The sequence below is a fragment of the Anopheles moucheti genome, chromosome 3 (assembly GCF_943734755.1).
Source record: "Anopheles moucheti chromosome 3, idAnoMoucSN_F20_07, whole genome shotgun sequence".
In the NCBI taxonomy this organism is placed as follows: domain Eukaryota; kingdom Metazoa; phylum Arthropoda; class Insecta; order Diptera; family Culicidae; genus Anopheles; species Anopheles moucheti.
Window position 1 is genome coordinate 45,032,372 of NC_069141.1, and position 122,219 is coordinate 45,154,590.

General features: G+C 39.6%; 15 protein-coding genes and 2 pseudogenes across 22 annotated transcripts; 9 read left to right on the plus strand and 8 right to left on the minus strand.

Moving 5' to 3' along the window:
• The first annotated feature begins 14,449 nt into the window (after window positions 1-14,449).
• On the plus strand, window positions 14,450-14,950 carry LOC128302742 (uncharacterized; annotated as a pseudogene).
• A 4,428-nt stretch (window positions 14,951-19,378) lies between these two features.
• Window positions 19,379-20,231, minus strand: LOC128303937 (adenylate kinase isoenzyme 6 homolog). The gene is made up of 2 exons (XM_053041041.1): window positions 19,962-20,231; window positions 19,379-19,889 (listed from the first exon to the last, which is right to left on the minus strand). The coding sequence occupies exons 1-2, from the start codon at window positions 19,990-19,992 to the stop codon at window positions 19,396-19,398; spliced, it is 525 nt and encodes a 174-aa protein (XP_052897001.1). The 5' UTR covers window positions 19,993-20,231; the 3' UTR covers window positions 19,379-19,395.
• Window positions 20,232-21,674: 1,443 nt separating this feature from the next.
• On the minus strand, window positions 21,675-23,862 carry LOC128300785 (ER lumen protein-retaining receptor). Its single transcript, XM_053036977.1, has one exon. It carries the CDS (start codon window positions 23,405-23,407, stop codon window positions 22,769-22,771), a length of 639 nt encoding a protein of 212 aa, XP_052892937.1. The 5' UTR covers window positions 23,408-23,862; the 3' UTR covers window positions 21,675-22,768.
• A 418-nt stretch (window positions 23,863-24,280) lies between these two features.
• On the minus strand, window positions 24,281-25,426 carry LOC128303830 (ER lumen protein-retaining receptor-like). Its single transcript, XM_053040908.1, has 2 exons — window positions 25,229-25,426; window positions 24,281-25,170 (listed from the first exon to the last, which is right to left on the minus strand). Exons 1-2 carry the CDS (start codon window positions 25,229-25,231, stop codon window positions 24,520-24,522), a joined length of 654 nt encoding a protein of 217 aa, XP_052896868.1. The 5' UTR covers window positions 25,232-25,426; the 3' UTR covers window positions 24,281-24,519.
• A 584-nt stretch (window positions 25,427-26,010) lies between these two features.
• LOC128302154 (uncharacterized) lies at window positions 26,011-28,584 on the minus strand. Its single transcript, XM_053038903.1, has 3 exons — window positions 28,548-28,584; window positions 27,924-28,049; window positions 26,011-27,236 (listed from the first exon to the last, which is right to left on the minus strand). The coding sequence occupies exons 2-3, from the start codon at window positions 27,972-27,974 to the stop codon at window positions 27,102-27,104; spliced, it is 186 nt and encodes a 61-aa protein (XP_052894863.1). The 5' UTR covers window positions 27,975-28,049; window positions 28,548-28,584; the 3' UTR covers window positions 26,011-27,101.
• A 1,667-nt stretch (window positions 28,585-30,251) lies between these two features.
• On the minus strand, window positions 30,252-33,274 carry LOC128302743 (putative nuclease HARBI1). The gene is made up of 4 exons (XM_053039603.1): window positions 33,167-33,274; window positions 33,023-33,100; window positions 31,587-32,018; window positions 30,252-30,413 (listed from the first exon to the last, which is right to left on the minus strand). The coding sequence occupies exons 1-4, from the start codon at window positions 33,272-33,274 to the stop codon at window positions 30,252-30,254; spliced, it is 780 nt and encodes a 259-aa protein (XP_052895563.1).
• A 2,234-nt stretch (window positions 33,275-35,508) lies between these two features.
• LOC128304387 (mitochondrial import receptor subunit TOM7 homolog) lies at window positions 35,509-36,020 on the plus strand. The gene is made up of 2 exons (XM_053041568.1): window positions 35,509-35,678; window positions 35,778-36,020. The coding sequence occupies exons 1-2, from the start codon at window positions 35,582-35,584 to the stop codon at window positions 35,837-35,839; spliced, it is 159 nt and encodes a 52-aa protein (XP_052897528.1). The 5' UTR covers window positions 35,509-35,581; the 3' UTR covers window positions 35,840-36,020.
• A 1,641-nt stretch (window positions 36,021-37,661) lies between these two features.
• Window positions 37,662-45,625, minus strand: LOC128302744 (dynein axonemal heavy chain 7-like; annotated as a pseudogene).
• A 515-nt stretch (window positions 45,626-46,140) lies between these two features.
• LOC128302745 (dynein axonemal heavy chain 12-like) lies at window positions 46,141-49,434 on the minus strand. The gene is made up of 5 exons (XM_053039604.1): window positions 49,294-49,434; window positions 47,668-47,988; window positions 46,978-47,148; window positions 46,423-46,869; window positions 46,141-46,353 (listed from the first exon to the last, which is right to left on the minus strand). The coding sequence occupies exons 1-5, from the start codon at window positions 49,432-49,434 to the stop codon at window positions 46,141-46,143; spliced, it is 1,293 nt and encodes a 430-aa protein (XP_052895564.1).
• Window positions 49,435-50,408: 974 nt separating this feature from the next.
• On the plus strand, window positions 50,409-53,295 carry LOC128301014 (methylcrotonoyl-CoA carboxylase subunit alpha, mitochondrial). Its single transcript, XM_053037305.1, has 3 exons — window positions 50,409-50,512; window positions 50,686-52,465; window positions 52,541-53,295. The coding sequence occupies exons 1-3, from the start codon at window positions 50,481-50,483 to the stop codon at window positions 52,823-52,825; spliced, it is 2,097 nt and encodes a 698-aa protein (XP_052893265.1). The 5' UTR covers window positions 50,409-50,480; the 3' UTR covers window positions 52,826-53,295.
• Window positions 53,296-54,045: 750 nt separating this feature from the next.
• Window positions 54,046-57,068, plus strand: LOC128301820 (beta-ureidopropionase). Its single transcript, XM_053038453.1, has 4 exons — window positions 54,046-54,271; window positions 55,462-55,724; window positions 55,792-56,204; window positions 56,288-57,068. Exons 1-4 carry the CDS (start codon window positions 54,168-54,170, stop codon window positions 56,666-56,668), a joined length of 1,161 nt encoding a protein of 386 aa, XP_052894413.1. The 5' UTR covers window positions 54,046-54,167; the 3' UTR covers window positions 56,669-57,068.
• Window positions 57,069-57,742: 674 nt separating this feature from the next.
• On the minus strand, window positions 57,743-70,223 carry LOC128302341 (MAGUK p55 subfamily member 7). 5 transcript variants are annotated; one of them, XM_053039144.1, is made up of 12 exons: window positions 70,130-70,223; window positions 67,241-67,457; window positions 66,306-66,487; window positions 66,087-66,182; window positions 64,854-64,985; window positions 63,081-63,113; window positions 62,435-62,602; window positions 62,190-62,372; window positions 61,958-62,093; window positions 61,444-61,722; window positions 61,034-61,377; window positions 57,743-60,942 (listed from the first exon to the last, which is right to left on the minus strand). In XM_053039144.1, the coding sequence occupies exons 2-12, from the start codon at window positions 67,281-67,283 to the stop codon at window positions 60,766-60,768; spliced, it is 1,773 nt and encodes a 590-aa protein (XP_052895104.1). In that variant the 5' UTR covers window positions 67,284-67,457; window positions 70,130-70,223; the 3' UTR covers window positions 57,743-60,765. The 5 variants fall into 5 exon arrangements, with proteins under 5 accessions (XP_052895104.1, XP_052895105.1, XP_052895103.1 ...); XM_053039145.1 differs by lacking the exon at window positions 63,081-63,113 and having other exon boundaries at window positions 61,444-61,623; XM_053039143.1 differs by lacking the exon at window positions 63,081-63,113 and having other exon boundaries at window positions 61,444-61,719.
• A 2,570-nt stretch (window positions 70,224-72,793) lies between these two features.
• Window positions 72,794-73,390, plus strand: LOC128302746 (uncharacterized). Its single transcript, XM_053039605.1, has 2 exons — window positions 72,794-73,140; window positions 73,210-73,390. Exons 1-2 carry the CDS (start codon window positions 72,794-72,796, stop codon window positions 73,388-73,390), a joined length of 528 nt encoding a protein of 175 aa, XP_052895565.1.
• Window positions 73,391-75,500: 2,110 nt separating this feature from the next.
• On the plus strand, window positions 75,501-86,460 carry LOC128304449 (short-chain dehydrogenase/reductase family 16C member 6). The gene is made up of 9 exons (XM_053041639.1): window positions 75,501-75,634; window positions 78,898-79,360; window positions 81,775-81,928; window positions 84,036-84,160; window positions 84,673-84,783; window positions 85,074-85,199; window positions 85,304-85,425; window positions 85,621-85,737; window positions 85,805-86,460. Exons 2-9 carry the CDS (start codon window positions 79,226-79,228, stop codon window positions 86,007-86,009), a joined length of 1,095 nt encoding a protein of 364 aa, XP_052897599.1. The 5' UTR covers window positions 75,501-75,634; window positions 78,898-79,225; the 3' UTR covers window positions 86,010-86,460.
• Window positions 86,461-89,340: 2,880 nt separating this feature from the next.
• LOC128304446 (integrin beta-nu) lies at window positions 89,341-94,084 on the plus strand. Of its 2 annotated transcripts, none has more exons than XM_053041635.1 (8): window positions 89,341-89,467; window positions 90,254-90,348; window positions 91,019-91,217; window positions 91,279-92,234; window positions 92,305-92,477; window positions 92,560-92,757; window positions 92,838-93,208; window positions 93,272-94,084. In XM_053041635.1, exons 3-8 carry the CDS (start codon window positions 91,028-91,030, stop codon window positions 93,619-93,621), a joined length of 2,238 nt encoding a protein of 745 aa, XP_052897595.1. In that variant the 5' UTR covers window positions 89,341-89,467; window positions 90,254-90,348; window positions 91,019-91,027; the 3' UTR covers window positions 93,622-94,084. The 2 variants fall into 2 exon arrangements, with proteins under 2 accessions (XP_052897595.1, XP_052897594.1); XM_053041634.1 differs by lacking the exon at window positions 89,341-89,467 and adding an exon at window positions 89,888-90,158.
• Window positions 94,085-94,957: 873 nt separating this feature from the next.
• On the plus strand, window positions 94,958-98,773 carry LOC128304445 (microsomal triacylglycerol transfer protein). Its single transcript, XM_053041633.1, has 5 exons — window positions 94,958-95,175; window positions 95,703-95,723; window positions 95,854-96,023; window positions 96,096-98,170; window positions 98,230-98,773. Exons 1-5 carry the CDS (start codon window positions 95,121-95,123, stop codon window positions 98,540-98,542), a joined length of 2,634 nt encoding a protein of 877 aa, XP_052897593.1. The 5' UTR covers window positions 94,958-95,120; the 3' UTR covers window positions 98,543-98,773.
• A 643-nt stretch (window positions 98,774-99,416) lies between these two features.
• LOC128304447 (GTPase-activating protein skywalker) lies at window positions 99,417-118,578 on the plus strand. Of its 3 annotated transcripts, XM_053041637.1 has the most exons (13): window positions 99,417-99,483; window positions 99,632-99,671; window positions 100,222-100,786; window positions 104,189-105,356; window positions 112,895-113,097; window positions 113,213-113,417; window positions 114,923-115,047; window positions 115,115-115,446; window positions 115,525-115,693; window positions 116,846-116,932; window positions 117,501-117,659; window positions 117,735-117,955; window positions 118,033-118,578. In XM_053041637.1, exons 4-13 carry the CDS (start codon window positions 105,233-105,235, stop codon window positions 118,172-118,174), a joined length of 1,767 nt encoding a protein of 588 aa, XP_052897597.1. In that variant the 5' UTR covers window positions 99,417-99,483; window positions 99,632-99,671; window positions 100,222-100,786; window positions 104,189-105,232; the 3' UTR covers window positions 118,175-118,578. The 3 variants fall into 3 exon arrangements, with proteins under 3 accessions (XP_052897597.1, XP_052897596.1, XP_052897598.1); XM_053041636.1 differs by lacking the exons at window positions 99,417-99,483; window positions 99,632-99,671; window positions 100,222-100,786; window positions 104,189-105,356 and adding an exon at window positions 111,577-111,822; XM_053041638.1 differs by lacking the exons at window positions 99,417-99,483; window positions 99,632-99,671; window positions 100,222-100,786; window positions 104,189-105,356; window positions 116,846-116,932 and adding an exon at window positions 111,577-111,822.
• Window positions 118,579-122,219: the final 3,641 nt, after the last annotated feature.

Below are 122,219 nucleotides of genomic sequence, written 5' to 3' on the forward strand. Positions count from 1 at the left end.
GGAACATCAACATCGACTCCACTCCATCGACTCCATTTAACACGCAGTTAAACTTTGTGTATTGTTTAGGGTATTGGTACGATCAGAATCGCTGGACGTCATCCCAAACAAGTACACGTGAATCGTTAAAATAATTTAGTTGAACTTGTTTCTTGTTTATTAAACTTTGTTATATAGCTTGTTTTACAATTTATTTTCTAAAACTATACACACACACAGTCCCCTGCTCTTCAAATCTTCTTCTATTCTTCTATTTCCGAGATCCGAAATATCCCAAACCTCTGGTTAAACATCGATTTTTTCCTTGAGATATTTTTTTCACAAAAAACTGCTTAATCACTTCATCACTTAACTGAATAAAACTGTTGGCACCAACGATTTTGAACAAGCATATCACGTGCTCGTATGCACTAAGACGTATCTTAGGTCCGGGGAATCCTAACCCAGTCCAGCTGCACTTGAAAACAAACTCCCTGTCGAAAACCAAATCCAACATAAAACTTAGTCTACGATCAACATCTTTTTCCAACTTAAGCATATGCAAAAATTTGGTTATAATCTCTGCCATGTATATGCTGTTGCTTTCTAACGATTCATCTAACTCTTTCAACTCCTTTACATTCTCGACCCTGGGGAACTTTAATCTTCGTTGAACTGTGTCCGATCCTCCGCAAATTACATTAAATATGAGACGAACTTCTGCTGCTACGTTGGTAACTAATTTAGTTAAAGCATAGAGGTTTGCCTCTACATCATCTAGTGTGGTAATTCTATCATCGATCGATGTAGGCGATTGTAACGATGGTTGGTTTCCTATGGTATCGTTTACATTGTCCAATTCTGATGAAGAAACATCTGTTTCTACCAATTCTGATGACGGTTCCAGTGTTCGAGAATAGGAATGGTCTACTCGAGTAGGTGGTGGCGTTGATGCTGATCCGCAAAATGGGAAAAGAACAAAAATCATTCTTAACGACATGTTTTTAGGTTTTACAATAGAAAACGATAATAAATTGTTCTCTACTGCGCCAATTTATAGAACCGTAATCAGTTGAAGACTACATTTGAAAAATACCCAATTTTTGAACTGCGGAAAAACGTTGTACTCTAATTAATTCTTGAGACTCTGATTAATTAAGAAGACTTTGTGATGAATTCACTAATGATGCAGGATATCGCTTTCATGCTTCAAAAGTCATTAACCAGCCACTGTCGCTTTCGTGCTGCAGAAATCGTAAAAGCTTTGTTCATTCAGAAATGGGACACTTTGAAACGCGTGCTTCTTGTTTACCATTATTCCAATTGAAACACTCTCTAGGAATAAAACAAAAGTAATAACATAAATTGTTATAAAACATATGAAAAAAATCATTCATCATTTTTGCGAAGGAATTCACGTACTTTACTGTTAATAGTACTCATTAACCTGCTCACAGTTACCGTTTTGGTCAGTTAATTCCACCAATTCTTCATTCGACCAATGCCCTTAGTTACTGATCCTTTTTTCATAATTTCGGTTCCATGGATCATTGGAGGGAATAGCGGGCAATTTGAAGGATTCAGGTATTTTGCGATACTTCAATCCGTTGTATCATCACGTCCTTGCTATAGTGTTAGATATGCCTTCTTATACAAATCCAAATTCATGTTCTTATTCGTGACAAAAACACTGGTTTATCGAAAATTTATCGACGAATACAGATTTTAATGATTTATTGACATTGCCCTAAGCAGATGCTTTATAGAACTAGCCGGGGATTTGTTTGAAATCGGCTTTCACACTGGTTTCATCGTTCATTAAAAGACATCCATGAGGTTCGGTCAGCACCTGATCGTAAAGCTAGCGAGTCCAGTCATTGTTTGTTGTTTTAAGTTTCGATTGGGATGTTTGTTTGCTCAGAAACACTTAAATCCTTCTCGGAGTCGGATTCGTTGTGCCGTAGAGCGGTCAGCGTTGAGATTTTTGGTCATATCATAGCTCGAGACGTTACGGTTAGCCCTCATCTTCCGTAAGACTCTCAATCGCTGTCGACGATCAACGGTTCCATTCCATCGCTTAGTTTGAACCTTACAGACAATCGTCTGAGTCTCATTTTAATCACTCGAGCAACAGTCGATTTATTCAAATTTAACTATTTCGCCAGTTCTCGAGTTGACGCTGATGAATTATGCAGATGACTGTACAAAATCAATTTTTACTTCTCTCTTGTATGTCGGATATGGATCTCGATGACTAATTGAATAAATTGTGTGAAAATTGGACAAATTGCAGTGTTTACTCCGGTCAACTAAATGCTGTAAAAAGTTTCCATTTTTGGCCATTGGTAGCCCTAATATAATTTAAACCAAATGCCCTTTTTTCTATATGAACCAGGCCTTAATGGGTGAAGTCGGAAATATGTATTTTATTTAGCATACAGAGGCAGGCTTTGAGCCAATTTGACTACATTTTCTTCTCGATCGGAAGTATTGCTTTCGTACATTGTAGTCAAAGTTAACCGTAAAATGGCATCTGCACTGCATTCGCAATTAGGCCTCGGTTCGGCTAAGGCCAACATTAGAAATCGCGTATATTGCTCACTATCAAGACCGGATTTTGAAAGAACATGATCAGAAAAAGGGTGTCAAATCTACCGTGGCAATAATTTTGACGGCACAAATAAACACCTTACCAAATCTACCAAAGATGTTTAATGAAAGGTGTCGGGCACTATTGTATCGTTTGCACTCGAGCTCGTCCATATATCATCTATAAACGATCTATGAATATCAAACTGCAGTTCTTTGTTACAGTTCATAGTCCTGTCAGCCACAAATTGGTAACCATCTCCTGTCTAAATGTAATTGTCGTATTTAGACACACATATTAGTCATCTTTCTGGAAATTTTAGAATACCTTGCCAAAACAATCATTCGTGTTTGGTCACAAACCGTAAATTGTGTCGTTTTTAAGGACTTCTAGTGAACTGAACCGCTACTCGGTTTGTACGTAGCTCATTGATGCAAATGAGTGGTAATCTAAAACTGCCACGTCTGGTGAGTAAGCAGAGAAATTCAGAGACTCCCCGTTGAACGATTCCACTAATTCTTGGGGGTTCTTGTGTACTCCGGCGTTTTAATTTTATCCAAAACATATTTTTATGCCGAAATTCGTATTTTGAACATTTCTGACGTATTGCGCGGTTTAACACGGCCAATTGTTGGTAGTGTATACTGTCAACAGTTATACTAGATTTTAACAGCTAGTAAAGAAATATAACTTATTAAAGTTGATACCAGATTTCCTGCTTATGGCACCAGAAATATAGATCCGCCATTGAGTTATCCATCTTCAGTTAGATACCTTACACGCCCTCTGTTCGTTTGGGTGATCTACGGACTGGGTCATCTGGTTATATACCATGCCATGCCATGGCATGCCATGACCATCCTACCAGAGCCTGGCGAATCTAATTCGCTGTGATAAAAAAAACAGCTTCGTGAAAAAATTAACATAAAATGCTAGAAGAATTTTAATCTAAAAGTATGAATTTTCATTACAACCAATGGGCAATACAGCAATGGGCAAGCTCATAAATGGCGTAAAAAAGCAATGGTTGCAACTCATTATTTTGGAGAAAAAAAAACACCATACGAATGCATTACTCAAATTATAATAGGATGTTGAGGGTCTGTTTAGTGCTACTGATTTAGTGCCACTAATTAATTTAGTGCAGACGTATTACTTAGTTAAGTATCAGCCTCAGACAATTCCAGCCGTCTCAAGAAGACAAGAAGATTAATAAAAACTAGAAAAGCAACTGACTTTAATAGATTCACAACTAAGTTCTAGGTTCGATTCTCATTTCCCATTTAATGGTTTCCTAATATTTTATTACAGGTTTGGCAATTCGAGGTCGTTCCTTGCCATTCTGCAGAACGACCTTCTCGTGCTAATCGGGGTCGTTTTTCTATTAATAATCGACGCAATCGCATCAGTTGAATTCGGTGCAGATGAAGTTGTAGCAGCTCATAATATATTATTCCCAACTAGTCCCAACAAAAATCACCCATTTGTGAGTCGTTGAAGCTTTATGGTCTTCCTTCACGTCAACACGTCAACACGATTTATCCAGGGCACATTGTGTTCAGACCAGTCATTTTGACTTGAACGCTTCATTTTCAACATAGCAGGCTAGAGGCTAAACAATTCCACTGTAAATCATGTATCAATTTTACAAAACTATACTGTAGTATGAACTTAGAAACATATTAAAACATAATGAAAGTATCCAAAACTGTTTGTAAAATAACTATCAATTTAAAAAAAACACGCTCGGTAGCTCTGGTATTAACGAAGCAAATTAACAGTTCCCTCAGATTATTATGGACAAAATGGGGACATTTTAAAGAAACCAAAAGCATATGACACAACACTACAATAACTATTCTGAGGAAGTGGTCTGTTTACCATTGTTTACCCATTTGTCAAAACCAGGTTCATTTTAACTATAGTTATATAGTCGTTATATTATAATGCCTATAACTTTTCAGTACACGGGCCGCATTGGTTGAAACTACCGTAGTGCCTCTTACACATTCACTTGCGGGCCATTTACACAGAAGCAGGAGACTCTCCAGAGCCGTATGCGGCTTGCGGGCCGTAGTTTGTAGACCCCTGCTACAGACTATAGTTATGGAAATATGTAGTGTTAAATAATAAACGTGTTAATAAATGTCGAAATCATAATGATTAGAAAAGATCATTGTAAATTTCCCTAAAGGACTATTTATTTAAAAAAAAATAACTAAACGTAAATGTGATAATGTAATCAATAAGAAACTGAGTTCGTTCGATCATAATATGGGTAAAGTAAAGTAAATAGCAGTTATGAAGGAGAACGGAAACAAAAAAGTTTGTTACAAATGAAAAAAAAGACACCGATGCAAAAAAGAATAATAAAAAACTAATGTTTTAACTAATACTTAGACACTGTCTTCTACCCTAAAGTTTTTCTTGTTGAGCTTTGACCTTTTTAATGTTGCAATTCTTTCATAAAAAAAACTCTTTAATCAATTCATCACTTAACTGAACAGAATTGTTGCTACATGTAAATTTGAACAAGCTTATTACATACTCAAATTCACTAAAACGTATCTTAGGTCCTCCAACTCCTACCCCTGTCCAGCTGCACTTGGAAAGAAACTCCCTCTTGAAAACCAAATCCAACATAATACATAGCCTACAATCAATATCGTTTTCTAGTGAAAGCAAATGAAAAAAGTTGGTTACAATGTCCGCCATGTAAAGGCTATTGCTTCTTAAATTTTCGTTGAACTCTTTTAGGCCTTCTATATTCGCTATTTTAGGGAATTTGAATCTTCGTTGTATAGTGTCACTTCCACCACAAACTGTATTAAAAACGAAACGAATTTCTGCTGCTACGCTGCTAACTGATTTGGTTAAGCCATGGAGGTTGGACTCAACATCATTCAATGTGATTATTCTGTCAATGGCCGATGATGACGATTACAATGATGTTTGACACTCTTCGGTCTCGCCGACATTCACCATTGCAGATGTGGAAATAATTTCTACTGATGATAATGATCGACTCCTTTTTCGTGGATTGGAAGATTCTACTGGACGAGATCGTCGTGGTGATGCTGATGCTGATTAAAAAAAATGAAACGTACAAACATTATTGTCAAGGACATGTGGTTTTGTAATTTCTAGAAATAATTTGGCTTTGAGGCTTAAATGAAGGTCAGCTTGTCATTGCTACTACAGCATTTCGTTTCCTTTTTCGTTATCTTTTAATGCATATTCAGAACTGCATAAGTTCCGATTATGTCATATGCAAGACATACCAAAACAGTATCGTTTACGTTCCCTAAGTAAAACGGCGTAACAATTCCAAAAAATGTTTTCAAGATCGAAACCCTATCTGACGCATTTAAGGATGGATCGCGAACTGCGCTACGAGTAAATGGAAATACATATCTTCATAGAAATATTTCATTATGAAACATGATACAGGACAGATAAAGTTTGTATAGAGTAAGCATCATTACGAAAACTTCAATTGAAGCCGGCATCTTACAATCCATACATTTTTGTATATTCCCTGCAATCATCGATTGATGTCTTCTCTGGCTGGTGTCTATTTAACGGCCTGCAAATTTCGCTTCATAAGTGTTCGTTAATGTCGTTTCACCGTTCGAACAGTCCCATCGTTTTTAACTACAAGTATGTCAGGTATAAAATTGCAGCCTTGACAATACGATTAAGGACCTAGGACTCTTGACGCAAACTTGACTTTCATCTGCACCATAATGAGACCATCGATTAGGCTTTCAAAATGTTATGTTTTCTTCGTGGGTAATCGAAAGAGTTCTCTGACTCACATTGCCTCATCTTTTTGTATAAATCACTAATAAGATCTTGATTTGAATTCTTTTTAGCAGTTTGGTGCCCGTCTGACCCACATTGCCTCATCTTTTTGTATAAATCACTAATAAGATCTTGATTTGAATTCTTTTTAGCAGTTTGGTGCCCGTCATCTGTTTCGTGGTCAAAATTGATTGGAAATTGATCAAAGACAATTGAATTCACACCGCATGTACGATCAGAATTCGGCATGCAGAAGGATCGAAAATTGGCTTGGTCGACAGGGATTCGGGTGAATCAGGGCGCGAAGCTTTGATAGTGACCTGAATCAGGTGAAGTGAGAGTGAAGCTTTGAATCAGGAGCGTTAGGTTTGGGAATGATGCGTCTTCCAATAATGCGTTCGAGGAGTCTGTTGAAGAAGAAGCGATTGAGACTCCAGCAAAAGAAGAGCTGGAATTGTACAAACATTTCAATTTCATGTTTTAAGCAGTTTGACGATGATGTCAGAGAGTTTTAGTAGGTAATAACTTTAGGTAGTAATCGTTACTGCTATTCAGAAGGATTTAAGGACCCTGATATGTGGAAGGACAATGAAAAATCCGCTACAATGATTAGCTCAATGAACTGTACGACCCAATCCGTAAAGTCCTTTTAGGACGTAGGACCAAATTGAGATACCGTGATGGCGTTGATGTGTCCGCCAGAAAGGTCGGTATAATGGATTGGCAGACGACGGCGATCGACCGTGAGCGGTTTAGAGGAGTCCTTCAGCAGTCCAAGACCACGAAGCGATTGTAACGTCATATGAATAAGTAAGTATCATAGATTGTTGGTTGCCATCTAATATGGAACATGATCGCATGTCTCTTTTTAACATAGCCTTTGTCCAAAATTGACAAGATGAAGATGCGCCAAAAGTTCTTCATGCCTGGATAGGCCTAGATAGGCTTAGATTTTTATGGATATACAATCGAGAAAATAATTCCATAACGTTAGTTATCGTTGTTAATTGTGTTGTTGCAATGAGCACATTATAATCAGTTTAACTAATCATGACATCGGAATAACGTGAAAAGTAAACCCTTAGGCTTAAAGTCTTGTTGGACCTTCCACGTAGAGAAAAAAAAAAAAAAAAAAAAAAAAAAAATTGTCAAATCGAGGATGAAGGATTGGGTTGATCCATTAGTCATTCCAAAAATCAAAATCTGCGGTTGACAGATGGAGACCTTGATGGGTGTACCGTCAAACCGTAACCGAAACGTTTTGAAGCAGTTAGCATATAGAAAGTGTGATGATAACCGTCCAAACGATCCATCTATGACTTACTTGCGTAAGTAAGTTTGTTCATTATTCTTAATACTATAAACCTTTACCATAGTTTCATATTACTCAATTTAAATCAGAATAACAACCATCAAATGAGTGTTTGTAAGTTCATTTTGTTGATGGGGCGACTCGGTAATGTATTGGCAACTCTCAAACATCAATAGTCTCAAAACATCATTCGGATATGGTTTGTAAATCGGTGTAGTAACGCAACTTGATTAAATTTTTCAGTCATAACGTAAAAAGTAATGTTTGGCTACGATGGCTGAAGAATAAGATCACTTATATTTGTATTTGTTAAAATGTATCTTAGATCTTCCAATTCCTACCCCTGTCCAGCTGCACTTGGAAAGAAACTCCCTCTTGAAAACCAAATCCAACATAATACATAGTCTACGATCAGTATCATTTTCCAGCTTAAGCAAGTGTAGAAATTTGGTTACAATTTCCGCCATGTATATGTTATTGCTTTTTAACTTATCGTCGAACTCTTTTAAAGATTCTACATTCTCAATTTTGGATAGCTCTAAATGTCGTTGTACAGTGTCCGATCCTCCGCAAACTACATTAAATATGAGACGAACTTCTGCTGCTACGTTGGTAACTAATTTAGTTAAAGCATAGAGGTTTGCCTCTACATCGTCTAGTGTGGTAATTCTGTCACCGATCGAGGAAAGCGATCGCATTGATGATTGACATCCTTCGGTCTCAGTTCGGTTTTCCTTTTCAGGTCTTGTTATTGCTGTTGTTGTAGATTTAACGGTGTGTTGGAGCTTATGTTTCTTTTCAGATGAGGAAATGTGTTTGTCTCCCAATACTGATGACGGTCCCGGGCTTCGACAATAGTGATGGTCTAATGGCGCAGGGAAAGGTGTGTTTTCGGCTGATGCATATAAAAACGAAACGTACAAAAATGATTGATAGGTGTTTTGCAGTTTGCAGGGTTTACAATACCTGAATTATTAAATGGGTTTTAAAATTACAACACGTCGTCAATAGTATGCCCGGTAATACATTAAAAAAATTTGGTCGTACTTCAAGAACTGCAATGATATATTTCAAATTATGAGAACCTGTACCTACACTATCAAATGGGCCATTCACAAGACGGAAGATTCACCTCTATCCCCTTCGACTGCTGAGCTGGACGGTATTAGCTAAGGCCGTTTTAATATATCGTTTAATTTCATGCATTTTGTTATCAGGTGTACACGTTGAATTGGTCCGGTTATGATTTATGTGATACTAGTAGTAGCCAAAGTGGTATTCAATGGTTTGGGCAGCAATTTAATTCCATTGAAATGTGAACGGTACTAACGCCCCACTTAAAACCATTATTTGGCGATTCAATCAATGTTCGTGTCAGTTCGACTTTATGATGTCTATGTCCCAATTTAAAAGTTTCGCGTTTGTCTTTGCGTTTTTGTAAGTCCAAACTATGATCCTTGTTAAATCGTTCTCGACGAAGGACGAATTAATTAACGAACATTAAACATTATACATTAAATACATTAAACACTAGCGTTTTCCACTGTTTTGAGTTGCATGTTGCCTTCTTGCAATGTTTACCATTCTTTTCAAGTTGATATAGTGTTATTCGTACTCTCACACAACATGATAAATTATTCAGCTACTGGTAATTGAAAGATACCTCTGAAGATGAGGTAATTATGAGGTCCATAAACAGGAGGACATCTTCTTTGAACACATGTACGTAACAGAATATGCTACACACGTCTTTATAAGTGTTATTGTGTATACATTATTTTAGAAGTGATTTCAAGTTAATTTTAATTCTTCCGTTGAATTGTGCACACACGGGTATTTCCCAAAAGTAATGAGCCTCATTTTTTGTTACAAGCTCTCCGGCGCGCTTCATGCCTAGAGGCAGATTGTGGTGGAGAGAGGACGGGCGTCAATCGTCTCTGAGTTCTCAGGTAAGTTCTCGGTGAGAAACTTCTCGCAAGCCTTTGTTTTGAGTTTTCTATAAGACGTAATGGAGACGCCTAGTCACACCGCGTTTCTTGAGATCTACTATTTGACCCGTATTCACTTCGACGGCGTACATCCGAACCTTGTTTCCGTAACTTCTCATTGTTTCCATAGTTAAAAGAGCAGATCTTAAAAATATTTCATCAGAGGTCTACTAGAACATCTTTACGGTTTGTAAGACCCGTCTCCAAAAACGTGTTGATGAAAAATTGGCCTATTTGGAAACTACTATTGCTTTCTATTTCTATTCTGCAAACTTTTTTAAAATGATGAATAGGTAGGTACAGCGAGGTGCAGCGAACTAATGTCAGATTCATCTGTAAACACCAGCTTTGATCCACTAGTCGAATATCAAAAACACCAACCAAGTGGGCCCACTAAGCAAGGTCCTTTAACAAACCTACTGACCCTTGGTGGGACAGAGACTGTAAAGATGCATTCGTAGAGAAGAGGAAAGCCTTTCGCCAACATAGACACCATGATTTCAATGATCTATACGAACGCTATAAAGCAGTGGAACGAACATGCAGAAATCTGCTAGAAGCAAAAAGAAAAAGACTTGGCAGAATAAGTCGAGAACGTCGATTCTTCTACTTCGCTCGATGTGTTGTGGAATATGTTAACAGGATGCGAGGACTACCACCAATGAGAACGAAACATTTTCGGGAGATTGGCTCTGTCTTGCTGCGCAAAAATAAGAACAACATGCGCCTTGCGGTGATCCTAGTATGGACTCAACCATCAGTATAGGTAGTACTCTCCCTACTTTCTTGCAAAAAATCTTCTCTGCACAATGTTACAAACAAGTTACTGCAAAGCATGCCAGACGTGGCTAAACGAAAAGATTATTGAGTATCTAAAACAAGATGTTGGAACTCAATGTCGTTCCACAAGAATGACCATACCGGCATCAGAACACAGGTCATGTAGACCTATATCTTTGCTTTCGTGCTTGCGCAACTATTCGATAGGATGATTCTTTCTTTTGCCTGGCAAAATATTATCCCAACCTTTCTTCACCACATCTTCATCTCAAATAGCACTTACCACGGCCCCCCATATATGCCTCAACCTATTTATTAACACAACTGTTCCATTCGTAAAATAGAAATTCAATTCAATTCAATTTTTTAATAACCGGTATTACCGTAGTCATTCATTAAATCACAATTCAATACAACTAGGTCTTTCCGTTTATCACATTAGTCGAAATATCTCGGAACATATTAGGGTAAGAGACCCACCTATAGCTATCATATCTCATCAAGATAAAGATTTATCTCTTTCCATATTGGTAATAATCATCTTGGGTAATATTGGATGATACTTAAGTTGCTTGGAAGCCTGAAGTCTACAGAATACGAACATTTGTTTATATTTTAGTGAAAGTTGATAAGAATCGCTGAAAATCTCCGTTAATAAATGCATCAAAGTATACACGTTATGGCTATACTATTTTCGGTATTATGCTATTAGTGTTCCCATTGTGTCTTACTGATGCTGATGATGCTTTACTTATAAAGCACAATTTTGATTCGTTAGCCGAGTTTTCCAAAATTTCAGACGATAAACGTAATACTAATTGTAATTAATACAAAACGTGATACTGGTTTATAAATTGTACTTATTCACCTTTGTACATTTTGCCTAGAACAACTGTTCAATAATAATCCGGTACTGGTAAACTTTGCAGATTTCAGGATCTTTGTGGTAAACTTTAGTACCAATAAAGTCGACAAGACTTTAGTACTTATTAGACAATTAATCAAACGGTTTCGAGTTGGAGATTATTTAGGTAGGTCTAGAATTACGCTGCCATCACCAAATGCCCTAAGCAAGGATGGTGCGTAGATAGGTGACCGCGCCTTTTACTTCGTCCAAAGCTCGCTTATCTTAGATTTGAAGACAGCACCGATAGGAACATTGATGCTGCGATATTTTGCACTCAGGAAAATTTCTGTTTTTTACTCAAAACATTTGTTGCGAAGACAATACTCAGACTCAGAGATATTAATTTGGTCCAAAGCCGTTGAAATAAAACATAGTTGGAAACGAGAGGGATTTGCTCAAAATAAAGAATTGGCCGCACATTTGTAAAAGGCAATGCAGCATTCTTTACAATAAAGTGTCTCTTCGGAGACTCTTCGGACTCCGATAGGCTCGTCTTTATATTAGAAAGACAACCGACGAGTCATTGAAGAAAATCTTTTAGTTTTCTTTCTTCATCTTTTAGATAGTCCATACGGAAAGAGAATATGTCGGAGGCAAAACAGAAATTAAATGATAACTTTGAAGTCGACACGCAATTCGAAGCCGAAGTCGATACAAACTTAAAACGTTTGATCCAATTAATTAATCATTCGTGTATAGACTTTAAGAATTTAATTGAATGTTCATTTATCGAATAAATGTTAATTTACTATTTAAAAATAACCCTCGTTTACAGCGCAGCGCTGTAAATACACAATTACAGCGTTTGATCTGTTGGTCATAAATTACGCAACTGATTATTATGGATCCATAAAAAGAGTAAACGAAATAGCTGAACTATTCCCAACATAGTTGAGATAGTTGAGACTACTTTCAGGAAGCACTGTGAAAACAGTGTTAATATGTATAATAAGTAAAGAAGGTTCATGATTGCTAACTTGCGAGCACATCACTTAACAGTTAAAAAAGGGAAAGTTAAGACACTCGAGCAATTCCTGCGACAAGCCTTAACTTATTTAACAATGTTTCATGGGATATGGATACCGATTAATCGAATTCCACGAATATCAGACCCTTCAGTTTTGTACATGCAATAATTGAAGATGATGATGGCTGATCCTCGCTAAAAGCATTCATATGTTTTTAATATTAGAAATTATTGTTTGCTAACAACATGCACAATTGCATTACATCATTAGAAAATCTTCAATAGACCTAGTCTCAAAAGTTTGCTAAAATCGTCTTTCAGATGACATAGATGCGTTCGTAGTCATTCAAAAGTGTTCGGTATGGTACTGTACACCGTTCGGTTTGTAGTAAATCCTGCACTGGGCCAAATTCCCGTGAAACAATCAAATGAATATATATTTCAGGAAAACGAAGAAATGCATGAGAAGTTCAATAAGGTTTAAAATAACAAATGTACGGCATTGATTGATCTTTTTAAATGTTCTTTTGATTGCTGGATTTTTCTAGATTACCAAAAGCCAACTGAGGCTAATCCTGAGTTATTCATTACCTTTATTTTTATGCGTTTATTTTAAATTCAACGCATACACAAATATACTAAACAAAGGCACATGTCTCACGCATGCCCATTGCAATCATGCGCGATTATTGATCACATTTCTTAACAATTCTTTTTAGCAGTTTTAAACAAAACATATTATCCTAGGATGTTGTTAATACTAACTCGTCCAAACAAGTTGTAGCGACCGTCGTAACGGTCAACGAGACCTGCGACCGTGGTGACAGTAGCTGTCACGCCAAAAAACCCAACACATGACAGTTGTGAAAGACGCCAACTGTCAGGATCATTCCTTCTCGAGTCGCACGTGTCGAATGCAGAGCACTAGCGTGATAAGTTCTGGAATTAAGCTATTTGACGGTTTATAATAAAAGTAGTGCCACTGGACGGTGCTAAAACTGGTGACCCCGACGTGATTACGTCAAATCGAAATAACCACGATCCTCCGCTCGTGCTCTCCGCGCCCTCGATACACGTGGTTGCCAACAGTGCCAGGGCGACGACCATTTTGTGTTAGTACCACGTGCCAACGCCGTGAAGGTGCGATATATATCACCCACGGAGCGTTCAGGTATAACAGACTCCACAGACAAATACCGAGAAGTGAATTACCAATAATCGCCGGTTGTGGTCTTCCGAAGAGACTCCGAAAACTCCGTTTAAACTCGAACACATTGGGACATTCGTTAGAGTTTTCTCAGTGTATGTGTGGTGAAAAAACGACGCCAAGTGGCGTGCGCAATTTGTACAACAAAAGCCGTCATTAAGGTTTGTTCTCACCCAGCATTTTATCGCTGCACGCGACGTTTTAACCTCGCCACGAGGAAATTGTCCTTCGGAATCGAAAACTCCACAACGTTCCCTGTGAATCGGAGACACCCAGCCAATCGACGCCGCCACCGCCGAACGTGTGCCTTCCACGTGTGTGAAGCCGCCATTTTGTTCATCTCGTGAAGGAAGCCCAAGCCGTACCGACATCGAAACACGCGTCGAGGCGCCTCACTGGGATTGAAGACAGCTGCAAGGGCGACGCCTACGATTAAGGTAAGATCCACCCTTTTTTACTTTTAATCCGTGTGGAAAAATGATGCACAGCCCGAAAAACGTGGAACCACTGGTCATAGATCCGCCGAAAGACGTTAGCTCTAACATCGCCAACTCTACTCAAAAGGCGTTGAGCGTCGAAATACCTCCAACGCGTGAGGTCTCTACCGGGTTACGTGAGCTGCAAGTGGAATCGCTAAACGCCATGCAGTTTAAACCACCCGAGCTGGACACCGCCGATGTCCACACCTTTTTCTTCGCCCTGGAAAACTGGTTTGACGCGGGGAACATTCCGGCGAGCCAGCATGCTCGACGCTTCAATATCCTGAAGACACGCATTCCTATCCGGGTCCTTCCCGAGTTGCGTCATCTCCTCGAGAACATACCAACCACCGAGCGCTACGAAACAGCGAAGAAAGCGATCATTCAGCATTTGGAGGAGTCGCAGCGAAGTCGTTTGCATCGCTTGCTATCGGAAATGACCCTTGGGGATCGGAAACCATCGCAGTTGCTGGCCGAGATGCGACGCACCGCGAACGGAGCGATGACCGATTCCATGCTCATCGATCTCTGGATCGGACGCTTACCGCCATATGCACAGTCTGCCGTGATCGCTGCTTCACCGAACGTCGAGGATAAGGTACGGGTAGCCGACTCCGTTATGGATTCCTTTGCGTTATACCACCGTACGGGTCCGTACCACACCGTTTCCGAGGTACGAAATGATGAAGTCGAACGCCTCTCGCGACAGGTGGCCGAACTGAGCCAACGCTTGGAAGAGGTATTGAAGCGGACCACTCGCCCGGAACATGCCCGACCTCGTTCGCGTTCACGCCCACGCCCAATGCGTCGTACTGTTACCCCAACTCCTAACGGGTTGTGCTTCTATCATGAACGATATGGTCAGGAAGCGCGAAAGTGCAGAGCACCTTGCTCCTTTAACAGCCGGCAGCAACGTGCCCACACTCCATCATCCTGACTTTCTCACCGAGACGTTGTACCGGAGGTCCATGCCGTTTCATCATCCAGCTATCGGCTCGTTGTAGTGGACCGTAACACAAACAAGAAGTTTCTAATAGATACCGGTGCTGACGTCTCTGTGATACCCAGGCAGCACAGCTCCGTCCCGTGCAAGCCATCATCGATGCAATTATTTGCCGCAAACAGTTCCCCGATTCGCGTTTATGGAGAATCTCTCTACACTTTAGATCTTGGCCTAAGGCGAGCGTTCCTATGGAACTTCGTAATCGCAGATGTAGGGACTGCAATCATCGGAGCCGATTTTCTTTTGCATTTTCACCTCCTGGTGGATCTTCGAAATAAATGCCTCGTCGATGCTTTAACAAAATTACGTATACCTGGTGTTCCGGACCGAAATCTGCGAGAACCAACCGTCAAAGTGTGTGATGCAACGTCACCCATCGCTTCGTTGTTGAAGGAGTTCCCAAGATTAACAGGATTGATCGCGCCGGGTACGCACCAGCAATCTGAAATCGCGCACCGCATCGAGACCACTGGTCAGCCGACCTTCGCCCGACCTCGCCGACTGTCTCCCGAGAAGTACGCTGCTGCTCGGGCTGAATTCGATTCCCTGGTGCAGCTCGGAGTGTGCCGCCCTTCCAACAGCAGCTGGGCCAGTCCACTTCATATGACGAAAAAAGCCGACGGCACTTGGCGACCCTGTGGCGATTACAGGGCCCTTAACGCGAAAACGGTCCCCGATCGTTACCCTCTACCATTTTTGCAGGATTTTACAATGTCATTGCAGGGCAAGACTGTCTTTTCTAAAGTCGACCTGCATAAGGCATATCACCAAATCCCAATACACCCAGAGGATATCCCGAAAACGGCGATAACGACGCCTTTCGGTTTGTTTGAGTTTACGACAATGCCGTTCGGATTGAGAAACGCCGCGCAAACCTTCCAGCGCCTCATCCATCACGTTCTGCAGGGACTTGATTTCGTCTTCCCTTATATTGACGATATGATCGTCGCCTCATCGTCAGAAGCAGAACATCACGACCATCTTCGTCAACTATTCCAACGGTTGGAACTACACCACTTGACCATTAATCCAGCGAAATGCGAGTTCTATAAGACCGAAATTTCTTTTCTGGGCCACCTGGTTAACACCGAAGGAATACGTCCCCTCCCTGAGCGGGTTAAGGCAATAAACGAGTTGGATAGGCCGACAAACGTAATGGAACTAAAAAAATTCCTTGCTATGGTAAATTACTACCATCGTTTTTTGCCTAACGCTCTTGAAGCGCAGGGCATCCTGCTCGAAATGACCCCAGGAAACAAAAAAAAGGATAAGACGTTACTCAACTGGACAACTGAAGCTTCCGAAGCGTTTGACAGATGCAAGGAACAGCTGCAACGCGCCGCGCTATTGGCACACCCCGCGGCAGATGGAGAACTTTCGTTGTGGACGGATGCCTCCGATTACGCCGCCGGAGCCGTACTTCACCAACTAGTCGACGGCGAACGACAACCTCTTGGTTTTTTTTCAAAGAAGTTTGAGAAAGCGCAACGTAAGTACTCCACGTATGACCGTGAGCTCACAGCAATTTATCTAGCCATCAAGCATTTTAGATACCAGTTAGAAGGACGCGAGTTCAGTATATATACTGACCACAAGCCGCTGGTGTACGCCTTCAAACAAAAGCATGATGACGCCTCACCGCGTAGAGCCAGGCAGTTAGATTTTATTGCACAATTTTCGACGGACATCCGCCACGTCGCCGGAGAAGAAAACGTCACAGCTGATCTACTCTCACGTGTGGAGATCGTGCACGGCGCTCCGTCGATTGATTTTAACGAACTAGCTGAAGAACAAGCCTGCGATCCCGAAATTACTGATATTATCAGCGGAAAAGTAAGGACAGAATTGTTGCTTCAAAAAACACCAATACCTGGAAGCTCACATTCGCTCTACGCCGACTGCCCCGGAGGAATCATTCGCCCATATATTACCAAATCGTTACGAAAAAAGCTTCTTCACGCGGTACACGATTTGAGCCATCCAGGAGCACGAGCTACAGCCAAGCTCATGACAGAGCGCTTTGTGTGGCTGGGCATCAACAAGGACGCACGAGAATTCGCCAGGAACTGTTTGGCCTGTCAACGCGCCAAGGTAGGCAGACACACTAAAAGTCCTCTAACGCAGTATCCCACGACATCGTCCCGATTCAGCCATATCAACGTGGACATTATCGGACCTTTCCCGATCAGTAACGGCAACCGATATTGTCTAACGATTATCGACCGCTTCACACGCTGGCCAGAAGCGATACCGATCCCGGATATCACCGCGTCTACAGTCGTATCGGCACTGCTGTTCCACTGGATCGCTAGGTTCGGCGTACCGTCCTATATAACGACCGACCAGGGACGTCAATTCGAATCCTCCTTGTTTAACGAGTTGACAAAAGCTCTCGGAACGAAGCACATCAGAACCACAGCCTACCACCCACAGGCGAACGGGTTGATCGAAAGGTGGCACCGTACTCTCAAGGCAGCGATGATTTGCAAAGACACCTCTCGGTGGAGTGAACATCTACCGCTGATTCTGCTTGGTTTACGTACCACCTTCAAAAGCGACATCAACGCTTCACCGGCTGAGCTGGTATATGGTACAACACTTACCATACCCGCTGAATTCGTTTGCGAAAAACCTACAACATTGTTGGCCCACCAGTCCGACTTTGTCAATACACTCCGCGAAGCAATGGGCAATATCGGACCGACGAGTACCGCCTGGCACAGCAACCGAAACTCCTTCGTTCACCCGGATCTCAGTAGCTGTACGCACGTGTTCGTACGAAACGACACCATCCGACCCGCATTGACGACGCCATATCACGGTCCTTATCAGGTTCTTACACGGAATTCCAAGTCTTTTCAGATTCACTTGCACGGACAGCCCTCGCGGATTTCTGTGGACCGCCTGAAGCCGGCTTATGGTCTAATGGAAGAAGCTAGCTCAACGCCTCAGCAGCAACATGGACCTAATACTCCGATGTCGCTGCCTCCATCAGACGAGCAACAACCGACGAACCGGGACAGCGATACTGACACCCCCCAGTTGTCATCATCCGAGCATCAGCGGACGACCCTGAAGCACACTCGACCGGCAACACAAACACCGTCGCTACAACATTCCGGAGCGACCACCAACAGCGCCCCACCACCATCTATCCTACGTCGAAAGGACCAGGTATCGACCGGTGTCACCAGGTCCCAACGGAAGGTTACCATTCCACTACGCTACCGATGACACCGATCTAGGAGGGGAGCACTGTAGCGACCGTCGTAACCAAAGTGGGTAAAGAGACTAGGTGGGCTCATAGCTCTTTTCAGCAGGCCATTTTTAAATACCCATTTGACGTTTCGCGTTACGGTACCCGTGCACAGTTGTTTTTGTTTTGATTGTGTTGCCTGAAGCTCTTCCTGCAAATTTGAATCGATAATTTCTGTTTCTGTATTCAGTATTCTGCTCCTTCCCTACTCTTTGCGAGTTTATTTATCAGTTCAATAAAGGTGTCCAGCTTCCTGAGCCGTGTGTGATCAACGGGCAGCCAACTTCGAAGTAATTTAAGACCGACAACTGATTGGCATAGGTCCTAATCAGCCGTATTGAGAGCTTGGATTTGGTACAATTCTTGAATTTGAACAACACTGAAAATATACTCTCTGCACGCAATATCATTCAGAACGATAAAACACACACACACTCTCAAGTGACCGTACCGCGAACTGTCAAACCATTTCTACTTTTTTTTCATAGCGCGGTTGTCAAATCGTTAGGGATGAGCCCACCTAGTCTCTTTACCCACTTTGGTCGTAACGGTCAACGAGACCTGCGACCGTGGTGACAGTAGCTGTCACGCCAAAAAACCCAACACATGACAGTTGTGAAAGACGCCAACTGTCAGGATCATTCCTTCTCGAGTCGCACGTGTCGAATGCAGAGCACTAGCGTGATAAGTTCTGGAATTAAGCTATTTGACGGTTTATAATAAAAGTAGTGCCACTGGACGGTGCTAAAAAGTCATCGACAGGAGCGGATCTACACTGACCATATTAAAAAATACTAAAGATGCCATAAATAAAATATTTATTTCCTATTTACGCTGAGCGACAACTGGAGCGACTTGTTGGTGATCGTGCTGTGAGCAAAATCTATTTTAAGTCAACGGCACGAAATATAAATCGTGCCAGAAATTACCTACCCATCCAGGGAGAAGAATTGCTCCTTCTTCTTCCGTGGGGTTGCTTGTTACTGCTCTGGCTGATCAAAGCTAGCCATAACTGAGTACGCAACCGTATAGTCCCACGTACACATTTAGCACGCTCGCTCTTAGCTAATAATTGTTTCGGGAGCATCAATTTTCGACCCGTCAAATACCAAATGATCGAAATTTACGATTTATTTAATAACGACTTCCACTGTTCTAACCAGTCGCGCACGCGCTCCACATTAGCGTCTAAGTCCTGCTTTGTGTCGCTCGTTAGCTCGAAAACTATATCTTTCCGATAGGCGTCCCTAGCTTCATCCAGTGGAATCTGGAAAATTTCGCACTCCATGTTCGATTTAATCTTGCGATCGTTGTACTCACGCGCCTGCAACCGATCGTACAATAGAGCGGTAGAACAACGTACGACAAACACGGCCGCAAACCAGCGCTCCGGGAAAAAGTCAGAACTGTGGTATTCTACCACACAACCGCCCTGTTTCATCAGTGGTTCTAGATAGTCCAGCAATCGGTCCTCATCCAATACCGGACATTCGAATTCCTCGTCGTACTCCTCAACAAATTTGTTTACACTCACGATTTCGCTTACGTTTTGCCACTGGAAGCCGAGCGTTTTGGTTAGCTGCTGACATAGTTCCGATTTTCCTGCGCCTGGGGTACCTGCCAAAATAGAGACTCATATAATAATATACCTAGCTGATGTGTATCCAGCGACCGAAACGCATTACATACCCGTTACCAGAATGTTAGGCAGTACCATCATCCAAGGGAAGTTACCGTTTTGACGCTTCGTTCGCTTATATTACGTGCAGCTCCAATCAGCAACAGCCCATCTCACGAGTGCCAAACAGTTCCTCCGTTGATTTTCGGTTGTTTTGTAAGCAACAAGCCAGAACAATGCGGTTAAACTTAACGCAGCACGATGCACTTTTCTCGTAATTCGCAAAGACTTTGAATCCGTATTCCAAAAGGCGGAAAACAACCCAACCAACTGGTCTAGCATTTGGCATTTCACCGCGTGTGCGAGCTGTCACAGAAGGCACAGGGGTTTTCAGATAACTTTTCTCGCTTGCCCATCGCCTATTCATACAACAAACCCCTATTTAGCAGATTTTCGGAGAGTTTGACGAAAAATGTCTCTTTATTGTATTTTATATGATTTCAACTGCACTGTGAATTGAAACTGTCACTATTTCGAGGTCCATTATCAATATGTGTGTTGATATTAATTGAATTGAAGCGGTGTTTTCACAAATGCCCTCAAATTTACTTCGTTTCGTAATGTGTGACTGTCCTGGGTTTCGCGCAGCAGGCACAAAAATGTTAGCTGGGATCTTTCTTCCTCAATCAACAGGCAAAGTAGAACAAAAACTCAAACGTAAACACGTTGTCGCAAAGAATTGTACCCTTTACGACGCTGTAAAGTTTCTATCGCTAATAGTAATACATTTTCGTTACTTTTCAATGCAATCCTTCAATTGATTATTGTTTTGTTTTTATACAGAGGTAAATTTGTTGAAGAATGTAGAATCACAATCATTCACACGTGTGCTGGTATCTCGTATCTTCAGGGTCTGTCGATGATTCATCGAAAAAGATAACGTATTGTAGCAACTTTAGATACTTGCAGGCTATCTGTGGCTTGATTTAGCCGATATGTTCTACATTTGGAGAATACCTGGTAGCATGATGGTAGCGGAGCCGTTTTTCACATGAACAGACCGGACCAAAATCGCATACGGACCAATCTCCCGTAGCAAAAGGACTGACTATTCGGCTACGTGGTAAAATAAGTCGATACGGCCCGGCCGTTCTAACGAAACAAAAAAAACCCAAAAAGCAGTTTATTGTTAAAGCACAAAGATTAAAACTATAAAAATGATCCTAATAGATATAATCTGAAGACATATTTATATTCATGCACCTCGGCTACGTTCTTTTTCGGAACAGCATACCAGACATAACATGCCTTTACCCTTGTGTTTATCGTTATGTTTTATCAGACCCGTTTATGCGGTGCCAGCCACGTGCGAGTTCGAATAAAATAGGACCATTTGTTTGTTGGCTAGGTTTAAATCATCACATTAAAATACACACGCATATTAATTGCTACGTTCCGCGTTTCAGCCTAGACATGTAGGGATTCTTCTTTACAAAATAGTTTTTTGGAAGAATTAATCATTTCGAAGCTTTAGCCCTATCTTCATTCCAAAGTTCATCAATCGCTAACACAATGTGTTTCCTAATCGCCACTTTTCATACACACTCCGTACTCTTAGAACGGTTAGCATTTACCATCAAGCTACAATGGGTTTAACATCTGTTCAAACACACGCTGATTATGAAATCCTACATGTACATCACTATATCTCGCACTGCCTCAGGCTTTGAATTGTTTAATTTCTTTCATTGTGCAGCGTTCGGAAACACATTGCTTTGGTTTATAGTTCATTTATTGTAGCATACTGTTGATGACTGCATTAGTAATTAACTAAATAATGCTACGGTAGTTAAAGTGGCTCTTTTTCGGTACGATACCGATTGAATCAACCACACAATACTAAGACAGCCATTTGGCGATGGAATAGTATCTGTTTCCGTTTTCCAAAACATAGTTCGGTGTATGCATGGGCTAAACATGAGCAAATAACAAAGCACAACGGTAATAAATATAATGAACAAAAGTACATTTGGTCTGCCTTGAACACTATGAATGTGTGAAATATGAATTGTGTTCGTAAAATGCAACATTTTTGGAACATTTCTTAAGCTGCAAAATCGAATCAAGATAAATAATTTCAGTTAAAAAATAACGTAAGAAAATGTGTTATGTGATTGTTACAAAAATCGCAAGTAATGTTTATAAAACAACATACCGAAAATACATTGTGTCCATTTACGAACTTGTCCAAGTTACAATATTCAATCAAGTAATGAACCGCAGTTTGCTTCCGAAAACTGCTTCCTAAGTAAAACCTGTTTAAAAAGAATTTGTCGATTGTTTTCAGTTTTCCGATATTTATTGAATGTATCTCTTGCATGCTAAACTGTGCTAATAGTATGTTAAAGGTTTTGTTTTTTAATGTTCTTCCTACATATCGTATGCAATCTTTAGCATTATGTCCTCCACACTTAACATTTTCTCATCTAAGCCTAGAAATACACAAATACACAAGTAGCAGGAAGAGTGTAGCTCGAGAACAGCCACATAACGGAAAAGTAAGAATGGTTAGCAGGGATTTAAAAATAAAATTAAAGTCGCGCAGTTACCGCCATCGTGTCCCTCAGAAGACATTTAACATTTTCTGCTTATTTTGTCTGCTGGCTGGTTTTTTTTTGTTTTATAACCGTAACTAAATTCACTGGCGCAACTGCTCTGTTTTGCCCTCGCGCGGTATTAATGCAAGTTCAATTGTAAATGTATTGTATTGATGTCGTTGCCGAGGCGTCAGCCTTGCCCAAAAGGAATTGCTCTACTTTAGTCCTTTCGAACGAATCCGCAACCAATTGCCTCACTGCTGCTGTTTAACGAAAGTCACTTACGCCGGTAGCTGTAGCTTTTTGCCTTTAAGAACCTTCGTAATGTACAGATAGAAGAAGTCGCAGTACAGAATCGTCTGGATAGCGCCGGCAAAGATGGCAATCAAATCATGGTGGCCCTCCGCATAATATCGGTAAATCCAGTTCAGCAGGTACAGTGCACGATAAGAGCCGAGGGCAAACAAATAGTGGCTAGTGATACTTTCCGCCTCGCCTGTTTTGCTGACCAGGAACAGCTGCGGCAGAATGGCAACCGCTTCTAGATAGATGGAGAACGTCCATAGGATCTCCAAAGGTGTGAAGGCGCCATTGATCAATAGGGCCAGGAGAAAGCATGGTACAAGCAGGAACTCGATGCGGAAGGAGTCGTGATTGTGGTCGTAAGTAGCTTTGAACTTGACGTACATCAAATAAATTGTTGCCACGGATGTACTGATGAAGACCAGCTTCATGAAGGTGTTGTAAACGCTGATGAACGTTGTCACCAGGTCCAGGTAGCGGCTAATGTAGACAATGGCGAAAAGAATTTGCGATTTGCCCGATATTCCAGCACATGATCTGGTTTTCCATATTTTTATCAGCAGTAAAATGATCGCAAGCAGATGCGATAAATCACCGGCCAGTCTGAAAATATTCATTTTCGCAAGTTACTGCACTTCTTTGTCACGGTTCTTCTGGATGCGACAGTATATCTGGCCTTTGGCCTAATATAGGTGGGACTCGCTTTTCCTCCTACTAGTATGCGTTTCCAGTAGTCTTGAAGTAGTTTACTTTTGGTTCTACAGTAGAAACAATCTCAGAATGATTCTATCACTGCACCACCCCAGACGGAGACGGCCCGTAGAAGATGATGAGATGACACGAAAATATACACGCAGGCTAAACAAGACGGGGGTTCGTTCTGCACACGTAGTCGGGTTGCCGGTAGCTTTGTCAGGAAATCAGTCCTTTCTCAATTTCCGCCTGTTTGCAGTTGAGCCTGACCCGAATGGATCGAGCTGAAAAGTTGCTGGAAAGTAGAACTTTTTCACTGCTTTAGCGGATTTTTTACTGAAATTATCGAAGCAACCGGACACCGACCGACTGACGTGTAAACACTTCTTCTTATTGTTGTTTTTCTTTATTCTTAAAATGGCGTTGATAGTTTTGACATCTGCCAGCATTGCCAAGGTATATAGCGAACGAAACAGTTGGCACATTGGGATGCATACAGAAGCTTTTGAATTTTTATCAGCCGGTATGACTAGAGGACAGTTTCCATTTTAATTTTTAAAAAATTTTAAATAATTGTCCTCATGAATGTCGACCTATATAGTCTACATTTTGATAAGTAATTGTTTATATGGTTGCTAACAATTCATTCGAGCAATCTTTTTCATTGTAGGATATGACCTAACACGTGGTTGCCGAAATAAATTTTTCTTTGAATTTCGATACAGTCTTGCATCAGTTGTCTTTGTACAGTAGTCTATCAACTGTCTTCAATTTATAATTCTAGCATGGAGTTCAGCTTTTTTCAGCAGGGAATCTTTATTTCAAGACGAAACTTTTAATGCAAATCAAACATTTGTATCTATCGAAAAATATGCGAAGGGATAAGTAGCAAATGTATCGCCCGCCACCGATCAGCAACTAACGATCGAATGTTACATCAATTTACAGATTTAAGCTTTCTTAAAACTATACACATGTACGAATACAAAACATTGAAGAACTCCCTACAAAGCATGGATTCTTGTAGTGCAATAAACTAGCAGATCGTACTAACCGTCACGATGCGTTCTCGATGCTTCAGAGTGGCAATACGCAATGCCAACAGTACAAACAGCACTGTCTGCACGCCACCCGCTATGAATGCCAACGGATCGTACAGTCCATATTGGCCGTACCGATCGATCCAATGAAGTATGTACAGTGCACGATACGAGCCAAGCAAGAGCAGATAACACTTGAACCATGGTTCTACATGGAACGTTTTGCAGATTAAATCCATCTGCGGCAGTATGGCAACAGCTTCGAGAAAAATTGAAAACGACCACAATATCTCGAACGCTTCCATGCGATAGTTCACAAAGAGTGCGGTCACGAAGCAGGGCAAAATCAGAACCTCATTGTAGAAGGTGTCATTTTCGCGGTCGTATGTTTTACGGTAGATGCTGTGCATTAGCAGCACCGTTATGAGTGTTACGCTGATGAAGAGCGTCTTCATCAGCACATTGTAGACGCTGTAGGTTCCCGGGAATGTGACGAGATCCGCATAACGCGTCGCAAACACAGTGACGTACAGAATCTGTGTTTTTCCCGATACGCCAAAGCATGACTTGGTGCGCCAAATGTTGAACAGCAGATAGAGTATTGCGAACGCGTGGAATGAATCCGCCAGCAACCGGTATCCAGTAAGCTGTGAAATATGCAACATACATAAAACGGACCGCAGCTAGTAGGAAATTTGTACTCACCATTATGATCACCTGATCCTATTAAAGCACTACACTAGCCAGTTGTATCGCTTTGCAATACAAACTGTATAACAACCACTCGTTGCTACTTTGCTATCCACAATATGAACGTAAAATGGAAGCAGAAAGGCGATAGCAGAAAAATCATTACACAAATGACAACATACAGCGTCGCACTACTCTGGCTGCTTCGATGTATTTATTCGCTGTGCAAGTGTGCAGCAGTGATTCTTCTCGCGAGATGCGTACGGACAGCCTGCTTCTGCAATTCGCACACTCGTGCAATATCGGGGGAAGTCCCTGTTTTACCATGCGACGCGTGCTCCATGTTGGTATTAGTTTGGCAGCTCAAACCGGTATGGCGGTTTTCCCCATTCAATCGGCGAATATTGGGAGAATAGAGGCAATAATAAAAACAAAATCTCAGGATTTGCCTGCTAAGCAACAAGTTCCACTAGTATCGACGCCGGGGAATTATCAATTGAAATAGGAATGTACAATTCCTTTAGGAAAGTTCATTAGGAATGAGCAAGTAACTCTATCTCTCCTGGTCAAGGAATTGTGCATTTAAATGTTCAATGCACCATTGCGCATGCATCTCTCCATACAACAGAGACAAACATATGCACTATTGCAGCTAATAAAACAACAGAATGGTCCTGCTGAAGCGGACGACGACTTTGATCGATTGTCCGTGGTATCATTATGATAGCTGTCAAGGTCATCATTGCAACAGGAACCCATACGTGGAAGGTGTCTTAGTTGGACATCACGCAACAGTATTGAAGCATTGACATAGTTTGTATTTTATTTATCTTTCTAACTATCACACCAAATCCGGTCTATCGTAAAGAAATCAAACCTTTCAAAGTGGTTTGCCCATATCCTAGCGCAATGCTCTTTGGAAGAAAAGCCACATTCGTTCAGTTATACTGAGTAAGCTTTTTTGTCAAGTTACAAGATACTTCCTGGTTTGGTATGGATAGTTAATATCCCACATTTTTGTTACTATTTACCGCAATTTATTTAGCAGGTAGTCGTTCCAAATTCCATTCGCATTCCTTACTGGGTTCAACACAAATTCATCGTTGGCCAATGGATATGTGGTACTATATAAATTTCACTCGCTTGCTCTGCAGTCTTTACTGATTTCATACCCCCAAGTAGTTACAATAAATCAATCTATTCTAAGCTTTCCTTGTTTGTTTCAATGTGGTAAAACAAAATCTGCGATACAATGATGAACTAGCATCGAACACACATACACCACTCGTAAGTGTTTTGCAATTTTACATCCCTACAACACTTCATCCGTACGTATAGCTCAAGCTAACATGAAGAGCAAATTATAAACCTAAATGCTACACAAATTAAAACAATTAGGAATTAAATCTACGTTCATGAAACTTTCACTCAGCTTAAAGAGCATTGTCTGAAACTAACGTAAACTTTCAGTCTGTAATTCCCTAAGGACTGGACAGTATATAAGCTGCTATCAATTGTATGCTTTGCTACATGCAGAGTCCGTACCGGAAGCTGTGTGAGTGTGTGTGGCCAATGGGCAATTTGTTTTGGATTAGTTGCTATTTCAAATCACCTACGACAATTCTAAAATATGTTCCACCGTAAAATCAGTCGGTCTGCATTGTACGATTGAAAAACGTAAGCTCAACAGAAGGGGTTCAATTAAACCGATATATTCTACAAAAAAACGTTGAAATATTCACTAATGCCGTAGCGCCATCAGCCTTTCTCCGAAATTACGTCTTGCGATGCTGTGATACAGAGCTAACTTTCAATTTCATTTGATTTCCACGGACGTTTCAGGTTAGATAGGTAGAAGGTAAACCGGGTGAAACCAGTGGCCGGAATCTTACAATTTCCTTTTAGCCGGTTTGGTTAGCATTTGTTTCATACTAAACGAGGACAATCCAATACCGAGTGCTGCTAGAAGGGCCGCTGATCTGGTTGTATAACGATCCGTGGACTTGCTAGCCACATCGTTAACCTGTAAGAAAGAAAGAAATCAATACAACGTAAGCCAATAACTTAATAAGAACATTTGCAGAACATTTCGCAACACATAATATTAGTGGAACCTTCGCATTGCGTCCCTGTTTTTGAATCCATAACACAAAACAAAACAAATGAAAAACCGTATTCTATAAATAGTCGATGTCTGAATGTCAAGGTAATATATTTTTGCAAGCCTTGCCTATTATTATTTCTAGCACGTAACATGAACAGCGCACATGGACAAGCATTGTCGGCGCAGAATAGAGCGCAAACGACGTCATTGATAAACATCTGTCTACGGAGCAATAGTTTGTTGATCATCGAAAAAGACCGATAAGACATGCTGTTTGTATACAGAAATTAACGTGAACTTTATTCCCGACGCTGTATCATTCATCGTATTTGACTCTTTAAAACCGCACTATGCGCACATGGTTCAATTCTATTGGAGCTTTTCCTCTTGTTGAAGAAACAAAACATGCCTAAAGAGGCATGCACAATGCTTGCATTGTGGTGAATAATACTTATGTGAATCACGTGATCTAGAAAGAGGAAACACTTAGAACTCAGTGCAGATTATTCACATAGCAAAACATAGCAAAAGTGAACCAACTATATTTTGAAATAAATTTACAATATAATCGAACGATTGTTTCTGCGTTTCGCTTTTCCAACTTACCTGTCCATAGTTCAGACGAACGGCATATCGGATGGCCTGTGTCGTTTTCATGCTTTGTCTTCCCGCACTGTTGCTGGTTTTTCGAGATGGGTTTATTCAGGGAAAATCCCTAAACGACAGCAACGCCTGAAACCGTGCAAAAGTTTTTAAAAATTAAAAGTTTCCAACCAGAAAATTACAATAAAGTAATCAAACAGACGTAAAGAAAGGAAAGGTCGTAAAACGGAACTTCCTGGTCAGGAAGTTCTCCTATACGACAAAGCAATGACAAAAAAATCCCCTCTACGATCCACAACAGATGTTCTTTGTTTGGTGGTCTGTATGTTCAATTAATGAATTATTGTTAAGAACTAAAGATCAGCATTATACACTGCACTGCTCTGTATTCAAATATAAACTGTTCGAAAGACTGATGTTTGCTAACACTTTGGGTGAATTTTATGTAATGCTTTTTTTCTGCCAGCCAAGAGTCGGGAAAATCGCTTTATATGTACGTAATGTAACAACTTCCAACAACTATACACCGATTCAAACGGTAAACAATTCTAACGAAGAATCGTTAAAGTGCGAACTACATTTACTAACTTTGCACATCAAATATTGTAATATAAAAAATGTACTAACTTCGTGCAACCTTCACGGGGTCGGAAATAAAATCAGATGGGGCGTTTACACGAAGATTATAATTAATTTTTTTGACAGATTGAATTAATTTTTCCTCCGACAAATTAATTTTTTCCTCCGAAAAATTAATTTTTGCTCCGACAAATTAATTTTTTCCTCCGAAAAATTAATCGCTACTGTCAAAATCGATTAAAGCTCTGGTACCCTTTAATTGTGAACAAACAGTGAATAACATTGGAACATTTTAGCAGTGGTATGTATTTGTGTATTAAAATATTGTGATAATTACCAAATGTTTACTGAAAAATGTTTTAATATTATTTTTTTAGCAATGGAAAGCGAAAACAATCGTTCTAGATTGGTAAGTTTGTGCGTGTTTTTAGCGGTGCCGCATTGAATCGCCACCGAGAGTAGTGTGTGTGTGTGTGTTTTTGAATTTGAATTGAATTTGAATGTTTCGAATTATTGTTGTACATTTTACATTCGGTGTTGTTTTTGTGCCAAAAGAATCTGTCCCTATTATGATTATGATTATTTTATCTTGTTCTATTTGTACCCTTGCTGCCCTGTCCATCGCCTTCCTTCCTTCGGATCCTTCCTGCGGATGCTGCTGCTCTTGGTGCTCCGACCCAAGTAGCCAGATTTGCTTAAGCAGCCAATTTGGCAACGCTAAAGATCGATCTTTAAATAGGTTGTTTGCAGTAGATAACCAGCCTCGAAGTTCCGCGAATTTTTAAGCAACCTTTAAGCAGCCCTCGGCCAAAACGTCAAAAAATGTGAATGCCTGACTACACGGTGGAGCTGTTCATATCTATGGCTTTATGTTGCTTTTTTCTTATTTATTAAGTATCGTTTTCTGAGATTCGAACCTAGGGGTTTTCAGAGACAGCAGAACAACTACTTTACTAATTCGGCCATTTAGTTTTATTACGTCACATCCTAGAAAATACATATATAAATGATACCAATCTAAATGGAAAAAGTTAACATTTTCGTGTACATTCTTTTTCATGTTTTGTCTATTTAGGTATCAATTGTTATTTCGGATTTTATTATTTTTATTAAATTATTGCAAAATAATTGTATATATATATTTATGTATCGTTGACTTTTTATTACACAATAACACAAAACAAACGAATGCCACTTATTATCACTTTCAATCGGCGGGTGCTACGAACTTTGCCGTAGTTTGTGAGCCTTAATCACAGAAGAGTATGCGCTACGAACTATGTTGCAGGAGCAGATAACCTCGCGATCGCAAGGATATGATGACTGGAGTACATAAGGAGGACCCTCATCCTTAATCGTACGCATAAATCAGATGCGAATTGGAATCCAGCACGTTGATTTAATACACCTTTACGTGGATTAAAACCATTTTATTTTCACTTACAACTTCCCGAAACGGATGGCGTCGTTTGCGGAGCCGTCATTTGACAGTAGAGCTATCATATTGTAAACAAAGTTCCAACGAGTACCGTGTGCTTCCAAAAGAACCGCATAGTTCCGTCGGGAACTTTTAACCGACTACTTTGGAACTCACGAGTTCCATCGTGCGCTGCGTGCGGTTTAAGCAACCCCAAGGTTCACACATGGTTCGCTTTTTCACTAAGCAGCCCTCTAGCAGCGTTATGGTTCGATTTCAAACGTTTCAGGCTATTTGGGGATGTACTGTCTGCCGTTGATGTTGTCCTTTGGGGTTTAATTAACTGTCCGCAGCTTGTGCCGCTGCTGTTCCTGTTGTCCACAACACTCTCCACTGTTGCTGAGGTCGCTGCTGCCCTTGCTGAAAACTGTACTGCCCGGTGTTGCTGTTGCTAAATTCCTGTTATTGCTGTTGCTGATGCCACTGCAGCTGTTATACTTTGCAACATTTAATTTTTACAGTCATAATCCATTCATATTCCAGCCCCGTCCAATGGCGTTCCTAAACTCTGAAAGGCAGAAAGGGCTAAGTAGAATAACCTTACTTGCAGTTGCGTAAAATGTTAACAGCAACGGGATAACACTTAGCTGTTCGAATGCAGCTCAACTGGGTTAACGTTATTTGTGTTTTCTTATTTTTTTTCGGAGTAATTAATCGGTTTCCCCTTACAATGATGGTTTTAGAGCAATGAAGCTAGCCTACGGCTGGTGAATGAGGTCGAGACCAGACATATCCTGTGGTCGAAACGTAGCCCTCTGTACAAAAACAGTACGCTACGAGGAGATGCCTGGTCAGAGGTGGTCGAAGCCCTAAACCTCACCAAGGAGGTGGCGGAGAGGTGTTGGAAGAAGATGGTTGCCATTTACCGGGTCAACAAGGCGAAGATAAAAAGAAGCCAGCAAACTGGATCAGGTGATTGATAGTGGGTCGTAATTAAAAACTGATTAATTTACAAAACATTCGTTTATTGCAGCTTCTGCGGATGTGTTCCGGCCGAAGTGGTTCGCCTACGAGGCAATGTTGTTTTTAGACGACACTATGACCGACGATGAGCATCTGAATACGGTATGTAACCATCTCGCATATATTAAAAATATGAATTTATTTACGGGGTTTGGTTTGCAGATTTAGTATGTAATTCTTTTAATTAATTTGGTGGTGGCTCTAAAAAGAGCCGATTGGTTTTTGCTTACTGTAAGTAAGTCACTGATTTGTGTTCAAGGCCGTGCAGGTGTCCCTTTTAAAGTTTGTACCGTCTAACGAGTCCGACGATTGTTGCGAACAAAATCGGATGCTATATGCTTCCGAATTTCCAGCAAACGATTGGACGTCCTAGTCGAAAAGTTCTGCAAGCCAATCATTCGTCCCGTCGATCTTTCGCCTTCCACTCTTCCATTGTCCGGTGTGTTGGCCAATGGTGGAGGAGCGTCAATGGAGCTTGAACCACGTTTTCTTATAAAGTTATGTAAGTAAACCGTAGTCATTACGATGGTCTTTACTTTCTCGGGTTCTAGAGGAATCGTCCCTTTATAAATGCGGAAACGGTTTGCTAAAATCCCGAACGCATTTTCAACTACCACGCGAGCTCGAGAGTGACGAGTATTAAATACTCGCTCCATACTTCCTGTAGGATGTTCACCTGCGAAGGGACGTATGCAGTATGAAGTAAAGGCAAACGCCTTGTCTCCTAACAGGAAGTATGGAACGCGGATGGTGTAGGGAATCCGCAATGGCTCAGGTTCTGGGATATTAAGACTGTTGTTTTCCAAACGCTGGTACAAACAACTATTCTTGAATACACCTCCGTCTGAAATGCCTCCTTTTCCTCCAACATCGGCATGCAAGAAATTGTAGTCAGCGTCGACTACCGCAAGTAGTACGATGCTGAAAAAATTTTTGTAGTTGTAGTACTCCGATCCACTGTGGCTTGGTGCCCGAATTCGAACATGCTTGCCATCGATGGCACCTATGGCATGGGGGAAATTCCATCGGTCTTCAAATTTTTTCGATACTTCTCGCCATTGCTGTGTATTTGACGGCATCTAAAAGAAGAACATAACATTTAACATTAGTTTATTTATTTGGATATTTATTGATTAGCAAACCACTACCCCGTTATTTAATGATATGTATTTTATAATTCCTTATTTAAACAATACTAACATACCTTAAGATTAAATGTATTTGTTTTATTTATTTTCAGTTCTACGACGATGACCAATCGGAACAGCACTCCTCCCAAAGTATCCCAACACCACCAACCACCCACTCAACACCACCAACCACCCACCGAACACCAACTACACAACCAACAACATCAACATCCTACTCCCAAACACTTTCCTCCGCAATAGATAGTGATCGTGCCAACACTTTCGGCCAGTACATCACCGCATGGCTCAAATCTTACGAAGGTGCCGATCAGCTGCTGGCTATAAATTACGTCGAGAAGGCAAAGCTGGCAATGGACGAATACTATCGTAATCGCAAGAACTGAGCAGAGGTAAAATATATATTTAGTAAACCAATATTAATCAATAATACTACAATACTTTTTTTTTGTTCCATTTAGGCCTTAGGTCGAGCAGCTGGAACTCGAACGACACAGAAAACTGTACCAATAGACTTTAACATGTCTGGTAAAGTTCCATGACTATGAGTCTTGGACGATTTTTTTCCTTTTGTCAGAACGGCCTGCCCGTCGTGTCTTGAAAATTTTAAGTTCCTCACATACCTGTGATATTTATATAAGTGATCAAAACAAAAAATCACTTTACAGCAAACGTTAACATGTAATTATTTTGTATTTATAACTTTGCGATTATAATTATTCTATAGCAAAAAGGCTGTTATGATTTTATACACTGTTTAAATAAAGAAATATTTTTGTTAACAAATAAGCAATCATTGTAATAACATTATCTTTTCTTTTGATGACATATTTGATGATACTTTTAAGAAAATACAAACAAGTAACGGAGTGATGTAAAAATTCATAAGTTACTCTACATGTACGTTCTTCAGAAGAACAAAAAACAATACTTACTTTTACATAGCTCCGTAGTTGTTCGTTGAGAACCGCACACACATCCTTCACAATGCTACTGATTAACGACTTGGAAACCTAAAAAATAACCGCATTACTTTTAATAATTTTGTTTATTAATATTATTAATCGTTTGTTGCTTACACGAAATATAAACTGCAGGCTGGTGAATGTTTCTCCAGTTGCCAAAAAGCGCAAAGTTATCATTAACCTTTCTTGGGCCGTGACTGCTTCACGCATATTTGTGTCCATCCTCTGAATTCTCGGCCCAACAAACGACAAAAGATGATCAAAATCTTCCTTCGTCATCCGTAGGAATGTTTTAATCGTCTCATTCACTTGTTCTGCCATGATGGTGTCCATCAATCGGTTCCCAGCCTGATCTCTTCGATGGAACATTTCGATTGCCCACCATCGACGTGTTCTACGCTCTCGTCGTCCGTATGTATGGTCATTATCAGTGACCGGTACAACACCGTCTTCATTCATTTTTTCACAGAGCTTAGATAGCTTAGAGAGCAGTTATATATATTTCACACCGTTTCTCGAGTCACTATGCAATAAACACCGTTGAATTTTGTTTGGATTCCGCGCGCTAGACCACAACAAGGATAAAATTGACATAAATTGCGTTTATACATTCAGTTCAAGATCGCGAGTAGAGGACTATCTGTCCATCAAAAAATTAATTTGTCGGAGCAAAAATTAATTCAATCTGTCAAAAAATTAATTTTTCGGAGGAAAAAATTAATTCAATCTGTCAAAAAAATTAATTATAATCTTCGTGTAAACGCACGGAGAAGAACATACTGCTCGATGAACGCGAGGCTATTTCATTACGGACAGTTTGACAAACTTTGGTGATTCCCGAAAATTATCGCTCGATTTGACAACTGGAAACGCGTTCTCAAGGTGCCCAAGCTCCAAACGTCACACGAAAGGGCGCCCGAAAATGCTACCTGCGGGCGCCCGAAATTGGTACCGTCGGGCGCCCGAATAACGATGGCTAAGGCAGGTTTTGACATTTGCAGTAGCCAAAAAATTGGCAACGCTGCCAAAAACAAAATTTTCGGTTCCATCCTGCCTCTCTCCCACCATTCCCTACCAGTTCTTTTTTTCTTCTATGCATCCCCCAATCATTTTACTGTCTATATTTAGAATCGAACTCGTATTGTGTGTGTCTGAATCTTCAGTATGTTATGTATTTGTCTTTTACGTCTGTGTTGAATTGGGGGTTAATATAGTGCTATAAAAGCACCCATGATGAATTTGCGCTAGATGCACCAAATCGATGGTGCAGTAAAAGGTCGGTATGTATTTTGGTTTTGTTGAAGCCTCAGCCTCAGTGAAAAGTGTTTCCTGAATTGAATGGAGGTATAAATAGTCTCTATTTTACATGCATTTTCAGACACTGATTCCAGTGGAACAGCATCATCATTACCGTCATCAAACCATCACGAGTTTGTCTCGTCTTGTTTTCGTGTTATCGTAGCGTAAACTATTGTAAATACATCAGAGGAGCAAATATTATACAGCAAGAACTTTGCTTGAAACCATACGTGCGATTATATTATCTTTTTTATGGCGCAGAATATCACATGCACATTCATAGATCGGACGCGGTGAAGAAAATTGTAACCCATTTTAACCACTGCGAGGCCATCTCTGGAGCTGTTGTGCGATGTACAAGGATCATCTACAGGTTAAGGACCCTCTTCTAGTACAAGATGGGCCTGAATCATGGTAAAAAAAGCACATTCATTCCTTTCATTCCTTTCGTGATCATGACGGTGATACCGGTTGCACGAACATAACGGTGAGAAATATGCGAATAACGCTTTTTTCACTATGGTAGCAGATGCACAAGACTCCTCATTGTTATTTTCTGCATGGAATCAACTGTATTTCACACAATTGCTGAAAAAATTGGTTCGCTTCTGCAGCGGCTTCTCTGATGTTGTTTACGTGAGCTTCTTCTTCTTCTTCTTGATGACGGTGTGACACCCAATATGCTGCCCAAGGTACCAACATCAACAATAGCAATGCCCTCGAAGGTGGGCTAAAACTTGCAAAATGTTGAAAAATCGTCTGAATGTTAATCAAACGTGTTTGCAAAATTAGGTAAAATCTTCTTAAAGCCATATCAGATAACATTGCTGACCATAATGCAGTAAAAATGCCTTAAAAACACGTGCACTCTTCGACTCTGTAGCGTAAATCGACAATGTTAGCCCGTCCGGCTGTCTTTTGCATCCTGGGTGGCTATAGGTTGAATAAATGTTTTGTTTTATACAAAAAGCACTTATCTTTTGCATTGAAATACTGTTTCAATATTCAATTTTATTTCCTCAAAATATCCCCTCCTTCTTTCGCCTTCAATCTGTTAATTTATAACCGAATCCAATATGTTGGTACCTGTCAACGTGAGCATAGTGGCGCAGCCTGTCCTGCTCGATAGTGCGAAATGTCATTTCTACCGACAACCGCATTGTATTTACGCAATTGATTGTTTTCGCATTTTGGTGTTGGCTCACGATTTACAGTCCTATCAAGGAAGAAATGTTGTCTCCAGGCGTTAAAGAACGCATCGGCGTTGTTTTCGAGGTGGTAAAGACCTCCTTTCATTGGGGTTTCATTCCAACGTTGCTGTATCTAGGTAAGAGTGTAAACCTTTACATAACACGCCCGTTTCAACGTGGGTGACTGCAATGCTGCTTGCTTGAGCGTGTTGCTAATGATGTGGTTTACGTTTCAGGATTTCGCAAAGGATCAGAGCCCGGTATGCCGCCACTAACAATAGCAAACTTATTATGGTAATCTGTTAGCAGCTCAGCATAAGTGAAACATTCCGAGTGTGTATCTATTAAATGGGAATAAATCACCTTTTGTTCTGAGCTAAACATGATTACAGGCCGTGTACAAGCGTACGTGTGTTCTCAGGGTATTGCGATTGATATCATCAATCAATTTTGGACTATACATGTGCAAGCTATTCTTGAACCCAATGTTCAGAAGACATCCCGAATTGTAACTTAAATTTGCATTATTCTTTAGAATAATCCGCTCCTCGCTTCAAAAGTTAGCTTTTAATACATAACATACTGGTTTAGTTGAGTTTATTTGAGTTGTTTTAAGCTTATCCATACGAGAATTTTTCGTATTCGTAATTGTATTGTATTTTTCATATCTGGTTATAAATCCAATTTTCTTTAGGAAGCAGTGATAGAAGTTTATCTTCTTCTTTGACGAGATATTTCACATCACGAATTCAGCTTTCAGACGGAAAGCTTTTTTTTTAAGATGGAAAGATTACCATCATAAAAATTCATCCGATTGATAAAATCAGGGATTAAATACCCCGGGATTATCATTGTATCTAGTTACTTTAGCACTCTGGATATGAACGATGAGCCTATTCCGGGATCTTTTTTGTATGGAAAAGCAACATGTATTTAGTGCTAGGAAATAGGATCAAGATCGGATTCTGAGATTCGTACCTTTGTCAGATTAACCCGCATTCAATCTTGAATGTTGGATCTTTTGGATGTCAAGTCCGGGTTTCCACATACTTTCGCGAACTGCATAATTAAAAATTAAACCTGCTAAAGCGATAAAGTGTGTGGGGTATTCCGTTTGGACCGCCCGTTTGAGTTTCACAATTGGCATGTCCGCGGATTAGGATCGTTGAAGATTTGTCATACATCTCTATCTCTCTTACCTTGGCGTAACGACCTACTAGGTCATGCTTGCCATTGCTGGCAAGGCTTTAATAAAGTTATAACAAATTATCTTATCTTTTTTTTACATAAATTCCAATTTGAATGGTAATTTCTTTACATTCTTTATATTTCTTTTTAAGTTTTGTTTTAAATTCCGTGGTAACCTAACCTTAAAGTAACCCTTAAAGTAACCTTAAAGTAACTTTATATTTATATTGCAAGTTGTTTTCTCTTCTTTGAGCTTCTTTTCATACTTTATGAGCCATTGTTTTGTTAATTGTGTAATGCTAAACTTTACAGTGATTTTTATTCTTTTGTTACATCGTTCCTCATCCGAAATGCTGTAGATTTTCTTTCTTGGTGAACTGAATTTACAAGTCCTATAATAAATTGTCTTTCTCTACATCTTAAAACACTAATCTAACCGTTTTAATAGTCTAGAACAACAATTTCGTCAAAAATAAGTGGCAAACATTTTCCGATGAAAAACTGAACAATTTACACTCTCGCTCACCAAGTTTCTTCGAAAGGAAGAGGCAAATTTTGCATAGTGCAAAGTGGAAAGTTACTACTACACAAATTTTTTGGGGCCCCCGACACGGCGAGGCCCTAGGCGACCGCCTACACCGCCTACCGTTTGATCCGCCGCTGTACTCACTTTAATAGTTCTTTGACTCAAATCAATTTACCTTGCTCTTGCAATGGGGTATGATCCGAAGCCACTTGATGATCCTGACAACCCCTTGTAGATGGTGACGCAGCGCAGAAAAGGAGGGGATTGAGTCCTCCAACGTTTGGGAAGATAACTAAACGTAAATTCTAGCTGTCACGAGAGTCTATCACTTTGACTTGATCGCAGAAAGGGGCAAAAAAGCATTAGGAGCCTATTTTATACTTCATGCTTCTTCCTTCGTGCTGTGCGTTGAAACCGGTTAGTGACTAAGCTGACAAAGCATAGCCGCACCACGCAAAACCCAATGGTCCGGTTTCACATTGGGATCACAATTTAGCAACAACGCTATGACAAAGTTAGTACTGTGGCCCGTCGTGGAAAGCGTACCGCGCCGTTCGGCCGTCTTGTATACCGGACAGCGGTACGTGTGCCGCGGAACAAAATCGTCTTTTTTCATCGGTTTCAGCAGAATCTAAAAGAGCAAATATGAATTTAGCGGCAGGAAAACCTTACCATCTTAAGCAGTACTCACGTATGGCACGGTATCAAACAGGACGCGTGGTATAGACTCCTGCAGATCCCATCCTGCCCTTTTCCCTATCCCATGTGGTGCCTTCCAAAAACAATCCATACACGTACACCCTATCGTCCGGCGGTTCCGTGATGTCCGCTTCCCGCAACACTTCATTATCGAACACTAGCAGATCGATCGGTATGACGTACTTGCGGGCAAAGTTTTGCTGTGCGCCGGTCAAAAATGCCTGGGTGAAGAAAAAGCCCGACACCCAGAATGTTGCTGGCGGGCCTTCGTCGTACCATTTTTGCAGGAATTCTAACCGCGCGATAAAGTCCGCAATGTACGAGCCGAGCGTTTTCTGGCTCGGGTAGGAACGCTTCGCCCAGACGGATGGGATCTTGCCGACCAGTATCGCGCTGACCACCTCTTCCACGGTTGGTGACACGGCGACAAGACCCTGCATGGCTTTGCGAGCCGTCTGGAGTCTACCCCGGATGCAGATGAGTAGATTGTTAAAGGTACCATCTCCTGCACCAGTACCGTATTCATGCTCTGCAGAAGATAAGGGAGTATCGTGTATATAACATTCCTGTAATCGAGAGAAATCTCAGTGCGAGAGCTGACGAGTTACCTGATGATAGTCGGTCGGATACTTCTCCAGTGCGGCGTCCCGATCAAACTCTGGCGGAAGAAGCTTCAAAATGTTTGACGATACGCTAATCACAAGCTCGGCAGGAGTTTCCCTGAACACACCGGTTGATGTGTTCTGTGCGAGAATAACATACTCAATTAGTAGACTACTTACGTTACGTTAATGTTTTAGAAAATCAAGAATTGGTTACAGTAATTTAATGAAACTTAAAAACAAAATCAAACAGTTTCCAATTTTTTACAAACCTTTAAATCCTCAAGAATCTACCATTGTCAATTGAGTGTGGAAATCCAATGGAAATTTAGCCAATTAGTAGAATGAAACATAATCAATTTTTGTTTAAAATTTTTTGAACCAGGTTTGGCAATTTAACCTAATTTTACATTACCTTCATTTGCAGCAAATGCTAATGGTGGGTATTTTGGGAATGTAGCATTAAATTCAGATAATAAAGTTACTTAACATTGAAAAGTAAATTGTTTTAAAGTTCCAGTGTGTGTCAGTCAAGGCAGTTTAAATGTATGTCACCTATATTTACTAATCAGTGAGGTACTGTGGGAATTAACCAGAAGAATACCTGGCATACTTACCGTACGATCCTTCAGTTTGCATCCGATAAGAAAATGGCGTTACTGACTACAGATGTACTACACCTAACAACCGACATACCTGTGTCTTGAGCGTATTGGCCAACAAAGTGTCCGTTCTCTCGTTCTCCAGCACCTGCGCCGTGTAGAACTTTGCTAGAAGCGTATTCAAACACCGACGATCCCAATCATCCGTTACACGGCCACCGTAGTTACACTCTCCGGTTAGGTAGCGTAGTGCCACATACGGTACTTTTTCATACTCGTCCAAAAACATTCGCAACTGCGTCAAGCTGATGCTCAGATCGGTCTCGTTAAACTCGTACGGTATGTTCCAACCGATCGGACCAAACTGGCGCCGCTCCTGCACGACACCGTGGAAGAAGCACAGACTGAACAGGAGCTTTTTGAAGTTGGCCGATTGTTTGCACGCCTCGAACCATTCGACGTTGGATATTGGATCGCTCATGAACGAGCGCGACACGTTCATGCGTAGACCTTTCGGTGGTTCGTTGGTAATCTTGATTCCATTTTGTAGTACCACCACCGGGAAGTGTTCCGTCGGATAGGAGGTTAGCCAGAGCCGAAAGTCGGGATGCGTTGTGTCCGGTTGGAAGCTTTCGCAGATCTTCTCTAGCGTCGGCATCCAGCTCTGGGCGAGGTGACAGTTTTGCAGCAGAACCCAATTGCCGAACTTGGTACCTTCGTCGATCATTTTGGTTGCGATAGGTCCCTGACCCTGTCCGAGCGATAGTGAGAAGAGCCGATTTGCCCCCAGACCCTGGGCGTCAGCAAATTTTATCAGCGTGGCCATCGGATCAGCGTGACCCGGTGTTAGCACGAAGATCAATGGCACACAACAGTTCGATTCGTCGTACGATGCAGCCAAATTGAAGGCCGGAGGTTCCACGTATTTCGGTTCCATTGTTTCTGGAATTGATTGCTTGATTGATTGGAACAGTCAGTCTACAATAATCAAATCTCCGATATCCTATAGGGTAACTGTTCACCTACCTGCCACATATAACTCGATCGTGGGAACCAACTTATCCGCCCGGAAACATCGAAGTACCAGCAGCTTCTGGAACGCTGTCACCGTGGAATTCCACGGCTCCGGAATGGATGCCTCATGTGGTGTATCGTCGTCAAAGTACCGCTTCCAGTTCTGAACCACATGTTCCTTCAACGGGGCGAAATCTTCAAACGACAGATCTCATCCCAATTTTTGTCCGGTAGCCAAACGGCTGGCGGGTAGGGATCAAGATTGTCCAATCCAACACCTCCGGTAAGCAAAAACATCAGCTCGGGCGACCCGAGCTGGCCGGCATCCTGCTGCAGATTCGTAGCCAGCAATAGCGAGAACAGTATCTTGTCCTTTTCAAACAGGCTGCGGCAGATATTCTCGTAAAGGCTGTACGTAAAGTAGGTCCTAAGATCCTCCAAGCGGGCTGGTACCTCATCCACCTTCTCGGTATTGTCGATAGTCGCGGTAAAGAGGTTTACGAACCAGTTCAGGCTGTACTGATACATCGGATCGATGCAGGCCAAGTCGGCAATCGTGAAGAACAGCACCGTCGAGTGGGCCGCTATCGGCGTGTACTGCAGACGGGCCGCATCGATCTGACGTTCGGTCCCCTCGGCAACGATTTGCTTCTCGTTGATCTCGTTGGCCAGCGTTTTCGACGAGCTTAGGACCGATACAGCGGTTTCATCCTCGAGAATGTTACCCTCGGACGAGAGGACCTGCAGGATCTTGTCTTCGATCTCCTGCAGCTGCCGCTTGTTCTCCACCCCTTGCACGATCAATGCGTTCTTTTCTGTCTCGAGTTCGGGCCGTTCGCGCGCCACTGTTATCGAAAGCAGCTGATCCTGCAGTCCAGTCTGGGTGATCATGAAGTTGAGTAGCGTCACCTTCACCGCTATTTCCGGCAAGTAATGGGGACTACGGAGTTTTGTTGTGATGTAAAATTTAAACGAATCATTGTACTCTATAATTGAGTCACTCAGCTTGATACACATTGTTCCCCCCTGTCGGAAGATTTGTTTCAACTGAATCGGTGCCAGCATTGGTTCGATCTCTTCACCGACATTCTCCAGTAGCACTGGTAGACCAAACTGTATGGCGTTCTCCAGTACGCGTGTATAGTCAGGGTGTGAGAGACGTATTATACAAATACGGTTCGCCTTCTCCATATTGCGTACCCATGTGTTAGCCTGCCCTTGGGGATCGATCATCAGAGGCCAGCGTCGAGCATTGCTAAAAAGAGGAAAAAGAGCACACATTACACTTCACATCTCGAGTCTTACCATCGCATCGATACAAAAACACGATCGCTATTCTCTAAATATTCCCAAAGCCCCTGGTCAATTCTTACTGAAAGATGATAGCACTCTCCACTGAAAATGCATCACTTGTCAAACCGAAGATGTTCCACGCCCGAATATCGACCGGGTTTCCCAGTACGTTCACGAGCTGGAAGTCCTGGGAACAGATGGTTCCACGATCCGTACACCGTTCGATCCACTGTTCGATCTGCTGTGCCCGGAACTGCATCGTAAAGGGTCCCAAGTACGCAACGATACCAGATGCAATCAACACGTCACCGGTGAGCGTGTCGTAGATTAGTGCCAGCGTTTCTGCCGCCGTCTGCCAGCGATCCTTCTCACCACCCAGACCGGTAATGATCTCCGTAGCGCGTTCCAGCTTCTTCATACACAGCTCTACATTTGCTTGCAGCTTTGCATGTTGAGCAATCTGTTCGTCCAGCTTACGTTGGAGATCCGCAAGATTTTCCTTGACGATACGTAGCTGTTCCAGCTTTGCATTCAGTATCGTCATAGCGGACTAGGAGAAATAATACACAATAGTTTGTTAATGGATGCTAATGTGGTGTAGTGAGATAACCGGAAAAAGAACTCAAGAACCTACATTATAACTCGCTTGAGCTTCGGCTAATGCTGCTTTCTTGGGTGCTATCTCCTTTGCTACCTTATCGTACTTTGCAATCGCAATGACCCATTTGCACAATCCTTCCGCAGCCGTCGACGCCGCCTTCACCTTCTCCGGATCAAAGTTTTCGTTGGTAAAGACACGCTCCTCAAGCTTCTGTATTACCTTCAGAGGAATATCATCCTTCTCGAAGTTTAGCACCGCATCGATATCGTAACCTTCCACCGTCCGATATAGTGACCCGAGCAGTGTCCACAACAGATTGACGTCTTTTTCATTTCGTTGATTGGCTGCAAAGAAGCGTGAAGGAATTTGTTTACGACGACTGAAACTTGTTAGGAAAGCAAATCCTGCACTATTTGACAGTTCTACAAAGGACTACTGTAACTACTGTCTGAAGTTTACAATCGAAGCAACCATACGTCTAATATAAACCTTTAGCAACATTGAAATATAATCATTCAGAACATTAGCATCAAAGCAACCATACGTTCAACTATACACAGCTTACATGATGGAGTTTATCGAAGTGCCTCTACGCATTCCACGGATTCCCGCTAGTGGATTCGTGTTCCAGGGGGTGCTTCATATAAAGGAAGCGTATTTAAAGAAGAATGTCGATTGCGCTGCCGGAGATGGTTCACCGGTGCAAGTTCAACTTTTCGTACACGACGCCGACAACGAAGTGGTAGGAACGATTACGATGATGCCGCAAGTCGTGCATGATGTTGCGATTGCAGATTCCAGGACTACTTCCGACATTATTTATCGCATAAACGACAACATGACCGTTACCGGAGAAACTTGTAAATCAGCTGCTGGTTTGCGATCCAGCCAAACACGACCAGTGCACCAAATTGCAGAAAATCGCTGTTTGCAATATTTCAAATGTTGTGAACGTTGCCAGGCCTGTTTGAAGTGGCTGTCAATCGAGTGCTGCTGTTCAAAGTGTGGCAACAAAACCCAAAAGGAGGAACCTTTGGCAAAATCTATTCTGCCAACCTGCTGCAACGACCCGTCCGAATTGGGGCCGGCACCCAAAGGAAAAACGCCATCTTTCTACGGTTTGGACACAATGGAAGCTTGTTCCCAATCGTGTCGATTGTGCCACATTTGCCAAATTCGTTGTATCGATTGCGCATACCAAATGAGCCTGAAGGATGAGTCCAAATCGTCCAGCTCTTTCAGCTCTTTCAGCTGTGTTCCTCGACAGATTATATCTGCAACCGCTCCAACGACGGCCACAAAGGCCAGACCTGTTACCCGTCGTCCGTGGCGTACTGGTCGTCCATCCCACGGTCCCAAACCCGCCTGCGTTATGCTGGGAAATGACAACAACGAATCTACCAACCAGCCGACTGCTGATGGCAAAGATCGTGTCAGTGCGGCCAGACCTGTTACCCGTCGTCCGTGGCGTACCGGTCGTCCATCCCACGGTCCCAAACCCGCTACCAACCAGCCGACTGCTGATGGCAAAGATCGTGTCAGGGCGGCACAGATTCGCAAAAACAACAACGACAATGTACCCGTTTCGTCGAAAAAAACGGTCGGCTTCCGTACGGATGATCCTGCACAAGGTGATCACAAGCAGAAATCAACGCTTCACCAACGGAAAGATGTCAAATCCAAAGCTCCCGGAGTAGGTGGAGGTGCAGCGAAGGAAAGCAAACCTACTGGAAAGGGCAGCAAAAAGTAAATCACACCACAACAGTTAGTGTTTCGTTTTGAAGCCTCGATGCCGTCAGATGGCGATACGGTTCGGTTTGTTGGATATTTCTCCAACATGTCCGGCTAATCGCAGCCGTTCATACACCTATTTCTTTATCTTATTTCTTTATACACATATTTCGTTATCTTGTATCGTACCTTTGGAACTAAAAATAGAAATTAATTATTAAATTATTATTTAATTATTATTATTATTTATTATTAATTATTATTTAATTATTAAAGAAATTAAAGATACTAAAAACAAAGTACTGCATGAAGGTTTTTTTTTTATTAAATAATGTAATAGTTATTTTTCTGCATGTTTCCATTTTTAAGAAGCGTTTGTGCTACAGTTTACAACTACAGTTAAACAAACACGGCTTTAGATTCGGCACATTTAGTTGCCAGCAGTTTCAGCAGTAGTAAATGTGGAGGGGAAAGATAATTTCTCGGATAGTGCATAATTTCGTAGTGGAAATTAACGTGAACCTCGTGACAATTAAAAAGGGTACGGTGACACATGTTGCCATTATGTCATCGCTTTGCACTCGTCAACAATTAAATGATGCAATAATGAGTTGGAGTGCACCCTTTAGTAATATGTTTTCATTTTCTTAAGAGAAGGTGAATTAGTATTGACGTTGTCGAATAGTTGAAATTAATAAAAGTGTGTTTTAAATCACATCTGTTTCAACGAGAACATATATCTTCACTGTACTATACCTATGATGCATAGCTAATTTTTTACTGAAAATGTTTGGCAATTATGCAAGTCAAGCGAAGACAGCTAAGGCTTTAATAAAGTTATAACAATTTATCTTACCTGGTTTTTTACATAAATTTCAATTTTAATGGTAATTTCTTTACATTCTGTTTGTTAAATTTTGTTTTAAATTCCGTGCTAACCTAACCTTAAAGTAACCTTTTTTATATTTATATTTTTATTGCAAGTTGTTTTCTCTTCTTTTAGCTTCTTTTCATACTTTATGAGCCATTGTTTTGTTAATTGTGTAATGCTAAACGTTACAGTGATTTTTATTCTTTTGTTACATCGTTCCTCATCCAAAATGCTGTAGATTTTCTTTCTTGGTGAACTGAATTTACAAGTCCTATAATAAATTGTCTTTCTCTACATCTTAAAACACTAATCTAACCGTTTTAATAGTCTGAACAACAATTTCGTCAAAAATAAGTGGCAAACATTTTCCGATGAAAAACTGAACAATTTACACTCTCGCTCACCAAGTTTCTTCGAAAGGAAGAGGCAAATTTTGCATAGTGCAAAGTGGAAAGTTACTACTACACAAATTTTTTGGGGCCCCCGACACGGCGAGGCCCTAGGCGACCGCCTACACCGCCTACCGTTTGATCCGCCGCTGTACTCACTTTAATAGTTCTTTGACTCAAATCAATTTACCTTGCTCTTGCAATGGGGTATGATCCGAAGCCACTTGATGATCCTGACAACCCCTTGTAGATGGTGACGCAGCGCAGAAAAGGAGGGGATTGAGTCCTCCAACGTTTGGGAAGATAACTAAACGTAAATTCTAGCTGTCACGAGAGTCTATCACTTTGACTTATAGAAGATGGTCCCGAAATTTGGTCGACTTTGGTCATTATTATTCGTACTAGTATGGCAAGTTTGTCCGGGATTCCAACAGAGTTCATTGCGTCGTAACCGTTATCTGGCTAACCTGACTATCAAGGCTATGCTATCGTATGCGGCCTTGAAGTCAATGAAGAGATGGAAAGAATAGAGTTGCTGTTCCGTCATCTTCTCCAAGATCTGCCGCATAGTGAGAGCATCTGATCAGTGGTTGATTTCCCGTTTCGGTGGTTGATTCGGTGGTGGTGGTTGATTTCCCTCTGTGATAGTTTCCAACTACTATTCCTGGCGTAACGACCTAGTTAAAATGCGATGAATTTTGTTTTCTAGTGCTGCAACCTCAATTTTTTATCAGTCGGTGCCTGGTGCTTTATCATTGTTGAGTCGACGGAACGGTAGCAGTACACGTGTAGCTTATATTATGTTTTGCAACTCAAACCATTTTTAATAAGATATCCATGAAATATTTGTAAAAATTGAATTATTTTGTATATATTAGACGTAAAAAAGTTGCTTTTGTTAAATATGTATATCGTGCTATTTTCGTATCATGTCTTAATTTGCTTGTAAAATGACTTGTAATTCTGAAAAACCCTCATTAAACGAAAATCCCCTACGTCATTGATCGCAGAAAGGGGCAAAAAAGCATTAGGAGCCTATTTTATACTTCATGCTTCTTCCTCCGTGCTGTGCGTTGAAACCGGTTAGTGACTAAGCTGACAAAGCATAGCCGCACCACGCAAAACCCAATGGTCCGGTTTCACATTGGGATCACAATTTAGCAACAACGCTATGACAAAGTTAGTACTGTGGCCCGTCGTGGAAAGCGTACCGCGCTGTTCGGCCGTCTTGTATACCGGACAGCGGTACGTGTGCCGCGGAACAAAATCGTCTTTTTTCATCGGTTTCAGCAGAATCTAAAAGAGCAAATATGAATTTAGCGACAGGAAAACCTTACCATCTTAAGCAGTACTCTCGTATGGCACGGTATCAAACAGGACGCGTGGTATAGACTCCTGCAGATCCCATCCTGCCCTTTTCCCTATCCCATTATCGAACACTAGCAGATCGATCGGTATGACGTACTTGCGGGCAAAGTTTTGCTGTGCGCCGGTCAAAAATGCCTGGGTGAAGAAAAAGCCCGACACCCAGAATGTTGCTGGCGGGCCTTCGTCGTACCATTTTTGCAGGAATTCTAACCGCGCGATAAAGTCCGCAATGTACGAGCCGAGCGTTTTCAGGCTCGGGTAGGAACGCTTCGCCCAGACGGATGGGATCTTGCCGACCAGTATCGCGCTGACCACCTCTTCCACGGTTGGTGACACGGCGACAAGACCCTGCATGGCTTTGCGAGCCGTCTGGAGTCTACCCCGGATGCAGATGAGTAGATTGTTAAACGGTACCATCTCCTGCACCAGTACCGTATTCATGCTCTGCAGAAGATAAGGGAGTATCGTGTATATAAGTATTCCTTATATTCCGAGTATTTCCGAGTATTCCTGTATTCGAGAGAAATCTCAGTGCGAGAGCTGACGAGTTACCTGATGATAGTCGGTCGGATACTTCTCCAGTGCGGCGTCCCGATCAAACTCTGGCGGAAGAAGCTTCAAAATGTTTGACGATACGCTAATCACAAGCTCGGCAGGAGTTTCCCTGAACACACCGGTTGATGTGTTCTGTGCGAGAATAACATACTCAATTAGTAGACTACTTACGTTACGTTAATGTTTTAGAAAATCAAGAATTGGTTACAGTAATTTAATGAAACTTAAAAACAAAATCAAACAGTTTCCAATTTTTTACAAACCTTTAAATCCTCAAGAATCTACCATTGTCAATTGAGTGTGGAAATCCAATGGAAATTTAGCCAATTAGTAGAATGAAACATAATCAATTTTTGTTTAAAATTTTTTGAACCAGGTTTGGCAATTTAACCTAATTTTACATTACCTTCATTTGCAGCAAATGCTAATGGTGGGTATTTTGGGAATGTAGCATTAAATTCAGATAATAAAGTTACTTAACATTGAAAAGTAAATTGTTTTAAAGTTCCAGTGTGTGTCAGTCAAGGCAGTTTAAATGTATGTCACCTATATTTACTAATCAGTGAGGTACTGTGGGATTTAACCAGAAGAATACCTGGCATACTTACCGTACGATCCTTCAGTTTGCATCCGATAAGAAAATGGCGTTACTGACTACAGATGTACTACACCTAACAACCGACATACCTGTGTCTTGAGCGTATTGGCCAACAAAGTGTCCGTTCTCTCGTTCTCCAGCACCTGCGCCGTGCAGAACTTTGCTAGAAGCGTATTCAAACACCGACGATCCCAATCATCCGTTACACGGCCACCGTAGTTACACTCTCCGGTTAGGTAGCGTAGTGCCACATACGGTACTTTTTCATACTCGTCCAAAAACATTCGCAACTGCGTCAAGCTGATGCTCAGATCGGTCTCGTTAAACTCGTACAGTATGTTCCAACCGATCGGACCAAACTGGCGCCGCTCCTGCACGACACCGTGGAAGAAGCACAGACTGAACAGGAGCTTTTCCGAACGTTGTTGGCGCCATAGATTCGAAACATGTTCGAGTCAAATGTCCAAATCGATCTGAGTCTCATTTTTTCAATTATAAAAAGTTTTTTTCGGTCCATCTTCAAGCGATTGTCGACGATAAAGGAAGATACATTACCGTAGATATTGGAGATTATGGTAGACGAAGCGATAGCGGCGTGTTCATGAACAGCAACACATTTCGAAATATAGAAAACAATACTTTACGATTTCCCCCATCTAGGCCAATTGAAGGATGCTCCATGCATATGCCATATGTGTTACTCGGAGATCAAGGATATCCGCTTAAAGATTATTTAATGAGGCCATATCCTGCGAACAGTGGTGAAGCGGAGGAATTATACAATAGGTTTCATAACAGCATTAGAAAAATTGTTGAATGCACTTTTGGAATTACAGTTTGTAAGTGGAGGTGTTTAAAAACTGAATTGCAAATGGAGCCTAAGAATTTAGATGTCATAATTAAAACAATATGCTTATTGCATAATATATGTATAGACTTTAGAGGCAATACAGGTAGAAGTAATACAATAAATATACCACAAGAGATCAGTCGACGCAGTAGGCGTAATAATAATGCAACCAGAAGGGCATACCGAATTAGGGATGAATTTAAAAACTTTTTCTTGAGAAATAGTGATATTATCGAATAGTTTTTTTATTGTAAATAATTATGGTTAGGATTATATTTTCAATTTTAAATTTCTACACCACTTAACATATTCTGCTTTGAAAAATAAATTCTTTTGCACATTGAACTGAGTGCGTACAACGAGCATGGCGATTTCCATAGAGCATCACTTTGAATCGAATGCTGCGGCCTAACCTGAACTAATCATTTTTATGTTCTATTATCTTTCATAAGGCATATTATTCCTTTCTAACATCTTTATAAAACTGTATGTTTCTCAATACCTTATACTATAATAAAAGTATTAAAACTTTTATATTGTGACCAGCGTTGTTTTGAATCGTAATCTTAAAATTGTTATGGTTATACTATATCCTTATGGTTAATTAAAAATGTTATTTTAGCGCGTTCGCTGTGTTTTTTCCCTAGTTGTTATTACCTTTGTTGTTATCTTTTTCGGATCTAATGAACCAGAGCACCACCACCACCAGATCAGCAGCTCCAGAATCGACCCGGCTAAAAACGTCGACCTAAATTCCAGACCTGGACAGGCTGAAACCGACATATTCGACCCAATAACCAGCACCTATTTCATGTGACTTCCTTGAATAAAATAAACCTAAAAAGGAACATTGAAATTTACTTACCATACATCTTAAAACGCCTGCCACTTGTTTCCACGACTTCTCCACTAGCGGTTTGTTGCTGTAGCCCGGATCCGTTGGGCACCACAACAACTTTCGCTTCTGGACCAAACTGATCAATAATTCTATATTGATGTGTTCCATTTCTGAAAAAAACGATTAAATACATTATGAATTCATTTTTTTATGATATGGAATACGTACCGTTCGATCGATTCAAATTGTTCAATTTTATTCAAAACAAATTGTGAATAATTTTAAACGTGCTGATTTTTTTGTTGTTGTTGACGATCCGTTAATTGTTTTGATTTCCCCCCCCCCCAAAACGCTTGTCAGATGTTTTTGACACCCAAGATGCACATATGCTAGCTATGCGAACGACAAGTTTCACGAGGTTTATAGAAAAAACAAAATGATTTGTATGACGACAGATGTTTTACCAAGTTTTACGGGATTTCTCAGAGCACCTCCATAGAACGCCATACGTTTGTATTTGTCGTTGGTCGTATACGACAAATCCCAGAGCAGGCCCCAAGTTTTACGGGATTTCTCAGAGCACCTCCATAGAACGCCATACGTTTGTATTTGTTGTTGGTCGTATACGACAAATCCCAGAGCAGGCCCTTTCCTAGACTAGACTAGACTTATTTTACCACGTAGCCGAATAGTCAGTCCTTGCTACGGAGGATTGGTCCGGGTCGTTCGTGTGAAGGCCGGCGCCGCTACCATCATGCCACCGGGCCATGCCAATGATGATTTGTCATATCAGATCACGAAAAACATCATCAGAAAACATGGGCAATTGTTTCGGGATCTGTATGGACCAAATGCCAATTGCGAACCCTGCAATAATCGTTGATCTTTCTGTATCAAATTGAACGCATTATGTATTGATCTTGACTACATTCTGCATATTCTGCGTACTGTTTCTCCAAAGTACGCGTACTGTTTGGTCAAATCATGACATTTAATTGAAATCTGCATTTCATATAAAATTTATCAAATTCTTAACTGAAATAGAGGTCATAAAGATAGTAAAATAAACTCTGCAGTTCATGTGGCAGCTGTCAAATTAAATTGAATGGAATCTTCTATACATCTTGACACATTCCATGTGTGCAATTCCACCTGTTGTGCTGCTGTGCTCTGCAGTAGATAAACAAATATCCTGAAAAAACGAAGAAATTAACATGTTGCACAAATTGCAAACTGCGGCAATGCGGTAAGTATTGTACCTAGATAGATAATCACTGGATGTGTCTTCCAGATATTCTATTTTTGGTAAATGTTATGATGCTATCAAGCGATTGTTATGTAATCATGCGATATTTGTTTCGAGCCGATAGTTTCATCATGCCGCATTCTAAATGACTATTATTTATTACTTATTTGAAGTTCCCGGCGTTTCGCCTCCGCTTGCACCAACGCTGGCCCAAAAGTGGTACATCGCCAGATCAATAAACTACTCATAGCCAATCGTGGAGAAATCGCGTGTCGTGTGATGCGAACAGCCAACCGGCTCGGCATTCGTACGGTTGCTGTATTCTCCGATGCGGACGAAAAATCGCTCCACGTAAAACAAGCGAACGAAGCGTACAACATTGGCCCTGCTGCATCTCAACAGTCCTACCTTCGGGGGGATAAAATTTTGGCCGTGGCCAAAAAAGCAGGCTGTCAAGCAATTCATCCCGGTTATGGATTTCTGTCGGAGAATGTGGAGTTCGCTGAGTTGTGCCAACAGGAGGGAGTAACCTTTATCGGTCCACCGGCAAGTGCCATCCGAGATATGGGCATTAAGAGCACTTCCAAGCACATTATGTCCGCCGCAGGTGTACCGATCATCAACGGGTATCACGGAGAAGATCAGTCAAACGAGAGGCTTATGCAAGAGGCACAAAAGATAGGGTTTCCGCTTATGATCAAGGCGGTACGTGGTGGTGGAGGCAAAGGAATGCGCATTGCTGAAACGGAAGCAGATTTTATGCCCATGTTGCAATCTGCCAGGACCGAATCGGAGAAGGCTTTTGGTGATAGTGCAATGCTGCTGGAACGCTATGTACGATCGCCAAGACACGTGGAAGTACAGGTCTTTGGCGACCATTACGGCAATGCAGTTTACCTATACGAACGAGATTGTTCAGTGCAACGGCGACATCAGAAGATTATTGAAGAAGCGCCCGCACCGGGACTATCTGAAGAGCTACGAAAACAGCTCGGCGAAGCAGCAGTTCGTGCCGCTAAAGCAGTAAACTATGTCGGTGCTGGAACGGTAGAATTCATTCTGGACAAAGAAGATCTATCGTTCCACTTCATGGAAATGAACACACGCTTGCAGGTGGAACATCCTATCACGGAAATGATTACCGGGACGGATTTGGTGGAATGGCAGATAAAGGTAGCTGCAGGCGAGCCTCTACCGGTAATGCAGGAAGATATCGTTAAGCGCGGGCACGCTTTCGAAGCTCGTATCTACGCCGAAGATCCAGCCGGTGGCTTTTTGCCAGGTGCCGGTCCTTTGGACTACCTATCGACTCCAGAGCCATCGAATACAACGCGTGTCGAAACTGGCGTACGTCAGGGCGATGAGGTATCAATCCATTACGATCCGATGATAGCAAAGTTGGTTGTTTGGGGTGAAAATCGTGCCAGCAGTTTGCAGCTCTTGATCGACCAATTGACCAACTATCAGATAGCTGGTTTGCAGACCAACATAAACTTTTTGATCGATCTTGCACGGCACCATCATTTCCAAGCTGCAGACGTACATACGGGATTCATCGAGCAGCACATGGATACACTGTTTCCGAAAAAAGGAATACCTTCGGAGAAGGTAGTACAGATGGCATTAGCCCACACACTAAACGAACGCGTACAATCTGGTGCCAGTTTGGGAAGAAAAACTGCTAGCCCATTCGATGTTGAATACGGTTTCCGACCGAACTATGGTGTGGCAAGACAATTGAAAATAAAAATCGGCGATGTAGAACATACGGTGGAAATAATGACGAACGCGGAAAGCACCTACTCCGTTCGTGTGGATTCAGGTGAATGGATGAAGGTTACGGTCCGGCGCAAACCCTATGTGCATCGTTTTCTGCTAGAAACGAATATTGAGGGACACGTGTCGTGCTTTAACGCAGTCATTTCGGGTGAAAATATCGCTCTTTTTGATGAGGTACATACTGATGATAATGATTGTCGGAGTGCGTGTGTACATGGTAACAGAAATATTCTCACAATTTCGTTTCAGAATGGCATGGTGGGAGGAGAAATTGTTCAGCCACGTTTTCTCGTTACCGAAAGTTCGATGGGTGGTGTCGATGCTTCGAGTGTAATCGCCCCGATGCCTGGTGTGCTTGATAAATTGCTCGTCAAGCCAGGCGACAGTGTGAAGGTTGGAACGCCGGTTGCGGTGTTGATCGCAATGAAGATGGAGCACGTCCTGAAGGCGGCAAAGGATGGTGTGGTTAAAGCGATCCCGAACGCAGAAGGTAGCAATGTTCGCAAAGGCGCTATCTTGCTTTCATTCGAATGAATAGGTACAACCTATTTGAAAAATGAAATGAAAACGATCCTGCATTTAATCTGTTCTGAACAGTCTGACACAAAGTGCATTTATTAGATAGTAAGCTGTAGATCGGTAGATCGGTGAGATTCAAATCATTGAGATAATATAGAATAACACACATTCTACCATATAGCGTTTAACGCTCTGATATAGAAGTAGTCAATGAAATTCTACGCAGGAAAACTAATTTTAACGAACACACATCGAAGCTATTGCTACAGGAAAAAAAATTACCCAAATTTGAAGAAGTTAAAAATTTAAAAACTCCCACGAAGTCCAACAGGACAGCGTTTAACGCATCGCTAGTAAGACGATTATGAATCAAAATTTGTAAAACAGTTCTTCCGTGAAAGTAACTTTTACATTCACACAAAGAGTGTACTATTTTTTTCAAATAACCTTGTTAAGTTAACATTCCAATATAGAAGATGAATAAAATGTGCTAAAAAGTAAGGAAGATTTGTAGTTGTATTAGTTCCCTTATCATCGGAATTATGAATCCTGGTATAGCCTGGATGTATGTTACTGGACTCCAATTTACCGCGACCTAACAGCTGGATGGATGTATGAAGTACAGATTTGATAGTCGCACAGATGTCGTAAAAGAATGGAAGCTGTTTCCATGTTTTTGTTGAAGAAACATTAATTTCGTCATTAAGCATTTAGCAATGCATATTCACTACTTCTAATTCACCTCTAGCTCCTTCCAATCAATAGTATTAATTAGATTCAAATTTGGTTCACCCTTTAGTTCCATCGGTAAAGTACTCCATCGTGTGCCAGTAAAGAAGGGTTCATAGTTTATGATTAGATTACATTTATTTACATCAATTGTTTCTTGCGCACAGCACAAATGTTCGTACAAATGCTCGCTGTGGTGAGAAAGCCAAAGAGGTGTTGAGAACCGAGGGCATGCATAGAGAGGAAACAGATTATGTAATCTGGAGAGTAAAAATGGGAGAACTCCGACATCGATAGACTGCGGACGCCCTATGAAGAATGTGTTCTCACTCACGATTGGTTCCAAAATTCTCTTTTTCTCTTGTACCGCTATGCACCGAGCCGAAGTGCGCAACGGTTAGTTGAAATGCGCAACGACGACTACCTTGGCTCGTTTCACTTGTAGTTTAGTGAACGATTGAGTGCGTTAAGGCGCAAGTGTCTCTGGTGACCGAGCTACTGTGTGTTGATCATTGCCCCCATACACAATCGGACGTCGTCCATCAGTACGAGACTGTTTGGAATTCGCTTTGGAAAAGCTGTAGAGCGTACTGCTGCTTAAAGATACTGCACACGCGACCGTAGCAATATGTCTGAATCGAATTTTAAAAGCCTAGAAGCCACCCTCAACAAATATATTCCTCCGGAAGAGCTACGTGAAGTGAAGCGAGTGTTGTATGGACGGCCAGACGAGTAAGTAAAGTTTCGCTGCTTGAAATGAAGTGACAATGAACATTGTAAACGATGATTATTTTTTCTTTCGGTTTATGCCGTCGCTTGAAGCTGGCTTGTAAAATTTCTATGTAGTGTGGTGGATAAAAATAGATGGATTGTTTTGAAGAGAGATTCATCGCGTTTTTTCAAATCCCGAACATGAACTTGAATGTTTTTCAGCTCTAAACTTGCAGCACACACAAGATCACAAATGTACGTATGAGCAGCTAGCAAAAGAGCAGGGCAAATAATTCGGTTATAATCTGCATAGTATGACAATAAGCAGCAGATAACAGTACTACAATGATACTACAATGGAATGGTGAATTGTTTTGCGATAAGCTTAAAGATAACGAGTTGCTGTGACGGTAGATTGTGTTATGACCTTTTGGAAAGAAATATTTACAACAAGCGTGAAGAACTCCTACAGTCAGGCATGTAATTGAGTCGTTTAGGTGATCCAAACTGCGATAATTGGAGCTATGCTTCGAAAAATTTGGTCCTCTAATACGAACTACAAAAGATCCAGTACGCATTCTTGAATGTTTGATCAAGTAAACTTAAAACGAGGTAAACTGAATCGATTTTTCAACTCATTAACCCAGTGATCGCCGGTTATGACCAATTCGTTACAATTCGACCTTCGGACTAAAAAATTGTCCGAAATTGTCGGTCGAGAACGGCCAAATCTAGGCTGCATGAAATTGCCCAGAACACGCGACTATTATAGTTTATTTATCATTATATTAAAATTAAAGCTTTTTATATCGTCAGCCAATGATGGTTTAACGAAGCATTACAGGTGTTATAATTGGTAACTCAAATTTAGTGTAACAGAGACGCACTTAGGCATGGACGCCAATGTCAATCAGATAATTTTTTTTCGTGGGTCGGGTCGTATATCTTATTCTACCATAAGTATCATATAGAATGCTTATTCACTTTTTTAAGTAAACTTCATAGGGAGGAGAGATCAGACCACGAAACCAGACAGACAGCCAATCCACACACAAAATCCAAGGCCACAAACAGGCTGTATCTTTTCAATGGCATTTTCTAAGGTTCCGGTTGAGTGGCGATTGCTACATTTATGTAGAAGGCAGTTTTCTGCTTTTAAGTTTTAAGTTAGAACTTACTTATGATCATAATACGATTTGAAATGATTACAGCAATGAGCTACAATTTTCCGAGGAAACCATTTCACTGGCCAAAGACGTTGACATCGAGCTGAAAGGTTATGTTTTTACAGCGCGGAAGGAAGATCTACGACGGCCGAGAATTGTGCGGGTGGCAGCAGTACAAAACACGGTAGACATTCCGACCACGGCACCGATTCATGTGCAGCGCGATGCTTTACATGAGAAGATTTCGAACATTTTGCGTGTCGCCGTCACTGCCGGAGTCAACATCGTATGCCTTCAGGAAGCATGGAGTAAGTTTATTCCAAGAAAAATTAACTTCTCGTCTCATCAACGTATTTTGTGTGTTTTTTCCTACAGCTATGCCATTTGCATTTTGCACGCGCGAAAAGTTTCCCTGGTGCGAATTTGCCGAAGATGTAGAAAATGGACCAACGACTAAGATGCTGAAAGAGTTAGCCAAACAGTACAACATGGTGATCATTTCGCCCATCCTGGAACGTGACGCAAACCATCACGATACGATTTGGAATACGGCAGTAGTCATTTCCAATAATGGATCGTATGTTGGCAAACATCGAAAAAACCATATACCGCGTGTGGGTGATTTCAATGAGTCAACCTATTACTATGAGGGCGATACGGGGCATCCGGTGTTTGACACACAGTTTGGACGCATTGGCATCAACATTTGCTACGGACGCCATCATCCACAGAACTGGATGATGTTTGGCGTGAATGGAGCAGAGATTGTATTCAACCCATCGGCCACTGTAAGATTTGCTATAAGCTGTGTAAAATCATGACCCGGTGCTAAGAATTTCGATTCCAATTTCTTTTTCCTTTTCCTTTTCAGGTAGGTGGATTAAGTGAACCACTGTGGGGAATTGAAGCACGTAATGCGGCCATCGCTAACAGCTTCTTCGCCGTGGCAATCAATCGAGTCGGTACGGAAGTGTTCCCGAACGAATTCACCTCCGGCAACGGACTCCCAGCGCACAAAGACTTTGGTCCATTTTATGGTTCGTCTTACGTGGCTGCACCCGACGGTTCTCGGACGCCCGGTCTGTCCCGCGATAAGAGTGGTCTGTTGGTGGTCGAGATGGATTTGAACCTTTGTCGACAGATAAAAGATTTCTGGGGTTTCCAAATGACCCAGCGTTTACCACTATACGCGGAAAGCTTAGCAAAAGCAATTAAGCCCGACTACAAACCCCAGATAGTGCGAGAAAACTGAACAGATTTACTGCAACAGATGCAAATGTTTAAGTATCTAAAGTGACTGTTTACAACGGCTTGGATAAGCGTTCCAACAACGCAGTTGTTGGTAGGTTCGTGCTTTAAATTAAGCAGAATGATTGTAACAAGGATAGAAATGTTTTTCGATGCAAGGTAATGGGATAGAAGTAGCATCAGAGATTCTCCGTACTGAATACAGTACGATTTTCCATGTGTTACAATTGTTTTAAAATAAAATTAAAAAAGAATCGTTCAAAAGTTTACTATTTAAAAAAAAAATTGCAGGTAAAGGTAGAGGTAAAGCGGGATTGTAATGAAATTATTCCGGAATGTTACACAAGATTAGAACAAAAGGAATGATAAATAATGAAGTAAAATGAAATGAAAAATGAAAAAGAAAAAAAAAACAAAACTAATGAAAGGCGTAAGTTTTAAAACAAAATATAGAAAGGAAAAATATTTCTGGGGCAACCCGGGCATTATGGTAGCGGCACCGGCTTTTACACGAACAGACCGGACCAATCTATCTTAGCAAGGACTGGCTATCCGGTTTCGTGGTAATATAAATCAAAACGGCCAGGCCGTTCCAACGAAAAAAAATAGAAAGGAAAGCAGCAACTTGAACGTAGCAATTCGATTAATTTAAAAACTTGTCCTGCAAATATAGAAGTAAGGTGAACAACCGGGTTCGTGTCGTTCCTCAAAAGCAAGGTTCGGATGTAACTTCTGGTTGTTTGCTAAGTTAGTGAACGCGTGGAGGCGCCCAGTGGTTTAGTGGTGGCTGGGATCGTGTAACTCGGAACAAATCCATCTGTATGAAAGTTAAGGTAACCTAGACATGAAGGATTAAGCGCCAAGGTTGAGAACAAAACATTTTAGGTTCTTTTGAAAGTAGCACCTAAGAAATTACACCTTTTGAACCAAATTTTGATTGTTGCATCGAGGTTGGTTCTTGGTACGCTCAATTCTAGTGCACAGTAGCAAAATGAAACCAATTCACAAAGCTATTTCGGGGAACAACAAAATAAAACAAAACGCCTGCATCAATAAAGAATCATTTTCAATTACCGAAGGTTTTGTTTTGTATTTAATATGCCCTTTCTTCAATGCATCTTTACGTGCTTGCTGTTGAGAGTGTGTACACAATGGGGGTGACATTTTTGTTGCATCGCTTTGTTGCCCTTATCCGTACTATATGATTGGCTTGGTTTGTATCGTATCTAAAACTAATCAACAAACAACATCACTTCGTTTTCACCGTTACGTGTCTTTTGAGTGTTTGCATGTATTTAGTGTACCATACACTTAAACATACTGTTTTGACCAATTTTAGCGCGTTTTTGTCGTTTTTTTACACTTGTTATGTATGTTTATGACGTTTGCCGAATGTTAGCATGTTTGTTTCTGTTTGTCTTTGCTCCTGTCATGCAACACCCATTAAGCTACACAACTTGGTTTCACGTTTTTGTCTTTGGCTGGTAGGATTTCTGTCATTAGCACAGCAACACATTGGGGAAGATCTAACTGTTTTAATGAATTAATAGTGTGCTAGAAACTAACGTGACGATTTGTTTTGTACGATCATTCCACGAAAAACAACATGCTCACATACGCTGTCGATTGGTGAATACATAATTTGCCACAAAAGTTCTATAGGTGGTTCCAGTTTGTCTGTTCGTTATCTGGCATCCGGTTCCGGAAAACATCCGGGAATATAATTTTTTCAGAGTGCTCTTTTGATGTTTTACGAGTGACACTTTATATGCAATTTTTACCCTTCTACATCCTCGACAACTCTAGTTAGGATAGTAACTTCATTCCTCTATGTAAGCGATACTGTGAGATAGTTCTGGTCTTAGGACGAATCATCAACGGTTTGAATTATACATTGGAATAAAAATACAGCATTCAATCTTAGCGTACCCATACCTTTCGATACACCTTTAGTGACACAAATTGTTTCTGCATATTGTCCCGATTGTTCACATTTCACATGTACACACACATACACATTCTCTCAGTAATCCTGCTGGTTTGCATTTAAATTAAATGGATGCAGTAATAATATAGCCCACAAGCCCATGTTTGCACCATACACCAAGTGTTTTTCATTTAGCGTAGCAGTTATAAATGTTAATTGTTGAACCTGGGTAAGACAGGTAGCGTATAATGCGGATGATACATTAGATACAGCTTTAGAATATTACGTTGCGAACTTGGACACATCTCTTTTTGTATTATTGAAACTTGGAAAGAAGTTGGCAATTATTAGCGATCAAAAATTTAACTGTGTGTTTATGGGGGAGGGGGCTTGGCTTCTGGCCTGACCTTTTGCTTGCTTACATTTGCGTTTTTTATGCTTGATTTTTGGTTTTGACTAACTCACTGTACAATGTTGAAACACATGATTTATGTGACTTACTACTTTAACACTACCGAAAGACTTATGTACTTATGCCTGTATTCTCTCCCTCGGCATTACCATGTTGACAAACTATATTTTGTAGTCTATTGTTCTTTGAGTGAAAAGTAGTAATGGTTGGCAATGGTTTTTAATACAGCAAGGCTATAAGAACATACAGTGTCCTACATTTCAATTCTATCCTCTTTGTTTAAGGAGTTTGTTTTATAAAACGGGTCGGAAAATACGGACTTTGTTATGAATTTTGTTAAATGCTGCATTAAATATATCTATATCGCAACTAGAAACGGTTGAACTGTTAGCTTTGTTACTATTCAATTTTTTTTTGTTTTGTTTGTCGATTAGAAGGTGTATTAGGCGAAAATCCGAGTCCGAACTGGTTTGTTCGGGTGTTATTTTGTTGCACGCGTTGCTTTCTCAAAAGCATCCTCTTTGCGGGGATTTTGGGGGGTATTAATTTTGTTCTTTCATAGGTACGGAAGTTGCTTATGGCGCATTGGTAGTGGCATTAATTGTTATACTTGAAGATCTTTTGCACATAAATCATAAACTTGAAATAAAAATAAAGCAGATAAATAAACAATTTGTGTCATTTAATTCATCGAAACTCTTTGCAGTTAGTTCTAATTCACTTTCACACTAATTCACAAACGAAAATATGTGCGATGGTTTTAATCATCAATCAAAGTTTTCTAAATTCTAACACCACAATTGGTTCACGTTTTCATGAACCTAACCATCTAGCTAACGTGTGTCTGTTTTGTGTTACCTCCCTCTATCATTTATCTCTTCAACGTGTATAAAAACATGGGACTGTTATGTTTTCTTCTCCTTCATTTCATAGCTTAACTCTCGCGCACAAATGCCCTTTCTTTTTGGGCAGTGGATTTGCTTTAATTAAATTCCTACAAACAACATGCAAAAACGTATAGAGAAGTCAAATAGGTTAAATAAGCTCTTTCAGTTGTGTCTCTCTGGCCTATCCTGTGTGTCATTGCCGTCTTTCATCGTTGGTGAATAAAAAAACTGAAAGAATTGAACATGAATGTAACGCGCCTCGCATCTATGTAGTAATACGCTCGTCGTGCAAACAACGAATGTCCTCTAGTATATAATTATGCACAATGTAAAACAATTCCTGACGTTACATCATTAATTCTTGATTTAATCGTTCTTATTATATTTGTTACCAACGAGCGTTGAGGTGCGATGCCACGTTATGTGTTGAGTGTTGTTCCGAGTTGATCAATCCTCTAATAACCCCACGCTTTGTGTGGGGTTTGTTTGCACAACTATCTCTTGATAAAGCACCTTAGAATAACGTACAAGCTTTTTTCATTCATTCTCATTTCAAGACAAGCAGCATGAAGCATCAAAACTGCAGCACATGTTCAAATAATAATAGTTTACATAAAGTTGACCAATGACAGTTTATTGAGATATTGTAAATGATAAATAAAATCATACAACTAATAACAAATGTATCATTCGTAAAGTGATACACATATTTTGCAACCGAAATAGTCTAATCAATCCAACAACATGAATAACGGGTTCAATTCAGGCAATGGGGACAATTTACCATGTAGTACGCATAATGCAATTGAAATTTAACAACTTCCAACAAATTCCGATTCACAGCTTCGAGCTCAATCGATCGAAATGAAACTTTTCTACTGCACCCAGCTGGCTGGGGCCCAAAGCGGCTCGGATTCACATTTGTTGGCAAAGTTGACCAACTTCTCGAACGCCTCCGATAGGTCATCATTCACGATCTCATCGTCACAGAAGTGTCCGTACAGAAAGTTTATGCGTTCATCCGATTTGATCATTTCCATGAACTCTTCATCCTACAAAAAAAAAAAAAACATCATTACAGTAGTAAGTATAACATAGATTTTTTTACGATCCTGGTAAGGTACCACTGTTTCTCAAGCTTACCGTAAATCCTCTTGAATTGTTTTCATCAAACGTTGAGCGTGCACGTGCTTTCGTGCGAGATTTTTTCAACTCCTCGTACGCCGGTGGTCTGATGTGTACAATGTACGGCTTGAGCTGCGCCGTCCTTAAGGACTTTAGGGCCTGATAGTGTGGTCCAATAACACACACGCATCCAGCGTTCACGATGGTTTTTACACTTTCGGCCGCTGTACCGTAAAGATGGCCTTTATATTCGCCGTGTTCAACAAACTTCCCAGCGGCAATGTCGGCTTCCATCTTTTCGCGCGTCACAAACAGATACTCCCTGCCGGCGACTTCTCCGGGACGCATAGGGCGCGTCGTATCTGCAAATGAAGGATTGCGTTCGGTATCAATATACTGTGGCTTAAGCTATCGCGCATACAACTCACATGGAACTGGGCTTTTGTATTTTTCCGGATCTCTTGCCACCAGCCGACGCTTCAGCTCGTTTCGTCCAACACCGGGCGCACCGATTAAGATGATTGGACGAAAGACACCTGGACGCGGGTATAGCTTTGCCACCTCCTCATAGGTGGCGATCATCTCCCGATCAAAGTCATCGTTCTCAGCTGTATCGTACATAATCTTTTTAGTCTTTGGCCCACCACATGGATGGTTTGGGTTTGGTGAACCGGGTGGAGTAGAGCAGATGGAGGCACATGAACCTTCTTGAGGTGGTAACACAGATGCAAGGTAGAAGAAGATGGGATGAGCAGTTGTAGCAATGCGGGATGACGGGCACAAACGAGCAATAATGTATGATATTGCAATGAAGGGAAACAAGAGCAATGAAATGACAATTTTGAGTATAATGAATGTTACAAACAGGTGTTGTTACAACGCTGCAAATCTTGCGCACATGCATTTCTTTGTGTTTCGACGCTTATTCTACTGTTTGCTCACTTTTTGCATCACCATTTGGTTCCTTCTGTGTTCTTTCGTGCAGTATGCGACGCTCCTGCAGTGCCCGGCTTGGTATCAATCCGGCCCGGGTGGTTTTTTCGCCTTCTTTACGTGCTTGCCACCAGTAGGAATCGTCCTGTCGAAATGGTAATAATTTATTGTTATTAATTTCAGCTTTTTTGTAAATTTGTCAACAGTACCTACTACTTAACCCTTTTCAACTCGTACTCACCTGGGATACAATATGAAGAATGTCACCCTTTTGGAACCCTAGTCCGGCCTCTTTGCAAGGGATATAGGGATCGTTTTCTGGCTCGTAGTCGAAGTAAGCTCTTACACGCACCTTACTTTCACGTTGATCCAGCTTCCCATCTGAAGGAACTAGCTTGAACGTTATTGTTCCTTCCGAGTTTTGCTGGTGAGAGATTTTGAATGATTTATACCTGAATGTACACCTGAACGATTCTTCATACTCACCAGAATCGATAGAACATCGCTTGGTGTTTTGCCCTCAACGTTAATATTATTTACTTCAATCACCTCATCGCCAACGTGAATAAGGCCGGAACGATCAGCTGCCCCACCGTGCATGATTCGTGCGATAATAATTTTGCCCGTTTCCTCATCTGTTTTAATGGTAGCACCCTGAAATAAACAGCATCGTTGGGAATATCGTAAAGTGTTATTATAAATCAAACTATCACAAATCAGCCGATTTCTCTAAAAAGAGTTCGTACAACCGAATCGAACGCATGGTAAAAGTAGTTTAGCATATAAGAAAACTTATTGCCAAGAAGCTAAACGATGTTAAAATAAACTAGCAGAGCAAATAGTATAGTAAAAATTGTTTATTCATCTATTGGCAAAATTATTGTCTTTATTATTACGGTCAAACAATACTTTATCGGTTACCTCCATCGCAAATTATTAGTTGAAAAGAAACGGAAACACATTTCAGCAACTCAACATTAACGAATAGTCAAACCAAAGTTCAATCGCCTCAGCAAACCCGTGCGATCCCCAATCCACTTTAAGAAAAATAAAACCATAGATACAATTTAAACTTCCTCCAAAGGTGACGAAACCTATAATCGAAAACTTAAAAATAACAACAAATACTTACAACGATTGGTTCCGCACTTTGTGCTCCAGCACACTGAATGCAGTGAAAAATGAGTTGCGAATAATATTTTGTATAGAAATTTGATGTACTCATTTACAAATTATTACTACTGTGTGAAATGCGGTTCGGTCATAAAATTGAAGATGTATGAGATTGTTAAAAAACCGAAAGATGACTAACAATTGACATACAACCGCTGCGAGGATGCGGAAGAAAGCCTGTCATTGTTACGAATAAATCATTGAAAACGCATAAAACAGAGGGCTGCCGACCGTAGTAGTTTCATAAGCATTAGATTCATTTTAATAATCGAGACGGTGCCAACGAATGTTTGTGATAAATACCGATTACACTGACTTAATAACACAATTTTAGTTATTATTTGCGCTACAAAGCAAACTAAACCATACTAGTTAATTGCCATTAGGTAATGCGATTGTAAAGACACATATACGTACAGGTGTTATACTGTATCGATGGAGGTATGATAAATGTATGAATTTTTGGTATAACAAAACTAATTATAGTGTATTATGGCGTGTCTTAGCATGAAAGCGATTTGGAACTTGGGATATGTACAATACATCTATCGTATAATTATGAAATAACATGCTTCTACCAACATTGAATGCTATAATCTAAATATTTTAATAAGTCTAACACATAATGGTGAAAAAACACACACAAATTGGAGCTTGGAAAGTATACATAAAATGTATATTAAATGTATAATGTATAATGTATAAATACATTTATTGCAAATGTGTGTGCTATGAACTGTATGTATATCGCAATTACTTATACAATAAAAAAATATAGCAAAAATAACAGATAAATTACATATTAACGAAAAATTCGAAACGTCAAAAAACATGTTAAAAAAGTTGTAAACATTAGGAGCAGCCATAATTTCTCTAAATGCGTTTTAAAGTTGTGTAAGGAAGTATTCCTAGTAAAAATATATAATTTTCTGTTTCACAGAGCTCCTTACATGAAGAAAGCGATTGTAACAAAGCTTGCTTCTGCTGCTACGAGTAGCAAATCTTTGCAGTCAAACACAAATGGAAGCTGATTGTATGGCTTACAATGGGCATAGCTTAAAATGAAGATAAATGCAAGAAGCACATGCTTCTGTTTTTCCGCCACTTCAAGCGAATGTTGATGAGCAAACCCTGGCCATGGTAAAATGGGCAAACATCATCCGTCCAGGTGTCTCTAGGCTAAGTCAGCCACTATCTCATCAGCAGGAATAAGAAACAGGCTGTAGTCTATGGTTTCAATGAATGTCTCCTCATTTTACAACCAAGGACAAGTGTGAGGTGACATTGTTGTTGAGTATGACTTGTGCGCTTACTTAGAAAGGGTAAAGGTTGATTTAAATGCTTCAAGAAACAATTGTTTCAGCGATGCAGTGTGCAACTTATTACGGAATATTTGCTTTTTCCGTTTATTTTTAGAAGGTATTTGCTTTTTCCGTAAAAATGCATAATTACAAGCAAACACATACGTAGCGTTGATACTGAATTTCTATATTAACGAAGCGTTCGCATTAGTAGTAATTACATGTAGCGCACACATTTGACTATGTAACTGTAATTTTGCACCTATTTATATAAGACAATCAATTTATATAGCTATAAGTATTACTACAAATAAAGCAATATTCTTACAAATATAAAATATACTCATAATATTTGTACCAATAACATGAAATGTGTTTACTATTTGATACATTTCAACAACAATTTCAGCATTTCATATAAATTCACTTACCAGGGGCTCGTTACTTTTTACAAGTTGTACGATTTTGATGGTTTCTTCGTCTTCATCAACCTCCACTGGGATATCAGGAAGATGTGGATAGAAGTCTTTTTGCGCGATTGCATCGTGTGCAAAAAGAATACTCTTTAAGAAATGATAATAAAAGAATATTTGATATGATTTAAATACTCGAAGCTTGAAAAACTTGAAACAATTGATATGATAACTGGATCAATATTGAACACGTATTGAAGCCTGAGATATTGAACAACATAATTTCCATTTCCGAATATACATTTCATTAGTCGTATAATCGTAATCTGTTACAACATACTTCGTTGCGCAATGTAAGTTATATGTCATACGAGACACAAATTGCAATCAGCGAACATCTTTAATTCAAGCACAAAAGATACTGACGATCAATCTGGTTGTGGACCATTGAACCAATTTGATATGAATAAAAGAAACGGGGATGATTCCATTCGCTCGATCAAACAAACGGATTCACAACTACATAAATGAGTTGCATAAGCTATCCTAAAGCTTTCTACTGCTTAGCTCAGTAATAAATTGGGCCCGGATGTATATTACGCCAATCGATTGAGTGTCATTTATTATCTAGACAAGTTTAATGGAAGTATCCCCCCCAACCGCAACTGCACACAAATCGCGTGATGTCAGCGGAAACCCTAAACTGATTTAAATGGTTGGCCTTCAGTACCGTCTAAAGGACGATCACACTTAAAATTAGAAATAAAATTGTAAAATATGCAACTTTCAGTGTTCGTGAACGGATGTAGTTATCTCAGCATATATTGCTCAACAAAAAGGAGTGTGTATGGCAATAAAGTTGTTTTTTTTTTCAGGCAAAATCAAGGTTTGCTGTTAAATTAGGTAATCGTCAATTAGATTACTTAATCGGTTATCCACTAACCAACAGCACATTTAGTCATGGTTCACATCTTGAATGGATCGTGCCTATCGTACGTAGAATTGAATATGAACCTAATATGTAAGAAGAAAAGATCTAATACCCAATTATGATTCATTTCATAAATTCACTTCATTCAATTCATAGATTTTATATCGATTTTTGTCGTAAAGAATTTCTAAATAGAATTTGGGGTAAGATATGAACAGCCACTAGATGTGTTACTTATAACGAAATGAAAAACCAATTTGTATATGTATCGTGTATTAACAAAGCAAATTAATACTATTCCATGTTTCCATAAAACTTACCTGCAAATGCGGTGTTTGTAGTAGGTGGAAAACCTCTTTACATAATGGAGAAATATGACATCTTGGTGCTAGCAGTTCCAAAACTTCCATCAGAATCTATGATTTACGAATGGTGAAAAGAAAATAGTGAAATATAGTAGTACAATAATCAAAATAAACCCATCTTATTAATATAAAACATGGACTTAGCGCATAAGCTAAAGCAAATGTACCACTAACCTGAACTGAAGCAGACAGCAGTGGCGCTATCCGGTCGTCCTTGTTAATTTTGGCCACCTTGCTATGTACATTCACAAGTGCGTTTAGTTCCTTCGACTGGAGTAAATTTTGCAAAAATCCCAGATCTTTCTCGTCGGTCAAGCTTTCGGCTTCTTTAAGCGATGTAATCAACTTAGATATCACTGCAGTAAGAAGAAACAAATCAAACATTATTTACAAAAACAACGATATACCTTTATGTGACGGTGTGCGTGGATAACATTGTTGATATTGTGTTGAATTATGATCAATGTGAACTAAATAGCGCACATGAAAAGTAATGTTTATTCCTTTCATTCATTTCATTTTTTCATTTCATTTAAAAAAAACCGTTGAGACGTAAAAGTCCAGTTATGTAAATATTATAAGTAAGCCAATCAAAATGTCGATCTTAGCGAGAGTGAGGTAAAATAAATATACAAATCATTTCTTGAAATAAATAAACTATAGAACTTCTTGTGAATAATTTGTCACAATAAACAGTGAGAGAGAATATATGCATACATGACAAGATGTAATAAAAATAAAATTTTCAATATCAAAAAACATATTGTTTATCTTTGGATATGTAAAATTCCATAAAAATAAATTGTTGTCCAGTAAAATTAATTATCCTGAAATCATTCATTGTGTTAACGTAATTTTTCAAGCGGAATTCTTTTAAATGTATTATACGTGCGTTTGTTATGGATTTGCCTGCACTGCATGAGCAGTTTATCAATGCTATTCATTCATTCATATCCAACCAAGCAAATATAATGCTTGATGTAATGGTGTAATATGTAAAACATACTATTTCTAACTAAAAAAATCAATTTATAAAGTGTTATGAATTAGCATGAGTTGTGATTGTAACATAACTGAAATTTGACTTCGCTTTTTCATAATGCTCTTACCGGGATCATAGCTTCCGTCCGACGCCATGGCAATTGCAGTCATTATGTACAGAACCTACTCTACAGATATTAAGTATGTACACGAATACACTACACAAGCAAATAAATCACTGTATTTTAAGTTGGCTTATTTCAAACACAGACACGCACGTTAACGATTCTTTATTCACTGGTTGTTTATTCATACAAAGTCATGTCGCTGAATTCTGTTACACCACTGTTGAAGATTAAACATAAATATAATTATCGTACAATAATTTGGTAACTTTATTTAAGATTCAACATCTATGATTCAACATCGTATAAAACACCGATATGTTACCCACAACTTTGAAGAGTTTATCTTGGATAGGAATGGTATTTTATAAGAAATAATCATGAATATAAAATAATTTTGAACAATCTTCAGCACAAACATCAAACATCATACAATTTTCAATAATATCCCAGAGTTTCCCAGAATATTTCTAACCTAAATTAATATATCGCGTGTAGTCGTACGCTTAGTAACTGCTCACTAATCTACCTAACAACTGATAGAATGGTGCGATGGTACAGGATGAAGGATGTGTACCATTAAATTTCAAAGGTCCAACATATCATAGCGTGTATATTGCGAAAGAAGATCACGTATGAAAGAACACATTTTATTTTTATACCATATAAACATGAAGCTGCTCTAAATATAGCACCTCATCAGTGTCCGACCACCGATCAGTTTTCTCGGCATCCTACGAAAGGTAGGAAATGTTTTGCCAGACCGTCTGTTTGTCGAAAGAAAGAGTCAGCTGAATTTGTCCATCTTGCTGACCTCGGACCTGTAAGTGAGCCGACACACTGGGGCTAGATTCAGCCGACGTGGATTTATTTATTGTACACACTTTGGTTCGCGGTCAGCGAATGATTCGTTAATACTGATGACATTGTACTTTATCATTATGGTGTATTATGCGAGCATTGATTTCATTCTTCGTTCGCAACACAAGTTGATTAACAAAATTGCAAAAGTATTTACATCAAATATGATCAAGTAAAAAAAGACTTTCTCCCATCATCACATATTTAGCACACTTCTTAGCTCACACATCGCCAGGAGCAGTCGGAATAGTATCAGATAAAAGATCAAATATTGACAAATCAAGGTGACACGTACTGGTTTTGCCAAACATTTACCATACCCAGGATAGAAGGATAATAAAAAAGGGACCGGAAAGAATTTTCTACATAGAAATTAACTTGGCGTTAGGTGCTGGGAAAAAGTGGCATTATAAATAGCCAACATGTTGGAGCTCCCGTCGACAAAATGTTCATAAACAGCTTCAACCTCTGGCAGTTAAGAGTGAAACTACATCACTTTAGTTGATCGCAAATAGATTAAACTTTGATCTTTAACTAAGCCTGATAGCCTGAGCACTTGATAGTTCCAAGCTTGAAAACGCAACTGTGCATTGAGCATTTAGCATTTAATTTTTAACGAACAAAATGTAAACTGCAATTTTATCAGCATTATTTATTACATACAACCGTTATAATCCATTACATCAAGAGTTTCATGAAAGAGTTTACAATAACACGTTCTTAACGTATAGTGAAAAGCAATAAGCTCGTATGGACTTTTAACTCCTTTGTTTTGCAAAGCATGCGAATTTCTGGTATATTCAAGCATCTAATAAAACTTCCTTCACAAAGCCGTATTAACATTTCTGTATCAAAGTATTGTCCGAAACATTGCATGTATCGCAACATTCCCTGTAACACGGGTAAAATGAGGACAAGTAGAAAACAGACAACCCAAAAACATAAAGACCACCGATGGCGGCATTAAGGTTTGAAAATAAATCACCAACACACGCAAAGCGTGATGTTCGAAAATTCTCTCCCCTTGGTTTGAAGTTTGGTCGTTTGCATGTGTGCGTGCTGTGTTTTTCTTTTCAGTTTTCCGTATTGTCAGACAGTGCGTTATTGATGAATTTTCCTTCCACTGTTCATCCAGGCCCGTGGTAGCGATTAATGCTTCCCTTTCTACCATATATTCACCAACGCGCTCCGCATAACATAAGGTGCTTTTCACGTTCGTTTTCACTTGTATAACTTCACTGGTAGCGGGGGGAGGCATTTTGTTACAGGAAAAATAACTACAGGATAACATTTCACAGCACAGCACACTCATAAAGGTTTCCTTCTTATATCACATCACATTATTATGGGGTCACCAGTTAGTTTAAAAAGCACTTGCTTTTCGTCACAGCTGCTCCGAATTCACTGCAAAGACCTAGCTAACAATTCACAGCTACGCACATCGACCATCACAAAGAAATAGCAGCAGCAACAACAAAAATCAATCGAGTTTCATCCGCTTTACGGACAAATCGATATTCACATGTAGCATTCTCTAGCCGAATGACATTTTCTGAGGCAATGTGTATCGCTGAGGGGGCTACAATTGTTAACAGCATAAACTTCATATGACGATGTAAGCACTTTTGAATGAAACACGAGAAGAAAACTGGACACTGCGTAACAGTTCATGCCTGAGATGAAACTTTATCAGTTTCGTAAAACGGAACCATACCGAAGAAACAATCAAATTTCTTCCTAGTTGTTACAATTTTAGCGAATTTGTCAGTACTTATACCGATTCATTTTTTACCCATTTTTTGTTACTGTTTTCATTATTACTTCTTTTCTTTGGTAGCATATCACTAACGAATGTGAATTGCACTACTACACTACCAAAAGCGAACGTCGCTCAATTCTTGTACGGTCACGACAGGATATTTTAGAACTCAATCATTTCCCCCGACCCACAAGGACGTTCATAGTGAGCACACGTTCATTGGTCACATCTAATTTCACTGCATTTCACACGAATGGAAGAAATTGTGGTACCTAGACACCAAATCACCGTGCCACAGTTGCCACCGCACATTCGCACCCCAACATCAATGAAACGCTTCTAATGTGCTGCGACTGAATGGCCCCGATGTGTACCCCGTAGCGAAGGAAATTTGACAGAACACCCTCGTGTGTCGTATGCTTTCGTTTGTTTCATTTTCTCCCGAACGATATTGTATCGAATCTGCTTAGTGGACTAAAAAAAGGGCCACGGCGGGGTAGTTAAGAACGCCGCATCCATAATATGAAAACAACGCGTTTCGGCAGTCTCTGCGACTGCGCCAAAGTACGCGGCACAGTGGTTACACGTACTATGCACATTGGTTTCACGAGATATTGATGGACAGTTCCTAAAAGAACCTGTGATAATTATTTCTTAATACTTGAACAACATTTTTGTATAAACTATTATTTTCTTATCTTGTTGACTTGACGCTCCATAAAACAAAAACCTGTTGCATAGCCTGATGCATAGCCAATACCATAATCTACCTTACAATATGTTTCATTTATATGAATGTAAAGTAATTTACATTGTTTTGTTTTTCTTTCATAATTAATTAGTTTTTTCTTGCAGGTCCAATCAAATTTAACAAAAAATAACACAATATATACAAGTTCTAATTTCATTTCGACTTGGTAATATTAGTTAGTATTAGAATTCAATAGTTTAGTACATTTTTACTTGTGTTTTATGCGTAAATTTATGTTGATAAATATAACTACACTTCTACACCGTGAATGATTCGAAAGACTACTGAGTAAGCCAAAAACTGAGATTCTGGTTAATAACTTAACAGTCTGTTTACTTACAGCGAAATAGTAAACACCTATATCAAACCGCAACTTAACCTTACTCTCTTTAGCAAATAAAATTGGAATAAAAATTGGTTTGAGCTCTAGGATAATCAACTTTAGATTAATAAACATATTAGATGAGGATTTCCGGTTCGTTCGTTCGAGTTCTGCTTTTTTGTGGAATGTCATTATAACGGCTTTTTAATTCAAACACCTCCAATTTCAATAGTCTCTTCCGATCCAACGACATTTTTACGTTTTACCGATGTTTGCATTACTCATGGAAGTATAAATAAAATAAATAAAAAATGTTTACATTACAAACCACGAAAAAAACTTATTTGTGACAAATAACCCACGACAGTTTGGGCTTCGTTTATGCGATTCGACCTGCTGAGTGGTAAAGCTACCAGCATAATTACAAACAGACGTAACTATATGTTCTTCGCGTTATTTGCTGTTCGCCATCGAATCGATTTTTCCTTACAAATTTCAAAAAACGAAATAACAAATTTACCAAAAATGCAAACAACGTCGAATTTTGAGGAGCAAACAACAGAATAAAATCAGTTTAAATTTTCAATCGTTTCGTCAGTGCAGATAGGGCACTCACGAGTGCCAATACGATTTTACGCAGGCATGTCAAACTCATTACAATAAAAATGCCATATACACGTGAATAATTGATTGTGTAACGTAAAACTGAAAGCTCAACTGAAAATCTTTTATATTTTATGGTATAATCTCATAAAATGCATACATCGGATAAAGCCTGTTTCTCAAAGGAACGTATGAGTGTTGACAATATATTTTGCTCAGTGATCATATTGACTTGCATTGAGTAACTAACGGATGGCCATTCATCTCTGTTTATCTTAATCTCTCGATCCCTATCTATTTTCTGAAAAAAAACTTTCTTTTTCCAGAGCTGTTTCCAGAGCTCCATTATATATTCTTGTATCTGCTATTTTAAAACTCAAAGAGGCTTTCACCACCATATTTAATTGTGAACTACAGTCATTTCCTGAGTTACACGAATTCGAGATTCGCGAATCTCAAAATTTTGACAGTTTGTGTAATTTTGTATGTGAAATTGATTTAATTTGCCAAATTTCAAATGTTCCCAAAAATACTTACATTTTAATTTTATAAACACGATATTTGATAAAAAAATGCATTAATTATAGAAATAAATGTAAAAATATCAATTATCAATATGCCTTATAACGCGAAAAGAGGAAATCGAACCCTGAATACTAAATAAAATCGATATTATACAGGGAATTCCGCAAAAATTACGCGAAACGTACCGAACTGTACACCAATTAGAAAATTAACAATAGGAAACGGGCGCTAACAAAAAAAATAGTATTATGCGTAGGATTACTCTAAATGTATTCCAACCTCATGTCTCAAATTTATTTTAAACGAAAAGAAAGAAATATATTATTGTCGCTTTTATGAATCAAAAACATTTTAAAATTTATATGTTGTTCATATGATTACACCATTCGCTTCGCCTTTTGCAAATGAGTTTCACCCTCACCAACGGAAGTTATGGAAGAAATTTTTTTTTCAGCATAATGACCGGTAAAACCCGTCTAGATACATAATGGCATTCCGTCAGAACCCCTTTTCTTCCACCTTTCTCTTTCCTGTCTTTCGCAATGCAAGAAGGGAAATTGTTGACCGTGACAATTTCTATGTTTCAGTCGTGTTCTGCTCGTGAAAGTATTAACAAATAAGTGATTCCAGGTGAAGGTTCCAGTGAATATTAGGAAAAATGGTACAGACACGTGGTAGCATATAAAATTCATAGAAACATAATTTCGAACTGTGCGTAAATTTCAGCATCGCCATATGATTATAATAGCTGCCAGCTTTGTGCTGCTGCTGGTTGTGCCCTGCACCAATGGACTTCCTTTGTGGGATTTTTTTACCGGTGCAGACACTGCTGAAGATAGCGCTGGAATGGATACGACAACAATGGAGCTAATCGAACCGCGGCAGGATAACTCCAAACCCTTACTACGGTACGACACTATGGTGCCAATACTGCAAGTCATCCTTACACCGATTGGGCGTATGGTTTGGCCACGTGTTGAACAATGGGTTTCCGGACTGTTCGGTGCGTATCTGGATAGTGCCAACAGAGCCATCGATACCATTTCACAGTATGCAACAGAGAACGTTTCCTTCCAGACTGGGTAAGCATGAGAAGGAATCAAGCGAGATCTATTCTTTCTAACAATTTGCATGCAATTTCACGTTTCTAGCGATGTGTACTACACGAAAGGCGACATGATCGATGGACATGGACACCAGTCTTTGATAATTACCCTACCATCCGGAAGAACCATAACAGTTCTAACGTTCAAAACCAAAAGTAAATTCAATGTATTTGACGAATTTCCCCAACTGTCTGAAACACAAAATGAGGTGAGAGAGTTGAATTGACCCAATACAGTTTCCAGGAAAATGGAAAACTTAATTTAAGCTTAACATTTATTATTTATGTCCTCCTTTCTGTAATATTTATTTTGCAAATTTACAAATAAATAAAACTATACATTGAACTAAACTGTAGTGATCTTTCATTTTACGTTGTGATTATTTTCTAACAACTCTTTTGGTAGGCGAAATGTGAGAAAAACTGTTTTGTGTGTTGGTATTTAACTCCTACAATGTTTAAAAATGTATTCCAAAAACATTGCTTTTTGGCTAATAATATCGTACATGTTTTGCGCATATTTCGTTAATTATTTGATGACACAATTTTAATTAGTAGGACCACCAAATCGTCCCAGCTTATGTTCTTCTTCAGTACCAACTTTTCCACATTTTCAATTTTTTGTTTAACACACAATTTTGCTATACCCTGTTATGGTGGCTTAAAGTACCCTGTTATATATATTTTTAAGTACTAAAATATTGCGTTAGGTTGTTATGCTAAATATAATATACAAAATAAACTTTTCAAAGGAAGTACAAATACAATTAAAAACGTAAAACGCAAATACAATTTATTGTCTAACTTTTTCATGGATGCTGTTTAATTGCGCTGATTTTATTTACATATTCTTTAATATAGTTTGATTTGTCTATATTACACTTGAAGTTTATTGAAATAAACAAAATTTTGTGGATTCTAATGCCTAGATGATCTTCTATTGTATGATCAAATGATATATTAACCAAAATAATTACTTTCCACGATCGGTAAATGAGAACTCAGAACTGCTTTCATTCAAGTTTTTTGTCCGATAGTAGGATGTCCTATAGGAATGATATTGGTTTATACTGACGAGCAAATAGTTATAAAGATATTATTTAGATTTATGCAAATGTATTCTTGGATTTTAATTAATAATAATATTGTCTTAATAATCGTCTAATTAGTGAATCTCTATGCGTATGATACACTACTTATACCCTAATATTAATAATATTATAAGAGCAAGTTCGAACTCCCACATTCTTGTGAGATGAATGAAATGTGCCACTTAATATTGCAATCAATACTTGCTTAAAACAATAAATAAACGTTCGTGTTATAGGCCTAAAGGCGCTAGTAGAGTAATGGGTTACGATTATCATAGTGTTAGGAAAAAAAAGCACGTACCCGAGGGAGCTTCGCGTGCGGTAAGAAAGAAGGTTACCGCATTTGGCAACTGCAATTATGATTCGTAATGATTAGTCGAGCAATTTAGATGTATCTTCACGTCGCTTGTTTTGGCCGCTCCTCGTTTTGAATACAGCCGCATCGTCGCCATCGTGTGAGCATTTGAAGACGTCTCACGAACACCAGACCACACATATCCACTCGCATCCATATACCTGGTGCCATCGCACCGAAGTCATAATGAAATTGACCTCCTTTCCCTAATGGTAATTCTCGTGCAGGTGCGTTTTCTGCATGTGGCTGTGCGGTCAGCCAGCGATGTGTTCGTAAGAAAGCCGTGTGCGCGATCAGCAGCGGTCGGGCCGGTGGAACAGCATGGTTTGAGAGATTACTTGAGCAAAGAGTGGAATTTGAATGACGAGTGACCACAGCCCCGAAGCCTTGGAGAAGGTTATGTACACGCGTACCCCCGGTTGTAATGAAAGGCTTTGTGTACCCATAGCGGCAATGTACCCACCAGCGGCCGAAGCACCCAGCAGTGATTGCAGTTCTTCATCGCTTTTTTATTATTGTTGGCTTGGTTTTTTTTACCACTATCACGCTTGTTTGCGGTACGCATGGATGCGGGACAGCTGTCAATGTCGCTCCGTACCGCAGATCAATGTCATTAGAATTTTGTGACCAAAACAGGGCTAATTGGTTTCAGCCAATCGATAAAAAAATATTACTATTAACCTAGGTGCACTTTCAATAGTTAACGGTTACCTTCCGCTTCAAATCCAGGTGTTCAGGGCTAACAACTGCAATAACCCACTGCGAAAGCAACGAGTAACGGAGCGTTCAATGCGTAAAAATGTGCCATCAAGTAGGTACCGAGTGACAGAACAGATCCTTTTCGCTGAACAATGCCGCAAACATGCGCAGTACGGTTCGAACAGTCAAACTGAGAGTTTGTGTGTGTTTTGATATTCACCGCAGTTGTTTGTGATGACACGTTAACGGTACCAGACCGGCATCGTTCGCATTGTCGCATATGAAACGAAATAATCAAACGCTTTGAATTGCACGCTCGTGAGAAAGTAATTACTCTCGTTTTCATTTCTTACATATTGTGATATTCCGCTGTGCTAACAAAATCATCGGTACTCGTCACATATCGGTAGGTGACGGTGCAATCCCGACGTTTATCCGACAGTCGATACCGGCAGGGTCGAGTGTTATCCATGGGAGGCGAACGCCACACAAAGAATTCGATAAATATTGACATTGGAAGAAAAAAAAACTTAATTTAAGACCGAACATTGCGTAAACATTGGTGAATTCTTCCGAATGCTGCCGTACGGTGGCATAAAGTGAGCACAGAACGAATGTGTGTATTACATTAGTCTGTTAAACATTGGCTTCTGATTCGTAGTATGGTCGCATCCGGGAGAACCCACGTACTGAGCCATGCAAAGTTTTACTAAGCAAGCATAGAATCGAACATTGTGGCCGCCGTTGCGATGTGTGAAATGATGTGGTTGCCAAAGCGTGGTATGTAAATAAAGCCGAACAACATAGCACAAGTTGCATATCCCTTCCTGCAAGACGGCCAGGTTTTCAAACATCGCACATACGAAACACCTTAATTCCATAACCGAATAAACGTTGAAACTGTGCAGGTGTTGGTTCTTATCTTACGGAAAAGCACATTGTATTGCGATGCCTTATGCAACATGGCAAGTGTTTAGTATTGGGTCATAATGAAATTAGTATCACTGTGTGTATAGCCAGGAAAGATGGTTATTTTTTCAGTGTTTATAGTTTGCATAAGATCATAAATACATTGTCTACAAAAAGCTTCCGTATGTAGTAAAAGCACATGTACTTGGTTCCTAAGAATAGATCAATAATATTTGGGAGAATGTAATAATTTATCCAGTTGTATTTTTAAGAGCAAGAATGCATAACATTAAAGTTGATCTTTGATCTTATTTCGTTTTAATTGAAAGATATGTGTCATTGTGATTGGCCTAATTTAGAAGTGATGTCTCCAATGAATCATTTGAGAAGGGTCATTCAAATCTTAATTCAACTCCTTCTATATGCATGCATCTTTCATTCATGCATTTCACATTCATTAGTCTTCAGAGATTGATGTAGAAATAAGAATTTCTGATAAGTTGAAATAACAATAGTACTGTTAACATTCGATTGAGTTCCACCGATGGAACAGGATTTACTTGCAACTATTAAAGCTTATAATTCGTAGGAAGATAACGTAATCGTAGTTAATTTAGATGCTTTTATAATTAGTAGGGCTGGTTCGGTCGTATAGTTGATAGACGTTAGGACCAGTACGAAAACCGAGCTGCGCTCAAGCATTATAAAATAATCTACGTTATCTACAAATTCTAATCTAGAATAGTAGCGACGAAAAAAAAAATCACTTAATTAGTCTACGCAATTGAATGCTAACAATACATGGGTTATTTCGTGAAAATGCACATTCCAAACGCTTAAAATGCTGAAAATCTAAATTTATGCGAAGCCTTGGAGAAGGTTATGTTGCGATCCTTAAATCTTTGAGGTGTCTTTAGTCATCGGCATAGAGATTCAGAGTCATTAGTCGGTTCAAAGAATAATTCGTATTAATGACTCTGATTCAGATTCATTCTACACTCGAATTTAGCAATACAATTAGGTTATCACTTTCGGAAATTATAAATTTTGTTTATTCGCATACTCAATTTCGCAAATAAATGAAACATGAAATATGTTTCAGCCAACATAATTTCTTCTCGGTGGAAAGAACTGCAGAAAAGAATGAAACCGAAAGCACTGGCTGAAAAGTGAAGATACGAAAAGCTGCTGCGTGCCCTTGTTAGCACGCGACCAGACAGACAAACGAAATGTCGTGAATGCTCAGTGGCCGTCTAGTGGGCACTAGGTAGCATAAAACCAGCATAAAAAGAGATATGGCACCGTCCGGCGCGGCATAAAATACATTATAATGATATGAGTAAAGAAGTGAATGAAGAAGCACTCCCATAAAAAAACTCCATCGAAACAGAAAGCAACACACTGAAAAGCGACAGGGATATGCCGCAAAACAAGTGGGATAGCCGGAGTGTGTTTTCGGAGCATCGCAAGCTGAAAAAGAAATAAGCTGCCAAGAGTGGCAACGTACGTTTCAGCCTGGTGTGTATCGTTGCGACCAGACACGGAACGGTACGTACGGCCGAACGTCGGCGAAGTGAGCAGGAGCAACAACGCGAAAGGCTTCCAACTTCAAGTACGCGAAGCAGCGGCAGCGGTAACAGTTATTACAAACTTCAATTACCATCGTCGTCCTCGGGGCCAGATGCTTGCCAGTCAGATGGGGCCAGATAGATGCTTACCAGCCGTTGGTTAGAGTGGTGGTGCACGTTTGATCGTCCGTTGATCGCGATCGTGCGTTTGGCACAGCGAATGTGTGATAGGTGAGCTTTTTCGTTGGGGTTTTCGTGCAGCGTTGTTCTAGATGCGTGAACGGTTGAGCGGGTTCGTCGCTTGTGTACTTTTAACGTTTTAATTCCATACGCCGTTAGAGACGCAAATTGTATAAGCGTTTCGCGACACGTGTGTCACAAGTGATCTGTGCATAAATGTTCGTCAAAGTAGTAGTCAAATTTCGATAAAAGTGTCTGTTGTCGTTTCGAGATTTAAAGAGTGTTAGCGAAAAGTCGTTAGCAATCAAATTATAATGAAATTTGCCTATTTATGAGAATAAAAATTAAATTAGGTAAAAATTTTACCTGAATCGTCATTAGCCTTTAGTCTGAATTTGAAGAGCGTTGAAAATAGATTCGCATGAAAGTGAAACGCACGGAATAATATGCCTTCATGTGACCGGGTTGGTAACGGCCCGCTTTTGCCACACCATTAAATACGGCTCAGCTGAAAAGAGTGATTTGGTGGTAACACAAACGCATAATATATAGCCGGGCATTGTGTTATTAACAATGGTAATGCAAAGCTGGAATATTCCGCTGCTCTGGGATTAAAAGGGAAATGATCGGGCAGGAATAAAAGAAAGATATTAGATACTGCCCGATTATAAAATGAGAAACATCAAACTTACTAACTTTTGGATGCATTGGTCTGCCTTTTAACTATGGTGAGTTGTGTATACGTTTAGATTCGGCTGTAGCTATGATGTGTGCGTTTTTGTTATTCACCTCAATGTTTGTGTAAGACGTATGTAAAAAAAACTGCTAAACAATAGTGCAATTAATAGCTGCACGGTTACAGCAGAGGTGTAACCCAGTACCGTGCAACGATTTCGGTTACATATATGTAGTTCACACTTCTTCATCTACAGCTCGCCAACAATTCGAGTAGCGAGTACGCGATTCCAGCGATGCATGTGTTGGAGTAGTCGTTAGAGGCTCTGCAGTGCATGCAGAAGAGATAACATACACGTGCGACAAGAGAAGGAAGTAAAAGTGATAGAGTGAAATTGTTTGGTGCCAGCGAGTGCAGTGCAAAACTAGTTTTTACTCCACTTGCCGGGTTATTAGACGCCGTACAAACGCTGCACGATTGGCACCCGGACGGAAGTTTGAAAGTGAAAGAGTGTGGTTTTGCAGCAGCGGGATTTTGGAAGAACTTGGTGCGCTGATCGACCACCTTCCTTGCACTAAAACAACATGTTAGCATCCAAAGGAAAACCTTTCTCGTTCGATCAGACTGAGCTTAATCCATCCCGGAATAAGCCGTCTATACGACGAACGGTAATGGATGTGATAGTGTTCTTGTTAACGTCCGTAGGATATATACTGCAGGTGAGTAGTGGATAAAGTGTATAAATATTTTATGTTTTTACCAAATATTACTTTTATAGCTACATATGCACGATATGTTGGATTCTTGTTTTGGTGGTTACATTAGTTTTTTTATGATTAATAAGTTAGTTAGGCCCTTACTAAACAAAAATTATAAACAATAAAACGAAATTTTTATCGTTTATCAACTAATTTTTTTTAGAAAACACAAAGTACGAAAATGTGCGCTTCTGCCTAGAAGAATTAATAAAAGAAGCACATAAACTACGAAGTGCAAAATACAAATCGTTTTTTTGTCTTGTCTTGTGCAATTGTTCAAAAATGACTTACAATACCATTTTTGTTGTACGAATAGTACGTTCGAGAACATAGAGATTCATTCGCCTGAAGACCGGTTACACGCATCAAGCCCCTACGGTGCTGCTAGTTCAGCAGGCATTGCATCGCAGTATTTCCTACAGTTATGCAACCCTTTTCAGCCCAGCCCTACCTAACCAATAGAGCGAATGCAATGCAAAAACTCTTCCAACGGCGTGTTTTTTTTTTCTTCATCGAAGCCATTGCATTTTACCAACTATCCGAGGTATTGGGTACAGCAAGACTGTATTGTGCAAACATGCTCTGGCCATACTATGCTTTGGCTAAGCATGCTGCTATCACGGCCACACTGATCGAACAGCACAGTGCGCGGTTATTTCTGCAGTACCCACCGCATAATACCACGGTGAACTATGATAGTTTGCGATTAAGTACATCCAATGGCTTCGGGTGAGAGTTAGATTCGAAAAAGTGAGGGACAATCTTGAAACAGCAACATAGAGAGACAACAAACATTAAAATTGATTGAATTGATAAATGCCAATTAGAATTTCTAAAAATATACGTAAGATTTGCAGTTGTTCTTTACAATTCACAATGATTTCGAATGACACTCTACTCAAGTTAAGTATTCTGGGATCGATTCTCAACCGACCGAAGACACATAAAACTCAAAACGGTCTTTGCATCTGAAGGTAATTCAAATAACCGATTGTAAAATTGTAGTACTAAATGATCCGCCATATAGGACATTAGATAAGAATAAAAAAATCAAGATGATCGATACTGATACACCTATTTACATTCAGTTTTATCTTTAATCTTTAACAAATGCGTGAACAAATTGATTTTTTTTCTGGACGTAATAATGTTAGTAGAGCATACCTGCCATAACTGACATGGTAGAGTGAAATTTTACCACATAACTTGATCGTCAGTCCGAATTTGTTTAACTATTGGTCGAGTAAGTGAGAAGCCTTTCTGCTAACACCTTGACTATTGGGCCATCGAAGAAAAATTATTGATATAATTTAATTTCCCTGATTTCTGGAACTCCGTTGTTTACAGAAACTTCGATACGACCTGTATTGTGACGAGAGTTCAAATTATGCGAAATTGAATCTAATGGGTCCGACTCGTAACAGGTGGTAATTTTTTCCCACATCCTTTGAAGATTGCTAGTCACGGGCTTGGCAAGCCGCCGGTCAGGTTACTAATGATATTATGCGAGATTCATTGCAATCAACGTACACCGTGCGTGCGTGTGTAATGCGCTGTGTTGGAACTTTGTTTGCACCCAGCTGCCGTCGAGAGGGAGGGGAAAAAACACAGCTCGAGATGATTTTCAAGGAGTAATTATTTAAACGACTTCTTCCCTCTATAAAATGGGAGAAGTAATCGAGTGTCTGTACGCAATAATGTGAACCTTAGCACACCCCGACATTAAGGGGAAGTGACGCGAGTTGCGGAATCGAATGAATAGGCGCATCGGTTCGCATTTGCTTTTAATGCTGGCGATTTAGCAGCAAATGATGCTTCCAGCACTCGTTGAATATCTGGTCTGGTGGCTACACCCCTCCGGGGGATAATTTAAGCAAAAGCCATATGGTTGACCTTCAACAAAATTAACAAAATTGTAAAAATTGCGTAAGTTTGTTTTGTCTTCGTGGAGAGCCTTTGATTTTAGACAGTTGCAATGTTGCAAACACAGCTACGCTAATATGTGTAGAGTGGCGTAAGGGAGAGAAATGGGAGACGTACAGCTGACGTGAAAACCGATGGAGGAAGATTTGGAGGTTGCCCCTAGCACGTATGTCAAGTTAAACACCACGCAATTGATTGGAGTCGGCACGAGGATAGTAATTGGAAAGCAAATAATGTCATGACCATGGTCACTGATCAGCAATAAAGCTATGTAGCATTGCGGGCGTTTTACTTTTAACCTTTTGTTTGCTTTCCTTCCCGGTGACAATTGACCGTGAATGTCGAGAGGATGGTTGTATATTTGTTTTGATAAATTTTCCGTTTATTTGCCCTGGTGGTAGAATTCTTTTAGCTGAATTTTAAATGTTTCCTTTCTTTCCATCTGCTTTCAGGCAATTTACTATCAAATATTCGGCGTACCAAAGAAAGACTTGAACGGAGAGATAGCATTAGTGACTGGCGGAGGTGGCGGTCTTGGACGGTTGCTAGCCCTTCGACTCATAAAGCTCGGCGCCAAGGTTGTGCTGTGGGATATAAATCAGGAAGGTATGTATCCGACAATTAAGATCCAAACAACCCGAAAGGCATTAGTAGAGAGACGGCTTAGGTAAGCACACCGTGTCGGTGTCGGTTTTGTGTAAGTATAATGCTATTGCACCACCAATGACGGAATGTCACGAATGACGCGTGTTTTTTTTCTTACTCCAAAGAAACGCGAAAAGTACTTTGGCGTCATGATGAAGCTTCAGAAAATGGAAGACTTCTTGTGTAAGCGTACACCAGCTCGCGTAGATGGGTTGTTGCATGGTTATAAAAAGGAAATATCAAGATTTCAACGACGTACTTGTTTCCCCTTGCCGGGCACGGACGTATGATTGGCACTATAGGTTAATATATTTAGTGTTTGGATAAAATTGCTTCTATTAGCTGCAATGCCCATCATACAAACCGTCTAACCTCAGTGTTAACGTTTTTATTTACAAAACATTAAAATATGTCCATGGTACGTTCAATAGTGCACAGGGCTGTAGATGAGAACATGTGATTTTTTCCCCAATACTGATGAGATGAACCGTACTTGGTACATACATCACATTTGATACATACCCTACCACTACTGACGGCCGGAGTGGGCAATGTTGAAATTTGGCATCACAGTTTCTAATAGTTCACAAAGCATTGCCGAAGGTCAAAAGATCTTGCTCTGCAACTACAACGCCCAGTGAATGTGGTAAAGCTTTCAATAACTCATTGAATCGATGACGACTGCTCTACACACTTGTACTTCTTGGCTCAATTGAAGGTCAAAAAGTTGTCGAGTGAGTGAGCTGCATCTTAAGATGTGAATAGTCCGCAGTCATTAAGTTATGTTATAATGCTGAGCTGATGGTATGAATGTTGTTAATATCATTTTTTTCAGGCACGTTTGATGAAGGTTTATGAGTATAACGTTTTGATTTACTATAGCACGCTATAGAGTTTATAAGCCGCAAGTAAATCATTGATTTGGTTTTGCACGCACTTTCAAAAAACCTTTTCAACTGTCAAAATCCCCATGAACAACTTAGTAAAGTAAATGTGTATCAGAAAATAAGAAGCTGACATTGACGAAACTCGGAGAACATATGATATGCATACTAGTCCCCATGGATGTAAATTCACAACAGACTGCAACATATTCAAGGTCGCCAGAGCGCAGACAGACACTCGTTGCCTTTTATGTTTGCTCTTACTATTCCCGTTGTCAACTTTCGTTTTAACAACGTTCGTTTCGCCAGGTGATAAACCCCGTGGATGCTGCCACCATACGAAACGGATGAGTTGCAACCGGTGACGTCTGTTGGCGATGACGATGGGCGAGCGAAGAAAATGAAATTACAAAAGGGTATATAACTGGTTTTGCTAAATGCAACAAAAAAAAACGAGCGTGCACAGAAGAAAATACAATCAGAAACCCCGAAAACCAGACCGAGGTCGACAACTCATTGCACGTGGAGATGCTCGATCATAATGTGAATATTGTTTTGCACTGGGTCAAGATCAGCGGGATTGATAAAAAAGATAGCATGTGCTTGTGGTAAACCATGGCAATGAATACTGGTGGGATGTGTCATAACTTCAGCAAATGCTGTATATCGCACGGGTTGCATTATTCTAACTAATAATTTCCAGGGGAACTGGTTTTAATTATACCTCATACATGCCTGTTACTTGTTCTTTTGAAGGATTGAGTGTTATTTTGCTTGATAAAAAAAAACACATTTAACATCATACAAATCCAAAAAGAAATCATTGATAATTATACAAAATATATTCTCTATAATGTGGCTTTAAAGCTCACACAATCACAGACAAGTTAAACCCGCAACTAAGCTACAGTTTGTAGGTTAGGTTTCAATAATATTAAACCTTACTTTATGACTGTGTAGAGAGAATGTAAGCTTTGAACTTTAACTCGGTGCTTGCCACAACTGACCATGACGAAGTAATATGCGATGGAAAAGATAACTCTTTCACAGCAGGGCAAGTTTACGGTCTTTGCACTAGCAATGACCCTTTCTGTTGTACGGATGTATTAAGGTCAGTGCATTGGTCCATTGTCGGCAGTAAATGATTGGGTACACATTCTTTTATATTTTTGCCTTCGACATAGGGCTAGACGACTCGGTGAAGCTGATCCAATCCCTAGGAGGACTCTGCAAAGGATACAAAGTGGACATCTCGAACAAGGAAGAGGTGTACAAGTATGCGAAAATAATACAGGAAGACATTGGTGATGTAAGTATGCCTATTATATGTTACAACCTATTCCACCTATTCATGCACAGAAAGTTTCTATTGTTAGCGTTTATGGAAAAAGCACATGGTTGAGTATAATTTGCATGTTCATTCATAGCGTCGTCGTACTTGATGTACTTGTGTAGTCATTCCTACACATGAATGCAAATGTGTGTACTGTTAGGTGCACAAAAACTACCGAAGGACCTTGTCATTAGATTAACCCTCTATAAATGCGGACCCGACGAATAATTGTGCCATTAATTACTAGTTGAGTTTATAATTAAGATGATCGAAATTACTAGCCTCAGCAAGCAGCAAACAGTGGAGCAACTATACACGCCTAGTGTATAGTTGTAAGCTTTACAACATTAGTCGCTTCGGGAGAAATTTTAGATAACGATAACAACATTTACATGCCATATATAGTGTTTATAGATCAGTTAATTTTAAATACTTCCAGCAAACCAGTTTAGAACTGTGCTAATACGATTTTCCACTTCTACTTTCAGGTTACGTTACTCTTTAACAATGCAGGTGTCGTGTCTGGTCGCGCCCTTTTAGACACTCCGGATCATTTGATAGAACGATCTTTTAGTGTCAATGTACTTGCACATTTCTGGGTAAGTTGATAGGTGGTGTGTTAGACGTAGCTCTTGCAGTAGTATTTGTACGGCAAGAACCGTATAATAATAGTAAGGAAATGCTTCACGAATGCTTCGAATATAAATGAATCTCCAAATTGGTAGACAAATCGGTACGTGATTGCTATCTTGCTATAGTAGAATAAAGAGTTTCTCATGAGCTATCAAACACATACGCACAACAGTGGTTAAGCAACGAAATCGAAAGCGACACAGGCTACAGAGTTTATTTTATTCTACATGTGTCATTTCCGGCGGACCAACTCTAGACGACAAAGGCATTTCTACCAGCGATGTTGAAAAATGACCATGGACACATTATAACTATCGCTTCTCTGGCTGGCCATGTCGGTATATCCAAGCTGGTTGATTATTGTTCCAGTAAGTTTGCTGCGGTAAGTATCCGAAGTGTTAATCGAAAATGTGATTTATAACATTACTCAGCGCAATGTTTTTTTTTTCGTGCTCAATGGTGTCTTACTTTGCTGTACGAGTACAGGTTGGCTTTGATGAAGCATTACGGTTGGAGCTTGAACATCTTCGGGCTCAAGGTGTTTTCACGACAGTCATTTGCCCATATTTTATACAATCGACTGGAATGTTCGACGATGTAAATTCTAGGTTAGTATTTACGCATTGTTTTGTATAATTTATTTCATTTTTGTTGTTATTTATACGTTTTTTCCAACTCTTCTGTTTTTCTAATATATCAATTTTATGTCGATCAATTAAGATCAACTTTGATGGTTAAATTATCAAATGCATGCATTTCTTAAAGTATTTTATAAAGTTAAATTATTTTTATAATTCCTGCAGATGGGTTCCCACTCTGGATTCGAATGATGTGGCAGATAAAATCATTGAAGGTGTCCAGAAAAATGAGAAGTACGTAATCATTCCCGGATATTTGCGCTTAATGTTGGCCATCAAATGGTAAGTGTGCGATATAATTGAGATTTTAAACTCAAAAACTGTAACATAACATCTTGTATTCCTTCAGGATATTTCCTTGGGGATGCAATTCCGGATTTTTGCGACGTTTGGTACCGGACGCTGCTCCGCAACACAGTATGATACCGTTAAGTAACCCGGAATGCGATACCACAAAAGAGATGGCCAATACGTTTGCCAGTGATAATAATAATACTACAAAATCGTCGCCCCTCCTTGTCCACAGACAATGCACTGGCGAACGTGTGCTATAAACAAATGGGAACTATGCGATTCGTTAACGAATGCGTAGCCAACCAGCGAGTGGAAGATGAAAATCTTTTAAACGCTCAATCCTGGATCATTGTATCTGTTAGCCATTGTCAGAACGATTCCATTTAGCTTAAGACGTTACCAGACTATGCTGGATATACCCTGGGTGATTTCGAATAAGAAGTGAGAAAAAACAGTGATGCACAGGAATTGGATGCGTTGATGTGGCATGCTGTTAAAATGCTGGTTTAACTGGTTAGTTGTATTAATTAATTTGGGGGGAACAGTTTGCTAAATAGAGATGCAAGATTTGTAAAATTACAAATGAGGATGAGGGCATGAGGATTTTCAGTAAAGTACGGGTATGCATCACTACTTGCCCTGTTGTTAATGTTAGAATCGTGATTATCTGCGACTTTATTCTAGTGTCGTGTGAATCCAATCTGTTCCGATTGAGTACGTTCCGATGCGTTCGGTTCTGTTGCACTCTATTCGACGATTGTAATACATGAACACAATAGATATTAACGGTCTGTCAATAAATCATAAACCACAAAGCAAATAAACATAAAAGATTGATGTACAATTATTTTATTTTTATTCTAACTATCGTTTTATTTATCCTTATATATTCAGAATTCAGAATTTCGCTTCATTTCTCAGGTAAATTGATGATTTTTTAGTAAGTAAGTATAGTAGGAACTAAGGTATACTAACTAAGATGCTGATTGACTATCAATGGTTCGATCGTGTCCTGCAAGATCCACACAATGATTAAGTACTTTCCGCCAAGATATTTGTTTTTTTTGTAGTTCACGAGTCCACCTCATTGTGCCCCAGAACTCAGTGCCTTACATACTAAGATAGCGCAAGGTTTCGCTCAGATCCGATGCCAGTATGTTAAAATCTATTCCTGAGTAAAAGGTATTAAAACTTCATATCATGGCTGGTTGTGTAGCTTTGTTAGCCGCATATGATGTATTGTGTCTCACCACAGAAAGTAAGTTTGCTGAGCGCGTGTTTTGGCTAGGGACGTGTACATTAGTTTGACTCAACAAACGGGGGGAATTGAACTCGCCTATCGGTAATAAAAATCACTTTGGCCTTTACGTGTTTGCTTGTCAAGCGATTCTAAACCTCACAATAAACACCTAGTTGTGCATGACAAATCATTACCGTTTGGCCATCTAAGTACACTAATTGCGAACCGGGACAACCAATCGATCCATACTCTAAAGAAGATCTTACCAAACCATCATAGAGAACTTGAATACAAAAAGGATCACGAAACTCTATTGTCAGCTTATGAACTAAACCTCGACTTCGAATTTTTTGCTTATGATGTCCTCAAAGATTTTGGTAAAAGTCATTTCATCGTCTAGTAAGATTCCAAGACCAAGTAGCAATCGTCAATCAAAACTAACGAAACGTCATTCATATAAAAGAAGAACATGATAGGACCCTTGTTACTACTTTGCGAGCTACCGGAAAAGCTAACTAAAGCTTCAAAGCTAAAATTGCCGAATTTCACTCCATGAGTCCTGTTTTAAGATACGAAAGAAGCCAGAGTGATATAGGAGCATGAAAGCCCAGTTTATTGAGCTTAGCTAAGAGTATATCAATGGATACTTTGTCGAAGGCAGATCCGTTTAAATATAGTCAATGTGGACACCCTTGTTCGAGCTGCTAGTACATTTCGAAACAAATTCCACAAAATTTGTTTACATCGAACGATGAGGCATGAACCTAAGCAGCAAGCAAATGAAATATATTTTTTATTGTCCCTATAATTGCAGGTTTGGGCCGGTGGCATGGTGGTAACGGCGCCGGTCTTCTCACGGACGAATCGAACCAAATCCCATGCGGACCAACACCCCGTAGCAAGGACTGACTATCCGGTTACGTGGTAAAATAAGTCGATACGGGTCCGGCCGTTCTAACGAAGAAAAATATAAATAAAATTGCAGATTGGACAAATCTGGTTTTCCTACTTTTAATCTAAGTCCAGAATATCTCTTGATTTTGAAGCGTACTATTTTGTACTCAGAAGATATAATTTTAATATATTCACCGTATTCAGCTACTGACATAGCTATGATTTCGGGGGTTTTGTAACGGTAATATGTTCAAAAAGTTGTTTTTTTATTTCTCTTGGCTATTTTGAGGGAATTTGAGGACACTGCAACCACTGAGGACGACGTGGTTGCCTGCGGCTGGGACTACAACTACGACTTCCACACAATTTTACTGAGAAAATTCTTTCTGTGATCGACGATCAACAAAAAGAACAAAACGGGTTTTAAAGACCCTCTACCGGAAGATCTAGCCTAATAATCATTAATTCAATTGCCGAGGCTTAATCAAAGAGACAGCTAAAGCTCACAAAAAACTAGAACATAATCGAACAGTTATTTTGTAATTATTCTTCACTAAGATGTTAGCTAACCGATGGATTACAAAGACAAAAGATTTTCACAGTGCAGCAAAAACTGTCAAAATATGTGAATTATATATGGCGTCGCAAAAATCACTCTTGACTCAAAAAGATAGACGTATTGAGATTTGATAGGCCAGAACCAAACGAAAACGAAACGGTCAAATAAGGTATTTACGGAGATCCAGGTGCTGATGACGACATTCAGTGGATTTACCATGACCGATTGGCTGTGTAATGTCTGTAGCAGAAGGGCACGGTGGTGTATTGGTGGTGGTGCCGGTCTTCACACGACAGGACCGTTCCAATCTCCAGTACGCAGGACTGACTATACAGGAATTCCCAATTTTATATACGATTGTGCTATTGCTTACTTGATATCCAACATTTGTCTTCTAATCGTTCACAAAATCTTCTTAAGTCTATATCTTTTTCTTCTTCACGACACAACAACCTCAAGAGGTCCAGGCCTGGCGATTGCTAGCTTTTTTTTTACTTTATCCGGATGGGATTTTATAGCGGTCGTGACGAGTGAAGATCGGCGCCGCTTGCTCGTTTCTAACCGGTTCATCAAATATTCGAGAAAAACTGAACGAAACACCGGAACTCAATGCTTTAGCTTCACGTCGTATCGTATATAAACGAAAATTATTCCAACACGACATCAGATCATATGAAGTGAGCACTGCCTTCGAAAGTTGCATACCAGATACCATCTTACATGAATCGACCAACTAGAAAATATTGTTCTGTTTATAACGTTTTGTTTATTTTTTTTTTGTTATACTGACAAACAATTACACGGTACAAGAAAATGGTATATTACTTTTAGGATACAGTTTGATTACTTCAGTTTTAAATATTTGTTTAGCCGGGGGAACTACGGACTACTGCCAGAAGCGTTTGAGTTGCTGAAGCTGCTAAACAGCAAAGACGCTGACACGGCGTCCACCGCTTGACGCAAACTGTAAATCATCCATCGTGAATATGAAACAATTAAACAAAAACTAAGGCTAAATTGAGTTGGTATGTTGAATGGTGGGGCTACATTAGCCTAATGAAAACAGAGTAAAAATAAGCGTAAGCGTAAATGTTATCACAGCCTGTTATCGATAGTTAAACGACACCTACAGGTACGATGAAGATGTATATGATATATTCTTCAACAACCATGGGACAGACTACATGCGCTAAGGAACCAAGAGCGCTGAGGTAAACAAAACTCGCCGGTAGAAGAATAAACGGGCGATGTGCCATTTGCAGGCTCAGATAGTGTTCGTGGTGGCGAATGCTAGCCTAAGCATAGGAATATTGTTGTTCTACATTAGTTGCGAGCGAACCGTCTACGGTTAAGAGAGTGTGTTCGTTTGTTCGCTTGATTCTTTTGCGTTTCTGTTTGTTTTGGAGACCGGTTATCTTATCAGCAGTTTTCTCTATCGAAAATAAGACGTGTCGCCGGTACTGCAACTTATCCCGAAGTTTTACAATCATTCTGAAAGTGACGGCGTGGTTGCAGCTAAAGTTATAGTTATTCGAATTCGTTCCACAATTCCTTGGAGAAATGTGTTGCTTTTCTATAATATTTAATAGTGCAAGTTTAATTTAAATTTTAATCATCACACCATAAGTGACAAGTTACTGTGAACCATGACTACATTCAAGCTAATACCAACGGTCGTGGTGTCTACGATTCTGTTTGTTTCAGCATTTGCACAATGTATGATATTTGAAGCGTATAAACATACGAGTTGTTTGATCCGATAGCTGACGATGATGATCCTTTTAATTTGTGTGGTTTTATGTTCATTTCAGCCTCTCGTTCCATTGCCCAAACAAAGTGCTTCTTTCAAAAAAGTTGCATCGAATGCCTCGACGCTGACAAAGACTGTGCATGGTGTACGGATGAAGTAAGTACATGGATGTGGGCGTTTCGGATAAAGTGGAAATGGGAGCGGTCTCTGTTGATATGTTCGAAATGTGTCACGTAGAACAACTAATTGTTAATGCTTCATAAACCATTTTACATTAGCTTCTTTGTAGCTGTAGGGATTTACATTAGCTTTTCTGTAGCTTTCGGAAATTGCATAACTTTGTTAAGGCATGACTCACCCAGTATCAACAGTATGAAATACACGTCCAAGTGCTGAGGAATGTCACAACATTTTGTTAGAATTACATAAATAAATATTATTGGTTGTATACGTTGAAGAATATTTCACATGCAGAATATTTCATACTTTATACGTTGATATGTATCATACCGCTTTAAACATTTTGTTAAAGTTTCAGTTTAACAGCTCTCTTGCAAAAAGCAGAATGATGCATTGCGTGTTGTCTTTAGGATGATCCAGCTGTTCACACATTGTTGAAAAATATTACATTTGCATTTCAACAATGTGTTAGACATAGAATCGATCATTGTTGACCCGTAAAACTCTCGCTCAGACAAATTGCGGTTCGTTCATTTTGACATCAAACACTGCACGAACAACATATTAAAATGTCTTGATAATTGTGCTGTTTGTATGTTTTCAAAATTACGTTTTCCTAATAACATTTTTTGCTTTAATATTGCAGAATTACGAAATGAGAAAATCACGATGCATGACGAAACAAGAGCTATTAGAATCGAATTGCAACGCATCCAAAATTGAGACGAACTACAACTATTCCCATCTTCAAATTACGCAAAATGAGCCGCATCGGGATTTTGATGCTCAGAAGCTAGAAGCGATACAAATATCGCCCCAGAAAATGAATCTACGCTTAGGCAAATGTAAGCATTTCGAACGGTTTGGCCTGTACTTGAACCATTAATATTAACCCTTAACATGCAGTGGCCGCAAAAACTATTTCGTTTCAATACAAACCTGCCAAAAACTACCCATTGGATATGTACTACCTGATGGATCTTACCTGGTCGATGCGAGACGATAAAGCAACGCTAGAAAGCATGGGTAGCCAGTTGGCACTGGCGCTAGCTAACATGACGGCGAACTATCAGCTCGGATTTGGCAGTTTCGCCGACAAACCGGCCGTACCGTTTATTCAATCCGAACCACATCGTCTCCAGAATCCATGCTATTCGGAAAATGATCAGTGCGAACCAACGTACGGCTTTCGGCATCGGTTGAAGATCACGCGTGATATCGATAGATTTATTGCGCAGGTAAAGGAAAGTAATGTTACCGGCAATGTGGACAATCTAGAGGCAGGTTTGGATGCGCTAATGCAAGTGCTGGTATGCGAAAAACAAATCGGATGGGGCTCGAACACTCGCAAAATTGTAATCGTGGCTACGGACGGGTGGTTACACATGGCTGGTGATGGGCTACTGGCTGGTATCGTGGAAGAAAACGACAAACAGTGCCATTTAGATGAGGAGGGCAACTTTGTGGATGTGCTAAAGTACGATTATCCATCACTGGAGCAAATCTGGCGTGTTTTGCTACGCTCAAAGACGGCCGTGATATTTGCCGTCACAGAGGCCCAAGAAGCGTACTACCGACGACTGAGCGAACTAATGCCAGAGTTTACAAGCGTAGGCCGGCTGCAGGACGATTCGTCCAACATTATTCAGCTGGTAGATGATGGATATCGAGAATTTATCAAACGGGTAGAGTTCACAGACAACTCGCCGGACTATCTTGAAGTGCGTTACACCACTGACTGTGGTGGAATGTATCGCGTACCGCAACCGATTAACCGATGTGACAACATTGAAATTGGAAAGGAATATAAATTCAACGTCGAGTTGCAGTTGCTGGATTATCCAAAAGACCCATCGGTAACGGTAAGCTAACTGGTGCAGATGCTATACGCAGCTTTAAGTACAACGTTACTTGGGGATTTCTTTTTTCTAGAATGTCACTATTCGCATTGAGGAGAAACTGATCAGCAACGAAGCAGTTGAACTAGAAATCGATTTACGAACTACCTGTGACTGTGATAAAAACAAGAAACCAACGGAACTGAGTGAATTGTGCAACTTCAACGGGGATTACGTGTGTGGACTGTGTCAGTGCTATGTTGGATGGTATGTTCTCTTGTTGAAAGATTCGATTACAGAATGAATCATCGCTGTATTCCTCATGTACGTGTTGGAATTTCAATTTCAGGATAGGAAAAACGTGTGAATGCAATCTACAAAACTCTCAAAACCGACGAGAACTGTTCGAGCAATGTGTGGCACCTAGTGATGGAGATGAGCTGCGTACCGGCCCTATTTGTTCTGATCGTGGAGAATGCATTTGCGGCCAATGTTACTGTAATCCCGGATTCAAAGGTGAACATTGCGAATGTAACGAATGTGCTACGTATGTATGAATAATTGATTCCTTATGTTGCTTAACTTGCAAATAACACTAAAACGGGCTAATATGCTTCGGGGTTGCAGGATTGATGGTACAATTTGTGGAGGTCCAGACCACGGTACCTGTATGTGTGGGACATGCAGTTGCTTGAACCCATGGGCTGGTGACAATTGTGATTGCACGATGGACACAACTGGATGTAAGGCACCATCGAACGACGCACTGTGCTCTGGACATGGAGAGTGCACTTGTGGACGTTGCACTTGTGACGAATCATTTTTTGGACCATTTTGTGAAACCAAGGATGGCGAACAACCGGCACTATGCTCATCTTACGAAGATTGCATCCGTTGTGCAGTGTATGGAATAAATGGTATTCCTTGCCAAGATTTGGACAGAAAGTGTCGTGAAAAGATTGGACTGTACAAAGTAGAGCTGATTGCCGCAACTTATGGTAAATATTCTCTTCTTGCAAATGTTAATAGCTTCGTCTAACGTTTGTTGCGCCTCTTTACAGACTTTCTAAATTGCACTTTTCGATTCAACGACGAAAAGAATGTGTGCGACTACAAATTCTCGTACGCACTTTCAACCAATGGAGAAACATTGCTCAAAGTACAGAACTTCCAATGCAAAGAGGTTAATTTGATTGCAGCCGGGCTTGGCATCGCTGTGTCGATCATTGTCGGTGGCATAATGCTGCTATTTTGCTACAGATGCAAACTAACGTACGATGATCGGAAAATGTTTGCTAAATTCGAAAAGGAAAGGGAGCAAGAGACTAAATATCAGATGGATAGTCCACTCTACAAATCGCCAATAACGGAGTTTAAGGTTCCTGCTGAAATGGAAACAAGCGTATTGTAAGTTATTTGTTCAAAATTATGCAAGGTATTTAGGTCGCTAAAAAAGTGTCGTTTATCATCCATTAAATTAGAGAAGAACTGTTCATAGCCCGATAAAATATATTGTGTATATTGTATCATAACATTATGCTAAATAAAATGAAGTGATCACACTTTATTTCATTTTATGCGAGCACCGGTAGGCAAAACAGAAAAGTTTCGTAGTAGTATAGTAGATTAACCGGGGCGGCCCGGTGGTGTACCGGTATCAGCGCCGGTCTTCGCACGACAGAACCGGTCCAAAATCCCATCTGGACCAATCCCCCGAACTCGGAAATGACTATTCTGCTACGGGTAAATAAAAGTCTTAGAAAGCCAGAAATGTCAGGCCTAGACCTGTTGAGGTTGTTGTGCCGATAACGAAGAAGAAGATAGTAGATTAAAACGTGCCATTCGAATAAACAAGATCGATTAATAAAAACGATTCAATTGTTTATAGGAAAATTCTTTCAATTCAATAATAAACGTGTACAAATTCCATGCACTTGCATGTTAGGTACAAGCAAGCTACAATTAGCTCCGAAAGTTTACCCTAATAACGTTAGTTAATTATGAAAGATAGGGAGACAATTTCTTTTACTCACCCTTGTGAAGTTATAACGGTACCCGAATTGTGTAAAGGATTAGTGACACACGTTTTTGAAACCGAAACTCAAAAGTTAACACTTTTCAACTCCACAGCTTTGTAATATGCCTTTCAGCTGCAGGACTCGGTATTTCTACCCATACCCGGGAGATCGTGTTGTCTAAAATGCGGATCGAACTCAATGCCTTCATTTCAAGCGTAATAATGGATCGTTCTTGCAAGGGAGACTTTCTTACACTCATATTTCAAGAGTTAAGATAACGCGTTTTCTATACTCGCAATCAGATGCGTTTGCAAAACAATTTAGCATCCAAATCAGCTGATTATGAAGCCTTGTTCAGACGTACGTAGTAGAGGAGGTAGCGATCGCGGACACTGTCAAACGCCACACGTCAGACGTCTGATCATATTGCAAGAACTGTGCATTACAGTTCAGTACTATATGTTTATTTGTAATTATACTTGCTCTTAGCGATAGCAGTGCTAAAAAATCATCATGTAAGTTAAAGTGATGATGATAATGTGAGTTTAAAATTAAAAATGCTATATCAACTGCTTCACGTTCATCTCGCTTATATAAATCTTGGTAAAGCTCATCCAAACAACAACTGTCAGATTGGGTGATCTTTCAATGCGGCCCATTCTCCAAGCGGGTTCATTCGTGATTTGGGTTCGGTTGTGTGCGGCTGTAACGGTTAAAATTAATCGCGTAGCAGTGTGAGAACGAAATCAACGAAAATGTCTTACTCTTATTGAGTCTGTTTCGTCGTGTCCTACTATAGTTACTAACAGCTTAGTAGTTCAGAACAGTAGTTCTACTAGTGATCGTGATCGGATACATTGCAGTGTTGTTTGGTCCGCTAGGAAAGAGTTGAATGACCATCAGGATGAAGTTGTATATGTTTGTATCTGTTCTGTTATCTACGTTTGGTAAGTGCAGCAGTTCGACGTTACCAAGCAACCGCGAGGTACTGTTATGTGATAGTTGCAACGAAAGCAGCCTGATAAGATAACCTTTCGCCTTGAACTTGAAGCAAGAATGGAACAGCAGTAGAAAGAGATACCGAATGATTCAAGATGAAGACAGGGAACTAGCGAGAGAAGAAACAATTGTGAGCATCAATGTGCTCAACCCATCGGAATACGGCAAAGTTCTAGCACGAGAAACATTAAATGGAGGAACAATTGAACATAATTGAGCATTGGCTGCAATGATGCAGTACGAAGGAAAGGAACAGTTAAAGTGTGAGGTGTTTAGTCGAGTAAAAAATAAATTACAAAGATTTAGCCAAAATAACGACATATCAAAATGAAAATTGTGGATGAACCAACTCATCATCATGACGTGTACCGCGATCAGCTGATAGCGCTAGTCTTGTCATGTTCTGCTGGTTAATGTTGTGTAAACAAATCAGATTACTGTGTATTAATCTTTTTTCAAATCTCATTCATTACAGACTTTGGATACGTGGCTCCAGGTAAATACGATTGTTTGCTGTTTCTGGCACGGAAATGACCTACACGCAATTTGATCAAAATCTGCCTGTTCTGGACTCTGGACTTCTGGATATTTTTTGAAATTTGTATTTATTTTTTCATTCTTTTTAGCGTTTGGCGAGGCCTTTTTGGTTGGCACGGAAGAAAAGTTTAGTTTTTCTAACGTTGTACAGGTGGGAAATGCCAAAAATGCGACTGTTGCATTCGGTTACCAGACGCTGGCTACCGTCACAGTGGGAGCAGTATGGGGAAATGAAGAAACAAAGCTTTTGAAAATACAGGTATTATTCTTACCATCGCAAGGTGCCGGTTTATTTTCACACATAGAATGTATAACTCTCTTTTATTTTCAGATTCAAAATCCTAAACTGGTTAACATTCCCGATGAGAACGCCGGAGTCATTGTTGGTTTGGAATCTCCGTTCTATGCGTGGTGGAATTTGGGCCGCATCAGAGAGGTATATTTTGCGCCTTCGGATACGGTTCCGATTAAAAATTTGAAGAAGGGAATATGCGCACTGTTTCAATATCAGCTATTGGATGGAACATACACTGAAGATGATCCGTCGGGACAATGTGAGGCAAAGTACATATCGCACTCATCCACACGCTATCACAAATCTAAGGGAAATTGCGAATATGATGCCAAGCGGATGGAGCGGTCCGAATATGCATTGCGAAGCAGTTTAAAAACATCACGAAGCACGGATTTCACTGTATCCACCGAAGGGGCTTTGCAAAAAGTGACGAGCCAAGACTACGTAAAATATTTACTGAATGCGCACGATCAATGTGGGGCGTACTATGAATCCGTCATGCAGCTAAATGTGCAAGGAGGCGCTCAAAAAACGGCAACAGTGGAAGGATCAAGCTTGGAAGAGGTCGTGATAAAGTTGGCTTTGGAACGAGAAACACTTTTGACACAAGAATTTAAAGCAACATGCAAGGACAAGAATTGCGAAAGCGTTATCAGCTTATTTAAACATTACAAAAAATCACTCACCAACGATAATGTCGGTAAAGAAGCGTCTGCCACTGCATTGGTTGATATGGTACAGGTAGCACGTCATGCGAAAAAAGAGGATTTGTTGCGACTGCTTAAGGCTAAATCATCACATGAAATTAAAGGACAACTGTTGGACCTACTTGCAGCAGTACAAACGGTAGCCTCACATGAGGCGGCCAAATCGGAATTTGTTAACGTTTCTGACGATGAAGATCTGTTCCTCGGAGAACGATACTTGCAAGCACTAGCTGTTGGTACACGACCGCAAAAGGAAATCATTGAAGATCTATTGCAAATGGCTCAGACCGAACATAGAAATATGAAATTTTACGACAGCCTCATCCAGAGTCTGGCAGCTGTAACTCGCCGATATGCTCAACTGGAAGGCAACTCGTATGAAACCGAGGTGGTAAAGAAGGTGGTTGCATTGTTACAAGACAAGCTTTACGAATGTTCAAACGATAGCTGTAAGTTAAAGTATATACGTGGGCTCCAAAATCTCAAATGTCCCAAAACAGTGGATAGTCTGTTAATGCTCGCACAGGAATCAACGAAAGCTGTCAGCGTAGCTGCTATGAAAGCCCTACGATCATTCTCTGTCTATCTGTGGAATGACGAGTTTAGGGCGAAATTTGAGGACATTTTCTTCCAGGTGTCGAAACGTTACGATTCCAGTGCACGAACGTTGGCGTTAGATATTTTGTTGGATTTGAAACCAGACTACGACGAACTATCGCATCTATTACAGTTTTTAAAGTCGAATGATAAAGCGTATGAGGTGAAGCAATATTTGCTACAGAAGCTACGGATGCTCGCAGAACAATGCACCGAATTTGGCCAAATGCTGAAGAGCATCATAGAGAATGATCCAGTACTGAATAACTACCACGTGCTCGCTCCTAGAGGACTGTCCACAGCATTGAGTCGCAAATTTTCGGCAGTACCGTCGTTTAATGCTTCTCTTACGAGTCTACAAGAAATGAGCGGAGGTGTTTTGAAACGGGGAATCGTTGATTTAACGCTGGATGTGGATAACGAAAGGACTAGTCTGTTCACCCTAGGATTATACGCCGGTGGCATGTCATCGTTTGTCAGTAGCAATGATGCGGATGCAACCGATGATGATAAAGAGGAAGATACAACGGCGGGAATGGAACTATTGGTACAAGGCGTGGCAATGAGGCCTTTAGAATTTTTCAACGGAAAGGGTGAATTGATGGGACATGTTTGGAGCGGTACAGCATCGGAAGCTACACCGGCTTATCAGGCCATCACATTGTTGCAGGACAGCGAAGAACGGTTTGCATCCAATAACGGTGTGACGTTAATTCTCAGTTCAACTGGTGCTATATCAATTGATCTGAACGGACAGGTCACCATGAGCCTGTGGGGCCGTAATGCGCAGTCGAAAGTGGAACAAAAGTAAGATCGATACGCCTTTTTCACATGAATAAAGTAATCAATTTTTGTTGTATTCCCAGCACTGGCATAAGCATGACGGGCCGATTATCCTTTGATACGCCATTCACAACCGTGAATGTTCGGTTCAGCATAGAGCAGGAACCACAATTGCATCTGACATCGGTGCTAGATTTTTCTGGAGATCCAGCACTGTGCATGCAGCTAGTACAACCGAAGAGTTCGCTCAAACAACGATTTTCAAGAACGATTGAACTCGTAGGAACAAAACATCGAGCGTTGCGTAAGACGATCAAAACGGTAAATTTGAATGGATTAACGCATTCGCTCAATAGGAAAAACAATGATATGTGCAATTTGATTTCAAAAAGTTGATATGGCCCATATGGCCCGCAGTGTTACATAAGGTAAGATAATGCTTATTGAGCAAATCTTGCATGATGCATACACACCTCTCAGGATGTTCAATCTAACATAACTTTACAAACCAGTAACTGATGAAAATCATTCCATTTAAAGTCTCTCTTCCTTAGTTATGACAAAAATAAGCATTTGCAACAAACTAATTGTAATTATTGTGCAATTGTAATGATAAATAAAAACATATGATGCCAAAATAATAAAACTTGTTAGTAATTAACCGAGTCAATTAAATTGATAGTTCAATTCATTCCGCGAGTTCATTTAGGGTATTTATTTTTCAATTGCAAGTTACTTCTCATATGAAGGGTATTCGCCATATCGTATCGATACGACGTGACCATTGATACAATTATTTGTTCAAAAACGAAATGATTTTCAATAAAATCATTCAATTCATAGCGTTGTTCAACGGTTACATGAAATCAAAGAATGTTCGAAAAAAGTTGTAACGTTGTAAAGTTGTTTTGACACCTGTCCACTCTTTAATAGTGATCAAAGGCATGCTAAACAGCGTTCTCCAGCTAGTGTCATAGCGTTATTTTACGTAGTCCATTTCTAATCCATAATAAGGCAGTTGAGAAATTAGTGGTAATGTGCATGATTATCGTACAACTAGTAGTTGGATAGATTTATAAATAAAACTATGATATTTATTATTCCTGCAACCACAATAAACCAGAGAAATAGTCCGAGTGGGTAGCCATTGTGCGGACAGTCAACAATCAGTTTGACAAGCAGGCTTGACAGCTACAGTAGTGCAGTTGTGTGCGTGTAGCATTCAAAACGAAAGAAAAAACGTCCGAGTGCGCAAGATTTATGTACAAACTTCTTCGTTTTCATCCTAAACTTTAGGACAGTCTCGGTGCTTTTGCAGTCACTCGCAATAGGCAAATGTAAGATTAACTTATTCTGCTGTGTGTTTCGATCGAAGCTAGACAATTGTGAATAGTTTGTGTAGCATACCTTTGCTCATGCTTTCGATTCGGCACAGAATAACGTCGCTATCGTAGTTGCAGAATTCTAACCACTGCAACCCTGCAGTCTTTTGGTATACCACAGTCAACCAGAATTCCCGACTAAGGTGAACACTTGGCTATAATTTACTTTCCTCTGTGGAATTTTATATTGTGCTTCGTTGAGTGATTTGTGCTGTAGTTCAAGAGACGATATAACGTGTGTGTGCATGTGTGTAACAAAAAAGGAAAAAGCAATTCACCACGAAATGAAACAGTTCAAAAAAGATTTCGTAAACATCACTGAAGAAAAGAAAACGGAAACTGCTGAAGCGAAAATATTTCCCTTCGAGTGCAGCGAGATCGGATAGCAGCTTGTCACAGGGTTTTGTTGATCTCGGTTGGCATAGAAATTGGCTTCGTCGCAGAATCTGTCGTTCGCATCGGTTTACTTGATTGGATAGCAGGAAGTGGGCGTTCTGCTGCTGCTGTGCCTGTGCAATATTCTATGCTAATCTTGTTTGCTATTCCTGTGGCTCTATCAGTGGGGTCTGTTCTGATTTTGAAAGTTGTGCAATGCGTATTTATCATCAATATTGTGTTTTTTATTGCTGCGGTTGGTAATGTGTTGGTGATAAAGAAATGCGTTGCGAAATTTAAGTCTATTTTCTCTTCCAGATAATGAAATACGATAGGCAAATGTTCAATTGAGTATTCTTTGATTGCGAAAGTGCTAGACGAAGCAGTAAACTGCACTGTGCAAAAGTGTTTGTGTGTGAGTGTTTGCAATAGTATCATAACACGGGTGAAGATTTGACCAAATTTGGTGCGACAACAGGGGCACATATCTGTGAAAACCCGACCCAAGTGTCACTCTGCCACAGAAATTCGCGTACTCGTTTTGTGTTGTGTAAAAGCGCGATAATTTCACACCCGACAAACCGCATCGAGAAGCTGCTTTACTTACTGATTGCGGTAATTTGTTGCAAGCAAATTGCTACGGCAGTTCATTAATAAACTTGCGGAACCACTGTTCCCACCACGTCTCCTCCTGCATGAAGGCGATCACCGTTCCCGGTGGGCATACAACGAATCAACTGCATCCGAACGCAGCGGCAGGACGTTATTAGATCTCGGAACTTCTGCTGGAGCTATCAACATCGCATCAACTTTTCTTCGATCTGTTCTCACATTGAACCAACTTTAGCCAATAAAGGAATATTAAAAGGTGCACCTGAGAAAGGTAAGCATCTTTAATTTCACCATGCCGTTTGAAGCGAAAGTGTATACAGAATCGTTAGAAAATTGATTGATTCCGTTAACCAACTAATACATTTCTCCTTGTAGCATTATAACATTTCATGTATTTTTGTTAAATGAACCAGAAAGTACGTGACCCATTAAGAACTCGAGCTCGCGCTACTTTCTTCTAATATTCCACTTATCGAATCCATGAAGATGCGTCAGAACAGAGCTATAAGATGATGATTGCTTGCGAAATTGCGTCCGTTGTGCGTGTAGCTGCGGGAAGTTTTGGGTAATGCAGGATGGAGTTGTCCCACGTTGTGCTCAACAAGCAAAATCGATACATCGCGGTAGTAGTGAGGAACATTAGCTGTATCATGATCCGGTTTCTTCGTGTGGCATGATGTCGTTCAGGCATCACGATTGGCCACGATGGCGTCACCGTGTTGTCGTCAGGCGGCTCGAGTCTGCACGCAGCCGCTACTGGACAGGGTGGAAAACCAACCTGCGTGTTGTTAGCGATTCTTTGGTGTGTGTTTTTATCGATTAGCCCTTGTCGCACTCACAGAGCAAAGCGAAAAATGCTTAGAGAAGGTAATGTTTTTACCTTCTTTTTTAATATTGGCTCTATGCCCTGCAGGGAGTCATTGACCGTATTGTTAATGCTCGAGTGGTGTTTTGTAGGGTTTGAAAAAGATTGAAAGGGGGGTTTGTTGGGTTTGGTAAAAGAGAGAAAGCTAGTAATATTCTTACACACAGATATACTCATTTCGCGATTTATTATTTTAATTTAATGTTAGAATAAAAACAAAATCCAATCTCTGAGCCGGATTCATGTCGATTTCACATTATACCTTTACTTTACCCAGAGCTGTATCAATATATTTGTTCAAGCATTCTTAGTATTAGTAGCTTCTTAACTTTCGTTGGTTTGGTGCTTCTCTGTGCGCAAGTAATGTATTTAATGTTTTATTTATAACCATTGGTTTTATCTTCTGGCATGACCAGCAAGCACCACCTATCCAAGTGGTAGGACAAAATTTCCGCAAAACACATACACATACTGTTAAGATGTTTTAGGCAATTGCGTTTGTTTACTGTTTTACTAGCTAGCTTTCCTGTTGCACCAAAGCTAATTGATGAATTGTCGCTCTAGACAGTTTGTTTGTACGTAATACTCTCGAGAAAATATGCACCAACATCCAATACGGCAATAAATCTGCACTTGTTCCGTTTTTTTATTCCCACTTTAATTTTTCTTCCTACAACAACGCTTTCTTAATACTCTGAACAATGTATATTAGGTTACTTAATTACCAATCAGTCGATTTGCTTCCCTAATTCCCTGAAGCTCTTGTAATACATCGGGGATCATTATAGTGAGGCCATTAATAGATGATTTGATGAATCAAATGTTATATTATGTAACTTATTTGATGTATAATTAACTTATGATGGATTGCTCGTTATAAAACCAACAATTTCCCAAATGATGCTTTGGAGAAGAATAAGATATTTCAACTACACGATCGGAGCAAAATATTGAAAAACAATTTTAAAATGTAAAACCTATTTTTGATGTTCTAGTTTTGGTGTTTCAGGCTTAGTCAAAGTGCTGCCTTTATCACCAGAGATTAATGATAAACTATCTATTTGATATAAAAAATTGATTACCGAAAATAGCTTGTCATTTTAAATACTAAGAGACAAAATCTATGATACGTACAGTATGAAACTATTGTTTCTGATTTTTTGCTATTTTTTATTCTCGTTTTCGCAGACATAAAACTGACAAAAGTCCCAAAGAAGACAAAATGCCTAATAAACCGCTATTAGTTATGTGCTTATTCAACTGATCTTTTTATATGATCAAAGACAGGGAGTTGGCTCTTATGAAAGGAACTGGGTAGTAGAAGCAATTCTGAAGCTGTTGGCCAGATATTTCAACCATATTTATTCATATTTATTCATTGAAAAAAGAAACTTTAAAATTATCCAAACCGTATCAGTTGTCAATGCCATTACAATAGTACTTCCTAAATAGTAATCCTAAAGAAATTGAAATGTTTCTCACGGACCTGTTAAAATCTATCGGCCCGGACGGATTGGGCACGCAAACCAGAATTTGCCGACCCTTGGTTTAGAATTCTTATCTTTTCATTACAATAACATAGGATTATACAATTATTTATCTACAGCTGAAGAAGATGATCCCTGAGTTCAGAAATACGTAAACTATTGAAAATGCAACCAACTATTATTCTTAAGATAGTTACGCACCAACCATGTCTTTACTAGAAAATTACTTAGGTGTATGTGTAGAAATTTTGGTATCTAATAGACACTTTAATTAGCCCGATTAATAATAGTAAAGCTGTATTGATTGATTGACATTGAAGGTAGATCCGAATGGTGTTCGGCATCGTATCGGAATCGGAGCGCTGCAACATGAGCTGGTTAAGGTTGCATCCCTCTAAATGGTATCAACTGCAATGACAACTATCATTAGCCTGGATTTTTCAATTCACACGCATATGTACGGAGGGCCACTATTTATGTGTCTCGTATGTATACCAGCTCAAATATGATGTTCAGTGCTTTGAACGACACGTCCGATCCTTTTGTAGCTGGCATGTACTGGTGTGAGATTGATTTGTGATTGATTTTTTATTACCAAATCAGCGATGGAATCGGAAAATGGAAGGTGAGCCAAAAGGATGCGGAGCGTATGGACGGTATATTGATATTTCGATAGAACTGTAGGGATGTGACGTAGGGCAATATCAGGGGGAGTGATTCATGAATGCAATAGTCGCACATGGCGTGTATAGGTGGCAAGATTGGAGGTACGTAGATACCAGTAGAATGACAGAAATGTTAGCAATTATAATGATAGCGCCATTTTAGGTAAATCGATCAGATTTCTTGCCTTCTACTCATCTATACGGTGGTAGCAGTGACGTTTGTCCGATTAAAAAATGACTCACTCAGTTGTCGTCAGCACTTTCCCGTTGATATCGGGATTTCCCTAGCAGCTCTGCAGCATGGTGAGGGGAATTGCATAACGCGTAGTATTTCATATTTAATTGTGTCACATGGTAGGGTTAAAAAATGTGTCTTGAAATTGTCATCACATTGTTCTATTTATGAACCATCACAATAACTATTTATTAATGGTTCATTTAACTAAAATTTCAAATTTGTGGAATGATGAAAAATAGCGTCGCTCGCGGTTGAGGAACTTCTGCAGATAAAATGCAAAAAGTTGTGCCAATAAAGAGATCTTAATGCAAAGAGGCTAAAGCTATGGATCGAACTAGAGTGTCGATTCGCATTAAATTAAGGTATTAAACTATTGCGCATATTCTAATAAGTGTATATTTCTTTTTTCCATTGGCAGGGTCATGATGTTCTTCGAGGATCTCACATAAACTATCGGTAAACTTTTTCAACGAGATGCATGCATTTCGCGTTCGACCTGGGGTACTAGTGTCCCCATAAAGAGCGCATTTGCTACTGGCTGGCCCTGTGTCGAGCTGTGGAATAGTGAGTGACTTAAGCTAATAGAAATTGTTTCGATTTTGTCCGTTGCATTGAAGATAATACAAAAACACGTCATTTAACTATCAACTGGCAGAAGTGAAGATACAGTAAACTATCTAGTCACATCTAAAGCATTCATAATGAATAGCAAATGACCCAAAGGCTCACAATATCCTTGGAAAACATCTCTCAAATTAAATTGTAATAGTCTGAAGCATAATTGTTTGCTTAACATAATTCAAGTGATATGTATCAAATTATCAGTTTTCGTAGCATGTTAAATTAAAGCCTGCACACAATATTAAAGAAGACAGAGTCTACTCCTCATGCCATAGTACTTCAAAGCTAAGCAACTGAATCGAACAAATAGAAAATGTGTTCCGTGATGGTTTGAAAGAGCCGGCGTCTACATTTGCCTCGTAAGAAGATCCTGAGAATCAAACAGTTAGTCCACAGTAGTGTATTGGTGCGCCAGAAAATCGAACGTTATCGTGCAAACGCGTAGAGCCTTCTTGCTTTATTATCATTGAGCTTCAACAACAGCCAAGCTACGATACGGTGAAGATAGACGACAGATAGGCAGATTGCCAGCAAGAGGCGCGAACCTGTGCTACGCATACACGGGTCCCGTACGTGAGTCTACGACGGAGGACTGGAGCAGCAGTAGTTGTTATGAAGTGTACCTATGCTGTTAATGAAGCGAATGTGGTTCTGCTAGGAGCAAATTATATGTTCAGGTTCGCAAAGCCGGTGACCGGTGAACAATAAGCGGTGCGTGATTCATATGTGATTTTAAGTGCGACGGGCAATAAAGTCACCGCAACTGTGTAGGATCAAGAGTTAGCAAAAGTGTAAACTGGCGAGCAGCATTGTAGCAGTGAAAAACGATTAACTTTTCATCATGCCAGTGAATGCTATCGGCACCGAACAGCTGAGTGGAATCGAGGAAGAATCTGACATCTACGAAGCATTTGCACCACATGTCGATACGACGAATATTTCGGTGCTCACCGATACACCGCCTGGTAAGTACATTTGCAACCAGTATGCATTAATCTATATGCGTGCTTTCGAGCAAAACTGTAGGAAACCTGCTGATTCAGATGTCATGTGTCGTTAACCAATTCCCGTTCGGATGTATTTCTCACGTTACGTGACAGCACAAAGTCGTAATCACACCACGGCCCATCTGCTTGCTGTTATCAAATACACAATGCAACCCACGAACTTTGTTTTAATTGTGGTTTGCGGTAGTGATTTTCAAAAAGTTATAACCTTATTTGGTGTTCAATGATTTATAAAGTTTCTCATTGCATCTAAAGCAAAGGTATTGTAATAAATAGTAGGTTAGCATAATAACTAGCCCTAGGAGGGAACTTACCAAATGGATAAATGATAAAAATAAATCTAATGACTCATTTCGGAAAGGGAAGAGGTTCGATCAGTGGCTCATACTGCAGCAACGTGCGTCTGAATAATGTCCGTACTTTATTACTTCAACAGCATTCAACCCCGCGTACTGTGGAGCTTTTGTAAGTTTTTAAACGTGCTACATGTTGTTTCTAATAGATGGCTCTGGACAAGCGGAGACGATCGCTTATTCGCATCTAATGTTGCGTTTACAGGAAGTAAATTGTGCACATTTAACGGACATAAAAAGGATAAAGAATTCAGTTAAATGACATTATTTGTGGATAACAGAGTTTTATGCTTTTCATACTGGTTTGATAGCAAAATGAATAGAAACAGTGTCATTACTACTGTAACTTTCAGTCCATCAAAGTTTATGATTCGAACAAAAGAGGGTTTTTTATGCTTTATATGACATTCATTCATAAAATGTTGTACAGTATAGAAAATACATAACAGTAACCACTATGATAAATTCAAGATGTCGTGTGTATAGACCACATATCAGACAGCGCGAGTGGGAATGAGATAGAGCTTCGCAATGGTTAAGTGAGATCTATTGGGTGTGTTGTTGATGGTATCAGCTGATTATAGCCACGTGACTGACACACATGCTCGTGGGCGTATAAATGTAGTATTGGTGAGCGAAGCGTACGTGTGAATCTATATGGCACTTGCGTGCTTCATAGCGATGTGTTTAGCGCAGCCACAATGTAGCTAGTAGTGGTGCGTTGATACCAATACTGTTGAAGGTACAGTCACCTAAAGGGAGATACAGTGGATGGTAGGTTGGATGCTTGAAAGCCGGTAAACATAGGAGAGACATGCACTGGTAGACGAATGTCAAAGGTGTTTGGGAAAAGTGATAAGGCGGGTGCGCACGGGTACGTAAAACTGAGTACGATAACTCAATTAGAGTAGTAAAAAAACACAAACAAAGAACGCAGCGACATTCATTGCGAACTCCCCCGGGGGCGCAGACGTTGCAAATGTGTACGGTAAATTTACGATGATGAGAAAAGTTATTAGAGTCGGAATGAAAACCGTGACAAAACCATCTGTCATTTGGGAGTGAGTTTCTGGTATGATTGAATTTGTTCCATAAGCGGAATAGCTACGTATATAGAGCATCTGCTTCGAGATAAAACTTTGCTGAAACAGGCATAAATTCTTTGGTCAAGTGGATCTTTAAAATCTTCCTTATGCACAGAGAGTTTAGTACCTATCAAACCATTTCAGTGGCAGTTGTTCGTCGGCACAAGAACTTCAAGAGGTCTAGGCCTTCCATTTTTGTCTTCAGCGTACGTGGCGTTGGTCCGAATGGGACCTATTGACGTTACATCAGTCAACAATCATCGGAATTTACAAACTCAAACATATTCTGAAAGAATACACTTGCTGCTTGTCGTAGCAGAAATTGAAAATTTTAATGTGTTTAAAATTGTACGCGATTAAAGTTGGGTAAGCCAATTTTTTTAGGGTTCTCCAAGAAATTCTGCATTTCGATATCCAAAATATTGAAAAAATGGGTTTGAAATATTAAGAATTTATGACTTGGTACTGCGTGAGCATGCATAATTGGGTTGTAACTTTGATACTTATCGGTGCATTATTTTCGCGGTATATTCCGGAAATCTCCAGCATCGAGAAAGCTAGAAGTCTGTGAATCTCGCAATGAAGACGTATAACTTTGACAGAGTGTTTTAGGGGGAGGGCTCAAATAAGTGATATATTTAAACTTTTTTAAGCAACATTTCACTTTCATACGTATTACATCATGTTGTAGAAACAAAACGAAGCAACAAGTAGAGATAGTATAACTGTGCCCATAAAGTAATATTATTACATTGCATGGTTCGGCATCGGCCCGTCAAAGGGAGAAGTTGTGTATCCACGGTTGAATGCAGTTATCACTGTTTTTTGTTTGTGTCGCAAGACAATAAGTCATTCAAGTCTTTGTTTACAGCATTCTGATGGGTTCGAAGCTTAACGGAAGTGGGCTTTCCACATTTACCAATAATTAACCACTTATGTGCATCGCTATACCAATTCTAAGCGGCTGTTATAGTGGTAACACACAATACAGAATATATGCAATCTACTACTGAGTAGTAATAGGATTAAATGTGTAATGTACTTTTTTATGATTGGTAATTAATGTTTCATGTAAAGGCTTTCATCGTTACATCGTAGGTTGAATTGTAAAAAATCACGCTTCACTTGCGTATGACGTATATGGATAGCATTGTAGTTAAGGTTCGCTTTCATACAACAGCAAGTGCGAGTCGCTTCTAGATCCCCAAGTGGTAGAAGAAGCAAAGGGAAATGTCGCCCTGCCTGTGATAATGTACAATTGCCTGCGAGCAAACTGTTTGTACAAGATAAGTATAGCCCCCTTAGGCTCGATTCAGTATACTATCGTCGGTATGTTTGAGGTAAGTTGATTACCATCTTGGTTTGATACAGCTGGGCTGACACAAAGATAGTTAAAGCACCAGTAAACCTTTCGTGCTGTTTACGAGCGAATGCATCTACGCACGAAGCATTTGTGGTTCTGGTGTGAGTAGAAGAATGTTGCTTACTTAACAAACGCAACGTTACAGCGTATCAGAACGACTCACTCACGGACGGGCATTGGTTGGATCGATCGAAACTGCAGTTTGTCGCAGAGCGTGTGCGTGATCCTGTGAAGTTGGATGAACCGCGATCCGCGTATATAAAAAATCAATGAACGATAGTGGTTAAGTAGGGATGTTTCATAGATCTTCAGCCTAAAAGTGATCCTATTGCTGATTGAACTGTGCTGTTCTGTTGTGAAAAATGTTGCAAATTGGATGCAAAGATTAGCGCGGTTATCAATAATTTTGTACAAGTGAAAAGCGAATCTTAAACTAGTGGGTGATGAAATGCAACATTCGATATTCGATAAAGGTAGCAATGCGTAACGTTGCCATCGAAAGAGTGTAAACGGCTTGATGAAATAGAAACGTAGTTATACAACGTTTTAAACCAAGTCAGCATTACAATTAATGATGTGTTAGGTTTGCTTAACTGTTTGTGTTTATCAGAGGTGGCGCTTTTGTGCAAAGCGATCGAACAAAATTATTTATAGCACTGAGTCGCCTTTTCCCGTCGGTATACATCTACCGCAAGCCCATCCGTCGCGCACAGTGCGCTGTTGCTTCTTTTTTATTATCACTTAAAGTGTGTTTTTAGCGTAGCTGATTTAGTGGCCGCAATAGTGGTGGTGATAAAAAAGATCATCTCATTGGTTTATTTCTGTATTTGCATGGATGCGGCTAAGAATCGTTCTTACACAGCCTGGCTACAGGCCGTAACAAATCACGATGAGTGCGGAACAGCCTAGTGTTTGTGAGATTTTATTTACTTTACATTAAAATGTGATACGTATACGTTCCGTTCAATCGCGTCCGTAAAGAAGAAGTTGATGAGCTTATAACCGTTTCAATTTAAATGTTTCATTTTTAACCATGAGTAATGCAACAAGTGCATAACAGCGACTGTTAAGAAGATGCATGATGGCGATCGATTAACGGAAGAAACATCTTGCGTTCAATCACGGTTCCGCTGAATGATCTCATCCGTTGCTTGCAATGATATGTTGTGTGTGTGTGTGTGTGTAAATACACGATTTTTTTTAGAGTATTTATATAACAGTGAAGGGCTAAACAATCTTAGTTATAATAGTTAAACTGAACAGTTATTGTACGGTACAGCATTATATCATCTGTTTCACGTAAATTTCTCATGTGAACAAGTCATTCTTATCGTTGAACTTGGTAACCTAATATGTCGAACCCTATATATTGAGCTGAACGTATAATACGTTGGATTGTGACATTTTCCCTATTTTTTCACTCTACACAATGGGTGATTTGTCAAAATTTTGCTTGTTTTTCTAGATTATCAGATTACATTTGAGTCATCGTTGGACATGCTACTGCAATCTCAATAAGCGCCACTTGTCGCACGTTTCTACATTGCATTGCAATGCATTGCAAAACATGTTCGAGCATGTGACCAAACGGTTTATATGAAAAGAATCATGTTTTTTTTTGTAAAACCAGCAAAGGGAGCAAAAAAAAATACGAGCAAACAGTAAATGGAACTGTCGGTGTCGTTTTACAGCAGGCTAAAAGTGATTGGTAAAATGTTTACCGATAGCAAGGTGTTAGCTAGAACAGATACATCACCAAAGCCTTTTTTCGATCGTATTTATGAAGAATAGTTTGATTTTGCTCGTCAAGACCTGAATATTTGATCTTCAAGAATTGTTCAAGAATTCAAGAGCAATGATATGCATATATTGATGATATATGATTGCACATACAATATCGCAGTGGATTTTTTCATGCTGAATAGTGCATGGGAACGTAATAGTTACACAGTAATAATGTAATTTATAACATTGGACGTAATAAGACAAAAACACGGATTTAATGTAAGAATATAAATGGTTATGTGTAAATTACATTACATTGTGTATTGCTACTAAATCGGACCATAATGGTTTGATACGGGATTAAAAATAGCTAGCGTTTGTTTTTTGGCAATTGTTTTGACATATTATGATTTGTACGATTATTGATAAGCTTGAATGTTCCCATGAATTTCATTCCAGAAGCTAAAATCTAATAGAACATGAATATTAAATCCCAATAACGAAAATGAAATGGATATTATTGATAGGGCGTTTTGGAATCAAATTAAAAATTCCTGAAATGTTGTTCAAAAATTAAGGAAATGGTGCTGGATCTTTTCACGAACGTTGTGAAATGTGCATGTTTGTATATTTTGCAGAAACACTTATTAGGACGTTAGTTTGTTTCCAAACGTTCCACGTGCGCTGGTTTGGTAAATTGAATTATAATGAGCATCAACTAATTGATCACGATCTTGGGATGTGCCGTCATCCATCGTTTGTGAAGCATGTGTATTGAATATAAAATGCATATTAAGAGACCAATTATAAGCTGTAGCTACACATCGTCCTGTTTATATGAAGGCATGATCTAAACGATAAATGTTACTGTAAGATGAGTTTACAGTTTGTGTATAGTTCATGCACAAATTTACTACAAGGATGATCAAAAGGTGCTAATAATAAGGTTCGAGACGTATTCGGAAATATTGTAAACATCAACACCATTTCCTAACCATTTGGTTGTATAGCGTGAACTCACAACTATAGGCGCAACCGTATATAAACTGTTAACGGAAAGAAGCAGCCGCTTGCCGTTGTATTTCTCACAACCATCAATAGGGCTTATCAATCAGAACACAGGCAGCTATTATACCGACATACGCAATATGTAAACAGTAACCACCGTCAACACCAACACTGTTGTTTCATTCGGACGTTTCCATACGACCAACGAGATCGCTGAATTGGTCTAACAGTCTAACCGTGCCGCGCGATCGAAATACTACAGGTCGGAAACGCTCCGGATGTTCTTTACTTCGGAGGGATTTGTGATTCTCTCTTGTGCAAATACTGCAATAAAAGGAATATTTTATTGGTGAAAAAGAAAAGATCCCTACGTTTGTGATAATTTTGTGTAACGTACTTCTAACATCTTTAAACATCTCCTATTCGGGTGATGTGCGAAGTACTCAATAATGCTTGTACATTAATCGTTTGTGATTACTTCCGATAGTGCGATGATGTGAAGTGACGTGCTTTGCTGATGGATTTGTGCTGAATTGTTCGGCGGCACCATAAACTTATAGCGATAAATAATTACATGGTTCTCAGAATTGAAAGAGTTCAAGTATGTTTGAGGTGTTAGGTTAACACTGGTATCCTTTGGGAAAAGGAATTAAGCAATATCTCTGAATTGCAATAAAAAGGTTAAACGACGGAAAAATAGACAGTGATACAGTGTTATTTTGTCAGAATGGTTGCAAAAACACCGGAAGGAATATCGTTGGAAAATCTGAGCAAACGAGCCTCGGTGTACATTGACCCAGATTGTGATTTGTACCTAGAGCTTCAATATTTGCAATCTTCCAAACTTACCAAATGTACGTGTTTCAACATACAACTATTGAGAGCAAAAGGTAGGAATTTGTGTGTCATTTAAACAATTTATTATGTGTCTAATCTTATCTTGCGTCTGTACAGTGACAGACTTTATTGTTTCATAATGTGAATAAAGTTGTTGGGCGGCCATTTTTAAATTCTGTTATTGGCAGACTTTTCAGTGTATCATAAGTTTGTTTGGGTTTAGGTAAAAATCGTAACACCATTCAAATGAAATACCTTTTTAATGGACTGCATGGATTGCAATCTAAGGTTAGGGTAATCTGATCCAGATTCATGCATCTATATGAATCGTTGTAATGAATAAATGAATCTGATTCTCTGTTTTAAAGATTCAGGATTCTTCTAAGATTCATCAATCAACCAATATTTCCATCATGTACCACCCCCGCTTATCGGTTGCCAAAAACGGGCACTACTAGTACTTTAAGCTTCCAAGGGGCATGATCCGTCGCTGCTTTGGGGATTTATGAATCTTTTGAAAGCAGATTCCAGATTTGAATGACTTCTCACCAAAGAGCCATGTGAATGAAACTTCGCAAAATATTCATTAAACACAATACTACTCCGCTCAGCCTTCATTTGGAATAACTATTGGTGTACACCATTGCAATTAGGTTCTGTAGAATCTTTCCGTAGCATTCAGTCTAATGCTAATCTAATCTAAACTAAAGGTTGAGAAGCTAAGCTTACCAGAACAGACGAACGTATCAATAAATGAATAGTCGGTGTTCGTTAAACCATTAACATTTGGATTTGACATTAACATTTGTATTTGAATTACAATATATTTACTGTAACAGTTTAAATTTGTTTTATCTTATCTGATCCAGTATTCAATCATGCTCTGGCTGCAATATGTATTTTTCTTCTATAAATTTGATACAATCTCCAGAAGTTTTGAGCTTGCCATTTTAGGCTTTTCATAATCTTGTTTACACATAGCGGGATCATCTGTCCCACGTATGAAGGAAGGGTCTGAATAGGATTTGGTATCGGTGCAGTCACCGGTCCGGTTACTTTGTCTACTTAACTTTAATCAAAATAATAGGACGCATCAATATTGAATATTTATTGTTATATTTTTAGGAAAAAAGCCGAACTTGAAGTCGTTCCAAGACGTGCAGTCACTCATACAGCAGGGGAAAAAGCGAGAGGCAAAGATAGTGTTAAGAGAAAATTCATGGCCCACCAATTCACCGATTCGTTCGCAGTTATGGCCCGCGTTGTGTGCCCAACATCACGTTGGCAAAACGATGCTGGACGGATTCTACTGGGATATGGTGAATCAGGTGCGTAGTACCTAGTGTGCATATTTCCCCACTATTTACTGTCAACAACCTTCACTGCGAGAGTTAATGAAATCGGTTATCTTAAACTAATATTTATAATTCTATTGTTTGATAGGTTTTTGGTACAACAGAACTGCCCGAGAAACCTATAATGCTCCCTCCTTTCGTCGATTCAACGCACTGTCTGCCCTATCACCTAACGCGGAAGGGTCGAGCGGTGGCTGACCGCGTAGTTAGTGTGCTTGGTTATGCCTGTCCAGATATCACCTACAGCCCTACGCTTTACCCTATTACTTCCATTTTGTTACACTTTATGTCCGGTAAGTGCTCTCAAATACTACTTTCCGTTTTGGGGTAATATGGAACCAAATTATAGCTCATCTGATATTGGAATTTTGAGTCCTTATTAATCAATATCGTAGAACATACAATAGAAGCTGCTTTATAAATACCTCACCCCGCGTGGCACAAACCGATGATTGCGTATCTGTATTAATATATTTCTTCTGTTCTTTAGAACTAGTGTGGTTAATAATTCGGTATACTAAGAAAAGTTCATCCATTTAACGCAATGAAATCGAAAGGTGGTGAATGAATGTTATGGCATGTTTATTAAAAAAATTCCCAACAACATTATGTTCAAACTCCATTTATTGAAAAGCGTCTTCTATTCGTCTTCTATATCATGCACACCCAGGTTTTTAGCGACTGTCGTGAGTGTCCAATTATCTTATGACACGAACCACACGATGCCATATGATGCTACATTACTAGCAGTCATTTTGTTTGACGCAATTCTACGTCTTATGAATATTCAGTTCGGATAACATCGTGTTACATATAGTTAGTATTGGGATTTATCGCCACAATCCTAACATTAGTATTTGATCCGAATTTCCGAAAACGCTGTCATATTCGCAGATGCGAAATATTTAATTTCGTTTTAAAAATAAATCAAAAAATAAATATAGGTTATTAATGAACCTGGCTTCCGTATGTTCTGTTAAGATGCTCATCTCAGTTAGTTTTGATAGCTCGTTTTTAGGAATATGATTAGTATTTTGAAGAAAATAGATGAAAAATAGAAAATAGAATCTATGTAAAATACATAATAGGCAGTTATAGTCGAGAATAACGATAAATGTATAGTACATATGGTATGGGTTAATTGTACTGAGATTTTTATGGAGTGTTCAGTTTTTAATCTAACTTAATGTAATTGTGTGTTTTTTGGAGAATATTTTTGAGTTTTTTTTTAATGTTAGACCTTGAATGGTTGTAAAAATCGTCATGAAATAAATTCTTTTCTTATTGAATTACGTTGATTGTAATTCAATCGATGTAATCACTGTGTGGCAATAATCCACTGGCTCCATCGATAAAGCGCCGTAATTTTATCACCGATAGCACAGATTTATTGTTGCATGTTAAATCACACGTCAGCGTTTAATACCTACCTCAATGATGGATATTGGAGATAAAGTTACAATTGATTATTTGGTATGATTCAATCGTGATACAATTAGTTGGAGGTATGGTTTAAGATTATTCGGCTTTTGACCGGTTGCTAAAACGTATTTCAAACATCAACAACACTTGTTCCCTTAGCCTTAGTCATCCATTGTTCCTACAATCGAATACAAATATGAATGGAATCGATATGATCTGAGCAGATTTTTGAAATTTATGTTTGAGTTTAGGGTTAGGGTGACAAGAAGTGAAGAATATCTATGTGTAGTTTGGTAACCATTTCGACGCTGTAACAAATGCGGTGTAGCCATGCTGTTAACAAATTTGCTATTTTCTGTATTTCGTTTCATTTTAGAGGAAGAAAGCTACCACTGTATGGCAAGCCTTGTGGCTCCCAAAGAGAAAGTTTTTATTACTCAAACGAAGTTACTTTACGAAGTCACCTGGAAGACTGTGATGCAAATTGCCAAAAAACATGCGGTAGGTACATGGTTGGTTGGTAGGCGATTTGTTATGCTATAACAGTATTTTGTTGCTCTTATTGTAGAAATCTGCTGTTAATTATCTATCCACAATGTGCAACGGACAGAAGCCGGAATCAATCTTCATGGATTGGTGCTGGTGGATACTAGGTGGCTTACCTTTTCCGCATCTGGTACGGGTGATGGATTGCTTTTTCCATGAGGGAATCAAGGTGTTCTACCGTGTGTCGTTGGCGATATTGATACTTTTCCACAAACACGTTACCGCCAGTAATTCTGATTGGGACGCTGATGCGATAAAAAATGACATCGATAATGCCCTTCCAAAGTTCTGTAAAAACATACCAGTCTCGCCAGCGAAGCTACTACGGACGGCTTTTAGTATAAGAGCGCTAAGGTAAGATTTACTTACACAGGCATATTTTAGTAGTGCTTCGTTTCTATGTACGTACTATTTAATGCTTTATATTTTCAGTTCAACCTATATATCTAGGGTATTTTTGAAGACTGAAATGCTACTCAAAAGTAAGTCAGTACTAAGCGGGCCGAAGCAAATGGTAAGATCACGTTCTAGCGATAATTTACCAACGAGTCAATCCCAGATCAACGTACAAATGATGTCTCACACCCTTACAATTCGGGAGGTAAGTGTAGATTGTGTTATTGCAGTTATCATGACCGACAGTAACAACACACAATTTTGTTCAGTTTTGTTCAGGCAAGGTATAAAGTTGTATGAAAACAAACACACATTTTGGTACAATACAGTATATCGATGACTAACGCAACTCAACTTAAAATGTGATGATTTATCTATTCACAACTACTGATCTGGCAGTTAAAATTAAACGAATTGGCAAATCTACCAGATTGATTTATTCTTGTTTTCAGACCTAAGTGAATGTTAGCTACTAACGGTTAGGATTGCTTGTGCGTCTCTATGCGACCACTGTTTTTTTTTAATTACTGCCACATGAACTGCGAACATTGAAATATTTTCTTTCTTTTCTTTGTTTCTAATGATTTTACCCGGTGTTATGCTTTTGGGATGTGACAAAATGCCTTAAACGTTTGCGACTCGTATCTTCTTTGATTTGGAAATAATCGAAAAGCACAGAAATATCGAGAAGGTTTAGATACCTGTCGGGCAATGGTATGGCAAGGATATTTTTACATTCGAATGTTAATGTTTCTTGACTGTTGTACAATATGTGGATGGATGCAATATTACATCTAGTGTGGTTGTCGTCCTAAAACGTAATACTCATTTTAATACCATGTGCTATTTTCGGAAAATTCAGTTGTAAAACCAGTATACACACGTTAACTTAGCATTATATTCTATTTGAACTTACCATGGGGGACCTAGTGCATGTTTAAATAAGACGAATTATATTTGTTCATCAAATCATGCTATATTATACAGAGAATATATATACATATTTCAATTACGTTAAACATCGACGTATTGAAACTATCTATTGGTGAATAACTCCTTTTGTATACACTGCAACGCAATCTTTAGTGTAAGAATTTAATTTTGGTTAGCTGAATTCTTTTCTACCATATACAACTGAATTACAATTTTATTTTATTTTTATTCATGCTGCATATATGGATTCGATTGATGGCTGCATTACGAACCGATGTGGAAAATAATGTTCGAAAATCCTATAATCACGAAATATTTTTAACTCATTTGGGATTTATTCGACTATGGGGTTATAACAAATACATGTAATGGGTTTCAACTATTGGATGAATTACTTGTAATTTACGTGTTTTCCAATGGTAAGGGTGCTCATTCTCCTGACGTACGAGTGTTGTCTATGGGAGTGTTTCCAATTCAAGCAATAAAAAGCAAAATTTGTGATCAGGACGCAGTAAGTCTATGACATCAGGTCTAAGCGTGGCTTAATGAGATAGAAATAGTGTTATGTTCTGTTTGTAGATATTGGATAATCTTGTATGATGATATACATTAAGAGTTTTTCGTTGGTAACATTAAGCTTAACTTTCAAACGGATTTTCCGTACTTTTTGTCTTTGATATGGTTTGTTTGCGTTATAACGGCTTCGTAATTGTGAGTTTTATTAAATTGAATGTACCACAATATATTTTGTCAACAAAATTTTAAAATCACTCACATGTATTAAATTTTTAATCTGTGTATTTGTTATCACGAGTTTAACAGTTTTTTATTTATTTGACTTAAAATATAACCGTTGTTAAACTTCGTTTAATAATATTTTGCTGCCTCATTGAATTTTCTTCAAAAGTTGTATGCATGTGAAATCATTTGTGTCATGTGTAAGCCAAAAGAAAATTGGCTGATTGTTTAATTTTGGGATAAAATGCTATAACCTTACGTGTAAAATAGCCTATAAAATCATTAAAATTGATGCGCATAATTAAAATGGGCTCTAATATTATATATTTTACATTCGATAGCTGTTTACGCTCTGGTCCTGGCTGCCAGTAAGAATAACAATGTATCAGCCCGAGTTATTATACACCACTGAAGAACACGGATGTTCTTTGACAACGTTTTACGTTCGGGTGGAACAACATGAACCAACACTGCTAATGATTAAAACGTGTAACAACGAAGTAAGTATAGCTTAACAAGGTTCAAAGCGATGTGATGGCTATTTGATGATAATGGCTTCATTACCTCCTTTCCAGGTGTTCGGTGCTTACTGTTCGTCTCGATGGTTTGAGCGTAATTTAAAAGATGACCGTGGACAACGTCAGGCTTACTTTGGAACGGGAGAAACGTTCCTTTTTTCCCTTTACCCCGAGCGCGCCAAATATCCTTGGGTTGGGATTGAGGGCGATACAGGATTGGGTCATGCATCAGAACTCTTTATGGCTGCCGATTCAAAGATGATTACTATCGGTGGCGGGTAAGTGTTGTACTAATGTATATAATGTATGATGCGCACCAGCAACCGATTACATTGGATTGTGGTTTACTTTTCAGAGAGGGACAGGCTATCTGGATGGATGAAAACATACGCTTTGGCAAAACCGATCGCTGCCAAACATTCAACAACCCACCGCTTTGCGCCTCTGGCGATTTTGAGATACGAGTGCTGGAGGTGTACGGTTTTGTAGGGGCGTAAACACTCTCTTAAGATGTGTATCTTGATGGAACGTGCGTTTAATTCACATTCAAAAATCCGTATTAGTTTAGCCCGTATGTGAAGCTGAAACCAAAACTCGATTTGCTGGTAGATCTCGTTGATTTCATCATTGTGTTCTTTGACTCTCATGGAATGTGAGCAAAATATAGAAGTAACCTTTTGGCAAATTTCAGCATATGGATAATCAAACCGCAGTCATGCACGAAACGTACGCATTGTTATCTATCATTTTGCCATTTTCATACAATACTCGGAATATTTGCAAAACATCTAGATTGCATCAATTAACTTCAAGTCGTTTCATACCTTGTATTTCATCCTCAGCGTTATGTTTTGGTAGGACAGTGGCAATGGCGAACAAATATAAGCGTAATGTATTATTATCATTTTTTTTAGTTTGACTGGCTAGTTTAAGCGAGTGGGCTAGAAGATGACGAAGTTAACTATTTTAAGAGCGTAGTGTTGGTCGTTGCCAAATGGCATGAAAGTGTAATAATGCGCATCTCGGATGTAATAATGTGCAGGCGCTATTGGAGATTGTATGTCATATCCAATTCAGAATGTTTGTTTAAATATCCTCACGAAAAAGATTGTATGTATGAACCTGTGTTATGCGTTTTCGAGGTTTAAGTGTTTTTGATTTTCTTATTGTTTGCTACCACAAGATGGTTGCCAGTTTGTACATATTTGCAGCATATTTGTTGTGCTAGTTTTATTTCTTAATGATTGAATGAAAATATTCAAAACGCATGTGACTTAAGCACATGTATAACAATACCAACAAAGCATTTCAGAAAACAACGAACTAACGAATTGTCTGTAGTTTATATAGATGTTCTTAACATATCCGAGTATTGCAAGGCTTGAGCTCTTTCATTCATGCAACTCACGGTCGCCATTTGACTTAATTGTTTTCACATAACACCTCATAAAATAGTCAAAAATAGAAATCTATTTTTTGTATTCTCGGGTTTCATCATAGCGTTATGGACGTTATGGTCAAGTCTGGTTGTTCAACTCCAGTAAAAGTAACTGACGGAAACTGTTATTATCCCATACATGAGTCAAAATATTCATGCCAATAAGGATTGTTAAATTTATAAGCTATATGCTGCTTTATGCACATATTACATATTCAAGCTTATTGTCTATTATTTTCAATTACACTCTTCACGTTGGAAATCCGCAAGGAATTAGTTTTTCGTCTGACGGTATACGTTTTAATAACGCGAAGTTTTGTAACATTTGTTGTCGTCAAAAGAGCAAAGGAATTACATTCCAATTGGACAAAACACAGTTCTAAAGAGCGACTATTATTATCGACCAAAGTTTGATTATTTTTTACAAATATTTTGATGACACGTGTGAGGAATAGTGGAAGTGGGGTTAAGTTGGATTGATGAATATTTTAACATTAATATAAAAAACTGAAAAGTTAAATAAGGCTATAAGAATGATGCATCGAATAGAGACATATTTGATTCTTCCCTGTTGGGGTAACGATAATGCGAAATTGTTAAAAAAAATAAATGAAACTCTTCTTTTGCAGTAAAAGAGCACATAAAGTGAGACAAATGTAAGAGAAATTAATTTATTCTAGCATCGTACATTTGTGTAAATGTTGTATTGAAACGTATGATATGTCAGCAATATAAAGCTTACAACATATTTAAAAACGAATAAAAGCAACAATGAATTAGAACTGTAAAGATACGAACAGCCAAACTTACAACACATTGAAGTTTACATCCAACGTTTTATGGTCACTAGTGATGAATAATTAAGTTTCGTTCGCTTGACGGGCGTTTCATTTAGAAATCGTATGTATATCGAAGGAGAAATAATCAAACACTGGTAAACAATATACCGCGTTAACCACCAAAAGAATCGGAAATGAAATCAAATGAAACAGTTGAAAGTTACATGTCTAGCCGTATGTGCATAAATGTGCGTGTGTGTTTTACGTAGCTTTCCGCCTATTTCGTATGGAGGAACATGTGTTGCAACATATTAATGTTAGACTAGTTGTACGTTAAGAGTCTCAAAAATGGACTAGATCACTAATTTGTGACACGACCAAATGTGTGTGCATTCATAATTCGATATGATTTGGAAGATATATGTTTTCCTAAACATTTGAAACTACTTGCTTATGCTCACATAGTAAGAACTGCTGCTATATAAAAACATATATTTCAAGATCAATATTCTTTTGACGTGTCGTTTGGAAAGATTCTTGCAGTGTGTAAAAATCATCATAGGAAATGAGTGTTTGAGGAACCTTCATACAATAGATTCGCGGTGAGAGTGCACATTACATACTATGGAATTTATTGCATTCTACAACAGCATAACGAACAAAACAATCTGTTTTTGTAAAGTGGATTTATTCATGTAATTTATGGTAGTCGATTGCATATCTAATATGATGGTTAGCATATAAGTTATATTTGGTTTCAGGAATATAATTAGACGACTTATTTGAACGTGTTGTTAGCGGTAGTAAAGCGGAAAGCATTGTGATGATATACATACTACTCTATGAATAATTTTATAATGTCTTTACTAATTATGGTTACGTATTATTGCTTACGGATTATTTTAAACGTTGCATAATTTGTACATTGTTATGCTTATTTGAAAACGTTATTTATATGATGGTTCTAGCTTGATGAATATAGAAAAGCGAGATTGGCAAACAAAACATCTACATTTATGAACAATACACGCAATCGTGTTTCAGTTTAGCTTGTAGCAATTCGCACATCCGAATTATTATATGCAAGGGCTTCGATAAATGAATCTACAATAAAAACAAATATGTTGCTTACGAATTACGTAATTTACGTATATTTTTTAAATTAACTATTAGCCTACGTGGGTATTTGGCTAACCGTAAAAATCTGTTTACTATTTTACTTTTCTTTAATGATCATTTGGTTAATCATTCGGTTCGGGTCTATTCGGTTAATCACGATGGGTCCATCAAGCGTGTCTTCGCCTGAAGCTCCCCCATCTGGCAAAAACCGACTTTTTCATATTGACCTCTCGTTTTTTCATCGTTTCCTCTCGCTCTAATTGAGCGCTTTCGGCCGCTCGGGAGCCGCGGTGAGCACTTCTATATATGTGTTAGTGCAAAATTAGCAGGTCCGAACGATCCGAGCACATTCTCGAACATTTTTTTCCTTTTGTTCCACACGATCGTGTCATTTTAAGCAAAGAGCTAAAAAATGAAAGAAGAAGTTGTGTGTTGCATCGGAAACGAAGGATTGGTTTGTGGTATAAGTGCGGGAACGATTTTAACGCGATGATTCGCATGCCGGTACATTCAAGTGATCCTAACAGTTTGGTGAAATATAGGTATAAAAAGTGAGATATGTGCATGTCCGGGGTTTTAAATTGATAAAGATGTTGTGTTATTATAGTGATTAGTGATCAAAATGGATCCGAATATGGCGAAAATGCCGAAAATGAATGGCTTTTTCTGTGTGAAATATCGCCACGCAATGGAAGAGCTGGACCCCCCCTTCCCCTAAAGAACGCTGCGAAAGAAACGGTAAAAGCGAAACCGAAATTGAACCGTATTGGTGCGGTCAAACGTGCGCGTACAATAGTGTGCAGCAGTGGCGAGCGTCGAACGATCGGGATCTCAATCGTGCGAGCAATTTTCGGATCCCAATGGTTCGGATCTAAATCATTCGAGCAATTTTCGGATCGCGATCGGTATCGACATCGGATCGCGCGAGGTCAAACGTTCGGGTTGCTTCGGTTTTTTTCGGAAAAATCATGCGACTAACTTCGACTAGTCTCACGAACGTCGATGCTCTAGTCAAATGATTTTTTGAGCGTCGTGAGTTCCCTCTGCCAGATGGGCCTTCATACACGACTGGTATACGATGGAAATCCCCTTCGGATAAGTAAATAAGAGTGTTAAACACTAAAACTAAACTTACTCAGTAAGGACGAAGACAAACGTATTTCGCAAAGCTTCTACTCATTTCACTGGAGGCATGAACTTCCATGT

Bases quoted from the DNA above. Each gene is read 5' to 3' on its own strand.
- LOC128303937 (XM_053041041.1), bottom strand. From the start codon at position 19,992: ATGATGGTACTGCCTAACATTCTGGTAACGG. The intron at 19,890-19,961 runs GTATGTAATGCG...CTATTTTGGCAG, and splicing joins GCCTAACATTCTGGTAACGG to GTACCCCAGGCGCAGGAAAA.
- LOC128300785 (XM_053036977.1), bottom strand. From the start codon at position 23,407: ATGAATATTTTCAGACTGGCCGGTGATTTATCGCATCTGCTTGCGATC.
- LOC128302154 (XM_053038903.1), bottom strand. From the start codon at position 27,974: ATGAAAACGACACAGGCCATCCGATATGCCGTTCGTCTGAACTATGGA. The intron at 27,237-27,923 runs GTAAGTTGGAAA...TCTTTCTTACAG, and splicing joins TTCGTCTGAACTATGGACAG to GTTAACGATGTGGCTAGCAA.
- LOC128302743 (XM_053039603.1), bottom strand. From the start codon at position 33,274: ATGGACACAAATATGCGTGAAGCAGTCACGGCCCAAGAAAGGTTAATG. The intron at 33,101-33,166 runs GTAAGCAACAAA...GTTATTTTTTAG, and splicing joins GCCTGCAGTTTATATTTCGT to GTTTCCAAGTCGTTAATCAG. The intron at 32,019-33,022 runs GTAAGTATTGTT...TTCTTCTTTTAG, and splicing joins AACTACGGAGCTATGTAAAA to ATGCCGTCAAATACACAGCA.
- LOC128304387 (XM_053041568.1), top strand. From the start codon at position 35,582: ATGTTGTCTCCAGGCGTTAAAGAACGCATCGGCGTTGTTTTCGAGGTG. The intron at 35,679-35,777 runs GTAAGAGTGTAA...TTTACGTTTCAG, and splicing joins TCCAACGTTGCTGTATCTAG to GATTTCGCAAAGGATCAGAG.
- LOC128302745 (XM_053039604.1), bottom strand. From the start codon at position 49,434: ATGGAACACATCAATATAGAATTATTGATCAGTTTGGTCCAGAAGCGA. The intron at 47,989-49,293 runs GTAAGTAAATTT...CGTTCGGAAAAG, and splicing joins CAGGCGTTTTAAGATGTATG to CTCCTGTTCAGTCTGTGCTT. The intron at 46,354-46,422 runs GTGCCATACGAG...TTGCTCTTTTAG, and splicing joins CACGCGTCCTGTTTGATACC to ATTCTGCTGAAACCGATGAA.
- LOC128301014 (XM_053037305.1), top strand. From the start codon at position 50,481: ATGTTGCACAAATTGCAAACTGCGGCAATGCG. The intron at 50,513-50,685 runs GTAAGTATTGTA...ACTTATTTGAAG, and splicing joins TTGCAAACTGCGGCAATGCG to TTCCCGGCGTTTCGCCTCCG. The intron at 52,466-52,540 runs GTACATACTGAT...ATTTCGTTTCAG, and splicing joins ATATCGCTCTTTTTGATGAG to AATGGCATGGTGGGAGGAGA.
- LOC128301820 (XM_053038453.1), top strand. From the start codon at position 54,168: ATGTCTGAATCGAATTTTAAAAGCCTAGAAGCCACCCTCAACAAATAT. The intron at 54,272-55,461 runs GTAAGTAAAGTT...AAATGATTACAG, and splicing joins TTGTATGGACGGCCAGACGA to CAATGAGCTACAATTTTCCG. The intron at 56,205-56,287 runs GTAAGATTTGCT...TTTCCTTTTCAG, and splicing joins TATTCAACCCATCGGCCACT to GTAGGTGGATTAAGTGAACC.
- LOC128302341 (XM_053039144.1), bottom strand. From the start codon at position 67,283: ATGACTGCAATTGCCATGGCGTCGGACGGAAGCTATGATCCCG. The intron at 62,094-62,189 runs GTGAGTACGAGT...CCATTTCGACAG, and splicing joins TTCTTCATATTGTATCCCAG to GACGATTCCTACTGGTGGCA. The intron at 61,723-61,957 runs GTGAGCAAACAG...TACCACCTCAAG, and splicing joins ACCAAATGGTGATGCAAAAA to AAGGTTCATGTGCCTCCATC.
- LOC128302746 (XM_053039605.1), top strand. From the start codon at position 72,794: ATGATTATAATAGCTGCCAGCTTTGTGCTGCTGCTGGTTGTGCCCTGC. The intron at 73,141-73,209 runs GTAAGCATGAGA...TCACGTTTCTAG, and splicing joins AACGTTTCCTTCCAGACTGG to CGATGTGTACTACACGAAAG.
- LOC128304449 (XM_053041639.1), top strand. From the start codon at position 79,226: ATGTTAGCATCCAAAGGAAAACCTTTCTCGTTCGATCAGACTGAGCTT. The intron at 85,426-85,620 runs GTTAGTATTTAC...TAATTCCTGCAG, and splicing joins TTCGACGATGTAAATTCTAG to ATGGGTTCCCACTCTGGATT. The intron at 85,738-85,804 runs GTAAGTGTGCGA...GTATTCCTTCAG, and splicing joins TTAATGTTGGCCATCAAATG to GATATTTCCTTGGGGATGCA.
- LOC128304446 (XM_053041634.1), top strand. From the start codon at position 90,089: ATGACTACATTCAAGCTAATACCAACGGTCGTGGTGTCTACGATTCTG. The intron at 92,478-92,559 runs GTATGTTCTCTT...TTTCAATTTCAG, and splicing joins TGTCAGTGCTATGTTGGATG to GATAGGAAAAACGTGTGAAT. The intron at 93,209-93,271 runs GTAAATATTCTC...GCCTCTTTACAG, and splicing joins GCTGATTGCCGCAACTTATG to ACTTTCTAAATTGCACTTTT.
- LOC128304445 (XM_053041633.1), top strand. From the start codon at position 95,121: ATGACCATCAGGATGAAGTTGTATATGTTTGTATCTGTTCTGTTATCT. The intron at 95,724-95,853 runs GTAAATACGATT...CATTCTTTTTAG, and splicing joins CTTTGGATACGTGGCTCCAG to CGTTTGGCGAGGCCTTTTTG. The intron at 96,024-96,095 runs GTATTATTCTTA...TTTTATTTTCAG, and splicing joins CAAAGCTTTTGAAAATACAG to ATTCAAAATCCTAAACTGGT.
- LOC128304447 (XM_053041636.1), top strand. From the start codon at position 111,660: ATGGTTGCAAAAACACCGGAAGGAATATCGTTGGAAAATCTGAGCAAA. The intron at 113,418-114,922 runs GTAAGTGCTCTC...GTTTCATTTTAG, and splicing joins TTTGTTACACTTTATGTCCG to AGGAAGAAAGCTACCACTGT. The intron at 117,660-117,734 runs GTAAGTATAGCT...CCTCCTTTCCAG, and splicing joins TTAAAACGTGTAACAACGAA to GTGTTCGGTGCTTACTGTTC.